The sequence below is a fragment of the Vespula pensylvanica genome, chromosome 8, assembly GCF_014466175.1.
Source record: "Vespula pensylvanica isolate Volc-1 chromosome 8, ASM1446617v1, whole genome shotgun sequence".
NCBI classification, from domain to species: Eukaryota; Metazoa; Arthropoda; class Insecta; order Hymenoptera; family Vespidae; genus Vespula; species Vespula pensylvanica.
The window spans coordinates 7,224,471-7,346,601 of NC_057692.1; the positions used below are offsets into that span (position 1 = coordinate 7,224,471).

Below are 122,131 nucleotides of genomic sequence, written 5' to 3' on the forward strand. Positions count from 1 at the left end.
TAATTTGCTCGATACGCAGACGAACAGAAGTGAGTGTGTAGGAGAAAGAAAGACGAAGAAAGAGAATAGGAGGAGAAAAAGAGGAGAAAGAGAAAAAGAATAAGAAAGGAAAGCACGAAGAAGGATTCTACACGTGGAAAGAGCAAAGCTCGATGACGGGTGCCGTACTGCTGTAGAGAAGGGAAAATGCAAAATGGCTTTGTAGAATGTTCCAATAAAAAGGGAGCCCTCAGCCCTGCGTCCTTCTCATCGTAACACCTTCATTTCCAAAGTAAATGAGGACGCAACCTCGTCTGAATGCGCTGCTGGGAAAATATAAACGGTCTCGGGTTTGCGATAGAGATAGAACTAAACCCAAAGAAAGAGATAGAGAAAGCGGCCTTCGTATTTTCCCTCTCTTTCTTTCTTCCTCTATCTCTCTTCCCTTCTTTTTTTTCCATTTTGCGAATTTTATCGCGCCTTTCTGCGCTCACAAGGAAGGGTTAGAGGTGCGAAAAAAGTACGAATCTTTAGTCACGCCAAGAAAATCTCTGAGCTTTTTCCCTCAACTTATTCGAGATATTAAATATACGGTGTATATCTTATGATATTTCGTCCTACTACGAGATTACTGTTAAAAATTGAGATGTTAAAAAATATAAAAGATATTAAGATAAAATGAAGGATAAAAAGCATCTAAAGAAAAAGAAAAATTTCTACGAATACTTTTTTAATTTTTTCTTCGATTGCGTATTATACTGATTTCTGTAAAGTTCTTATGATGCACTTCAAACGTATTTTTTAAAGTTGGTACTAACATTTCTGTGATATACACATATCCATACAAAAAGTAGGATAAAAATAGGTTTTTAGATAGGTTTTTTTTCGAGCATTTTTACGATTCCTCAATGGGACGATTTAATGGCTCATTCAGGAATTTCGTTCTTGTTCGTTTTTATCATCTCTCTCTTTCTTTCTCTTTCTACGGTGACGTTCACGTATATTCTACAGACGATTAAAGTGTCATAGCGTTTAGTGTTCGTAGAATGGCGTAATGAGTATTAATCTTACCGTGAAACTTCGGCGTAATTTACGTCACTGTACGGTAGCAGGGCTGTGGCGGAGCATGCATTGGCGTAACGTTGCAGTCCCCTTCTTCTCCACTCACACTGGCTAAAATAATCACATGAATGCCATTATGTCAGTGAAACTTCGCGTTCCGGAATAATAACGGAATATAAATGCAAATGAAAATTATGAAGATGAGACCATTAGAGACGGCGCAGCATAGATACAAAATTGCCAAAAGTGTTAAAAGTTAGATACTCCTACCTCTCTCCTTTTTACTCTTTCATGGTCGACTGCTTTTCCATTTACAAGCTTCGAAATACGTACCCTTTCCCGAAAATGACAAAATGAATTTAAACCTTTCGATAGTGGTAACTCTATTTTTCACTCTATTTTTAAACGAAATTCGATTCCTATTTTTCGATCCATGTAAGTTTACATAAAAATATAGTCATATACTTTCTTTGATTTTGATTTACCAAGAGAACCTTTCTCTGTCAGTAAACTCGAGTTATAGCTAATATCAAATATAGTTGCTGTTCATATTTACATTTATCGTCACAATCCAAGATATAAGTGTTTCTCACGTTTAACTTATATCATCTGCGGTTTACTTTTAGATTAATATTCAACTTCAAAGTCAATAATTCATTTAAAAGACTCAAGATTTTTCTCGATATTCAATAATACTACGTGATATTAATCCAGTCATGAAATTTTTCTTTCTCGCATTACAAAATATTAGAGAAACACAAATTCATTTTAAAAAATAGCGATGAAATTTAAATAATCTATAAAGGACAAGATTAAACAAAAAAACGGTTTAATATGTTAAGGTTGATTGCATGAATCAATTTTCTTGAATTCTCGTCGAGACCGCAAGTAAAAGAAATGAATGTAAAAAATTTCTGTTCGGAAATGGAAAATGGTATAACGTAACTTAATGTAACCTAAGGTTTTATTCCGGTCGCATTAAGCGGTTCGTCCCGATCGTCGAAAATCATTGAAGATAAGGGGCTCGCTCGAGTGTTCGTTAAATACCCGGCGTGTTTACCGACATCCCGAGATAAAATTTGATTACTCTCTTGGCACTTGTGACGTCATGAGACAGAATCGACATAAATATCTTCGGCGACACCTCATCGATCTTTTTTCGTAGGATGACTTATGAGCGATATTTTTATCCTTTTTGTATTTACTTCGAACCATTGTTCCTGCATAATACCCATTTTTCTTACTTCTCAGAAATTTCATCTATTTGCAAAAAGGAAAACGAAGGATAATACATCGGAAGTAAAAGTAAGCTCGACGTGTTAACGTCGAACCCAATGTTTCTTAATTTACCATGGAAAACCGAACAGATTACTGATCTTTACCCTTCAGACCCATTTCTTTCTATTGAATAATTTATTTCTTCACTCGACCTGTTTTTTAAAGGCAAAGACCGTTGCACGATAAATTATTTCTGATACGCTTGTCACTTATTTAAGAAGTCTCTCGACCGTCAGAAGCCTTTTTATTGGACATTAAGGTGAGTTTGAAATGTTTTTGATGCTAGGATTTTTTGTTTCTTTATTGTTTATTCTACAAATATAATATTATCAGCCTTAAGAAATAATTCGTAATTGAAAGATTATGTAATAAAAACGATAATTCGAAAGAAAATGGAATTTCCGAAAGATTTATACATTTTCGAAAACGTCGAAAATATTCACCGATCTAAAAAAGCGACATGAACGCTATCTCGATGCAATATCGAGCAGTTGAATGGGACTCGCACCCACGAACGAGATACAAGCGCCACTGAAAGTGCATTGTGTGCAACGCATGGCTATACACTCGGCCTCCGAGGCAGTAAATATTCTTCCTCATGCATTATTTAAGCGCGAAGTGTCTTGTTTCCTGCGTTACGTTACGGACTGGGGCGGGCTGGGGCGGGCTGGGGCGGATTGGGGAGAACTGGAGAGGGTCGAGGAAAGTGGAGTCAGACCAGGAGAGGGTAGATGCCGATTCTTTACGGCGGTAGTTTCTTTTGTTTATGCAGCGATAGTGAGAAAGAGAGAGAAAGAGGTGTGCGGCAATGATATATGCGTACGAGAGTCACACGGTACACCTGTAGAGTCTGCTGGTTCACCCTTGAAAAATTGTACTTTTACCCTTCCTGAGAACGAAGAGGTTCTTCTCTCTTAGCCTAAAAAGAATAAAGTTAAACGATTTAACATTTTCTTTCAATCGAACTTACTCAAGCATTTTATGAAATAAAATTTTATTTATGTTACGAATAAATTATTTACGAAGATAATTACAACAATTGGAAATAAAGATGAATTTAATGATATATGATTCATCGATATCATTAAACTTACTTACTTTCTCGATATATCTATTTATACTTTAATAGAAGAGAGCGCACAATCAGATGTCTTCGATACCGATATCAACGACAAAGATTGAGAATAAATATTGACGGTCTTTCGATTTTTTGCTATAATTAGTCTGGTTTAATTGGTACAAACTTCACGTTTATGATTGAAGTAAACGGCGCGAAAGGATTGATGATATAAGAAGAAAAAAGGAAGATGATGAAAGAAAGCACAGAAAGATTTTCGTTGTTAAATAAATAATAAATCGTATAAAATTTACGAATAACTCTACTTCCACATGAAGAACTATCTTCTTTGATATATTCTTTTTCTTTACTATTTCTTTCCTGTTTCATTTTACTCTCAGAGCAGCCTACCTACGCACATCTTTCTTTGATGCTGAATGCGACTATTTTGCGATTTGGTATTCGAATTGCGAGCTCCGACGTCAGTCAGGATTTCTCGCACGTATATCGTCACGAATTCACGTGTCTACTTTTACCGACGAATTCCAAAGCCGTGTTTCCTCCGGTATCCTTTTTTCCCTTTATTTATATTTAAAACGTGCTTTTACGTAAGCCATAAAATGTGACATTCTCATGATAGAAAAATAAACAAAATAAAGCAATTACGATGTTGATTAAAAAATCGCAAATCTAGTAATGATATGCCGATATTTTGAAAATTATCTTTTTTTCTTTCATTCTTTGATTATTTACTTGAAGGAAATTTATGGAGTTTAGTGAAAAGTAAATTACTTTAGATCACGAAAATAATATTCCCAATATTCCTGATATAAAACTTATTATCACACAAACACAAAGAGCAAACTTCGCAGAAAATATAAAGAGGATCACTTTTAAGCAGTTTTACTTTGGCATCTTCTATTTTGCTAAATAATTGGAACAATATATGATCTTTCGTTATTTGAAAAATGATATCACGTATTTTTACGTTCTTATTTTTCCTTTATTATTATTTGCAAATGAATGATAGAAGATTTGTAATGGAGAACCAGAAGGAATGGAGTGAAGTGGAAGAACTCGCACAGGGTTGGTCAACAATCTGGTCTGATCTATGCGTTCTTCCGAATGCGCACTTTGCACTTTCCAGTTCCGCCTCCATCTCGGCCGATAATCTCGTCCGACTAGTTTTCCTTGGCCAAATATTTGTACGTGCTATAAGGTAGTTTGATTAAAAGCCGCAGCCACTGCGATCGTCCACGTTGTCGACGACGTTACCGTTAACGATGCGAATGCGACTTTGGTGATCAATCGCGAAGTAAGTTTTCTCACGACGTGCAGAATTCTCTAGAGTACGCTGAATGCTCGTAGTCCAAGGAAATCGACGACTTTTTAATATATACGACGTCAAAATGTCGTAAAAGTTTGTACCTAAATATCCTTCTTTCCTAAACGTTTAACTATTCTTTTCTAATTTTATTTTAATTGTTTACACTTTAACCGCCGAAATATAATCATTCATAAAATAAGAATTTATTTATGTTATTTTTCTGCATCGTTATGTAGTTTCCTGAATCCTAAAGTTTACTTCACCGAAAATGATACTTATGAGAAAGCGAAGTAGATAGGTTACACGAAAATGCACTTAACGATCGACGATTATGTTCTTGCTTGCCTTGCCCTAGAATAATTTATCGAAAAGCTTTTTAAGCGATATCTATGATATAACCCATTCGTAGGATTTTCCATTAATGTGTTGCGCTTTCTTCCAAATAACAACACTTAATATTCATTGTGTCCATTTTTATCGTATTTACAAAATCATTGTTAGCTATATATATATGAAATACATATTTTAGGAAATAAATAATACATTAATTAAATTCAATTGTAGTTTGCGTTTCTATATTTGTGGTTATTGCCTAAAACTAAATCAAAATCAATTGTCTATCAAGTGGATACACAAAACCGGGAAAGTTTTATATATATTTCCACGCACACATAGGTACTATGTATATTGAACAGTTCAAAAGAGAACGAGGGAGGGAGAGGGAGAGAGAAAGAGCGGACACACAAAGAATGGACGTGCAAAATTTGGAAAATCCATCAGCGAGGAAATGGACAAAGCGCGATATAATAGTAGGAAGTTGGTTGGCACGGTCAATGGTGGCTAGCCTCTTGAAATTTCGTGATCGGTTTATATTCACAAAAAGCAGCGACGAAAGGGCGAGAGAGACTACGGAGGACGGGCAACACTTTGAATGAGCTGGCTCGAACGAGCCATTCGCGGCTTTATCTTATTACCGACGAGAGCCACCGCCGTATCGCTTTCGTCGTTTTCTCTCTCTATCTATCTATCTCTCTTGGAATCCAAAATGCAAATTCCATCTGTCTGCCTGCAAAAACGAGATTGCGTGCAGGGCAGGGCGACGACGGTGAAGAGGAAAGCCTGATAATGTAGCTTCGTGAGAGAGAGAGAGAGAGAGAGAGAGAGAGAGAGAGAGAGAGAGAGAGAGAGAGAGAGAGAGAGAGAGAGATAAAAAGAGGTAAAAAGGGTATCGGGTGGGTTAGAATGCGCGATGGCCGCGAGCTTTCTGCGCCATCGCGAAATCGACAAAGCTAGCCTGGCCAAGCGGCAATCGAATTCTCGTTTAATAGACGAAAAAATTGCACTGTCGTTGCGCCTCGACACAAGGAAATTCCGTGCGATCGGACGAATCCGTTCCGGCGCCGTTTGTACGTGAAATCTCATCGATACGGTTTACCACCCCCTCCAAACTCCTCTTTACCCTCTTTTCCATTCCTACTCCCATCCGCTACTCCTCGTCCCGATCTTCTCTCTTGCACGATTACGCGGAATCGTCGAGTGTTGTTCGTTCTTGATTAAAACGGGATTAATTTGGACGGTACGAGGGAGTAGATCGAATCAACCTGCTCGCGACTCCGACTGCGCAATAGAAAGTATTAGTGAGAAGGAAAGAGAGCGCGTGATTTGCTTTTCGGAGAAGGAATGTCGTCAGAATCGAACGAAACAGCGATTACACGTTTTCCAGCTTGAAAGGAACAGGAAATCCCGTTATCTGTAATTGTCATGTTGTGAGAATAGATCGAAATATAGTTCTTATTTCAAGAACAACAAAAATTTCAACCCGATATGTGTCGAAGTTTCTCTATAAATAATAAAACATAGTAGAGAAAGATCTTGTCTTATAAGTTTCTGAAAAGGAAACGAGATTTTAAAGCCCTTCCGACAAGTATTTCCTCAAAATATTGTGCGAAGGTGGAAAGATGAAACAAAAGAAGAAAAAGAAATAAAGAAGAATAAAAGCGAGGAAATATCGTTTTAATCTCCGGAAAGAAGAAACGTCTTATTGTCTCCAAGCAGCAAACCCTTCACGCGAAGCATCTCTTACATCGATATCTCTCGGTACTACACTCCAAACAAGTTTGAAACCATGACCTCTGCCATTCTAAAAAATATCGATTGATCGTTCTTTGTTTCTTCTATAAAGGATCCTCGAAGATTCCTCGGTCAATCGATCGTTCTTTGTTCCTTCTATAAAGGATCCCGAAGATTTCTCGATCTTTCTTGGTCTTCTTCCTTCTTTTCTAAGTGGAACACGCTTGCGTGGGAAAAGTAGGAACTTCTGGTAATTTGGCATTAACCGTGGAAAAAGAAAATATAGACGTATCTTTTTTGCTAGAATCTCTGATATAATACGAGGAGAAGAAAGTTGTCTAAAATATACCTATTAAAGTTTATTTATCTTGCCTTCGGAATTCAAATAAAAAATTTAAGAACTTTTCTCTCCTCGTGCTTTCTCGTTTAAAGAAACCGGATATATCATCCAAATTCATCTTCCACTCTTCCGTCTTCGTTGAATTCCAAAAATCACAAATTTTCTTTGTATCTCAACAAGTCTTTTTCTTCTCTATGAACGATCGTTCACCATCCATTTGTCAGTCGACAAGTACTGACTCCCTGGCATTAATGAAGAAGGCAATAACTTTGAGAGCAAAGGTTTTTAAAGAAGATTAACGAGCGAACTTCGAATCGATCAGTTAACTCGAAAATCGCCTAGCTTGGCGTCACCTCGACGAATAACTTAAACATTTTAGCAGCTCACTCGCGATCCCTCGAATATAAATCTATCTTCGTGTTCTCGGCTACACAGAGACTCACACTAGTTCTCTCGTGAGTTCTTTGCATAATTACAATTCGGTTCAGGCTCCACCGGCTGTTCACCGCGGCACTGTGTACTTCGCGCATTATCTGAATATGTAAACCTTATTTACATACATTTTCTGGCAAGTTTTGTCGCGGCATCGTAACCATGCGCATTTCTACGCCGCGACATTGTACACTTCGACAAAGCTCGAAAGCACGTTAGAAACTTACGTTTTACGATCCACTAGCTAATTTATTGTCAAAGGAGAGTGCTTCGATGAAAGTGGAAACGAATAAATTACAAAACGAAACTGCAGATTCAGATAAGATCTAAACTTGGAAAGCACGAAATACCATGAGCGTCGAGACAAGTTAGGAAGTTGTGAAAAAGATGCATACTTACGTTCGAAAGTTTAGTTTAAAGTTTAAGATGTAATCTACTTTAGGTTGTAGACAATTTATTGTACCTAACTTCCGATTCATTTTGTTACAATCTATATCTCGAAATAGTTTACAAATAGTCTACAAATAATAGTTATAGAAAAGCTGAACACTACCTATCTATAATAGGTATACCTGTCTATCGATCGAATGACTTGGACTATTCAAGAAGCGGAAGATTTTCTATCAAAGATAGAGAAACGCTACAGTATAGTTCGTACCATTGAAAAGACGACTTCGATCGTGCCCGAGAAACAATGCTAAAGTGGTTGTTATCGCATCAGAACGCAAGCTATCGTGTTCGTTCTTGACCTATTTTTAGAGGGAGTCGAAGTTATCGCCGGACTGGTTTAACTCTTTCAAACGCAATAACGCCGCTTTTAAGAGTGGAATCTAACGTTGAGTATCTAACGTTGAATATTCTAATAAATGTATTTCTTCGATTTTAATGAGAATTGCATCATCGATTAGATATGTTAAATAAGAGCAATTCTCTCATACAAAGATTTGAAACCTTTGATCCGAATCTTTTTATGAAAAGACTATTACTGATAAATCTCATTAATCAAACTTCGGAGATTCTAAGAATGTATAATACTTGCTTTTTAATAAAGAACATATTGAAACATGACTTCGAATCAAGTATAGAAATTTGTTCGTTTTAATAAAAGGAAGTTCGAACGACATTGAATTTCTTTTCGATTGCTTCGAACTTCGCAAAGGATATTCTTAAGAGAGATATTACTGAATATGCATCATATTTTCAAAGAAATCTTCTCAAAGATTGCTTTCCTTCAAAGAAGACCTAAGAAAAGAATCTAAAGAGGAGATCATTTATGATATTACATGAAGAGGAAATGTAAGTACTTATATTTCTCGATAGATTTTCTTGATGTCATGAATCTCAAACGTGTTTCTTGGAATCTACTTACAGTATATATTCTCGAGAACTGAACAGAATTCAACAGAGAACAATAGGACAATAATGATAACATTTTGAGATTCACGGTGCCAAACGTCACAGCTCTGCATTAGAAATTTTATAGACAGACAGTGGCTTTAGAATCCTAGCAGTATGCACGAAACATTAAATTTTAGTATTCTTGGATCTGTATCAAAAAGCTGAGCCAAGAATCGCTTTAATATACCGTAGGATGAATGCAGAGGCCAAAGTGACGATGGTAAAAGGCAAAAAGGTCAAAGGAATCGTATTGAACTCGTCTCTGACCATCTTCTCTCTTTCTTACTTCTTAGTCTATCTTTCTCTCCTTTTTTCTTTCTTACTATTGCTACTTTTACGGTCGGCTACTTGAAAAGTTTTCTTGATTTTCACGACACGACGCGACGCTTGTGATAAAAATTCTCCTTATACCGACGATTTCAACGACATCATGAAATATCGTCTGAAGATCATCTTACGATGTTATAAAAAGAGAATCTATTTAAATTGTTTAATGTGCGTCGAGTAAGACCATTTTGTTTTCTAAATAATCAAATGATTTATTTCTTACTATTAAAACGAATAAATTTCATTAATAAATTGCATTTCCGTAGTAAGATTCTACAAGATTTTATTTGTTTTATTAAAGATATTATTTCAAGCAACGTTCAAATGTAATTTTGTAATAATATTGTATCAAACGATATTTTCTATGCGTTAAGGTGAAAATAAATTCTATAAACGTATTTCACTGGCATGCTTTGCTGTTATCGGTTAGAATTTGATGTATCACGCACTTTGACCATCAGCGGTTTCATATATTCCACATTTTTGCATAACGTGTTTTCAAAACTAGGTCAATATGATATGAACATTACATAGGAATGCGAAAGAATGATCGTCATAAATGTTTCACTATTGAATATGTTTCACTTTATACTGGAATATCGAACTGCTTATTCGATACGTAAATCAATAAAAATATTTGATAAAGAAAAAAATGATCCGATTTAAAAATATAAATATTATCATTTATCTAATATAGCAATTTATTATTTTTCATAAAAATGCGTATACATAAAAGAACATTTCGATAAGAATATAAACTTGTCGGAGTTCGTATTTTTCAAGCTCGTATATCTTGCTTCCTTGGGTTATTCCTTTGTTGCGAGAGCCTATCGATGCTTTTCACGAAAAAACAGAATCGAGAGAGGTCTTTCACTTCATCATAAAAAATCAAAATCAGTCAAGCCACCCTCGATTTCCTAACGGCAAGCATGGAAAGAAAGAACGAGCGAGAGAGAGAGAGAGAGAGAGAGAGAGAGAGAGAGAGAGAGAGAGAGAGAGAGAGAGTTGCTCTTTTCTTCCATCTCGAATCTCTTTGACGCGTTTTGAAAGGTCGTTGCACGATGATGGAGGTTGAGTCGGTTAAAGTGAAAAGTGGGTGTACGTGTTTTCCACGTACGCGAAAGAGAAGAAAAGCAAAGGTATCGTCGGCCGCATGTCGATCGTAAATCATAAATGTCGGACAATGTTGTGCCTTTCGTTCGTGCTTTCATCATCACCATTGCTACTACTCATCACTCGCTTCGACGAATGAAATTAAAGAAGAAAGGACCAAAAAACTTGCTTGATTTTTTTAATGCATTACTTTTAAAGATTTCTTCTTTATTATTTAAGTATATGAATTTTGGAGAACTTATACATCAAATAAGCGATTCATATTTGATTAAGCAAAAACTCTAACACATCTATAATTGCAACACATTCGATATATTATAGCTGCGGGCGATCGTCTGAGAGAAGCTGTCAGTTAGAAGATATTCCTGGTATATTTCCGATAATGTCTCGTTTCTGCCATTAGTTCGCGTTAACTAGACAATTCTTGGATTAATCTAATTTTATTTTCAATACGAATTCTAATAAATAATTCATCTTAATCCTTCCTCTAGGTTCTCAAATAGATTCCTATTAAATCTATAAATGGTTAATTATAAATAAGATCAATATTGAAACTATTTTATATAATAGTTTAAACTATATTATAATAATTTTATAAAATCAAGCCAAGTATATCAAATTATATATCATATTTAAATATTATATTAGCATAAAAATAGCTATGAAGATCGTGTTGATGAAATTATGATATTAAATTATCATTAAATATTATTAAATATCACAAATATTATTAAATATATAACGAGAAAAAATAATATTGTTAACGCAAAAAGAATATCCATCGGAAATCATATTACTATAATTATATAAATGTTACCTTTATAGATTGATTAATTGCACATTCTACTACAACATAGTGATTCGTTTTATCTTATTAAAACAAACGTTGAGATATTAACAAATCGAATCACAGATATAAAAAAAGTTTATAAAATCATGCAAAGAATGTACAATGAATATAAATAAATAAATAAAATCTTTAGTACGTAATATTTCAAATGTAATAAGATATAAATTTATTTTTTTGATATTTAATGTAATTTATAAAATCTGCGAATGTCACGAAAAAATTCTATTATTATCAGCAAAATTTTACAAAAATAATGAACGTCAATCTAAAAAAAGAAGATGAAAGACTCATCTCGATACGCTATATTGTTATTACCTTCTTTCTTTCTTTAAATTATTGCTCAATGTAAATTTAAATTTAAGCTAGTTTGGTCTATGCAATATTTAAATTTATATTTAAGTAATAAAAATCGTGTCTATTTTTATCGGTCCGTAAACCAATTTAAACTTTTATTTTCGAAGAAGAACGAGGACGGCTGACATTAATTGTATGACTACTACTTTAACATCGTATGGAAAAGGAGACGACATTGCCATCATCGTCTCGTCTAAAGTTATCCGTCAGGATGCAAAATAAGTGCTCGGTAGCTCGCCGTAAGACGAACCACCATTTGTTATGAGCGTCGCATCCTTAAGCGCCTCGGGTAACTCGATCTACTACTGTTAACTCGTTCCTTCTACATTCTCTCTCTCTCTCTCTCTTTCCCCTCTTTCTTTTTCACGAAAATAAAAGTCTCCAAATAAACGGTCGACTTTTCTAGGAGACGTTGCCAACTGCTATAGCGTTCGAAGCAACGAAGGCTTTTCCCCTTTCTCCAGGCCAACTTCTCTCTATCCACGTTTTTACACTTTCTTTTCTCTTTTTTCTCCTTCCAAGCGTTCGCCTTTTGCGCGTCTCCGAACGTTTTTTCTAAAAACGCGAGACGTCGACGAGAGGACACTCGCCAATTTTCTTTCTGTTCTGTAGCACAGAGACAATGTTGGCTAACTTCGTTATCCAATGTCACCTTTTCTCTTTATCATCCATTTCGTGAAACTTCCTACGCGTTACTCGACATAAAAAAAAGACGATGTATCGTTGTCTCGTTCTTTCCATCGTGTCTTAATGCTCGTTGGAAAAGCTTTATATCGAATTGAAAAAGGGAAAAGAGATCCAACGAGAATTTTATTCGAAACAATAAATTTTAATGTATCTTGGTATCTTCAGCATGTAAAGCGTATAATTTAAAAGCGTGTTTTGCGATATTCAGTATCGACATACCTCGTAAATATTAACATTTACAATCCTATGAATGCAATAGGAGTAGCGAGTAATATTCGCAAAATAGGTAATTATCGATCCTATGTACATATGTCACATATTGCATAGTAATTATCGTATACTGCGGATAGACGTTAAACACCTTCCGGTGTTCCATTTGATAACGTTTTTCCGACACTTAATGAATCCCCGAGGACCAGGAGGATTATTCTAACGATTTCTAATCCTAACGGAGAGTTTTGGTTAAACGGAGCTTCTCCTACATACATACCTATTGCTATATCCGAATGGGATTAATAACGAAGTACTAGTAAATCGCTATCTATGTTTCATCGATAAAATTTGAGCATTGCATTAACAAGATCTATCTACATGGAATTTCAAGTCATGATCGACGTTTATTAAATTTATAATCCGCAGAGAGATTCGTCCAATCAACAGAAAAATAATGAAGGTTAACTAAAAAGCGAGTTAAATCAAAATATATTTCTGGGTACACTTGTTCTATGTCATGGTTGATGAATGAACAATTTTAAAATGATCAATTTTCCTGTCTATTATAATTGTTCTCTTTATTACCTTAATTTTTCAAATGCATTCGAGAGAATTACGATGTTTCGAGAGAATTCATTACGATCGTTAGATACTGACTATCATAATTAATAACAAAATCGCTGTGAACGTGCTTATAAGTTCTGATGGCTCGTACATAAACGGATAATAGAAATAGAAAGTTAATTAAAAACGATCAAAGAAAACTTTCAATCATATCGCATTAATCATCACATTAATCATTGAAATATTTCTGATCAAGAATTTAGTTTTAAACGTTCAAGAAAGGAAACTGCGCTGGCTATTCACGTATTCGGAATCGTTTTTATGTGATGGCAGGGCAAATAGTGCTTTCCGCCTCTGCATCGTAGTATTGATGTATTGTATTGCGTTTATACGCTAGTGATAATACGAGCTATTATTAATACTCGCAAGAAAATACGATCTCTCCATTGCCACTTTTAAGTGAACTCTTTTCACGCTTTGTTTCCGTAACGTTTCACATCTCGCAACATGCAAGCGCTGAGGTTTATTAGTTTCCATCGACCTACTTTCAAGAACGTATTTCTTTTCTCCTCTTATATATACACACACACATATATGTATGTATATATCAACTCTTCTTGAAACTAGTTTATTAATATAAGAAAGTAAATCTCATTTTATGATATAAATTAGATGGACTAATCTAAGAATAAAATCTAATGGAAATTTTTTTACAATTCTATGCTACTGAACAAAGTCATCGTGGGTGATTACCAAAACTTAATGTCTTACGGTCTTTGAACTTGATAAAATTCTTCGGAAAGTCTACTAAAATTAATTAAATCTCGCATGAAATTATCGGCCGAAAGAAGACTTAAGAAAGTCGGCGCAAGATTAATACTGGTGACTTTTTACTTTACCACCGTAGTTGAGCAACAAGTTATGTCAAGTTTGTTCTTTGCGTCCGCGATTTCGTGGCCCAAACAAGAAACCAAAGTTACAGTTAGGAAAGAATTGATCTTTTGAAGAAACAAATGAAAAGAAAAAGAAAAAGAGAAGAAAGAAGAGTAGAAACAAAATTTCCATCAATTTTACTCAAAAAGACGTTCTCCCTTTGAGCAGTTTTGTCCCTCTAATCCAAGAAGCCGATCATCCCGCACGTAGGGACCGTATAATTACCTTCGTGAGCGTCTCCACCCTCTTTCTTCACTTGTATCTTTCGAAGTAAGTCTGGCGAGCATCGTCAGAGTGTGGACACAAACTACTTCTTGAGTATCTCTCTCTCTCTCTCTCTCTCTCTCTCTCTCTCTCTCTCTCTCTCTCTCTCTCTCTGTCTTTCTCGAACGCGTTTACACATACACATACTCTTTGATCATGCTATAGCAGAAAGACGGAAGGGTGAGTCGATGGATGAACGAGAGTAGAACGCAGTAGTTGTAATAGTGATGGTGCTGCTGCTAGTGGTAGTAGTGGTGTTGGCGTTACGACGTGGCCACCCTCTATATCAAAGGCCCTGGCACTTTGCCACGTCGCACCGCATAATGAAGCAGCACGTTAGGCTTCGACCGTGCCGGCGCCGGCCGTCGTGTTTTGCTTCCCGAAGAATGGTTTATTGTACGATACGAACCCTTTCTATCGTTCTCTCTCTCTCTCTCTCTCTCTCTCTCTCTCTCTTAGTTGTGCATTCTACATCTTTGTTTATCTACAGCTTCGTCACCTGCCACAGTTTACTCTTCCTTTTTTCTACTTTTGGTGTATATGATATACGTTGTGTGTTTAAAATGACAAACGTGTCTTTTTCTTTCCAAATTTTGAACAATTCATACTTTCTTGAATATAACCATTTGATCGTTAGTCGAAGGTCCATTCGATCATATGTGCAGTTCATTCGTAGATCATGTTAATAACTCGCTTGTATCATTATGTTATATGTCATATGTTATATATCACAAACGCCGATTGACAAAATTAAATCTTAATTCCACAGTATACGAATAATATCAACAATAAAACGCATAATTTTGCATAATTAGATTTGTCGGAATTCGTATGGAATCACTAATCATTGATATACATTTATAAAGTGCAGTATCTGCAAATTTGTGCAAATGTGTACAAATTTATTTACGATTAATCTAATCAACCGTATTTATCAGCAATTAAAGAATCATCATAATTTAACGATAATAAAAATACTCTTATCTTATTGTCGCAAGTATATTATTCACGAAAAATTTGATAGTCAGTGTTATCATTCCTTTTATCTTCGAAACTTTTAAAATTAATACATTCTCTAGAAATTAGCCCATCTAATTGTGATGATTCTCAGTAGACTCTTTCTCTTTCCAAATATAATTAACCATATTTGATCTATTTGAACGAGGAAGTACCCGTTTCAAAAGAACACAAACTACAGTAGCAATTTTATGCCACCGTAAACTTATTCATGGCAATTTTATTGATGCAATATTTCGTGGGGTTAGCATTATGCGAACAATAGCCTGTTAGGTTAAGATAAGGGGGTAAACGAGCGAGAAGCCAAGAAAGAGAATGTGAAAGAGAGAAACGGAGAAAGTATGAGAGAAGTGAGAAGAAGCACCTTAATGAATCTAAATCTTACGTCGTGCGAGATTCTGCCTCTTACTCCTTCTAAGAGATACGTAGATGAAGAGAAATGAAGATAGAAAGACAGACAGGCGGATTAAACTTTCTCAAATCCTTACTGGTGTGTCTCCGACGATACTCAAAATGCAGACGACGTATTTACCGTCTCCTACGACTTTCCTTTATCTCTCCTTTGACAGCCGTAATTATACATAAGACTTTAGCGTTTGTTCTTAATTCAAAGAAGCTGTGATATTGCGTCCTTTCCAACAAAATACTGCTTTACACCGTAATCTTGCTTTTCTTATCGACTTTATCTGCCAAACCGATTCGACAATGTATTCCAAGTTGAAATCAAATGAACAAATTGTTAAAACTTAAAGTAATAAATAAATATTTGAACAAATAGAAGAAGGAAAGAAAGAAAGAAAGAAAGAGAAAGAAAGAAGAAAATAAGAAAAGAAAGAAACGGCAAAGTAAGTCTAGTAAAGAAATGTTTAAATCAACTATATTTAATGTCCTAGATTCGTCATTAAGTACCAGATGTTCAATCAATCAGATTCTATTTTTAGTTGTGTCCACTACACTAACCATAAAGGCAAAGCGAATGGAAAAATATACGGACTTTATTGGAAAGATAATGCCACGAAAAATGTATAATGTTTACAATCAAATCGCATTCAATTCTTGCTCAATTTTTAGCTGTTGTTATCAGTAGCAATTGCGATTGGAAAGTTACTATACAAAAATTGTTATTATATAGAAATAGTATATAGTATATAAAAAAACCATTTTAGATTTTTAGGTCATTTTCATATATAAGACGGTAATATGATTTAGATTCGATTTTAATAATGGTCCTCAAGATTTTTTATTTGTTCAAACGAAATTAAATAAAAATCTCACTCGGGCCATATACGCTAACTTAACAATCATAATCGTTTATTTCGAAATAATCTGCGTAGATAAATTTATTTTTAGCAAAATTTCTTATAATAACAATTTTACATCTACTTAATCCAAAAATACAGTCTTTGACCGTATAGTTTATTATAAAAATATAGTCTATATACTTATCTATCCAGGTCGACAAATACTTCCGATAAACCATTCTTTCTAGTTAAACTAGAACAAAACGCGCGAAGAAACAGATATAAGAGTGATAGATAAACATGAAAAGCGTGTATTGTTATATAGCATTTAATAGTACAGACAAAATATACTTCGAACCAGTTTCTTAGAAATCATCCTTAAGTCTGGTGTCACGCTGTACGAGATGCAGGTAAGACATATTTCGTATGCTATATTTGTATGGGAAAACAAAGAAACTGTATAGTGAGAAGGAAAGAACACGAAAGAAAAAGAGAGAAAGAAAGTGATAGAGATACGTTCCGCTCGTACAAACGTAGAAACGAAATTCCCGCTTGTCTACGTATTTCTCTATCCGTGGGTTATATAACCTCTGAACCGAATGTTTCGCGCAGATTACCTGTCAGGATACGTATTTCCCACAGGCGAGAAGATTTTTCCCGCGGGAGAGAGAGAGAGAGAGAGAGAGAGAGAGAGAGAGAGAGGGAGAGAGGGAGAGAGGGAGAGAGGGAGAGAGGGAGAGAGGAAGAGAGAGATAGGAAGGGAGGAGCCAGAAAATCTTTCAATGTGGCAGGCAAGTCCTTTTAGAAACTGAGCGCATTATTCTTTGCCGTCAGCATCCTTTTTCGCTTTTAATTTCTCGTAAAGGTGAAGATGAGGAAGCAGGAAAGAAGGATGAAGGACGAAGGTAAATGGGTGATGGTGAAACAAAATGCAAGGCGCGATAAAAGACTCAACGGGAATGGTGGTGCATGGTGACGATATCCCGAACAACCAAGAGACTTCGTTCCATCTCGTACTCTACCTCTGATAAAGAATCTTAATTTGTTTTCAACCTTTTCTCTTTTCTCTAGAGAGTCAGCTGCCGAGCATGATAAACGAAAGGAAGAAAAAGAGGGAGAGAAAGAAAAATGTCTGCCAATGAGTATTATATTTCAATCATCTTTGTATTTTTGTAAGACAAAGTTAATATCATGGAAATTTGTAATTACGAATTTACGTTTTACACGATGATCGATTACAAGCAGTCATGTTTAATGACGAATGAAATTCTTCTAAATATTTTTAAATGCTTCTTCGAGGAATAATATTATTTGTATTGTTTATCTACATTCATAATCGCAAACGATTCGATAAACTATTCCAATCTATGTAGAAGTAATTAAATTCATAGATTTATTCTGTTATTTTAATGTATTTAATTCCTTTAAATTGTAAATATTATATTTATTTATAAATAAACATAAGTAACAACAACAGAATATCTTAAAATTTCTTTTTAAACTGATAAGATATACTTGGTTAGTCGTATTAAATCATCTTGATAACCTCTATGAATACAGTTCATCTAAGTTTCATTAACTTGAGACGTTACTGAAACAATGTTAACAGTTAAACGAAAGACATGAAGCTCATCACTTCGACCCAATTTATTATTCTCTTTGTTTTCATCATGTAAGTTTATTATCTTACTTAATAAAGACAATTTTATAAAAATAATCAAGATTTATTAGCTTCATGTTATTGTCGATTAGAAAGATACAAGCAAAGAAAATTATTGTAATCTAAAATTAGCTTCATATTATTGCCGATTAGAAAGAAACGAGCAAAGAGAATTATTATAATCTAAAATTAGCTTCATGTTATTGTCGATTAGAAAGAAACAAGCAAAAAAAGAATTATTGTATTCTAAAATTACTTTCGTGTTATTGCAATTGGAAAGAAACAAATAAAAAGAATTATTGTAATGTAAAATTTCGTTTGATATTAAAATCATAACACATTAAGACTAGTTCGAGCATTTTTATCTAACTTATTGAATATTAATTAGGTTTGGGAAGAATCTACAGAAAAGAAAAGACTGCACCGCAAATTAAACTCCTTCAAAAATCGGATTTTATTGAAATTTCCGGACGATCGATACACGATAAAATACTTACTAGTTCAACCAACGAAATTCTAAAGTCTCTTTTCACGCTTCTTCTTCTTCTTCTTCTCTCTCTCTCTCTCTCTCTCTCTCTCTCTCTCTCTCTCTCTCTCTCCCTCTGTCTTTTTCTCTTTCAGATCCACGCAGGGGACCAACTTGTCGGAGGAGAATGAGGAATACCTGAGGTTCCCACCGAACTTTCTCTTGGGTGCTGCGACAGCAGCATACCAAATCGAAGGAGCTTGGAACGTTAGCGGTAGGTCTTTTAAATTCAAATCTGTCAGTCTGTGACTACATCTTCGAAACTTTTCCAACTTATCTTCTTCTCTCTTTCTCTCTCATGTTTTCTATCTCTTTTGTGATACAAAAACATAGACAAAGGAGAAAGTGTTTGGGATCGATTCTCTCACGAAAGAAATGGACGTATCGTCAATAACGATACCGGTGATATCGCTTGTGATTCGTATCATAAATTTAGAGAAGATGTATCTCTGATGAAACAACTTGGGGTAAGCGTGAAATATTGTTGCATAATTGAATTACAAATATTAGAGATCATCTTAATTAAGATTTCTAAACCACGATTATTGTTTTATCTTTGATTTTTTAAATTTCATATTGTACTTAATAGATAAAGGCCTATCGTTTCTCTTTAAGCTGGCCACGAATATTGCCAACTGGTTTTTCTAATAAAGTTAGTAAAGATGGGATTGCTTATTATCATAATCTTATCGATGAATTGTTGGCTAACGATATCGAGCCCATTGTAACACTCTATCACTGGGATCATCCTCAAGTGATCGAAGATGCTGGTGGATGGTTGAATCCATATGTGATCGATTGGTTCGTAGACTATGCTAGAGTCGTTTTCAAAGAATTTGCTCCAAAAGTAAAGAAATTCATAACACTGAACGAACCATCGGACAGCTGTATTTTCATTTATACTACGGGAATTCATGCACCCTCTAAATCGTTTTTACACGGCATTGGGGAATATATTTGTGCAGAGAACATGTTAAAGGCTCATGCTCGTGTTTATCGAATGTATCAGAAAGAATTCAAAGATATTTACAATGGCTCATTGGGTATCAATGCTCATTCAAGAAATTTTTTTCCAAAGCATGAAAATGATTCTGAATCAGTAGAAATAGCGTTTCAATTCTCAATAGGTTGGTTACTTCATCCTATATTTTCTGAAAAAGGTGATTATCCTGATATAATGAAAAAATTGATTGCTATAAAGAGTCAAGAACAGGGTTATCCACGATCTCGATTACCCGAACTTGGAGCTAATTGGGTGGATTATATTCGGTAATTAATCAAAATATTCGATATTAATCAAACATTGAAACTGTAATTGATTACAAGAATTTCTTCATTTATTTCTTTATTCAGCGGTACTTCTGATTTTTTATCAGTAAATCACTACACTTCTACGATAGTTGAACGGGGAGACGACAAATTAGAACCTTCATTCTATAACGATCAAGGACTGATACATGAACAAGATCCTACTTGGGAAAGTACTGTTTCTTCGTGGTTGAAGGTGAATTTATCTAATCTAATCTAATCGCATTGTTATAATCGCAATTCAAGCTAAAAATTTTAATACTTTTACAGATGAATATTAATATGTTCTTTACTTTTAGATTGTACCAGAAGGCTTTGGTAACATTCTTAGAAAATTAGCAATTGAGTATAATAATCCGCTCATATACATTACGGAAAATGGTGTTTCCGACGAAAATACTCTTGACGATGATAAGAGAGTGACATATTATCAGAAATACTTAAAAGAGATGCTTGTTTCTATACATCGAGATAAAGTTAATATTAAGGGTTATACATTATGGTCTTTAATAGACAGTTTCGAATGGTCAAGTGGATATAGGTAAATTGAAATCATTCAACTGCAATTTGAGTATTTCAATTAATAGAACGTGATTTATATAGAAAGTTACTAGAAATAATAAAATTAACGCAACTAATTAGTAATTAAATTTCAAAATATAGAAAGATATACAAGCATGTACACATATGACAATATATTTTAACGATAGTAATATATAATAATATATAATTATATTAACAAAATATATTATCATACGAAAATGTCATAATATCAAACAAAGATAAATTGGTATTAGTTCTAATACTGGGAAGTCGGAAAGGAAGATAAATTACAATCATTCTATTTTTCAGCCAAACATTTGGAATCGTTCATGTGAATTTCACCGATCCGGAAAGGAAGAGAACATTGAAAAAGTCTGCTCATTGGTGGCGAGAAGTAATAAAATATGGAAGCTTGAAAATACGCTCCCTTGAAAATGGAAATTCCACGCTTGGAATGTAAATCTTCATAAAGGAGACTATATTTTTAAATTACTAATAGCGAATGTGAAAGAGAATAACAGAAGAGAATCAAAGTTAACATTTCAGATTTTCATTGCTTTGAACATTGTTCAAATCAATTAAAAGGACATTCGTAAAAGTAGTAGTTGTTATTCATGATCATTCAACTTTATAAATATTTCAGTTAAATTTGCTTTATAATGAAACATGGAATGCAACAACTGTCTTTTCGATAAATATTCGTATATTTAATACTACGTTAGCAAATTCGACTTATAATAGTTTGACCATCAGGCTTAGCAGATGGGAATATGAATTTACATTATTTTATGGAAAATTTTGTACTGTCATTTAAATAAATAGATATTCATTTATATGACGGTACAAAATTCAATAAATTCTTAACTTATCGTTACGTTCTCGATTTTACATTTGAAAACGTTAGAGATAAAGAATTCTATAAACCGCTAAATGGAAGCACGGAAATAAAAAAGTTTTTAAACTATATCGATATAAATGTATTGATTATTTGGATGCTCGATATGCTGAAAAACAGATGATACAATATACAATAGCATATGAGACGATGTAAGTGGGAGAAATTTTTAATTCGGTGAAAATAAACGACCTTCAATAAATACAAAAAAATATATAAGTATGTAAACATAAGAATGGAAAGTTGGGAAGCAAGATAAAGAGAAAGCGATATAAAAACAGAAATACATTACGATAAATATGTCAAAACATATTTCACAATAGATATGACAAAACATGTTTATAATTTTATATTAAGATAGAATACATTTTTATATGAACAATAGAATGCATAGATATATGTTATAAGCAAATTATTTTCTTTAATACTTATTTTTAACCAGATTCATTAGTTAGGAATTCATTAACATCTTCATTCGAAAACTTCATTACACTTTTGTGAATTAAAAATGTGTGTAAGTGGAAACTTTAAAATTCTTATCGATTTAACAAATCTTATCAATTTACATATCTTTTTCTCTTTTTATCAATTAATATAGATAATTATAAGATTCTTTCAGATAATAAACCGGTATTATATAACACTGATTACTTTTGACTTAGATATTTATACAATAATAAAATGAATAATTTATACAATAATAAAAAAAAAGTAATTTGTTCAAAAAAATTTATATATCTGCTATTACTGTTCTTTAAATAACATTTTTTGAATTGATTATAATAAATTTTTGATTATAAGTTTTTGTTGAATAATTATTTTAGGTAATAATTAATTTTGAATTCCAGCAGAGTAGATTATATTTTTTTAAAGGAAAGATATATTATCTTCGGCTAATTATAAGATAAAACAGCTGAGTTGGGATGTTGATAACAGTGAAATATATATAACCTTCAATATAATCTGCGTGTAGCAGGAAGAGTTATTATTACATTGTTAGTTGACCAGTGAACTTCGTAATGATTATTAAATGTTTCTTTTTTTTTAAAGTGATGGTATATATGTTGCTAGTAGCAATGTAGGTACTAATTTCTTATATATCTAATATATATAATATTTTTATATAATATAAATTAATTATGCTTATCTACAATTTTAGATCGATACTGAAACAGACTGAAGCTCTCACGAATGTGGAATTTCCTGATGGATTTCAACTGGGAGTCGCTACTGCGTCTTATCAAATTGAAGGAGCTTGGAACACTAATGGTATTGTAGGAATGAGCATCTTCATATCTTCATATCAAAGGCTTGGACAGCTTAGTGATCTAGATCAGTGGCTCGTAGAGCTAAAGATTCTATTTCAAATTCCATTCCAGACCACTCAAAGATCAAATTTTTTTCGTGATTTCTATAAATAAAATCCTAAAAGTATTAAAAGTGACTAACATCGTTACATCGTTACAAAAATAAATAAAAAAAATCCATTTTTGTGAATTTATTTTAAATCTTAATCATTTTAATCACTACCCATATAATTATAAATCAAATATAATAGTTCCTTTAATGATACAAATATAGAATGGTAAAAATTTATAAATTAATGTATAAATTACATGAGATAATTATATTTTATAGGAAAAGGTGTTAATACATGGGATATATTTACTCACAATGGTGGAGGGGTGATAAGAGACAACAGCAATGGTGACGTAGCCTGTGATTCGTATCACAGATATAAAGAAGACGTGCAGTTAATTAGCGACATAGGTGTATGTATTTAATTAGTTTTAAACTGTAGATAAAATAAAGAGTGAATCGTAGAAGAATTATCGTTAATTTTAGGCGGACTTCTATCGATTTTCACTTAGCTGGTCTCGAATCTTGCCGAACGGTTTTTCTAACGTAATAAACCAAGATGGACTTAATTATTATAAAAATCTTATCGACGAATTACTCGCAAAAGGTATTCAACCACACGTTTCAATATTTCATTGGGATCTTCCGGAAAATATGGAAAAATTAGGTGGTTGGACTAACGAATTAATCATTGATTATTTTGTTGACTACGCAAGAATCGTTTTCAGAGAGCTCGGTCCTAAAGTAAAACTTTTCTATACCTTAAATGAACCAGCTGTATTTTGTGGAGAAGGTTATGGTTTACATACGAAAGCTCCTGGTAAGTCTGAAAGGTAATCAAATAAAAATTTATAGGAATTATATATCTATGTATCAAATGTACGATAAAATTAAATATTTTAGGAAAAAATATAACTGGAATTGGATCTTATTTGTGCATGCACAATGCATTGAAAGCTCACGCCAAGGTATATCATATGTACGACGAAGAATTCAGATCTGAACAAAAAGGATTGATCTCTATCGTCATATCGTCATCCGCGTATTTCGCCAAGAATGAAAATAATTTGGCAGCAGAGGATATAGCCTTCCAATTTATTTGTGGCTGGGTAGGTCATCCAATTTATTCGAAAACTGGTGATTATCCCCAAGTAATGAAGAATCGTATAGCAGAAAATAGTAGGATTCAAGGATACTCGAAATCAAGATTGCCTGAATTCACGCCGGAATGGATTGAATATATACGGTAGATATGTATTTACATATGTATGAATTATTTTAATTGATGAATGATATTACAATAATTTAACACTATTATATTCACGATAACACATGCTTCAATATATTTTTTAACGCAGAGGAACTTCAGACTTTTTTGCCTTAAATCATTATACTTCTAATCTCGTTGAAATTGTACCGAAGGGACCGAACGATACTTGGTATAGAGATAGCGGAATTAAATTCAGCTACGATCCGAAATGGCCATCCTCTGGTTCGTCATGGTTAAAGGTCAACTTTAAACGATATCTTTATAAACACTAATTCGTAATTCTAATATATTGTCATAAAGAGATTTTCTTTCGATCGAACTATCTATCGAACACATTTAACGATTTTTTTTCTATATTTTTCTTTTTCTTTTCTTTTTTTCTTTTCTTACTCGAGATATACATTTTCTGCAATTAAATGTAACGATTATCAGAAGTCTCTTCTTATGAATAATTTATACATATACATTATATAGTACATAATTCATGGATGATGTTTAACCCGTGGAAGAACGCTCGAAGCTTGATCATGATTGTATGCTTGTTATAAACAAGATTTCCACAGTATAATTGTTCATAATTGATTCTTTGTTAAGCAGTGCGAGTGTATTCGATGAAAAGAAAATTGATATCAAAGGGGAATAGAAAATCAATAGTATAGTTTTTAATAGATACACTTCTCGACCGTGAACCTGATAATTTTTATGACATTCAACTTTGACTTTTCATGCCACGATACTAATAGCTTCTTCTTGATAAATTTATTGAATATTTAATGAATTTTCTCTTTGATAAAATAAAAATAAAAGTAATCGGATCTCATACTTCAAGAATATCTATCATTTTGTTAATATATTTAACATTTATAATATTTTCTGTTAATTTAAGATTTCGATGAATATTACAATGAAACTTTATCGATTTCTCTCATTTGTCAAATAAAAAATTACTAATCTTTGAAGTAAATTATAAGTAAATAGACTTACAAAACATACTGAATTGTAGTACCGTGAATGGACAGTGCTGAAAGTCTGAAATTTTGTTTTTAGATAGTTCCTGAGGGATTTAGAAAGATTCTTAATGCGATAAAAAATGAATACAACAATCCACCGGTTATTATTACGGAAAATGGTGTTTCCGACGATGGTAAATTGTCGGACAAAATAAGAATTAACTATTTTTCTGAGTATCTCAAGGCTATGCTGCAAGCTATATACGAAGATGGTTGTAACATCAAAGGTTATACAGTTTGGAGTTTGATAGACAATTTTGAATGGGAAAATGGTTACATGTAATATTTATTACTAATTTAAAACAAAAAATAAAAATTATTTACTTTTAGTATTTTTTCAAATGTTTGATACTTTTTGTTTCAGTGAAAAGTTCGGTCTTGTCCAAATTGATTTCGCATCTCCCAACAAAACGAGAACTCCCAAAATGTCAATGGAGTGGTATAAAAACGTAATTAAACAACGAAAAATAACTAATTTTGCACCAAATACAAACGAATACGATGTCGTATCTGTTCGTTAATGGAAAATATGTATTTTTTTTTAAGTAAAATATTATAATTTGTTATTATAATATACTTTTAAATTATTCATATTTATTAAACTGCAAATATTATACTGAAAAAAAGAATGTTCTATATGTATGTATTACATAATGTTATACATTTGTTATATAATAAATATACTTCACGATATATTATGTATGTTTCACTGAATCAGACTAATATCTTTTAAGTATCTTTCGTTGAAATTCCAAGTTATTATGATTTGGAGAAATCATAAATTTAATTTGTCGATAATAATCTAAAATGTTGGACATATATATGTATTTGACATGATTTATTTCCTCTATCTAAGCATCACTGTATATCAGCATCTACAATCAGCATCTACAGCAATAGTATACAACATGTGTGATTGATCATTAAAGATAAAATCTGTCCTTAGAGAAAACTCGATTAGCGCTTGATTATAAATTTCAGCGAACAAATATTGCATTTGAAAGATGACCTTAATATATCATTATATGTTATCTAGTCTTTAGTATTTGCATTTATCGATAAATTTGTCCATATCAGCTGGTACTACTGTCTTTATTCAAGTATATTATATAATCGTTAGGAAGTGACAAAAGAGAAAGTAGACGGTAAACTTCGTTAGTCAACTAGGAAATGAAATTCCCATCTTCGATTTCCGATGAAAACAGAAAAGTGAAGGAAGAAGATGAAACAAAAAAGATTTAATCTCCGTCATCGTACTGAGAAGAAACGTTTTAAATCGAGTTGAGACCGATCTTCCGATTAACGAGCTAAATGTTTGCCGAATCGGACGACGAATCTTTGTAACTTTCTGTCTTTTTCCGGGTTCTATTCGCAAGCTTTTTATAACTATTATTATTTTTCATAAGAAATGCTAAGAATACGAAAGAATATATTGAATTATTTTCATTATTCTTTGACATATTACTATATAATATTTCTATTAAATAACAATTGTGAAACATTTCAAATTCGTCTTTTATTTTTAATTTTAAAATATAATTATAAATTTAATTAAATAGTAATTTAATGTAAAAGAAGACTTTAAGGATATTTATCATTCCTAGTTTTAGACAATAGTGAGTCTAGAAATAAGTCAATAACAATAATAGTAATCATCCATACTCGAATCATAAATAATAATTAAATTGCAGAAATTATGTGACTTGTGCTTAATCGTTGATGATAAATTGAACTTGCTAATCACTAACACCTGTTTACTATTAGAATTGAACGTATGTGTAACGTCTATGTGTGACGTTATCGTCACTAATCAAGTATTACTAATTTATGCAGAACTATGCTAGCCATTAAGACATATTGACAACTCACTTATCATAAATGGTTTAACAATTTTCATAGTCAATTAGAACGTTTAAAAATTATCCAACATTTCCCAGTCTGATTACCTTAGAAATTAGTATAATTACTTGGAAATTAGCTTACTAATGGCGACAATAATTAATGGCCGTCGACAAGTCACCATGGGTGTAAGTGCGAAATTCTACATCGATTAGCGCTTTCTCTTCCTTCTCCTCTAACGTTCCTTAGCAACGTACCCTAATCGAGTGGAATGCATTAATATCTATTGAGTAAGCCTCTTAACTAACAGTATTCTCGCATGCATGAAGGAATGAGTGTGAACAAAAATGATATGTCTCGAGTGGATAAAGAGTGTATAGGCAAAGCAATATGCGTGATGTGAAGGAAGAATGTTATATACAAAAGACAATCAATTCTAAGAATGAATAATAAGGCAATGATCCATATGGATGTAAATTTATCGCGAGTTGCTCACGAAAGTATTTCTTGCTAATAAATACTGTGTTTAAGAGTAATTACATATTTGAAAACGATTACGTTGTAACATGCTCTCAAACGGAAACAAAGGAATGTTATTATCAAAGAGCTCTCTTAGAAATATGAATCGGATTTATATTCTAACAGTAGCTATCAGAGAGTAGTAATACGAAAATGCCTGCAAGAAAAAAATGAAGTAAATATGAGACTTTCGAATTAATGACAATATATGAAGTAAATTCAATATTGAACCGATAAATTTGGACGTTATCTCACGCTTATTATACAAAACAAATTGCAGAAAATATAAACGTAGATAAATATGAACAAATCTCAAATGAATATAATTCTGCGAGTTCTATCTGATAGTAAGCTCTCAATGTACATGCTTATCTAAAAGTAAACATTCTCGAAGTTGTTTTCAAATGGATTTGGAAAATTTATTTGCTCTGAAGTAAATGAAGTAGTAATTATAAAGGAACTCTTAAGTGAACGACTACTTTTAAGAGAACAATGTGATAAGAATATTTGCATGTATATACAAACAACAAGCGATAAGAGATTGTGAATGAATGAATGATCTTTGAATGATAATAAGTACAATCATAGTTAAATAATCAAAGACTATAGAGATCAATCAAATTTAAAATCAAAGGGTATAGTATTAAGTCAGAACTGAAGAATCAAAAAGTACTAAACTATAGAGCTAAAGTGCTCTTACTAAACTAAAGAGTCCGATACACATATATTAGAGTTATATTTTAAATATACCCTTTATTTTAAATAGTATATATTTTTTAAAATTAAACTGAAATCATATATTTTTGTTAAATAATCATCACTAATTAGAATAAATAATACAGAATACTATAGAATCATCTGTTGATCATATCTAGAAATTGGTTCAACGAAATTATTATATGAGAAAGAATGAAGAAAAAGGTTTCATTTTTGAACGATGATACATATAATCTTACAGTGTGCTATATTTTCTTTACCCGAATTTAACAACTCAATTTTTTTTTAAATGATTATCACGAAATAAAAGAACAATACATTTTAGATCTTTTATATAAAGATTATAGAAATATACATACATTATATGTATATAGTGGTAACTGCACATTAAAATTAATTTTTAAACTAGAAAAAACGATGAAAATGATTAAACAAGGAAGAAGTTAAATAATACAATGAATCAACGAGAGGAATAGTTGAATTTATGAGAAAGAAAATAGATTGAATCTCGTATCACGGAATAAGGAGTTAAACAAAAGCTCTCTACAGACATACGAGAGAGAAAGAGAGGCCATTTTCGTTTATATAGCTTTCTGTTGCGGTTGCAGCTGGCGGGTAAGAAAAAAGAAAAAGAGTAAAAGGGTTTAGGAAATAACAGATCGTGCTTCGGCAAGCAAAATCTCGCGTAATTATCTTGGGTAACACTATACACGTATCCATATCACGTTCGTCGATGCCTCGGGCGACAGCTACAAAATCGCTCCACCAAAAAATTTACCACAGAAGATAGTATAGCACTTTGGATTACACCGATTCTATAAGACAATATGTTCTAGAAAATCCACAAATACTGAAACGTGTTTCTTTTAAATTTTGAACTTAAACAGATGGACGAAATTTATTTTAAATGAAACTTATTTTAAAAACCTAAGATCTTGTTGGAAATTATTATATGGATAATGATGAGTGTATCCAATAAGTGAAAGTACATTCATTCGTTTTTTTCCACGTTTATTCTAAATTGATGCTTTTATCGTCACCGCAAAATTGAATTACATTTCTACGATGTAATATCTATATAATTACATTATAGGCTATTAAATTTAACCATGGTTACCGAAAACGAATCGAATATCTACAATTCCATACCTCTGTAAATCAACTAACCACATCGTGTATACCACATAAATGAAATCAACGTCGAATGTACAGTAATTATTTGTCATGTCTATTTATTTACTCGATTGTATCACACTTGGCTGATTTCACGTAATAACGTCCATTGATATAAAAGAAAAAATTCATCCTATAAAAATATACAACATTTGCAAAAGATATTAACAAAGACCGAAAAAATCGAACGTCGTTTATCTTTTTTAATATGATATCAAAATAACAACATGAACTCTTTCTCGAGGCATAACTTCTCGTTTTACAATTAAACCGAATCAAATTAAAGTTGCTATTTGTGAACCGCAAAAATAAACAAAAAGAAGATGAAAAAGAAAGAAAGAAAGAGAAAGAAGAAGACACAATCGTCTTCGCCCGTAGTAATTGTGAAACTTTTTCCATAACGACACGCAAACAACAGGCGTTTAAATTGCACCAAACGAAATCATGGTATAGCTTTACTTCTTTCCTTCTTTATCTCTTATTCTTTCACTTCCTTAATTTTCTCTCTATTTTCTTCTTTCGCGTAAATACTTTCGTCGAGTCAGCCACCACTTTATTTGTGATCTTTCAGTTGATCTTCGCGACAAATAACTTTCGCGCCATTATCGGTTCATGACATTTAAGCGAGCCCTTTAAAGATTTTCATCTTTCGTAAGATGGATTTAAAGATAAGGAAAGAAAGAAAGCGAAAGGAAATACTGTCGAGCGAAGAAACGATTAAATCCTTCTAGAAGGTGAATTTCGAGTGAAGCCCTTTATACATATCTTCTTTTCTCTCTTTGGTCTCAATGTTCTTTTCTTTCTCTCTTTCTTTCTTTCTTTCCTTCTGATAACCTCTCGGGAATGCTACATCAAGAATAAAAAAGGATTTCTACTGATAATGGTACGGAGAGTTCCTAGCGAAAGGATAGAGTAAACGACACGGACATTGGAAATCTTTTGATACGCCTCTTCGTTTCTCTGTCGCTGTCACATCGTAAAATCTTCGATGCCGGAGTTACGACGATCTCCCTTGCGTCTTCCTACATCGTTTTTACTTTTACTTACACTTTCTCTCGCTCTTTCTCTCTCTTTATTTTTCTATCTCTCTATCTATCTATCTATCTTTCTTTCTTTAGAAAATTTTATCGGGGAGGTTAAATTGTTTTCGAAGCGTAATCCACGATGATAAATTGAAAAAATAAATTTTACTTGTACGAAAAGATTTCATTGCTTTTTCTTATCTCTCTCTCTCTCTCTCTCTCTTTCTTTTTCTTCCTCTCTTCCTCTCTCTCCTCCCCCTCCTCTCTCTCTCTCTTCCTCTTTCTTCATTTCCATCTTCTTTTTGTCTTATATACAAATACTCTTTGACGAAGAAGCATTGTAATCGAAGCATTGTAATCTTACAGTCCAATTTAGAATTTTATCGATTTGAATCATTTGATTTGTAATGGAACTTTTTAATAAAACTTAAGAAAATCAGCTCATTTCTCTTTCTTTGATCTTTATCTTCTCTTTATTCGGTAGATTAAAAGAAAAATTCATTCCTCATTATGTATATTGTGTGTTATTTATATGCAAGAAAATATAAATGCGATGTAATCATTAAATAAATTTATAAAAATAATTCGAATTCAACATTTTGAAGTTCATGAAATTTATACGCATCATGTAGCATATATTACGATAAGTAATATCAATATGTTAAATGATGGAAATTGTATAGTCTTTTCTTGCAAATTAACTAGCACTTAACATATTCTTATGTAACTATGGAAATTTTCATGGACGCGATGAGTCAATTTTCCCGATGATTTTATCTATAACTTCATCATTTTTCTGGAATATAGTTTGTAAATGATAACATTCTTGTACAAATTTCCAGTGCTTTACCAAATATAACCGTCCTTTTCGCATAGTCGCAATGGCCCCGTTTTTCTCGATACGTTGTGTCTCATGAAATTTCTATGCGATCGATAAACCGACGCTTGGCGCTTGCGTATGATAACAGAATTTTTATAAAATTCATTAAAATAAAAATGAAATATTATTAAATAAATGATATGAAGATAACACTAGAGCCTTTTATATATGTTAATTTCAGTTTCTATATTTTCTTGCCGATTCCGCCTGCTATCTTATCTAAAAAGTTCAAAATTCATGTGTATATATATATATATATATATATATATATATATATATATTATTTTTTCATTTATGTTCATTTAATTAATTTTTTTTCATCTTTTTATCTGTCACTGATGTTATGTAATATTTTATAATAACTAGTAGTATTTTATAAACGATATATAAGCTAAGGAGAGCGATGATAAACAATACAATAGATAAAAAGGCGATGACATCAGTGTCGTATCTTTGATACCAAGGTTCATCCACAATACTAGAACGCAGATGAGGCGCACCTTTGTGACGAATAACATATTCTATCCACCAAATGACCTTCTTCAAGTTAGAAAGTGGTTTATCTTCAATGCATTTCTTAAGATTCATCATATTTTCTTTATAACTGAAGAAGAAATATTATTATTACCCTTTATCCTTCTCTTATCAGAGAAATTTACTTAAAATTTCTCTGATTTTTAGAGAGCTTGTTATAATTATAAATTTACCTTTTGTTATTTAAGACCTCTATAATTGCTTCGTTTAAAACTTCTCTCGTAATTTCTAAAATATCGACTTTCTTGCATACCCCTAAACTCACCATCTTATTAACTTGCATGTCTTGATCAGCTAATACTGGTATTCCAACAAGAGGTACACCAGAATATACAGCTTCTTCCGTACTTTGAAGTCCACCTTGATAAATGAACAGCTTCAAGTTCGGATGTGCTATATTTTCATTTTGTAACATATAAAATGCAAAGATGTTAATTATTATCCATAGGATATATAAACTCGTAACGATGAAAGATATTGAAAAATCACTTCTAAATCACTAAATTATATTACCTAAAATCTCCTGTTGTGGAAACCATTTTGCAATATAAATATTGTCAGATATTTTTCGAAAATCTTCCGTAAATTTCCACACAACCTTTACCGGTAAATTTGATAAAGTATTGAAAAATATATTTTTTAAATTTTCTGGGAACATGTCTGGATGTACGTTTGTTCCAAGGCTAACATAAATGAAACCATTCGATGCATTATCTACGAATTCTTGTAATGCCTAGAAAGATTTAATATCTATTATACTTGACTTAAAACTAACTATGATGAAAGAGAACATGTCGGAACACTGTAATAAAAGAAAGAAAGTATTGAATGAATTACACAAAAAATTACCTTCGGCAAAGGTTTCAAATTATTTCTTATATGTAAACCACCAAAATGTATAATATTGGGAACGTTGGGCCTGGTATATGAAATTTCTTCTTGCTGATTAACAAGTATGATACTCATGTTCTTTTGTAATTCTATGATAGAAGGTATATTATCTAGATATTTTTCTGCAATTTCTTGTTGCGGTTTATAGAATATGTTATGACAATCTACGTGTATGTGCCACCATGTTAAGATGTAATTCCATACTCTTGTCCAAAAGGCTATATTCGGACCAGTGACGTTAATATCCCAGGTTGAAGGATGCGATGGTAACAATGGATTACCAAAAGCAAAATGAGACATTTGCAAAAAGCCTAATGAATACGTACCTATACACATATTATAGAATTGTCAAAATTTAATAGATGGAAAATAAAAATAAAGATTTAAGACAAGAAAAATTTTTTGAGTCCTTTTAACAAGATCCTTATTCCGAGATATGAGATACAAAATGAAAACGAATTTGAAATTTAATAGAAACACAATAGAAATACGACAATAAGAATTGTTTTAAAATTTCATTCAAAATATTTTAAAATTTTATTATTTATAATTATATTAGTAATAAAAAATATTAATTTTGCGTTACCTTTTCTTATAAAAAAAATCATAACAAATTATTTATTATAATATTAATTACCTTATCCACTCATTATATCAAATTATATAAAATCGAACGTAAAATTTTTCAAACAAGGCTTTACTAATTTTATTACAGAACTTTATGAAAAATATTTAGCAAATAATAAAAGTATATATAAAAATGAATAAGTATTTTTCTAGCTAGAGTAGATATATCGTAGAGTAGATATGAGATTAAAATAATTTTAACTTCATTCTATAAAATTATCTAAAATAATATTAACTCTATTCTATAAGAAGAAAATAATCTTAATAGGACCTATAATACAAATATTATTTACATAATTTTTCAATTAGTAGACGTAAAATGATTCCTTTCAGAATACAATTTTCCTACGAATTTTATAAGAATCATAATAAAACTCATCGATTCTTATCATACCTTATCATATCATTAACGACAAAGTCCTGTGTCATACATGCTTATATAAGAATTAGTAAGTTTCTTCTAAATAATTATTGAAAAAATACTGATAAAAATGTTAAATTGTTAGGGACAAAGGTTTGTTTAAAAAAATGTCGTATTCTTAGTTTAATTACATGTTGAAGTAATTTGCAAATATACACAGTCATGCAATGAATTAATAATTACTGAAACAATTGAATATTCTAAACAAAAAGATAAGACGTTTAACTTATTCGGTTTTCTTTTGACGATAATTTAACTTATTCACAATTTAACTTATTTCTTTTTTCGTAGATTAACAAACTGATATTTAGTCATGTGTACTTCTTTAACTTTTGAAAAAATTTTCCCAAACTTACCTATCAAAGGAGCTTGGAATCTGTGCGCAAAAGCGTAAATGGCCGGCGTTATAATAGCTTCGGTTATGATAAGATCGAATTTTTCGCCACTATCAGGTGTATAGATCTTCTTGAAATCAGGATGATTAAAAATACTTTCGGCTAAAATACTTGATATTTCACAGAAATACATTTTCATGATATTCTGCCACGAGTATTTGCCTTTCATTTCTAGAAAGTTAATACTTTGTATGTGCTTATAATTATAACTAAGGTCTATTTGTCTCAAATTGGTCAGATTCTTTTCGGGGAGTGGATCGCTAGTTACCAAGGTAACATGGTGACCTAATAAGCTCAAAGTTTTCCAGATAGACTGGTAAGCAATTTGATGACTATAAGAAGGAATTGAAATGATAACTAAAATTTTTGCGCTACTACTAAGTCCTACGTTGAGAGTCAAAAGACATGCCACTATAGTAACGATTAATGATTTCATGATTATCTCTTTTTTCTTCTTGACTTTTAAATAAACGCGGTATGATGCTGCAATCGGAGAAAAATAAACGTCTGAATAAAATAGTTCACAGTAGATCCACACAGTCTTGAGAAAACGACTCTTCCGATTGAGTTTCTTATCCACAGGTAGGTATACTACGGCTCGATCGCACTATTCACGATAACAAACTCATTCGAATAACACGTTTTCTATATATACATTGCGTGCTTCAGTGCGCGCGCGTTCCACATGCAATAAGTTCCTATTTCAGAATCTAATCACACCGATACATATACTCAAGTGTCTTCTGACTTATAATTAGTAAATTTTTTACGATTTATCTTTCACAATGATCATCTACTTTGTTTCTACTATCTCACTATCTTTCTAAGCATTATGATTGACTTTAAATGAATTATGATTTCAAAGTTCTTTATTTATGAAACAATTTTAACAATATATCTCATTTATATTTAATTATATGTAATATTATATTTTTATATATATATTATATTTAATTATATATATATAAATATTATAATATATATATATATAAATTTATATATATAATATATATATAAATTATATATATATAAATATTATAAATAATATATATATAAATTTATCAGATCAATCTATCAAATTCCACGAAATCTTTGGAAAGATTTATACTTCCGTAATTAAAGAATTATAACACCTAAGTAACGTCTCGTTATGTAATACGAGTTTATGTCTACAATGTGCTTGTCATCTGAAACTTTCCTCACAATCTTACGTGACTCAGCAAACTGTTGATAAGTGTTTATTTGCAGTGTTTTAATAAAGATTTTATTAACATTATCAACGGACGATTATAATGCGATTTTTTATAGTATCCATATAAAACCGAATTTGGAACGAAATCAAACTATTATTTTTTAAAGAAAACGAATAAAACTCTAACAAAATGCAAGATACACGATTTATCTACAGTCGTAGAGAGTCATTCTTTTTTTACTGAGTTTCCAATCGATTGCGTTTATCCACGGAAGATTGCGTAACAATTCGTTTCTTTCTTTGTACTTTACGCTAGATCGAATTCAAAGACTTTTAGAGCCATTAAAATGGTGTAATTGTAATTCTTTTGGATTCTTCTTTAAGTTTAGTCATAAGAATCTTCACTTTATGACAATTCTTCTACCGGTCATCCTTTTCCAAATGTCAGTTCACATTTTCTTAATGAATTAAAAACTATAAATAAAAAACTATAAATATGTGTTTTCCATTTTTTACATATGACAATTAATAAGCCAGTATTATATAATTACGTGATCTTTATATAAGAGCAATGAAGTCTTGACTATCTAATAATTATAGTCTCTATGTATAATGTTTTCTAAGATATCGCTATATTTTTCAAGTTCAACATCTTTTTTCATTCATTTTTTAAACTTTCATTTTTATTTTAATCCTCCAATACTCTTATCTATTATACGAATGAAAGATACGTCAATTTGCTTGTTCAAATTTATAAGATAAAAATACGTTCATGGTCAATTTACATGGGTATACAACAGACAGTTGAAAATGAAATCGTTTTTTGGGGTAAAGAGTGAAATTCGTTTAAACGGTAATAGTGGGCGGTTCTTTCGAGAGCGTGTTCAACAGAGCGGGCGAAACGAAGAAACTCTGACGAAATAGAGACAGAAGAAACGCCATCGCACCTCTCTATTTTTATATCCGTCCGTTTGTTTTTCCATTCAATCTTGAACGTTCTCTCTGATGCCCGTCAATGTGAACAAGTGACATACAGCGTGTTATCTGTTTCGTTCGAATGTCAACGAAATATATTTTCATCTTTTTTTTTTGTATGCAAATAAAATATATCAATTAAATGTTATCGATATTTTGAAAATGTTCTTTTATATCCAAAAAAAAGTACGTTCACATTATACACGCGAATACATTTATTCGTCTTTGTTATTAACGCGTTAAAATTATTATGAAATCTTCGTTCTCACAAGATTATCATAATTTACATAATTGATGTAAATTTTGGGATAAATGACCTTTAATCGAATACCTAAAATGAAGTTTTATAGTTCCGATTTATATGAAGATCTTAAAATAAATGATAAAATGCACGTTCTCACGCAAGTTTCCATTTCTTCATTATCTCGTCGTTTGTAAAAAGATGAAACAGTTGCATTCGATTTCTCTAAAGGGATAGGATGAGTGAGGAAGAAGGAACGATAGTGAAGCGGAGAATTGGAAAATTTGTCGATGCACGTGCACCAAAAGCGAATCCTACGAGAGCAAACATTTGCCGGCGAATTCGCACCCACGCAGTCGCGTGCGTTTCTGGGTCGGTAGGGTTGGCAAACAGTTGTTCCGATTGCTCGAGAAAAGCCAAATACAAGGACCTCCTCCGGTTTTAGATATTCGTGCATTCGGTTGTACGTAACATACGAGTACGAAAACAGAAAGAAGAGTTTGTAAAAGATAAAGAAAAAGAGAAAGAGAGAGAGAGAGAGAGAGAGAGAGAGAGAGAGAGAGAGAGAGAGAGAGAGAGAGATAAATAGAGAAAAAGAGAGAGAGAGAAAGAGAGAGAAAATTTTGTAAGATATAACTCAAAGTCTTTGATATTTTGCCAAAGTACTATCGATCTTTTCGTTTTCATATCACCGAAGAAATCATGGAGACGCGCTTATATGTGAAAAATGTGGAAGGTACACGTACGGTAGGTCACGTATATGAGTGTGTGCGTTGAAGTGAGAAGAAAAAGAAGCAACTGATGGAAGAAAGGAAGGAAGGAAATGGCATCGTGCGTGCGCAAATCTTAGCGACGAGGAAACATCGAATCGATCATGCTCGCCCGATGGCACTTCCGTTGCGATTTGCCCGCTCAAGCGACACATCTTTGAAATCTTGCATTCTCCTCCTTTTGCCTTCTCCTTCCCATCCTTCTTTACGGTACAAACAGTTTCTACGTCGCGGTAAATTCTCTGGCACGGATTTCTCTTTTGTTTCCCAAGGGATAAACGGAGATATAACGATAACTTTCCAAGAAGTATCTTATCTTTAAGCGTGCAAGTAATTCACGATTCAAAGAATTTACGATATTTTGCGTATCGTAAACTTGTTCGTATATAATTATATTCATTACGATGATTAATTATAACAAAAGATAACGATAGATAATTCATAAAGCTTTCTATTATTAACATGATGTATGTATTAAACGATTTCAACATGACATATGTTACTGAAATTAATACAAATCAAGTAAATCAATGAACTGGATATAACAAATCGTTGAAATTAATTATATCTAATAACATAGCGTATTATACTTTCTTTCTCTTTCTCTCTCTCTCCCTCTCTCTCTCTCTCTCTCTCTCTCTCTCTCTCTCTCTCTCTTTGTCTCTTTCTTTTATTAAGTATGAAACGTTCGCATTGAAATTGAGTTCATCCTGCCTAATACTCATCTAAATCAAAGACTTTATCAGAAGACAAGAATTACGCTCGCCAAACAATTTCAACATTATCGAAAGTGTCATAATTCCGTTGATAGGACCTAAGTTTGATAATAACGGTCGAGACGGTTCATAGTTGAAAGAGATTAGTCGATCCATTCTCTCCCTCTTTCTCTCTCCGTCTTTTTCTTCCCCTAAAATTTAAGAACATACATATATGAGAATAATAATAATAAAATTGTGACATTAATCTTTCCTCATATAAGGGATGATCGATCACTGTTAACATATCCAAAAAAGAACATTGAAGAAACGAGAAAAGCGAATCAGTCTGAGTCCTAACAACGAACCCCTTTATCCTCCAGTTTCTCGTATAATCCTTTCCGTCCACATCCGAAACTAACAGAAAGTATTTATGACTGCCATTCATTTGTTGAATATCCGTAAATTACTTTAAACGCGTAATGGCTCGCTCCACTTTCATAAATTTAACATTTTCACTCCACTTCAGCTGCCTTTACTCTTTAATCTACTTCCTCGAAAATAAATTTGCGAATAGTTTGCCATAATAAAAAACACGAAATTTCTTTCGCGATGGCACTGCTACCTGCGTGACTATTCGCGACGACGACAACGAAGAACTCAAATGGAAAAGAGAAAAACGAACGATAGAGTTTTCGTTTCCACCGTCGAACGAGAATACGAAAGAGAATTCAAAGTTAATTTGACGAAGAATACATCGTCATACTCCATGCTTCCATCGAAATAGATCTGCTTCTCACGTTACGTTTCTTCCGCAATCTACGAATAAGTATATGCAAGAGTTGGAAGGTGAATGAGAAGGAAGATACAGAAAGATCGAAAAAGATAGAGAGAGAGAGAGAGAAAGAGAGAAAATGCATGTCGTATTAGGAGAGTAGAATTCCAAGCATCTCCATGGTAATGACGGAACTCGATTATCCGTAGTCCGTGACATACAGAAATAAATCAAGGCGGAAAGAGAGACGTAGATTAATGTAACCATTTAAAGTTCGTATGCGGAATCAAGCATAAGGCCAAGTACAATTCTTAGTTCTACGTCGCGTAACTTTCCAAGTCTAGTTACTTCTCATTTTCCTATCACTTTCCGTCTTGTCTTCTTTTCCATTTAAACTGCAAGGATTTGCGTAGTGATCGAATGATAAACTTAATGACAAATAATTTACAAAAGAACTGTGACAAATAATTGTCCTGAAATAAAATATATATTTGTAGCAATACTTATTTGGTCTCGAATTATTAAGAATTGAAAAATTCATATTCTACGACCTCAGTGATCTTGATATTAGTTATTATAGTTATATTAGTAAAGGATTTAATGATTATCAACTAGAACACGCGATATGCCTCTCGGGCATTTAGTAAATTAGAAACGATGTATTCTGTTCCCAACCTATACGAGTCTCCACAAACGAATCTCCAAAATGCAATGATATTGAAGTAACTAGGTGAATCTAAATCCACGATGGATCAGCGTTTTCTATATTGGATTGACTGTTTGCATGTCTGAAAACATATCTACTAAATTATATCACGCATGAATCATTCTTTGGACAATGACAAAGTGATAAAGAACAAAGACCTTTAATCACCGCCACTGTATCCTAACATTGGAAAAAGTTTATAATTAATAATTATTTGAAATAATCCGATCACGCGATATACTTACCAAAGAATTTTACTAACTTTAAAAACGTTTAAAAATTCAACATACTTCCTATCTCGCTAATTGTATAATTAATAGTTTCTTGTCGAATATTTTTAATGAAACGTTTAAATTATCGATTTTACGAAAATATACTTCATTAAATTCAAAGTGTATCGAATATGAAATAGGTCGACGTAAAAGTAAATCTGCCGGGAAATGTGGAACGAAGGACGAGGAACGGTCGCAAGATGGCTCAACCATGGTCTATCACGACCGGTAAATCATGCATAATCGTAATTTACACTGCGCATCGTCCTATGTTAATTACAACGAAGCTCCTGGCAGCTCGGATCGCGGTCGAACGAGTTACGAACCGGTGGAGGTTCACAGACCGGTAAAATTTATGAGCTTCAGGACGTAGAGACCTCTCCTCTTCTCTCTCTATATATCTCTATCCCTCTCTCTTTCTCTATCTTTCTCTTTCGTACGAATGTTCCATACCCGTATCCCTCTTATTCTCTATCTCTTTTTTCCGCGTTAGTTTTCTTTTTTTCCATTTCCAACTTCGTGTTTCTCATTTTTTCTATCCCATTCTTGTATTCGCGTATTCCTTCATCCTTTTTCATCCTTTTACTAGCGTTCGCATAGCTCGTGACGTTGCGATATCTCGCAAAGCGAAAGAGCGATGAACAACTAGACGAGAACGTAACGAACGACCAGCGGAGATTTTCCAGCGGCGACCTGGATTCCGACACGAGTTCTTCCTTTGTGGATAAACCAAAAAATATTATTTCGCGTTACCGGTATACTACGAAACAGCCGTCTCCCCACTATCATCTTCTTTCATCCGATTTGTTTGTCCAATATTTTGTGCAAAACTTTTTGGAAGAAGGCCGATGTAAATGTAATAGGGAATTTCAAAGTATGGTACTTGTTTGTCTTTCAGCGCTTGTGTAACAAATAAAAAAGTAACACATGAAAGATAAAATCTCATTAAAAATCATAAACGTTACTCACGTCTCTGCTCGAAATAACTTTTAAATCGAGTGTATAAAGTTTACCACGGCTACAAGTTTATCTTCCTGAAAGCGAGAATACCAATTTCTTTTTCAATTTCGTGGCCTCGAAACAAATATCTACTGCAATAAATGATTTTTAGCGTTCTTGCCAAGACTCGCGTATGAATAGGTGCTTCTCTTCCTTGTCTTTTTGTTTTTCGTAACTCTCTCTCTCTCTCTCTCTCTCTCTCTCTCTCTCTCTCTCTCTCTCTCTCTCTTTCTTTCTACCGATTTTCGTAGCCGCATACACGTAGATGCGAGCTAAACGATTTTCTTATAAAAACTTTCACAGTACGATAACGTACACGCGCGCTTCTAGGCGTACACGTATCGCGCTTGATATCTCGAAATCTTCTACAGCATACGAATTTCACGAAACTTTTCGAGTTATCCTCTTCCATTCGATCGCGAATACAGCGTTTAACTTAAAATATGCAAAATTCCCTGGAGCAAGAGCTTTTCCGGACGTACGCGTTCACCGTTTAATTACGAGGTTTTATGTGCCATGATATCGGGCAGATGCTCCTATACAAGCCGTTTATTATACATACCTACATAAGTTAATGGCAAGCGTGTATTAAAAATTTACGCTTTACTAACCGTTGGACGTAGTACGTTTAGAGGAAGGAAAGTAGTAGAATTAATAAAGTTTTGCGATTCTGGTAGCAAATGCATTAATATTTAGTTTCATTTTAATATTTCGGTTCGTAAATTTTCTTCAAATAAATTTTCAACATCAGAGATAATGAATAATTTTAGATTCTTAAATTCTTAATTTTTCATGGATAAACATCTGTAAGAATATTCACTATTAATAAATAGAATAATCTATTTGTCAATAAATTAGCTTTGCAATACAATTTCAAGGTAGTTAATTACCTACAGTAACTTAGGTGCATACATTAGGTCTCTGATCAATATTATCCGCGTAGAATACTGTCAATAACAGCATATATGCATCAATATCGAGCAATCAAAGCTACTACTATCATTACCTCCTACCATGAGTATGAGAAATCTCCTCGAATTACATATAATTATGAGTGTCCACAATCAACTTTAATTTCAACAAATAACCTCGACTAGATGGGGTTAGTATATTTTCAAAGGGTTAAAACGGAATCCTATAATTTCCGTCAAGGTATTCTCGACGAAGCATTCCGATTTCCATACTACGAAATATCGTCGAGTAATATTTTAAAAGGAAACGTATCGCGATATTCGAGAAGAAATATCTCGATATCTCTCGACGACCTTCGCTGGAACGCAGAGGAGTAAAGGTACTCGAATGGCAGCGATAACCGAAATGGAAGCCTTCGCGGATAGATCTTATCGAGGAGAAAAGCAATTTGCGAGCAGCAGCAGTAGCAGCAAAAAAAAAGTCGGGAAAAGAGCGTAAAGCGCCGGCAGGAGAAGAAGGAGGAGGAGGAGGAGGAGGAGGAGGAAAAAGAGTGGAGGAGGAGGACGAGGAAGAGGGAGTGGAGGAGGAGGAGGAGGAGGAGGAGGAGGACGAGGTGGCGATGGTGGTGGTTCGAAGAGAGAGCGAGAGGTGCTTTTGTTCGAAATCGATAAGTCCGGTTGGCTGTTAACGCGCAGACGGTTCGAAAAAGTAGTCGACCGTGCGAAAAATCGTAGCGTTAGCCTGCCGTTATCGAACGCTCGCACGTTAGCACTCTGCAAGCACGCTTTTAATCCGTTAAATGCCATTTCCTTGTACACGTCAGCTGCGAACCAATGAGCTTCGGATGCTTCGAATGTCTGACACTTTCCCCGAGTAATAATTGTCATCCGTCAATCCTTTCCTTTGCGTGGTACGCATTATCTTCAGGGCATTCTTTCAATTACTACTTCAAATTACTACTTCACGCGATTCTTCTGATGAGGATAGCCTTGGTAATGTACGGATAAAGATAATTGAGTCTTTAGTTAATTTTGAACAATCGATCAAAAAACGAAACAAGACGAATAAATATAAGATCGATATGTGTAGATATCTGTTAAACGAGGATAAAATCGATGCCAATACAAATAGATCTCGTTTAAATAAAATGATACATTTGGGAAAATGAATAAAAAATAAATAGGATGACAAAATTTATAAGAATGAACGTCGAATATCTTAGATATAGCAAACGTTTTTTACGTTAGAAATGAAATATGAAATTCGATAATGAATTTTAAAATTCATTGTGGACGATTCGAATATTTCATTATTTTCTCAAATTCTCAATAAGGACGAATACCACTTCCAAAAGTTTCCACTTCAGAGTCGATCCTACGTTTTCCCTAGCTTCTCAAATTTCGTACCGGATTCATTCGAGCACGCGTACTGTAAGTGGAGAAAGAAAATAGAGATTACGGGAATTGGCCGGCGATCTACGCTCGAACTTCATGGTCAGGAACTATAGCTATATCGGAAGGGTAGAAAACTAAAATTCGCAACGGCTAACCCTTCTGGAGTCTTTCTCAGTGTAGTATCGTCTAATAAAATTTTCACAATGGAGATATAAGTAAAGTTAAATAAAAATTTCAACAACGGAAATTGTATTCGATCGATGAAAAGTAAATACTCGTTTATATGTATACGTTCTCAGAGCCTTTAATCTAACATATTGTTTTTGAAAATATGTTTTTCACTATTCTAAATTGTGCTTTTCACAAAAGCTCAAATGTTTATTAATTTATTAATAACTTTATTTATTAATAATTTTCTCGTTCATATGTTTTTAGAAACATGTTGCACTTCTGATATATTATTAACAAATGGTAATGCATAATGTAAATTTGTAAAAGACTATTTATAAAAATTTTTTATAATAAATTGTTCATAACTAAGTAAATTAGTTATAAAAATTGTTTATCTTTAACTGTTTATAACAAATTGTTAAACTGGTATATATGTATAAATATAAATTCATTATATGATGTTCTTTTACAAGAAATTAATTATAAAAATATTTTATTAGGAATTCTCTATAATAGATTATTATTAAATATTGTTGAACATTGTTAATTGTTTAGCAATAAAATAGAAAACAATTTTTCCTTTAAAAAGATTTTTGTTTGAAGTGTCCACGACTTTCAATTCCGGAGATATTTCCATATAAATGTTAGATGCTTGAATTGAACTACTGACCTATATAATTTCTTAATGCAGCTAGTGACACATTGATCTATATAAATTCCTGGAATTTGCAGCACTCTTTCCAGCTGACTCTTATACTGACATACTGACCAGTATAAAAACGCAAATAGTTTTCTCCATTTACTACGATTCTTATTCACGTTGCTATTTACACCACATATTTATAGAATTCTAAATGACAATATTTTTAAAAGTCATATCTTCATAACAGAAAGTCGTAGAAACATGAAACAGAAACCAATTTAAAGAAAAAAATGATCCCTTTTTTAGTAACAATGAATTGCAAAAATATTCAAACACTTCCTGAATTAAATAATATTTTTTGGATTAAACAAAATGCTCTAAACGTTTGAGTGAATACATGAAGTATTTAAAAAATTTTCAAAAGTTGTACTATTATTGTAGCAATAATAAAAATGATAAAATATCTTCATAAATTTTTATACATTAAGAATTTTAATAAGAAATACACATATATTTTAGATATCTGCTTTTGCATTTTGTAAAGATGGTCATCCTGTTGAGACAATTCATCATCTTTCACTTGAAGTATGTGACTTCAGCGATAGATAATGAACTACAAGTGCAAACGGGGAATACTCTTATGCCCTATCATATCAGTCTATAAGCTTGAGTAGCTTATACCACTCTCGCACATAATATAATGATCAGTTTAGTTTGGTCTAGAATAGATAATGCTAGTAGGCTGTGAACTCACACTTTTCATTCTTTCATATTTACATCCTTCTTTAATGATGATATGCCTGTCCCAGTAATCTGTGATAAATACTACACTGCACAGATATGAATTTATTTTACGATATAAATGCATAAAGATTAATAAATATAATTGATATGAAAATTGCTGAATATTTATATATCAAACATTATTTTACATAATATAAATATAAATGTGTTTCCATTTTTACTTCTTCTTCTCTTTATCGTCATTATTCTTATTAATATATTATTATATTATATCTTATTACTATAATAATACTAATAATACGATATAAAGAAAATTATTCCAACAGGAGAAATTACAAAAAAAAATAGTGCTGGGGCTTTTACTTCATAGATAGTGTGGAAACAAACTAATGTTTTGATTTTTATAAAAATAATATATAATATACAAGTATATATTCACTAATTAGTTTTATATACTCAATTTAAATTTATATACTCAATATACAAAAATATAAAATATAAAATATCCAATTTATTTAATTATAGAAGTATTATTAGCAATTTAGAATTAGTACTTTAATGTTCAATCAGAATTATCTTACCCGTACTTCCGTATAAAGTACTCGATGATAAACCGAGCCATTCGACGATACATCGAATCCGTACTAATAAATTGAATTCTGATCAACACCTATGAAACTATCCCTTGATGATCCAGATTGAAGAGAAAAAGGAGGAGAATAAGATAAAAAGAAAAAGCGAAGATGAGAAAAAAAACTGGAACACATGAAAATAACAAAACTCAGAACAAGAGGTAAACATATCGAATGAAATTATCAAATAAAATTGGAAAAAATCAAATTGAAAATCTCTACTGAAAGAAGAAGATCCGTCCAAGAGCCCACATACAAAGGTTCCACCCGAGTGAAACTTGAATAACTGATCTAGAATAACGTTTAAATTATTATATACAGCCATTCGACCGGCAGAATTTGCATTATTTAATCTAAATATAGATTTAAATATATCATAAATAATCAGTCCACATCTCACCATGTGCTGTATCTGGAGACCTACGATACTATTAAATTAATCGTTAAAAAATGTACGATATAAAAATTATTCTGCTCGTATATTTTTGTTCTTTTAAAATCAAATAAAATCTCGATCACATCCAATGTCTTTTAGAACAAAGCGTACAAAATCGATAGTAGCACAAGATCTATTTATTTCAATCGAAAAGTAGGAAAGAACCGTTCCACATTTTATCTAATCGAAAAAGTTTTATGTTCTTCCGTATAAAAATTTAAATCAGTATGTGTTGAATACGATCGATTTTAAATCAATACTATCACATTATCTATTTCCTATATACGTTTCATTATCGTCTTCGTAACGCATAAAACGAATAAATCTGTTCCTCTAAATCTAATTTTTTCGATTATTCCTTTTTGATTATTTATTCTTTATTAGAACTTATTAATATTGATTCTTTAATATTTCCGCGAACGAAAAATATTGAAAAATGCATTGAAATATTTAAATCGCAAGTAATTATAAACGTGTTGGAACAAAAAACCCTATTTTGAACCAATAAATAAATTAAAAAATAATAAATTATTCACGAATAAATTTCCAAAGAAATTTACTCGTAGTCACTAATGCTCTTCTACTAATTTCTTTCTGATTAATTACAACCAATCACTCATGCCGATTTAGACTTTTCGTCCTCGACATGATTGAATGATCGGAGGGACTTAAAAATTAACTTACTACTTAAGAAGTTCTGCAATGGCCCCGAAACACTCGTCCGCGATTTAGGTCAAAATTGAAAGTGGATAGTTTAGGTGGTTAAAAATGAGATCGATATTGATGTTGGTTGAGATCCTCTTCAGCAGTGAACTGATTCTAATTCGCGGTAGTTATTTTTTAACCGGACGGTCACTGAAGTTAATTCACGAAACTCTACTGTCGTTTATAAATACAATCTTTGCGATTGTTAAAAAAGCAAAAACTTTGCGAGCAAACACTGACTTTAATGACTGCATTGCACGCAATCGACTCAAGTTCACTTGTTTAAATCGCGAAACGCGAACGAACAAACACTGCTTCTATTTCACGATATTTTGATTTTTGCTTTAGCGATACAAACACTCAATTACATCATTGTTTTCCACACGATTGTAGTCACGTCCTGAAGCGGAAAATTATTAATATCATTATTATAATATGAAATAATACATTCCACACTCGTAGCAAATTATTTAAATAATTTCAAAATTATCGACATAATATATTTAAATTTACCTATTTATAAAAAGACTGCTTCGATGTTTACTCTACGGAATAAGGAAAACAACTGTTTCGATAACAGTCAAGATTAGTAAAATGTTTGTTTTTGTCAAGGAAAATAGGCAACAATTGCGTTTGAACATTATCATAATATTACATTAATTCTATTTTATATTTAAGGTGTATTCATGATAGGAAATGTTTAAATAAATGTGCTATTGTTTAAATATTAGTTGATTATACTTCGTACACATTTCAAATTGTTTAAATAATTCTAAAATAATCGAATATATGATATATTTAAGCTTACCTGTGTGGAAAGTGCTTAGATCTTTACTCGTCGAAGTCCAAAAGAAAACTGTTTCGATAACAGTCAAAGTCATTTACCACATTGTTTTTGTTCAAGTTATAAGAAAACAAGTACTACGTAATGTACAAGGACTTCTCAATATAAATGTTTTGAAATATTAATTTACATTTATTTTACATTAAATGCGTGTTTCAAGCTATGATATATTTAAATTAATGTATTATTGTTTATATATTAGTTTATTATGCTGCTTAAAAATTAGATATTGTTTCATTTATTATAAATTATTTGAAAATTTGAATTTACACGTATTGAAATGTTAATTTTTATATTAGTATTTTATATTATTCGAAGAATATTCTATTATTTAACTATTAATTACTTACAGTTCACGTGCCTAGTACATTAAATGTTAATAAAATAATCTTATTTATTAACTATTCCCTCTCGAGTTCACGATTTATACTTATCGAAAGATTAAATTGAATTTATTTCATATTATTCCTATCTTCGATCTTTTTAATGTTGCTAAGAATATCCAATTGTTTAAATATTAGTTTATTGCACTCCGTAAAGATTGTTTAAAAAATTAGAATTTTGTGAAAAATATAAAGTATTAAAATTTGTACGGGAAGAATGATTTTCGATGTGTACTCGTCGGTATGCAAAGGAAAACTAACGCAATAACCGATAAAGTCACCTGAAAGTTAGTTTTTGTTGACATTGAATAAAGACAACATCTCCACGTTCGAACGTTTGAAAATATACGTTTAGTAAGATATCAAGTAAAATTATTATATATTTAATACTCTGTAACATTAAACCGAATGTACTATTGTTGAAATATTATTTTATTGTAATCCGTGTATATTAATGATTGTTTAAATCATTACGAAAATAGTAAATCATTATAAATCAGCTTTAAATTCTAGATAAATTTCGTATAACATATTCTCTCCATACGTATTCGTTACTTACTTTTTAGAATTTTTCATCTTTCTCTCTCTCTCTCTCTCTCTCTCTCTCTCTCTCTCTCTCTCTCTCTCTTTTGATCGATTTAGAAAGTTATTCAATTTCATAAAGTGTTTGAATATTTCTACACTTACGCCAATACCATCAATATGATATGAGATATTTTAGATCCATACATTCAATGAATTATTACAATCGATTTTCTAAACCGTTAACCCTTCCATATTTTTATACGATGTTTTGTAATATAAATTTAATATTGTATAAAGAATATTTGAAATGTTAGAACGAACGGTGGAACCGAAATAAACGTTCGTTTTCCATTCATTTTTGATCGTTGTACGATAACAATGGCTTCAGCCACTTAAATTGGAAATCTCCAATGGAAATATTCTATTAAAACGATCGAAAAATCTATATCTCTTACGAAAACACGACGATGGCCCTTCATTGATTTCGAAAAATCCATAGGAAGATAAATATCTATAGGTGCTGAATACAATCTGAAAATTTGCAGTTCGCCTGATCTCATTTATATCGATCGGTTTTCGTTTTTCACATATTCGAGCTCGAATTCGCTTGCACGTTTCTATCTACGAATTGTATATCAGTTTAGATGCAATACTCTTTTGCAGTTGCATCCCATACCGACACCATTTCGCGTATACTCGAAACGTAACGAGTTTTGAAAATTGATGAGCCACGTTTCGTGATTATTGCGGCTCTTAACAAGACTCGAAACAACATCCGCTATCGAGTCGGCACGGATACCGTCGTTAAAAGCATTAGTTACGCTTACGAACCTAACTATTTTACGAGACATATTCAGAAAAACAAAGTATGCGTAGTAAAAACGAAAAAGGGGAAAAGAAAGAAAGATGAAAAGGTTAAAATTTTCAAAAAATTTTTATACAACCGAAACACGTATAAACTTATAAATATATGTAATCGTATTTTAAGAGAAGATGAAAAATGTTCCAAAATAAAGATAGATTACATAGACGTATTTTATTATTTTTTCACGTAAAAGTCCTTTTTATTATTGTCCCTCATTCGTTTTCACCGTTTTCACAATGGATATGCTCTTTTAAAAAAATAAAATCTTTGAAAAAGTGTTCGACAGATTTTCATATATAAGACATTGTATTGAATATGCAATATTCTGCAGTAGATAGGAATACTGTATTTATATTTTTCGTATCATATATAAGTCCATTAAAAATACAATTTATTATGATACAATTTATAATGAAGAGCAATATGATTGAAAATGGAACAATGAATCGTATAGGTAAGTTTTTCAATGAATTAACTCTGTTCGTCAAAATAGAGAATGATTCAGAATACTAAACTCGAAATAAGTTTATTGATATTTCGATCGAGTCTACTTCATCTTGCTAGTCTAAAGTTTTTTCTCCCCAAAAATTGATTCGAACTTTGATTTATGAATGGTTTACTTTAACCTTTCGACTCGCTCTATTACCTTCCGTCATTGATTTGTTCACGAAATGAATTCGAGTGGAATTCTTAAACTTTCTTATCAAAATTCAAAACTCAATTTAATGAATCTTTACGTCTGCCGATATAAAGTTTCTCTCGATATAGTCTTGAAAATAAATCGAGTACTATCGATTTGTTTCAGTTCTCGCGAGAAAGACTTTTTCCAAAAAAGGTCCTATATATCTTTCGTTTGCCACAATATAGTATGTTTTCAGATCGCGAGAGAGACATTAGTGCAATAAAAATTTGTTACACGCATAGATCGTTATTGTATTGCGTGCGTGTCGCGAAAAACGCATTTTTTCTTCGTACCATTTTCGTCGGCCGTCCAGTGAAAACGTTGATGACACAGCGTAACGATTAATAACGTGGGCATCGAGATTGATGGCCGTAACGCAACGAGACACTGCGCCGGCAAATTTGAGAAGCTGAATGACCATTTCGCGCTGAAGAAATAAACTGCCGCTTTTTTACGACTTTACAGAATGCTATTTCTTTGTTTTAGTCAAATGAGATAGCATATAGCCATGTCTACGGCGATTTCGTTCTATTTATAATGATATAAAAACATCTTTGATAAATTGTTTCAAAAAAACAACGAATATATTCTCGTCGCCTACAAAAATTGTGGATTAACTCTAAATTAATCATCAGTCTTTTCAGTTCAAACATATAAATACAGATAAACATTCAAGATCCATGCATGTTTATTTCTCGGATTAGAAAAATTTGTTTTCTCCTGTACAAATAAGTGTACAAATAAAACGACATTCAACAATAACGTTTTTGTACTGATTTCGTTAAAAGATTCAACTATTCGATTCGATAATTGATATATATATATATATTTCTTGTGACATTTTCTTCAAAAAATGCTACTTCTTTGCGTTGAATCTATAAAATGAACTTAACCACTTCTTTAATCAAATAAATATTATTACCTATCTATTTTTCTATCTTTTTCATGTAATTTTCACCGATGACAATAGAAACGGAATGGAGTAGATCTAACAGCGTTGAATAAAATTCATGCTGGTCGCGTTTACGTTCTGTTTGTCCAGGTGCTAACGAACTATGAATTCGTAAAGCAAAAAAGGAATAAATGCCGTGGGGAGGGTAAACCGTAACGGTGGTCAGAAAAGATAGACAGAGAAAGAAAAGAGAGTTGGATGGATAGATAAAAAAAAAGAAAGAGAAAGAAAGAGAGATAGACAGAAAAGAGAGAGGGTGGGAAATGAAAAGGAAGGGTGGATTTGTTCGAACAACGTTTTTTGTACGAGCCGCGAGCAACCGCAAGTGCGGATGAAACTCAATGAATTATTCACCTCCATTCTTTTCCGACTCTCCTCTCCACTTCGCTCGAATTCGCGCGCGCATGAGCAAGCGAGAAGTAACGAGGAAACGATGTGTACGCATGTATCGACAGTGAATGACACGATTTCGTGTCAGTGGCTAACACTTGCAAACTTTTTCTTTCACGGCATACGCCAAATCTCGATCTCGTTAAAAAGGATCGACACTTTGCGAATTCTACACTCGATTACGGATTCGAGTAGAAATTTAAAGTTATCGTAAAATCGTGACAGGAAGTGCTGAAAGCAAAGTTTTTATTAAATCATGTCTCGTTAAAGACGACCTTAATTATCATTGATTCTTGTTCGTCTTATCTTTCATGTAGACATACCGAATGATCCAATAATTATTGAAATTTTAAATATATTTGGAACTATTAGAATTGGAGAGAAATTTATATAAAAAAAATTTCAACCTACAATATCTATAAAACTTATGTTATTTCCAAATCATAATATATCATCTATCATACGAGTTTGCAAAGTTTCAATTGTATTCGTTGTATAATTACTTTAGCGTCACTTAACTCAATATTAATTGGCTATTATTTTTATTTCAAGTTTCATTTATGTTATTTCTGATCGTAGTCCTCATTAAATATTATCTAACAAAAGAATTTCTACTCCGTAGAGAATTGGAAGATATAGATAGATAGATAGATTGATAGATAGATAGATAAATACAGAGAGAAAGAGAGAGAGAGAGAGAGAGAGAGAGAGAGAGAGAGAGAGAGAGAGAACGGACGATAACGCATAGATAATGGTGGGAACTCGCGCGTTCGTGCGTAGTCACGCTCGATTCCGCGTGTGGCTCGAGGAGGTGGGCATCCCCGATTTATCCCGTACGTGCAACCTGACGACCTGTATTAATAGTCGTCGTCAATCAGAGAAGGCCGCTCTCGACCGGTGGAATGCGATTAATCTCGATCAGCTCGTCCACCGTGAACGAACGGATTCGACGCTTAGCCGAAACACAAAATTGAGTTGGTCGCTTTTGAAAACATACCGAAGACATGTTCTTATACGCACATAATTTTGTTAAAGAGAGTTAAAGTTTTGGCACCTAATTTTGTTAAAGAAAGTTAAATTTGCTTCTTGCTCGATCTTTTTATTAACTTCCAGAACAATTTTTTTCTTTCCTCTCTTATATACCGATACAATTTTTTCTTATCAATCCGATTTCATAAAAGAATTAATGTCACCGACTATACTACTTTTAAGTAACCAATATCATCTCTTTTCTTTCGTCTTTGAAATAAGAACTTCTAGAGAAGTACCTGAAAAGTCAAATGGAAAGTTCGTGAAATCTTCAAATTGAAAATCCATTTCTTCCCTCTGATTCTTCGGCCTTGTTATCGAGGTTACCGATAATCCCGTTCATATTCTTACCGGCCAACCGAGACGTCGACGAAAAGCTCGATCATATCTTAGAAGCTCGGGATATGACAGAACGGTTCCATATTAAAATCCATTAGAGAATACTTAGCCTCTTCAGTCGACATGAAATAAACGGACCATGGAAGCACTTAGTCCGAACACTTCAAATTCGAAAGCTGATTAGGCGCGATTCACTAAAATTATCCCTGTAATCCGTTGCAAGTCTGGATTAAAGGGATCGCATTCAAATAGGATTTCGAATTCAAGCTTCTCAGAGTTTCGTTTCGTCCTCTAGATCTTCCTTCTCTTCTTTTTCTAAGCTCCATCTTCTTCCCCGTTCCTTGTCCTTGCCCCATCTCTATCGAAATTCTCGAGGGGCCACAGATAGAGATCCATTTGTCATATTCTCGAGGATACCGAGCGCGAAAATGAGACGCTGGTGAATGCCTCCTGGCACATGGCTTGAACGGCTTCTGTGATCCTAAAGAAAAGAATCCTCGGGAAGGAAGGAGTAATAGATAGATAGATAGATAACAGAGAAAGAGAGAAAGAGGGTGAGAAAGAAGCAAAAAGAAGGGATTCGTGCCAAGGTGAACTAATGAGTTACGTGTCGACGAATCTTCCTTCGCATTTCCAAATCCAATTACGGAAATGAGATGTCTGCGTTTTATTTCTACAAAGAATTTCGTACACGTACAAATAAGATTTGAAATAATCTTTGATAATATAATGATAAGAAGATTTTTATTATCACATTGATGTTCATTCTGTGAAATTTCTAAATATGTATATGTTTTTGAAGTACAAATAACAATAATATTTTCTGTAACTTTGTGATTTTATTTTTCACGACAATTTATATTTTCTTTCGGCAAGAAATTGCATTTAAGCCGCTTTCATACAACAAAGCTGAAAATCCTCCTATGTGGACATTCGTTTTTCAACAGTTATACGCTTTTCTCCGTGAGACCAAATGTTGTTCGTAAAAAGAGAACGGTAACATTTTTCGACTAACACTGACATTTTCTAAAAATAAATCCATTCGAAATAAATTAATTATACGTGTGAAAAGTAAATTTTAAACTTGAAATAAACTCAAAATCGATTCTTTATCAAATCATTCGTTGTAAACAAAAGAGCGAACCATTCGATTAGATCACTTCGTTTTCAAATCTTGGAAAAATAAAACTCGATCCCCCACGAATGAAAGAAAGCACTCAAAGAGAGAGTATAATCAAGACGGTCTAATGAGAGACGTGGCACGAAATTCTTATTTGCATCTCTCTCTCTCTCTCTCTCTCTCTCTCTCTCTCTCTCTCTCTCTCTCTCTCTCTCTCTCCCTCTATCTATCTCTAAAACTGAATTACAAGAACGAGAACGTTCCCGACATCGAATTATCCCAGGCAAATCCACCCTTAAGTTTTCTTCTTTCTACCCAGAAAATAAAATGGACGAATTTCTTTGTATATATATATATATATATATATATATATATATATATATATAAAAAGAGGGACGGCGAGATTGTATAAAGTCTGTATATTTCTGAACGCGAATGACAAGGAAATATTTTTCAATTATCATTTGATGCTACTTGATAATTAAGATATTAAGTTTTAAAAAGAAAATAAGAGACGACAGAAGATGGTACTCGTTTTGCACACTCACGCGGAGAATACGCAATAGGACTACGTCTACTTTATAGCTTAGCTAACTTCTCATTAACCCAGATATCTTGGCAAACAAACCAAACTCACCGTATATTCTGTAGGACCAACGCGCTCAGTATCGGTGTACTTGCATCCCGAGCATACGTATTTACGCCATCATGGATTTGGTGTTTCTCGTTCCTTCAACCCATCTCTACCCCATTTCCTCCCCTTTCTCTCTTTATATGAGCTCATGTGCATTACTCGACGTACTCTAGCATAAAATATAACCTCCTAGTTGAGAATTATTTGCCAAGCAACTTTCGCCCCATATTTTTCCTCTGTTACTAATTAAGATACCAAGTGACTACGTATGTGATATACATAGATACACATATGGATACGACTGTGTATGAAAGAGGAACTTACAGAGATAATAAACTCTTACTAAAATGATGCACATTTAAAGACTTCTTCTCCTACGACATTTTAAACGCAACATTATGAATTTACATTTCCGCGATAAACGTTATTCCAACGTTTTAAAGAATTTGAAAGAAACTTGAAAATGTCGTTCTTTTTTGTTTAAATAAAGAAGAAAGAGGAAAAAAGAAACAAGTGACGCATACATGGCAACAAGAAAGAAATATTACTATCCTTTAAATATTGTTACTTGAACATTACCATATTTCAAAGTGAATATTTTTACATAGTAAATTAAAATTAACTAATCTGATCAATCATTATAAATATACTCATAATTTCTACAATTTTAAACGAAATAAAACAATTCATATCTTCTTTTTTCATATACGAGGAAAATAATATTTTTAAATTGCAGAAGCAGTTCTTTTTTATTGTAATATATACAAATAAAACAAAAAAAAACAGATGAAACAGATAAAATTGATATTTCTCTTTGGCAGTGTTAACAATCAAAATCGATTTTGTCGATGCAAACCACAATTCGATTTTAATTCTTTTTGTCAAAATCGATTGCAAGCATTGATCATAGCAAACCTAAACGTTTCTGAAGTGATGATTTTGGTCTGCACAATATTTGACCCGAGATAGTTCGGGCTCTTACAATAACTTCGTATGTAGTAGATTCTATCCGAGTCTCCATATTCTAAATCCCATGGAGAAAGTTTCGTTCGATTATATGTTCTGTTTAGATTATAAGTTCTGCTTCGGTTGTTAGTCTTTCAGATTCTGAGTCTATAGCATAGATATAAGCAAGATGAATTCTAAGTTTTGAAATCTCTCTATAGTCACAATCTATAAATTCGAATTCAATGTGAAAGTTTTACTTTTAAATACAAGTATATTTTGCAACGTATTATACATCGTTTACTGTCTAGGACTTTTCTTGTCTATATCGATCCTGAACAATTTGAGAACTCTCTGCAATCTTTCAAATCTGATTTATTTTGTACTCACAAAAATACAAAATCAATCGTTTTAGAAATTAACAAAAACTATAATAACAGGAACATTTTCTAAGTTATAAGAAATTTTCTCTTGGCAAGCCATTGAGTCGCCAAGGACAAAACTAGCAAACTGTGAGACAACCGCAAAAGGAAGAAGGGTTAGCGGGGAACGTTCAAGTTATAAACTATAATAAATTGTATGTAATGTAGGTTAACGCGACCAGTGGAAGAATTATCAGCCAAATTTACGACGAGCTTGTTGCCAAAACCGCCATCGTAAAGAAAAGAAGGAGCAATCCGTGTGACTGGAAGGAGAGTATCTAACCACGACGATAATGGTCTCCTAGAAGGAGTAAAGAGAAAAGGAGGAAAACGATGTCTCAACGAGAGGGGCTTGAAGAAGAGCGTGAGACGCGCCGCGACACCGAAGAAGTTAATTTCCGAAAGAGGATTCCGTTCCGGACGAAACGTTTTGTAATCCCTAACAAAGGACTCTTGTGCCATTGCACCAAAATCTCTCTCTCTCTCTCTCTCTCTCTCTCTCTCTCTCTCTCTTTGTCCTTGTTTCTGTCTCTCTTTTAACTTCGTCTATATCGTTAACAAAAAATAATAAATGTATGTAAGGACAGATATTCAAAGAAGGAAACAGGAACTATTTAAAAGAAACTAAAGTTAACGATGATAAGTATGACAAATATAATTAAAAATCTCGAATTTATTGTCGATAAAATTGAATAGAAAATAACGATTATAAATACCTTTAATGAATATGATACGAATAAGTGGGATTTTATCTGATGACAATCGTTTTTTCTTAATTGTTTTTTATTGATCAATCGCTTTATCGATAAATAAATGACAAATAATCTAATAAATCTACGCGGTATTTGAATAATTCACGTAGGTTCTGAAATACTGCGTGATTTTAACGCAACGATTGAAGCCAGCCGGACATTAATGTTATTATATCTAAATAATACAGGAAAAGCTGCGAACCGAAACAGGAAATAAACACGAAAATCGATCACGCCATTCTTGCTCGAAAGCACACGTGATTATGCGTAATACTCGTAGATAATTACGCACAATAGCATCGGTTTTGTCGCTTACTTAATCGCACATCAAAAGCGTTTTCATTATATTCGATCGTTCCATGTTATTACTTCCTTTCTTTTGTTCATTTTTAAAATGACGTCTCGAAAAAATTAACCGACGACGAGATGACCAACGATATCGTGAAATAATTATTGAGTATTCCGCTTGCGTGTTGATCATTCACACAAGAAAAGATTATTCTACACTTTATTATTTTTACTACGTCTGAGAACGGCCGAGATACATGTATCTAAACGGAATTTAAAAAATATGTAGAGATAATCGTAATGCCCATCTGACATGTGGATTTTTCATGTAAATATAAAAAACCTACAGTAAAAATATAAATGGAATATTTACATCGTAAACGCTCCAAAATAATGCGCGTAAAAGGAAGAAGTTTAAAGAAAGATAAATCACGGTCGTTGAATATTTATACGAAAATTACACAATGCGTACTTAAAATGGTGGACAGTCGAATAAAACCCTCTGACATTATATAGAGTTAAATAAAGAAAGCATATGAGTGAAAAGGATTTAAAATAGAGAAAAGGAAAGTTAGAGAGAGTTGGAAAAATGTTGAAATACAAAGAGAATATGAGAAACGGAAAGATTGATCGACTGAAATAGAGAAAGATAAAGAAAGGCAGGGTCAAATGTGGAGAGAGATGGAAAGGACGTATGAAAGAAGTAGATAAATAGATAGATAGATAGATAGATAGAAAGATGTAAATGTGGTAGTCATTGTGCATAAATTACGAAGAACTTATACGCGCTGGCAATAAATCATCCTCCGATCACGAACATCAAAGACAGGCAAAGAGAAAGGGAGAAAAGAAAGACAGAGGGAAAAGGAGAGAAAGATCACGTTGCGTGTCATACACGATTTCCAGACTCATATACGCGACTCATTCGAAGGCTATTTCATATTTCGAATTTAAAAATTATTATATGACAAATGAGAATCAGTTCGAGAGACCTGACTTAAATTGAAATTTTTCGGAATAAATCACAATCCAATTCATTTATAAAAGAAATCTCATCAAACCGTGTATTCTCTATATCTTTAAAAATATTTTTATTATTAAAGTTCGTAAATATAAAAAATTAAAGATTATTTCTCAGCATTGCAAACATTCTTTTGTTGCAATAACTTTTTCGTTGGAAACAACTTCTGTCGTGTAAATCCATAGTAATTTTTTCCTCTAAATTCTCTGCCCATAAGTCTTTCTCCCCTTTTCTCGTTTTTTTTCATTCTTTCCTACTTCCGTACATCGTCATCCCTTCTTTCGAGTGTCCTTAAATTTCGTTTTCATAGTACGAGGGTTACATGCTAACCAGCATATAGTTGAGATACTTGAAACTTTCTTTCAAAATATACCTATTTTGCTAGCGAGCTATTTCAAACTTCTATAATACTATTTTGCTTTTCTATTTCTTTATTTCTCTCTCTCTCTCTCTCTCTCTCTCTCTCTCTCTCTCTCTCTCTCTCTCTCTCTCTTTCTCTGTCTGTCTCTCTCTGTCTCTATCTTTCTTTTATTCGTGGTTCTTTGTTTCAACGTACGCTCACGGTAACTCGAAACACATCGAACTTTATATTGTCGGTCATTAAAAATGATGCATGAGCTTCGAAGAGAAAGCAGAAAGAATGGCGGTCGTGGAAAAATCGATTCAAGCAACATTGCAAGCTCGTGCCGAATCGCAATCTCTATCGATGCCGGTCCCTATTCCGAGCGTTGGTACTTCAAGTGCCATACGATTTTGTTTTTTGCGCTCGTAAAGTAAGCGCCGCGCTTTGTTTCAAAGCACACGCACGTACCTACTCGACCACCATGCCTTACAGCCACACCGCGCCATTAATCATAAAATTTTTCCCCAAAGGTAAAAGCTTCCTGCGAGATGCGAGGCTCTATTAAATCGTTCTACGTTTCGAGATTTAACGATTATCGTCTAGGGAATATGAAAAGAGTAGTTTCTCAAAAGTAGTTGCCTTGATTTGTGGATTATGATTTAATTAATTGAAGCGTGAACATCTATTTGAAATTGTAGAAGTTTATTTTTCGCTACGCTTCGAAATTTATATATTTCGATTCTGAAATATTGTATAAATTGATCTACAAAAAGCTGACATCTTGGCATCGTTCGACTTTGATAAAATAAAAAAGATTGTAAATGATTATGGAGGTATTATGATTCAACGGTGGGTCTTAAAAGAAACATCTAAAAAATAGCCAATTTTGATTTTAATGACACTTCATAATTTGATAAAACAGATAAAAATAAGAGACACGTATTTTTTCTTTTCTACAATAATTCGATTTAAAGAGATAATCACTTCTAAAGTTTTATATCATATTTGCTATTGCATTGATAGTGAAAAATCGGAAAACCACAGACTATTATATTTTTGACGGAGAAATATTTCCAACTCGATTTACGTTTTCAAAACTTCAATGATACATTTTTGAAGCAATCAAAGCATGAAATAGATCAGAATTGTTTAATCGACATGCCATACACACTGCATACGTTGACTGTATATTCGAAACTACGTTTGGCGAATAAATTGTTTGATTTTTTAAATTACAAATAATTACACGAAAACTAGAAGTGGGTAACTGATGATCACATGTACCTCATGGTTCTACTAATCTACTTCGATAAGGTAGGAGAAAAAGACACCCATTATTTAACGCCTCTCGTGAACTGGTATGGCTTTTGCTTCTATCTATTGATGGATATTCGTTTAAAGTGATAGCTAATGAACTCACATAAACAGTCGTGATTACTGATATGGCTTGCAATAGAAAAAAGTTGTCTATCTCTGTGACATGAATAAACTAAAGATAGAATTTCGAAATTTAAAGAGATGCGAAAAAGAATTTCAATCGATGTACAGATGCATCGATTCAAAATATTTTGAAATTCGATGATCTTGATGAATCCTTTTCTTTCTTAAAAATAGTAGTACCGTCTAGTTATCTCGTGCTACCATGAAAAAGAAGAAGAAGGGAAGATGGAATGCGGCAAGGAAAAGCGTTTTATTCGTTCATTAGTCACATCGACCAGATTGAATTCCTCTCGTGTCTTCTTCCAAGCTTACGATCCTGGATGGAACTCGATGGTGGTATGGCCGATAGAGCCGGAGGTTACGAGAAAATCCTTCGTCTTCTCCAGTTTTACGGGCCGTAGGAAGAGAGCTAACCACCACCAACACCATCCTGAGTGGAAGTCGATTTTTCCAAGGATTTTCATTAGCTAGGCTACTCCTGGACCATCCTTGCTTCGTTCCTTTTTCACCGACACTTTCCCTTAACCTCGTCTATACTACCTACTTCTTTCTTTTTTTCTTTTTCTTTCGGTCTATGAGCTCTGAAGAGTGACGCAAGACGAAGGCGAACGTGACGCATCGAAGATCGATAATCCCGGTGCATTATTGTAGGAAGGACGATAACGTCTTCGAAACCGATTCTTTAGACCCTGAATAGACCGAACATCGATGGACCGAGCTTCTATTATCCAGACTGTAGAAAAGTTAAGTTTTTTATGAACGACTTCTAGATAAATCTTACCCAGTATGCTTATACGACAACCGAAAAGAATTAACGGAGAAATATACGATGTGTCAAATTTATCGAATTAGCTTTTCAAACATTTTTTTAATTTTTCTACATTTCTTTTACGTTCGTTGATCCGCACAAAACGCATTTATTCCTTCGTGACACTTTACTTTGTATGCAGTACGTAGTACAACATGTAGGAGAGATAAAGAGAACAACTATGGAGTTCTCGAGTGCAGTTAAAAGCAAGCAATTAGTAAATTATCTCATGTGCGACGCATTTTATGCAAAAGGGTGAGATCAAACAATTTAATTTCCACTTACGAGAGGTAAGCTTGTGTACATTATTCTTGTACAAACGACGCGTAACAAAGTACTTTTTTACGAATTTTCACGATATTTAGCACTCGTTTGTAACCTTCCCAAAAACTATCAAAAGGCAACCGAACGAAGGGAAAGAATACGGGGGTTGGAACTTCGAAGACGAATAGGCAACGATGAGGAGGGAGAGAAAGAAGGTGGAAGAGAAGAAGAAAAAGTAGAAGCGACGTTTGAAACACAGAGAGCCGCTAAGATGAAAAGTTCGGCCTTCCTTCCCTTTGAAAAGTTCGTCATCCGATTACAAAACTTTTCCTGGATACTCGCGCGGAAGAAAATTCTAGAAGCGGCCACTGAAGGTAATAAAAAGGCGTACATAAACGCTCAAAGGTATTTACATGATGTTCCTAATAATAACCAGAAACTTTCAACTTCTAAGCGTTGGCGTTCCGTAGTTACCATCAGAAAGAGACCGTCTTTTCATCAAATTCCCAAGAACGAGAGGATGAAACTTTACGACTTTATGTCTTACTTTTCGTCGATAATATCTAATACGAGCCGAAATAAATTACGTGAAATGGTTTGCTTCCTCTGCAAAAGCGATACAAGAGAGTTTTAAGAAATAAAAGATAATTTCTACTTCATCATTCAATTATTTCGTCATCTATAACGATTCTTGACAAGTGTATTTTTTATTATTTAGATGGAGTAACATGTAATAAATGTGTCGATCTACCTTTAAATTGTTCAAGACTATCTTTCGTTCCGATTGAAATATCTAACAACTATAAATTAGAACAAATTGCTAACGAATCTAGAATTGGAAGAAATTATTAGACAATAAATCGTTAAAATGCTGATACGATACCTTCCAAACGAGTCACTAACGACGTATTCTATTCCAGAAAAAGCAATTAAATGCAATCGTTATTAGAACGCTCATCGTCGATGACGGTCTTTAATAAATCGATGACATCGTACTCGTTAACACGAAGAAAATGTGTTCTGGTGATATCAAGAAACAGCAGTTGCGATCGTAAGCTAGATTTTGGAACGGCCAATGTGGACCAAATATTTCCAGCTGACGCCTTTATTGCGCGCAACGTCACGTGTGGATTAAAACGCCTTTTACACGGATGTTAACAGTCGCTCGTAAATCACGCCTTTTATAAAAGGTAAGGCGGTGAGACAACCCTTCGTACCTTTTTATTTATGACAAAGTGCCAGATAAAACGAAGAGAGTCAAGGTGAAGAGCTTGGGATTAAATGTGAAAGATGAGATTCTATAAGATTTCATCTATCTTTGCGATTCTTCATCTTTTTCGTAGTATTTACACGCATCCCATTTATATCTTGTATCTAATCTCATAAAAAAGTATCCCTTAAATAAAATAAAATATTTCTTTGATTAACTCGAACGAAAAGATCGAACTTTTGATCGTTTCCAAGTTCGACCAATATCAACCTCTAGGAAGCTTTCCTGCAATTAAAAGTCGCCGATAAAAGAGTCATTTCGTTCGAGTCGACCGTTCTCGATCCAAATCCGTAATTATCAAGGTCGCATCGCGTACTATTGAACTCGGTACGTGGTTTCTTTATTGGCGAGGATGACACAGACGAGAAAAGAGAGAGAGAAAGAGAGAAAGAGCGAAAATACCGGACTCGACCAAGAGAAAAAAAGTGAACAGAGAAAAGGGTTAAGCGGAACAACGGGATACTCCTCTTCGAAGTAGGATGTGGACGACGACAAGGGTTTCGTGGTTTTCGTGGTCGAAGATAGAAGGGAAAAGGAAAGAGTAGGAAGGAAAGAATGGGAAGGAAAGTGTAGGGGTGGTTTCTCATCCGATATATCGAGCCACAGTGGCCACGGCTGAACACGCAGGACTTCAAGCAAGAGAAGTGAAGAGAGAGAGAGAGAGAAAGAGTGAGAGAAAAAAAGAAAAAAAAAAGAACAAAATGAGGAAAGGAAAGAGAGAAAAAACGTCAGAATAGTGGAGTTAACTCTCTCTTTCTTTCTCTGTCTGTTTGTTTCATTCTTTCTTTTTCTCAAGTCTGGTAGTAACCGATCAATACCGATTATCATACTTGAATGAACGTGTTGAACGTATGTTACGTCGGGCAGCGGATTTTCGCAATTTCCCTCGCTTTTTCGTCGAAAGTTTCGAGTGGAAAATATTATATCTGCTTACCTACCGTCCACCCTCGATTACTACAATTCTATTGCTCTCCTACACAACTCTTTCGCTGCAATTTCTCTCGCATATACTTTTTCACTCGCTAAAGTGACTTCAAGCGAAAGATTTTGCGAAGGTAATTAACTGAACTTTCAACCTTCTCGATAAGAGTTTTACAATTTTTATCGTGAAACCGCTATAATACCTTTCATCGTCTTCGTTTATTAAAAGTATTTTATCATATATTGTAATCAACATACTAAAAATATGTAAAATCAATTTTAGAAAATAAATAAAAAAAAAAAAGAAATGGTAGATTCGATGAATTCTATTCGATATAATCATTTCTATTCTTTAGTTATTTTTATTTCTCTTTCTGGATATTTCCGTTTAATCTTTTTCTCTTTTTATTTCCTACACTTACTCTGAGTCCATCTCTAATCCTTCCATGGTCACACATATAGAGACTCGCCAGCGGCGAAACGGACCGTCTTTCTTTTTGGCATTGCTACTCATGGATATTTGGTATCTGCAGCTGACTCTGCACAAAAACGTACTCTAAATAATTCACATTTAATTACTGCTCTCCCTGTGTTTTCACGAAGCGTAACACACTTGAATTCGCAATGAAAAGCAAATCTTGCTCTCTTCTCTCTCTAAACCTCTCTCTCTCTCTCTCTCTCTTTTTCTCTCTTCTTAACCTCCGCTAGTCATCTCTCTTTTCCAACTTTACGGAGTAATTCGCTGCATCTAAATTTACTCATTGCCTTTATAAATAGATATTTGACAAACAATAAAACGAAACGTTTGCATCATCGATAATTAATATTTTGGGACTTAATCTATTATTAAAAATTGCGAATTCTTAGTTGCAATAATCGAGCAATAATATTACGTTGTCAATATTACATTGTCAAACATTGAATATAAATGCTGATACTATATCTGCATACAAATATAAAGAAGAGTATCGAGGATAAAAACAAAAGATATTTAATGCCTCGATAGCGATATTAGCATTTTCATACATGGAATATCGCGAGAAAAAAATGGCTACATAGCGAAAAAAAGGTCGTATCATATTCTGTCGTTCGATATATGTACATATGATGCGATTTCCCACGGAAATGAGCTTCACATCACGCTTTCAAGCGATTCTCTCTGTTCTCTCCCTTCCCCCCCCCCCCCCCCTCTCTCTCTCTCTCTCTCTCTCTCTCTGGACCGGCCTCGTCGTTGTTATCATTGCCGTGAAATCTCCATATCGAAATTCCGTAAATCGTTCGACAAGTTACGCGCGGACCTGTACAAAATATGTAGATCTGCTTCGAGGATAATGTTTAATGACTGTATTTCGTGTTTATTCCGTTATCTGATTTTACACGAAGTTTAACGGGATATTAGTTTACAATCAGTTGGAAGGATCGTACTAGTCCGCCGTCTGGAATATCCTGTATCTGTCGCAGTCAAAGTTTCCGCCATTCCAACGCGGAATATGCATTCTATGTAGACTAGACAATATGCATGGGAAACCCAAGAGACGTTCTCTCTTTCTCCCTCTCTCTCTATCTCTCTCGGCGACTAAGTTTAAATGCTTTCAAGGTGTTAGTTTTGACCCAGTTCTGACGACGGGATATTGGTTTTATCCCACGGGAGATCGTCAACGTTCGATACTTTCCGCTTTGCTAGACACAATAAAGGTGCGCGTGACATTAAACGTTTAAACTGTCGAACCGGTAAAAGCGTTTTACGATAATTCAAAAATGTAGTTCTCTCATCTTAGCACGTCAACATCTCAAGACGTCTCTACGATATCATTTTGCAACTTATAAAATATATACGCTGCCATATCATCAAGAAACGTTCGATAATAAATTCATGTGAAAGTAAGATAAAACGATATACTAGATATGAATGAGAAACGATGGAAGATAATTTTTATAGTTGTGAGTATTTACAACAAATACAGATATTCATGCTTTCTATGTATGCAGCACTTTGAAATCGCACGAACCTGCGTTTTTGTAATTACAAAGCTCGACTCCCATTGCCAGCTCTTTTATACTACCACATAGGGAAGCTCATTGTGTACAACGGCCGCAACTTCAGCACGGAACACGCATATTTCGAATACGGCTTGTTAAAAGTTTCCTGGTTAAACGGAAATGGATTTTGCGTCGAGTTGTAGGCGAGCTAGCAAGCTACCGAGCAAGCGAGTACGCTAGTGGGACTAGGAGACACGAAACCACTTCGTGATCTCGACGCGCACATCTGCCTCAAACTCCGTTCATCATAGTTTGCAAACGAGTGAGGAAAAATAAAAATGCAAATAAAAATCAAGCGAACAGACGAAAATAAATTCGAAGTAAGAAACATTAAAGTACCTACGATTGGTTTTTGCAATTTGATATCAAGAAACGCGTTTGACAACAAGAACGTCTTAACAACAAGAAAACGAGATAAAGTTGAAAAAAGCGTACTCGACTATTTGAACATTTTTATCTTGGTTGCTCTTCCTAATTCGTATATCGAGAATATCTCTTCTCTCTTCATTTTCGTAAATTTTTCAATTTTTCTAAAATAACTTTAATTAATCGGCAAATATATACGGCAAACAAGGCTACCTCTTCGAAAGGACGAAAGTCTAAGGAATTAACTTCAAAAAGAGAAGTCTCCTAAGACAAATTTAAGAAATCAACCGAATAAAGTTTACTTAACTTCGCCGAAACAACTTTAAAATTTCTACTTGAACTTTTGATCACAGTAAGAAGGTTGAATCGATCATTCGCTTGGTTGCTTGACATATGTCCCAGTGTCCGCTAACTTTTACAATCATTTTTACCGTTGGAATAGCCGTGTTTTTTTCTCGTACAATCTCGGCGACGGTAAAACAATGCCGAGCCACTGATCTTTGTCTCTGTCTCGAAGCGGAACATGGTGTAAACTTCTTCGTTGCTCGCTGGTTGCGCTCGAGCGAAGCCAACGAGCAACGAAGAAACGAAGAGAAAAAGGAAGAGAAAGACAGAGCTAGATAAGGGTTCTTCGCTTGAACGAATGATACAGGGAGAGTCGTATTTTTTTCCATCGAAAGTGACGGAGAAAAAGTTTTGTTCACAAAGCATCTACCGGACCTGGTGCTCGTAAAATCCTTGTTGAACGACAAGATTTATTCGTGAAAAAGGAGGAAGAATAAAGAGAGGGGGTTGATGCGCAGCACAAGGATTATCATATTTTCCTCGACGCTCGAAGCTTGAGAAAGTCGACCGAGATTGTGCGGCATTATCGTTCGCGAAAAAGAGGTGGCGAAGAAGGGGCGGAAAGGTTGCTGGTAGTGATGTTGGTTAGGGGAAAGGGCAGATGGTAGAACGAGGAAAGCAGAAGAAGACAGAAAGAACGAACAACCAGCTACAAGAAAGGGATGAAGGTAGTAGAGGTAGAAGCTTTTAATGCACCTCTCAAGAGCCACTGGCACGGTCTTCAAAAAGAGTAATCGCCTAGGAATGGCCTTATGATATTACGGTATGTAACATCTGGCTAACTATTTCAGGGTTTAGTGAGTTTTCAGCTCGGATTCGAGGAAAAGCGAATGTTTTCAAAGACGCGAGAGATAAAAATGAAGAAAATCTGAAAGAATATACACGATTAAAGGTGTTGATATTCCCTCGAGTTTGGATGATCATCGTTTTTCTTGTTTATCCTACTACGTAAAACCAATCGATCTCACGGTGAGAGCGTGAACTTAAACGGAATTCAATACATTCCGTAAAACATCGTCCTTCGTTTTTCATCACCACTTTAAAGGTTTTTCCTAATCATCCACCGTTTTATCTCTATCCTTCACGCCGTTTACACTGCCAACTGTCAATGGGCAAAACGAAACGATATTTGAAATGGCGAAAAACAAGTCAAATACGTTATCGACGAGAGAGTTTGGTATAAATGGAAAGAGAAAAGAGAAAAGAGAAACGAAAGTTACATCGCGTTATAATCGATATCAAGGCGAATACCTGTATTATTTACAGTTGAAAACATTTCTATCGATCATACAACTTGGAGACTTAATCGGTACGTTTCAAAGATTAATTCCTCCTCATTGTCAAAGAAAAAATTGATTGAACCGAGTTATTACTCGTAAAGTTTCGTTCTACTCGCAAATACGATCTTTCTTACGAGCCTATCCACAATGGGAAACGTCGTGAAATCGATAATTCGTATCGCTTGTGAAAAGTTCTATTTTCCATGTCTTCTTTCTTGCCTTTGTCGAATGTACGAGGAAACATTGGAAGGGCATAGGAATTGGCTGTAATTAGGGAAAAAACGGCGCGACGCAGTGAGTTGATATGTTTGCGCAGAAGCTGGTCTTTAAACTCGACTTATTCAAGTAGACCCCTTTGTCGAATAAGCGCTGTTTAAACGATAACTCGATTAAAAGAGCCGAGCTGAACCGAACAACGGCATTTAATTAACAAAAGTGCTCACTGAAAGTTTTACTGCCACTCTCGACCCCGTCTCTTCTTCTCAGCATCTACCATTCATCCTCTTTCCACCGCTCTCTCCTCTCTCTTTCTTTCTCTCTCTCTCTCTCTCTCTCTCTCTCTCTCTCTCTTTAACACTACCACCACCAACGGCTATCCAAAAGAGAAGAATGAGAGAAAGAAAGAAAGAGGTTAAAAATGGAGAGAAACGGACGCTCTTTCCGAATTCGCAGCCCTTTACTTCCTGCTATTCTGTCTCCTCTTCTTTTTCTCTTTCTCTCTTTTTCCGTAACCTTTACCCGTACTCTCTTCTCGCATCGCCTTCCTTCCCTTCTTTCACTTCTTCCTTGTCTTTCTTTCCCGCCAACTGCTGGAGAATAATTGCGAGAATGTATTTAGTACCACCGGGTAGTCCCGCTAGGTTTGTCTCTCTTCTTTTCTTTCTTACTCCCTTCGTATTTTATTATTCCCGTTGTCTTTCTGTTTCCTTCCGACCTCGCCAACCGTCCTAATTCTTTAATGCTCGCTTCCGTTTGAACTTCGACAATGTGCGCGTTAATTTTACGAATTAAAATATTTTTTACTTTACTGTCATCGCCTCCGTCATTGTCATAACGATTAATATAATTTCGTTGGAGAACTCATTCATTCTGATAATCGATTCGATTCGGTTCGATTTGATTCGATCGGTAAACGAAAAATAGTATCTATAAATGTACATCTTGATAGTAAATAGGATGGTAGGTTATCATCGAATTTAAAGGTTCCATAGAACGGATGTTAACTCTCCGGACGATTTTCTCGAATTTATTTCCACTGGGATATATGTTATAATAAAACTTTTTGCATCGATAGGTTTTCACGCTCCAGTGATCGATGCACAATAAGAGAAAATGAAATTGTTAAAAAACTTTCAAGCTGAACAAATATGTCGTTTATTGCAAAAAAAAAAGAAACAAAGAACTTCGATTTTGGTGATCGATCGAAGATTTTTTATTCCGACATGTACTTAATTGTCATAATAATTATTAAATGAACATTATGAAAATATATTACAACATACATATATATAGGTATATGTAACATAGCATAGGTAATGACGACGGAGATGCCGATAATTAATTACTCTAGTTATTTAATATTCGAGGAGCGGCGTTATTATCATAAGACGGACAAGATAGTAAAAGAGACAAGATAGACGAGGATCTCCTACAATCTTCATCTTTCCACTTGGATCATCTTTCAGATCAGACGACTAGCAGACGCTCGAATATTAAAGGAACCTCATCATCTGAATTCAAGTGAGCAGAATCAGAGAAGGCTAGCTCATAAAGTAAGTGTCATATTCAGAAGCTTGTAAAATCTAATATCGACTATAAGGAATGGACGGGTATAGAACAAAAAGCTATCGTCTGATCATCATGGATCGTTATTGGTCCTCCATATATCGACCATTTAAAAGAGATAAGGTTCATTAATTTTCTAATTATAAACTTTATCAATGTCATTTGCTTATATCGTTCCTATAAATATTTATTGGTCTCTATAGGACGGAATAAAAATACAATAAATGGTCCAAGCATTAGTCGAATTCTTACTCAGAAACCAAAATTATCTTTCTCTTTCGATAATCTTATAGTAATTTAACCTTTCTTTCATCAATCACTCTGAAAGCATCGAAGTTTAGAAGAAAGTCGACGTTATCCACGCGAAGTTTTATCATCGTACGAAGGTGCCAATCTTATATTCGTAAGGTTTTAGTACGTTCGTGTCACGCAAATCGTGTTATTGAACTCTTCGGTTTCCTCGACGTTCACGTTAGATGGAACGCAGGGTGCATCTAACACGACAATTTCAACGAGCAACAGCACATATACATCTTCCTCATCTTTCCTAGTTCGCTTAAATCTTCCCAGATCCACTCACACTCCAATTTCCGCATAAGCGAATCCGCAAATACGTCGAGGACTCGTGTCGCAGACGCGTCTCAAAGCTCTTTGAAGTTCACCAGAGATAGTGTGTGCGTGCGTGTGTGTGAGGAACATAGACGTTAAGTAGCTAACGTTGGCAAGTGGGCCTGGCGTCAATGAAAAGAACGGGAGATGAAATCAAAAAATGCACTGGCACATCGATTTGTTTGCTTTCCTCCCGAGCTAAGCACTCGGCGAGTCATCCCTTCGTTCCTCTATCTGGACTCATCATCTCTTTATCTTTTTCTATCTCTATCTCTATCTTTTTCTTTTTCTTTTACTTCTACCCTCTTTCACGCTGTCGCCGTACGCTTGATTCTTCTCCGATCTTTTCTCTTTGCCACCTCAAGTGGAATCCGATCGACGTAAGAATTCTACTTAAACCACCCTCCATTTCTCCTCGCTCGTTTCTTCGATTCGCACACAACGTTTCCACTTTCCTTCTACCCTCATCCTCTTCTCATTCTCCTTCCATTCTATCTTTTCTTCTTCCCCTTCTCTTTTCTCACGTCCGCCTTTGTCACCAACGTCAGGGAATAGACATTCGTCGTTGGTGTCGCGCTCCGCTGCGTTTAACGTTTCCTACGACACCTCGCTATTGTGCGGAGATCCCTATATTTCACATGAAAAAATGCGTATTCGCTTGCCGATTCTCTTCTATAGATAACCGAAGCTTCCATGATAAATATTACATTTTATTTCGATACTATTTACGATATTAAATTTTAACAAATATTTTACAGTTGTTTACAGTATTGTTATCTTATAATTAAGTACGAGGGATGAATTTTTACTATAAAAATAAGTCATTCCGAATTAGAACGATTGAACTTTGCTATTCATTTTAAGTCGTTCGTTTTATAAAACGATTAAATGAAAATTAATCAAATCTTTTTCTCTTTCTCTCTCTCTCTCTCTCTCTCCCTTATTGTCTATCATTTGATCTACGTGCACCTTTGTTCCCTTATTTAGTCGCTTTTTAAATGCATGTCATGATACGATACACCTCACTAAGAAACTTTGAAACTTTGTTCTATTCTCTCTTTCTTATTTTTTACTTTTCACTCGAGACGTGAATTTCTCACTGTCGTTAACTTTCTTGAATTTCTATTAAAGACCGAAGGAATATTTTCTGGTAATGTTTACCTATCAAATAGGGTTTTCCTTCAAAACTAGGAAACTAAATTATCTTAGAAAGTTATTTGTATACGACTATATTCATGCGTGGAATATTCAAATCCTCACGTGTATCTACATGTTTTTCACAAGCTACTCTTCCGCAGAATTATTCCACGTTGTAATTGTCTTTTGCACTTCTCGAATTTCTTATTGTGTTGAACGTGTAAAACTAACCGCAATGTATATGTATGTAATTGTGGCAGTGATGATTGTTATATGGATAAGTATAGGAACAATTTCACTTATTCATCTTCGCAAATATTCAAGATTCTGAAGGCCGATGCAACTGACAGGAACGGAGATGCTTCCTACGAGTATTTCAAATCAGAATCACGTACACCTGCAGCCATAAATGACGTATAGTAAGATTTCCTTCTACATGCGTCTGACAATGAGTTTTCCATTCCAATAGTTTTATATTATCCTTCCGCGCTTATCTCGCAATGAAATATCACTGTGTATAAGAGAAATTTTTGTATGTGTTATGTATTAGTAAAATAATAATACATCTAACAAAAACAAGAAGAAACTGTATGTCAGATTATACTTTTTTAAAATAATTTAAAAAATGTTTGTTAATTATTTGTTAATTCTACAAACTTTATATCTTTTGCTTCTAGTTATACATATAGGTATTTAAGCAGCCATTAGCTTAATATTAGTTGGATGGAATACATGTCATAGAAAAAATGATACACATTAGATCGAAAATAATATCATCCATTTATTATTATTTATATATTAATCTCGCACATAGAGGTCACTTCTTCTGAAGACCGATGAGATAAAGGTAACAGATACTATTATTATTATTACTATTATACAATCAAAGCAGCATCAAAATAACATTTAAATACTGAAATCACTGTTATTTCGCGAGAATTCAGATACTAACTGCAGACATTTTAAGCTTGGATAATAGATAGCGAGACCGTCCAACATCAGTAGCTTCAGTTATTAAGCACGATCGATCGTATTTTAGCAATTCTGCAACTTACGACGGAGTCCAAGATTAGATCCTATCATACCCACAAATACTCACGCGAGTGACCTGGACACACCCACGCGAGTATTCTACTTAAGTACATTGGGGACCAAGCTTGGGCTTAATCGCGCCTGTAAACACCCACGCGAGTTTCCGCCCACACTTCGTCCACAATGCCCTTCTTCTAGCTTATCTACACGGGATAAAAGACATTTTCTTCTTTTTACAATGGGAAAATATTTCAAAAACATTCGTATAAAGATCTAAATCAATGCGAAATCATAACTCCCTCTTCAACGATGAATAGATTCAGTCTAGAGAAGAGAAAGAAAAAAAAATCCATCTAACTATAAAAGATCTCTTTTAATAAAGCCTCTTCCAATCATAAAAGCTCATTTTTAAGAAACCTCCACCCGAAAGTTTTTCCGGAAAAAAAAGAAACTCAGAAGGTGCAATAGAACGTACAAGAGCGTGGAAACAAAGAAACTTAAAACAATAAAATTAATATTAATAATTAATAAGAATAAATAATAAGATGGTAAAATTACCAGCGTTTTTTCTTTTTTAAGTAGTTTATGCTGTAGAACTAGTCCATCTTGAATAGTTTGTTTCGTCCATCAAAGTTAATCCATCAAAAAAACGCGAATAATAAAAAAAGAAAAATAAATCATACTGATTGTAAGACAAAAAATATCAACGTACTAAAATATGCTTCTATTCGATATGATTAAGTGATCGGAACGATTTAAAAATTGACTCACTACTTAAAGAAGTTCTGCGATGTCTTCAAAACACACTTATTTTATAGCAACCACAATAGTCATGGGATCGATGAGTTCTTTGATTTTCTTTTTAAGAACTTCCAACGAGGAGCTTACTTTCCTTCTTCTTTGAAAAGAAAAAGAATCATTGTTACATCTAAAACAGAACAAAGAACAAAACGATAAGTTATTCGCAATAGCGATCTAAAATCAAATCAAATGAAATATATGTACACATACAAAGAAAAATGAATAAACAATCGTTTCTTTCAAACGAATTATCCGAATAGTACCACGATAATGCGTCTTGGAATTCTCGTGAAATTAATAAGAGGTAGATGAAAATAAAAAACTGCAGATGAATTTCTTATCGCGATCAACACTGATTCTACTCCGCGATTTTATATACCATTGTTTAAATATTAATTAATTATATTCTATGTACACCATACGTTTATTTAAACAAACGTAAAATAATCACAAGTATAAAATTATTTAAGCTTGGCTGTATGAGAGAGAATTTCGATGTTTATTCGTCGGAATGTAAAATAATACTAACTCGATAACCTTTAAAGTCGATCGAATGTTTATTTTTGTTGACATTACAGATAAGAAATGGCCTTGAGATAGAGATTTAAATATATTGAAATATTACACACTAATTATTTTACATTTATCGACGTATTACGAGTTATATAATATTTAAATAAATGCAGTATTGTTTAAATACTAAATTATATGACAGTATACAGTGGTTGTTATATATTATACATTGTTCATAAAAATGAATGTATAATAATGGATGTATTATTCATTGTAACGTACCTGCGTCGTGAGAGGGAGAGCAAAAGAGACAAGGAGAGAGCTGCGATGTTTATTCGACGGAGTATAAGAGAAGACTAACTTGTTAATTTTCAAAGTCATCCACATACTTGGTTTTATTTACAATTCTGTCCTACTTCGACTGGCCTGCTTCGACTGTATACATAACGAAGAATTATATTAAAATTTCATTGTATTTAAATTACATTAATATGAATGTAATATTTAATTATTTTATACTCTTTATATATGATAAATAGAAATACTCTTTATTCAATAATATTGTTAAAATAAATTTTGTTTCGATTTTTAATAGAATTAATTAATACAGAATTCTTTAATATAAAATAAAAATCTTTCAATCTCTCCCCAATCCCATTATTTCTTCTTTTCTCGAAATATTTTTCTTTTCTTTCTTCGTTGTATTCAACGTCCTTCTCGATCACCAATGGGACACGTATAAACTCGCGTACGTAGGATCTGTGGAAACTTTTCTGTGGCTCCTTTTAATTCGTTCGGGGACTTCCTGCTTCGAGTTCACTTTCAACTTCGGTATCTCGCTTCGCGACTCTCTGTGTTATGAGGAAAATTAAACTTTATTCCCCTCGGTTCGATGCAAGATTCAAAGTGTACGAAATAAGGCGACGAGTATTCTACCTTTTTCATGAAATTTTAACCTAATTTAGAGTGAATTATGAAATTCTTGGTAAACTTCATTCTTCTGAAGATATTCTTATTCAATTTAACGTATCTCGACATGTACGTAAGTATTTTGTAATTTTTTCAATCAACTTCGAAACTTTTACTTATTGGAATTTTCCATTTTTACATTCTGGTTCTATTATCGATAAACCAAATCACTATTACCAATACGTTAGATTGAAAAAATATGCGGAATATCGATTATATTCGACGAACGAATTTGCAAATGAAATTTTATTAATCGCTACGGTGATTATTCTTCACTCTCTCTCTCTCTCTCTCTCTCTCTCTCTCTCTCTCTCTCTCTCTCTCTCTCTCTCTCTCTCTCTCTCTTTCCCTCTTTCTCTTTCTCTCTCTCTCTCTCTCTTCCTCTCTCTCTTTCACTCTTTGTGTCTTCCATTGTTCCCTGTCTTTCTCTTCCTTAAGCTTTATGTTATGTTGCAAATGAACGAGCACCAGAGATAAAAGCGCGTAGGCGTCCGACGTCCTTTGCCAGGAAACTCGTTGCTCATGCTACCAGCACTATTCGGTTTATTCAAAGGGCTCACTTCGACAAAGAATTATACATACTTTTATAAAATAGCGAATTTTTTTAACGACTACGATATATTCGATATATTTTTCATAAAGCGAAATATTTCTATTTATATCATTTTATATTATCGAATAATAATCTAATAGATTATTACAATTATTCGATTACGCTTTGATTATTTTCATCAATCTTTAAAACGATTATTAATTAACTAACGAAGACGAAAAACAAAAGCGAAGATAGATAACAAAGCTGAACGACCAATTCCAGTAAGCATCATCGAAAAGAATTCTATCTGACAGAAAGTAAATGTTGATGCGGTTAATTGACACTGCAGTAGTTCAAATTTAAGATCGAACGAGCCGTTCTCATTCATTGATTGAAATTCCATGATCTTAACTAAAAGGCAATTAACTTTTAATCGAGAAAGTTCGAGGTTAGCATCTCTTTGAACTCATCACCTTTCTCCCTTCTCTTATTCCTTTCTTTTCTCTTCCTCCTTCTTTTATTCACCCTCCAGATTTTCTCGATGAAATTTCTATCACTTAGCACAATTTGTACATTTAATCTTATTATTAAAGCAACTGATTTATAATGCGTATCTTTCAATCTAACAAATCTTGTTAATATCTCGCGATCTCTCAAATGTCTCTCCCTGTCTCCTTCTCTCTCTTTCTCTTTCTTCCTCTTTATTTCTGTTTCTCATTCTTTCTATTAGTTTTGATACTAATCGATATGATTTTTCTACGAAGCCCACTACAATATTACAAAATACGGACGTAATTTATAGAAGATTCATTTTCAGTATTATGGAAGATAGATAGTTCGAGTATATAATATAACAGAGAAATAATCTTTCATTTCGAAGTAAACATAATGGTTATATTCAATTTGGAATACAACTATATTTCATATTTCTAAAACGTTAATTTCCTGAAAATTTTGAAACGATTTAAAGATATTTTCATTATTAAAATCCGTCATTATCTATATTTTAACATATACAAATCCTTTTTAAGAGAAAGAAAGAGAGAGCACTGCCTTGTATTATATAGTATTTATATTATTCATTTTCTTAATAAAGAAACATATTATTTCAAATTAGGAATTATTAATATTTCAATAATTTCTAGTTCTCTTATGCAAAATTTTACGCAAGATCGGTTTCTCCGATAAAGATTCATCCTAGCGTAAGCATAATTAATGAAACAAACCTACAGAATTTCTCATGTCTCGATCCAAGCTGTACAACAGCCGGTAGCATGTAAGCGATGTATGCAAGTATTACCACGTCAAAGCTGTTAAATTACATTCTCATCGTAGACGCTACACGAGAATCATCCGCGTTCTTGTCACGACCTACTGCAAATGAAATTAATTATTCGTAATATATCAAAAGCGTATCAATCTGCAAATATTAATTAAAATTTAATTATTTCAATAATTCATAGTGTATTAGAAACATATTACGATGTCATTTCAAATTATAAAACGTTTAATATATATGCATAAAAATTAGAACACAGATTCTAAACAACTAGAATAGTCTAATACTTATCCACGTGAAATAACAACAAAAATTTCACGTAAATAAACGACAAAAATAGTATAAAAATGACGAAAGATTACTTTCAATAGTAATAGGAAAAAAGTTGAGAATATATTTTTCTCACGGTGTTATTTTATTCTCGGATGCTGCTGGAAATAGATTACGCTGGCATTTGGGAGACGAAGTATTGCGTTTCGCTGCATCAATGGAATTTCGAGTATTTTCAATTTTCGGAACAATGCCCTCACAAACTCACACATATACACACAACCAGCCGATAATGACGCACCAGTCAATTTCATGCCCGTAGGAAAAAGTTCCCTTTTAATCTACCTTACATTATCGTATTCGTATAGAGACAAATTTATTATGCATTGCAAATTTTTCTATGGATCATAAACACATTTCACAGTTGTATGAATGAGTATGCAATTATTTTGGCTGTTAAAAAAATATGACCTTTATTACATTATCCTAATAGCGATCACGCATAGTAAGAAATTAATACGTTAATATAATTTCTTTGCTTATGTCATAGAATAATAAAAAAGAAATCTCCTCCTATCAACATGAAATCGGTTTACTATTACAAATATCTGAAGAGATTATTGACGTTGATCATATTATTGATGTCAAAAACGTACACCGAAATATCTTTCAAATTCATTCTTAAAATAACCCGTGGTATATTTTTCTTCGAGAAATTGATTTGATATTGTTGAATTGTTATTGATTTTGTTATATAAAAATGCATGATCGAAGTATCTTTTAATAACGCATAGTTTGAAAAAGTGGTTTCGCTATTATTAAAGCACTTGAAGCATATCTTCCTTTAACCAGATCTTCTCGTTTCCTTTAAAATTTTTAATTTTGACGAATAACAATAAAAGTATTATCGTCATTAATATGTTCACATACTCCTAACTTTCCATTAATACGCCGTTTTTCTTCTTTATCTCATTATGTTTCATATATCATCTTTCTTCGTTTTCGTTAGATTTTCATGAATAAACCGAGCAACAATAAATTCGTCTAAAGATGAATCGAAATAATCAAGTACTCGAACGGATTTGCATACAACACACGGCTCGACCGTGTCTCGCTGGATAGTTGAGTCCTTTGAAAGGACTCCTGATTGCGTGTACCCAACCTACAGTCTCTCGAACAACGCGTTCGCTTTCGCGATCGTTAATAGACATTCGTATAGTATAGTATCACCAAGAACGAAAAGGCCGTCGGAAAGGGATTCAGTCGGGAAGGTTACAAGACGAGGAAGAGGAAGTCGGTTAAAGAGTGACCTTCGTCATCGCCATTAAAGCTTTCAACGAATTTACTTCCACAGCAGATTACAAGTGGATTTGTTTCCTCTAATTCGATGATCGTATTGATCATCTCTTACAAATTCGTACCGACGTCTAACTTACACAATTTCTACTCCACTTTTGCTCTATCCTCTTCAACCAATATTTCTCCTTTCTACTTTTTTCTACTTCTCCAGGCTTATATGTCGATCTTATTTACGAGCTTGATATATCTATAGATAATCATATGTAGGTACTTGTTTGCCCTGGAAGTAATCACTAAAGCTGGATTCTCCAAAGTCGATACTATCTATTTTAGTCTCTTTCTTATACCTATATTAATCTAAGTGCCCTACATACGATGATATGGAAGCTATAACCATCGATGTACGCGAATGTGTATGTGCTTACGTAGTTTGTTGATCTCGATTGAACTACTTTTTGTAAGACAATATATATCTGCTGCTCCATTCAGTAGACACTTTGAGAAAAAATTTATACGGAACTCGCGTTCGAGACACCTTGAAATCGTATTATTTTCCGTGAGAAAACGTGAGTAGATTTTTCTCCCGACACCAACCACTGTGTTTTCTTCGCGGCCATTCTTCTTATCTCTAAGATTTATTTTAATTCGTTCCTTGGTTCTTGCGCCTCATGAAGTCCGAGCACGCAGCTGTGGGATAATTGCGGATAGTGGACAAAGAGATTTTCGTGTGACTGTTCTAATCGTACCAACGCTTCTCGTGATTTTTTCGTTCTCTTTCTTTTCGTTTATTATACCAAAAATGTCACGTAAGAAAAAGACAAGAAAAATTCAACTACATATGCTGAAGGCTAAGCTCTTGTGTCCTAAAAAACCGAGCTAAAAATTTCACGTAATTACGTCTATTCTGCGAAAAAGAAGAAGCATTTCTTTCCCTATTTAATTTATAATATCGAGGAAGGATACGAGAGAAGACAATAGGAAAGGAGACGTCTGTTGATATCAAGGAGGAAGAAGCAAGAGAGAATATTGTCATTCCAATGGCGTCGTATTGCGCGTGTAATTGTCACGCAACTTTGAAAACGTATAGGATAGAAACGAGCGTGATATAAATCGAGCTGGAGAGATAGGCAGGAAAAATAAGAAGAAAGAGAGACGGAGAGAGAGAAAGAAAGAGAGAGAGGGAATGAATAAAATAAGGGAGGACTGGTGGAAGAAATCAAGAGACAGAAAAATAGACACCACCGACAGTGTGGAGTGGCGTGGATAGAGTGACTGAGGGAGAGAAGGCACTAAGATAGCGGAAAGGAAAGGGGCGGGGAGAAAAGAGGGCGAGGCTGGGACGAGAAGAAAGTATTTTCATTAAAGTACCGACGGTAACGGAAGGCGTATAAATAGCCCTTGACAAATATGCTTCGATGCTGGTAGTATGGAAGAAAGTTTCTCTCTCTCTTTCTCTCTCTCTCTTTCTCTCTCTCTCTCTCTCTCTCTCTCTCTCTTTCTCCTCTCCTCCTTCTTCTTCTTTCTATCCCTCTCCTCTACTTCCTCCAACCGGAAACTCGCGAAGTACCCGCTCGTAAATATTTGCCATTACATTAGCGCGAGAAAAGTGAATCCAGCATCGACTCCCGTAATTACATCCGTGTGGTACGATAGCTTAAGCGAGTTAAAAATTGATTTTTCCAAGTGTTACATTTTTATAGATTTTAACGTTGCTACGAATTAGAACGGAAACATCGAGGAATTGATGTACCATACCTATTATCGGAAAATGTAAATATATAAAACTACAAATAAGAAGTTTTTTGAACGTTTATGTGTATCTGCCTCGTATAAATCAATGCCGAGCATCGCATTGGAAAAACGACACAATAGAGAAAACAAACTTAGACTAAAGACATCGTTATACATTTTAGATACGTAGCCAATGTTTTGTGTCACGAAAGCCAATTAAGGCGAAGAATTAATGCCATTTCCAAAATGCCAACAAACGCGGCCCTCTGGAAACTCTCCAGAGTTATGCAAGCTCTGCCAAATGCGTTAAACTTCATTGATCCATAAATTATAATGCGAACACATTTAATCTTTATGGCGCTGACAAAAAATTTGAGAAAATATATGGTCGCTAATAGGTTGCCACGCCGTGATCAGTACTGTAACGAATTTTTGTTTATCGCTAAACATCCGTATATTTTATATGTTTTTCCATACTTTATTTCTCTTTTTATTAATACGAATAATGAATATTAATAACATAACGATCATAACTCGTTCGTGTCATAAATTTTTATTTAAAAAAGACTTTTCATTACGGCACGTAATCGCTATTTATCAACGATCAATTAAAATATAAATTTCGATGAAATCAGTATTTATCGTTTATCGAATCGTTTCCCTCGTTCCATTATAATTCTTTGTCATGCGATATAATCTGAACAATATTTTATTATGCTTAATCATGAAACAAATTCTTTGGTAAACGTAATTTAATATCTCTGATTATTTTTATCCGGATTAGTCCGCACATTTTTACCATGTCTTCACGCGTTTATCACGAAACATTGAAAAACGATTTGCGATATAAAATGAATGATTTATATAAAAACATGTACACATGGATAGAATTACATTACGTGTATATTAGGTGCTGTAAACAAAGTAAAAATGTTTAAAACAAGTAGTCCTTTGAATTTAAAATAACATGGTTAAAATAATGTATTTATCGTTCAATACCGCATAATATAATGTCTTATTGCCCTTTCCTATTTTAAATATCACATTGAACAAATTCATTCTAAAAGGTATATTTAATCGTTACAAGAAAATGAATAACATATTTGTGAGAATTATAACCATCGTTAATCATAAATATCACAATAATAAATAACAAGATAATAATAGTACATTGTTGGAGTAAGCAACAGAATGAAGGGATAGTAAAGATAGAAAAAGGCACAAAGGAACGATTAATGGAATATCTCGTTTGAAATTACGTCGGTGTGACTATGCGAATTTAAGCCACTGTAAAATCTTAATAGAGAAAGGGAGAGAAAGAAACAATGAAAGAGAAAAAGAGAGGAACGTTAATCGGACGTTTATAACGCACTGCCACAGCTGTCCGTATCGTGAGGTCTCATTTGAGACACCTGCATGAAGCTTGCAAGCTCACCGCACTTTGGACGTCTCGTGACACTCACATATATGTTTGAATATGTGTAAGAGAGAAAGAGATGTAACGGTTGCGCGACCATCACACTAGGCGATTACAGCACGCACAAGCGGGCACAAAGCCGAGGACGCGAGCTTTTCATCGTCGTTTCTGCTCCGCGGATTATGTTATCTCTCGAGCATGTGATATATCGCACACGGAAGCGTTCGGTGCAAACATAATAAACCGACGAACTGTACCGCTATTTATAGCAATGTACAGCCGCGTGCAAGTAAACGTTTGGAGAAATCAAACTAAAATAGATATAATTCTTATATGAGTACAAAGTTAAAAATTATATTTACTATGTAATATACTATAAAGTCTTTCAATGATAATGAGAAAAGTTCTAATAAGAAAACTGTCTCGATTATATCGGACAAATTGTATTCTACTACGATAATTTTTTTTTCAACGCAACAACGATCGTACTAATTTAATTTTCAGATGAGTTGACCGAGAATTTATTTATGAAACATTTATCAAAAGAAAAATCAAAAGAGAGTACTAAAGAAATTAACGTTCTTTCTCGTTTGTTTCTCTCTTTCCCATTATATTTTCCAAAAAGAAAAGCCGATGAATTTTCTCGTTATAAAAGATAACGATATAATTAAAAAACTTTAATAGAGATTTTACCAAGAGATAAAGAACAAACGTTTAAGAAACATTTTATTTTTTTTCTTGTGACTTATTATTCACTTAGATCGATGTAATTGCTAAATGAAAAATTGGAAGATTCTGTAAGATTCGATATCCGTAAAACGTGTTGGTTGAATATGAACAATCTAAAAACAATTTAAGTGTGACGTTGAACGCGTCTGTCACGTCTATACAATTCCGAGAATAGGAGCAAATTGATGTAATGGACTTTGCTGTTGCGGTTCGTACATCTCCAAACCCAATTTCGGTAGGCGAGGTGTTTTCGTATTTTTTTTCTTTCTCTATTTCTCTCTTCCATTTTATCTACTATTTCATCAGCTCTCCGCTCTTTTTCGTCCTTCGTGTTCCTGAATGTTTACACGAATAAATGTATGTATTTACTTTTTTTTGACATTATATAAACATCTCATCTTATTCGTTTGGAAAATTTTGTTTCCGTATAACATTAGGTATATATAAAATTATTAATACAAAAATATTACATAGATACATACACACACACATATGCAAAATCATTATATTTATGCCAAATATATATCAAATCATTAATCTTATTTTCTATTTCGAGTTAAAATTACTGGTAAATATTAATAATAATAATGATTATTTTTATTACATATATTTACATTCTAATGTTTAAATTCTAATACAAATTTATATCATAAATTCAATAAATAAAAACGAAGTAATAATAACGATTGCTTTCAAACGATACTGATAAAAATCGTGTCATACGACGAAAAGAAGATCCTGAAAATAAAAAGTCGTTCTCTATATAAATAACGACAACCTTGATTATCTCAAAAAAATATATTCACTGATGCAACTTGAAAGCGAATGGTCGGAATATGGCAAAGAGCTTAACATATCTAGTAGAACGGTAAAAAGAAAATGAAAGAAAGGGAGAAAAGAAAACTGGAAAAATATGATAGTAAAAACGAGAGAAAGAGAAGAAAACGGGTAAGAAGCTGGAACGAACAGAAATGTGTCACTATGTAATAATTTCGACGAATTTCATGATTACACACGTCCGTTCGTATGTACCTATTCGATGCGAGGGAGGAAATGGCGTCTCCGAAAGCGTTGTCGCCATACGCGAGTAATCAGACGCGTATATCTTTCATGTCGTCCTTGGAATTATTCTCAAAAGAATTTTTCAAAGCGTCGCAAAAGAGAACGAATAACGAATAAAACTATAAGAAAAAGTTCGAAAGAAGATAAAAAGAAAGCAAACGTAGAAAACAAAGTAAAGAAGATAATTGAAAAAGCAAAAGGACTGATTTACGATTTTTAATTAAAGTAATCGAAATCCTACGAAAGGAAATTGTGTAAAATTACCGTTGCCATTATCAAAGAGAATTTAAATTTTCAGAATTGTTGTCGGGGCTAGTCGCTCGTAAAAGGGTTGAAATTATCTGCTGACAAGAAAATTACCTGCGCTTCAGTAGAGATTGGCCGGACGAACTTCAGCCATCTGCAGCTGGTATGCAACAATCGGGCTGACTGCGTAGAACAACGTGAAACGGCAACATTCGTAAGAATGTTCCAAGACTATTCGTATTCTCCGAATTCACGCTCTCTCTAACTTCTTCTTCTAAAACTTCTTGCGCCTCTTTTCTAAAACTGCCTTGTATTTACGTGCACGGCTTGGATCGTCCTTGTCGTCTTTCGGAAAGAAAAGAATGAGGAAAAAGGAATAAAAGATAGAGGAAGATAGTAGGAAAGAAGAAAGGAAATAATAGAACAGAAGAAAAAGATAGCTAAAAGAGGTAGGTAGGTAGAAAGAGAAAAAGAGATCCATGTAGGAAAACGGAAACAGTCTTCGAGCACGAACCATAAGACAGCGAAATCCAATTCCATCGCCGGTTAGTGCGTTGTCCGTTGCACCTGGAGACACGTCCGACGAATCAACGAGGTTTATATCTTCGACGAAGTACAGGAAAAGAAAGAAAGAGAAAGATGGAAAGAAAATCGTAAGAGTAAGGTAGAACATTTATTCTTTTTTCTCGAAGCACGCTTTCTTGTTTCTGGAAAAAGCAACATGTTACTCAGATAAACCAAAGATTTCAGCCGAGCTTGTTATAAAATAAATAAATAAGTAAGTAAATATACCGTTTAAAATAATCAATTCGTTAATAAAATTGATAGAGCTCGGCAGAAAAGATATGTTTACGATTCTTGCTAATAAAAATTTTTCACTTGGAAGCCCTTTGAAATATAAAGAACGGAAAATGGCACGGTCTCGCAAAACGATGCACCGTCAGATGATATTTGAGAATTCTCTTTGCGCTCTATCTTAAGCGCTGCTCGTTGAGATACCGACCGAGAGTTAATTCGTTGATTTCATTACGCGGCTAATTTGACTGAAACTTGGACCGGTTTGAAGAGACCAAATTAAAGGTCCTCGACGTTCTTCAGTTTTAAGTGACGCTTAAAGTATGATTTTCATTAGTTATTTAACCTCAGTAAGTAATGTAATATTTGCTTTAAATGTTATCAAACTTTCATGAAGGTGCTTTAAAGATGTTATAAGTCAAGAACTATATAGATTTTTTTATTTAAATAGATACGATGATATACGAGCAAATTTCATTCGAATGTTCGTTAATTAAAGTCCAGTTTTAAATAGAAGAATTTCTCTTCACCACTTCTAATTCTATCTCGCAATTTCTCTACATGCATGATCACGAAATGTGGACCGAAAGAGAGAGGTATCCAGCTGATGGTAGATAAGGGCGGATGTCTCAACTCAAACTATTTCAATTCGGCAAACAATTCCCAATGTTAGACGGGAATTACTAGACGCGAACGCGTGTTCCTAGAAATGCACCGACGAACGCTTCGCACCGTGGGATTGGAATTATGCAGATTAAGCGCCTTAACAACGGCTTCTCAGATGCATCGTGATCCTTACTTCGTCCATTAAACTTCCATCGATGTATGTTTTTTGTTTACAAGAGAAGTAATATTTGTAGATAAAAATTAATATCATATGTATTTGTAAGAAGATAAAATTTATCTTACGAACGTCGGAATCGTAAGCAATAGGTTGAACTTTGTTGAAAATATAGTCAAAATATTAAATCGAATTGAAACGCTTACTAATTATATCAGATAAAACGAACGAGTCCTTTTGGTTTTCTACTTTTTGACGAGAGCTTTTGGTATTCTACTTTTTGACAAAGGCTAATGTAATTTGGCTTTAAAGTCGCTACATTTATGGTGTCTTTTGATATCTTTTCAATAGTTTTTAATAATATAAAGTAACAAAGATAAAAAGAGATCTCACGAAAAGTCTCGGTCGAAGAAGACATTTTTATCTATTGGTGACTATTCTATTGGTGACTATTCTATATTTTAATTAAAGTAAAAATGTTAAGTTTCTATGGATTTCTTAACAAGTTTAAATTATGAGCAAACAGAATTTAATAATCTTATTTCGAATAAAAGAATTGAGAATGTCTTTGTACGAGAGAAGAAATTATTTCTACATTTACAATCATTTCTACATTTAACATCATAGATTTTCAAATCAATGCTATGCTATTCTTGTGTGTTTCAATAATTGATACGAATAACATATTTATTTGTAGATAATTAATATATTGCGAGTAAAATATAAATCATGATAAAAAATGTACATTCTTATATAATACTTCAACTTTTATAAAAAGTAAGTTGAGATATATTAAAGATACATAATCAACATCATAGCGAATACTTACTTCAAAATTCATAGACGATACAATATATCTCCTCGTAGTTACACACACGTTTCCTTCATAAGAGTACCTGATGCAGGGGTTAGTAGGTATTAAATGCGTTTCCACTGTATGTCGAATCAAAATCAAATCGAGTTTGATACGTGGTCGGATGGCTGCGCCAAAGCAGCTAAGGCAGCTAAGGCGACGAGAGAATCCTCCAACCGAAACGACATCGCACTCTCCTAACTCACCTCGAAGTTTCTCAACTGTAATTCCGACTCGATAGTTGCCACGGTATTACGGAACTGCGCGTAGCTCTTCTAACTCCATTAATCATTACAGTTTCAAGATCGGCAGAAGGTTATTTTGAAAAACATATAGGTAAGAGAGGAAAGATTGGTAGGGTGTGGTTTGTAAACAAAGAAAGAGAGAGAGAGAAAGAAAGAGAGAGAGACACACAGCAATCGCGATGTTGTTGATGACTCACTATTTACTATATCTATCTTTTCTCTGAAGATCTTATGAATTTTGAATACCTTTGTATGATCGTACATCAACAAAAAATGTCATCCAAGTTATATGCCCAACGTTTTTATTTGACCTCGTGAAAATATACTCTTCAGCGTCTAGAATGAGACGTTGTCACACTGTTATATTGACCTAGATGATTTCTTAGAAATCTGTTGAAGGATAAAGGACTCGCTTCAACGTGGTGTTAATGAATTCCATATCGCAGCTTATCCTTTATCCTATCTGAATAGCGCTGACTCTTACATACATGAATTTTTAGTTCGAAGAGACGCCGTTGGTGGGTCGAATAAAGCACAAAAAAGATGTTTTACCGTCACGACGTTAAGTCTCCCGTATACGGGCATCTCTGTCCTATATAAATTCTCTGAACTGTTCTCGGCCACGGCAGCAGTTAGAAAATAGGTCAGTGCTGTCGTTTAAAGAAGATGGATCGATATCCTCTATCTTTTGAAGCGCGTATTTTGCAACGAACAGTTATAGACAGAGAACTACTTGTTGAATTTCATGCAACATTGAGTATCTTTGTACGTAAATCTAAAATAATATACGCCTTTTACTAAAATAATACTTAATGCTGTAGTAATGATTTCATACTTATTATGAATATATCATATAACTGACAATTATAAGTCGCATTTAACGTGTTTATCAAGCTTTAGTTCGTGTTTCGTAAATAGAATTCTTTTCTTTTAGCCACAAATACGTCAGAAACAATCTCCGTACGTTACACGGTACGTCCGATTCACACCATTCTCATACTCTTGCTTCTATAAATCCAAAACAGTTGACGAAATAAAAAATGAAAAGAACCGATACATAGGTAAGTACGTAGATAGGTATACTCGCAGAATTTACCCCGACGTCATTAATTTGCGTTTAAACTGCGTCTGAAGGTGGCCAGGAAGCGTTAGCCTGCCTCCTGAGCGAGTACGCGCACACACATCGTACGAAGGGTAAGGGTATTGTAATAAATCGTTGGCTTTAATGGATTTTAGTTAAGACCAAAGTAAAGACGACGTACACACTAGAGCACAGCGCGTACAGAATTTATCTCTAGTTGCACCGATGATGCATGCGAGCAACCCCCCTCGAACAACCCTCTCGTAAACACGCCCGTAGAGCCCCACTATTGCGGGCACTTCGCATTACCCCGATGTATTTCGCTCACGGCACAACAATTCCACTTTATCTTCGAGCCAAGAGAGCGCCGAAATATCCTTTTGAATTTATTCACCATGGATACTGACGAAAAGTATAACTTTTAAACTTACGCGTTTCATTCATTCTAAACACCTATTACATATACTTTACGATAACATCTCTCGATGAATTTTAATCTCCGTTGCTAGGTACGTTACGTTAAGAATTCATTCTGTAGAATAAATGTCATGATTTTGAGAAAGAATGGATAATGATGATAATTTAATAAAATAGAATAAGGGTAATAAAAGAGATATGTAGCTATTATTGTAAGTACTAAGTACTAAGACTGTATACATATTGAATTATGCAAAAACAAATTAATATTGATTAATACAATTAAATTACCCTTTACTTAGATTTATAAATACTTCAAATGAATAGAGCACGTTTTCAAATTAGTAGACAAGAATACAGGAAATATACATTTATCACGTCTTACCTAGCGAACAAGTTTATCTTTCGAAATATTACAAACAATATTGCAAACAATAAATCAGTGAGACAGTAAATAAAGAAGCTTAGATTATTTTTTAAAAGAGATTATTTCTTTCTCTTGTTTATCTTCGAGAGGATTACTTGTAACAATTTCTATATGGCAAATGGTATGCTTTAAGAAAGTTGACACGATCGATATAAACTTCGATTTCCGTATGAGGTTCTTGTATATGTTGGAATACCATTTCATCATTCTTGACGTATCGACAATAAGGTATCGTGCAGATTTTAGTCCATCCAAAACCTTCTGCGATTCTAGCTGTATATCTATGTAAAAGGATGTATATACAAAATACAAATACAATGTTTCAAGTTGGAAATAATAATTTTAATTAAAAAATTGAAAAGGAACGAGCGTTGAAATGAAAGGAACAAATCGATTTTGTTCTATTTTGGATGTATCGGTATTTCAATACCAGAAAAAATTGACGATTCGAAGAGAAATCGCCATTGTTCAATTTCTTTCTTTAAATGTTTCTGAAGTGATCGATATTACAGAGTCAGGCTCACCTGTTAGAACAGTCGATACGGAACAATCGATAACTACAATCTCGTGCAAGATACCAACTCTCTTCGATGAGTTTCTTAGCTATACCCATTCCACGATATTCTGGATCAACAGCCACATAGTTACACTCAAACACCTTGTGAACGCAATAACGATTCCAGACATCTGGTTTACGAGATTCGTAAGCGTAGAACTCTATCAGGTCGCGGACTAGACCTTCTTCCTCGCAACATCTCGCGTATTCCATAAGTTTTTTTGGTTCCCACGGACACGAACAAATATTTATAACAGCGCCGATTATGCAATGAAATGGATTCTCCGCGATTATCGTCATGCCGTTTCTAAGGTTTTCTCGAATGATCTTTACCATGGAAGGTGTCGGTGATACACTACAAAGCCCGATATTCACTATACTTGGTTCCTCTTTGAAGTATGTCTGGCACATGAAATTTATTACGTTGTCATAATCAACAGGCATTGCCAAACGAGTAATATAAGTTGGCTGAAATAGAGATTATTGTTATCGAGGATTAGCATTATTAAAGTTAAATCAAAGAAAATAGAATAGCTCGTTTAAATTATTTTAACTTTATTCGTTTAAATATTACTCACAGGACAAATGCATGCTGTATCCTTTTCCGAAGCATTAAAACGAGATTGCAAATATCGAAGTTTTTCGATACTACGAAAAAGTTTGACGTCTTGGAAAGTTTTAGTATTGGCGATTAATCTTGAAAGCAACGATACCATGTTTCTCTATATTTCATCGTCGATCTGCCGTGAAAATCGTTCGCTTCGTGAAATAATGCGTAAATAAAAAATAGGGATTGCTCGTGCGCACGTCGCTAAATATATTTATCGACTAAAATGCCGATAGACAGCGTATATAAAACAAATACCGGAGCTATACGTGTGAACGTGGTTTACCGATCGTCGACTGTAGCCATACTTCGATCTGCAGCCAAAATCGCATAGGTTAAACTTTTCACGAAGTAATCTGAAGTGTTTTAAAATTGATAAGATATGCCATCTCTTATAATTAAATTTTATACGTAATAAACATATATATTATATATAATATTCGTTGGAAATTAATGACATTTCAATACGAAAATACGATTGTTAATAGAATAAAATGAATATTAATACAAACAATACGATATCGCAAAACACTATGATACTTGCTATTTTTTTTCGATTATTTCTACGATGGATATGTAGTTTATGTGAGTGTCCGTGAGATAATAAACTTTCGTATGAAAGTGATCGAATCCTCGACATCGCTCGTTCTCGTGAAATCGTACGAACACTTCTCGACCCTGTTATTCTCGGATAAAACGAATAAAAAGAAGAGAGAGATAGCGAAAAACGGCACATGGAATGCTCACCTCCTCCCTCTCGTTCTCCTTCTTCTCCTCCCCTTCACCACCCAGACTTGCTCGGAGAAAGATTAACGTAAGATAAATTGCGTTTCTTTCGGAAATCGAAGGATTCGTTTGAAACGACGTGATCGAAAGGATTCCAACGTGTTTCTAGTTTGTTCTTTTTCTACAACTGATACAGTCGTTTTGCGATAATTTCTTGCACCAGTATCGTACTTCTTACTTAATAATCTCAATAAAAATAAATAGTTCGAGAAAATGTCATTAAATATCAGAGAAAATGTTAAGGCGATCTATTCCGAGCTGAGACGAATTATTTTTATTGAAAATTACTCAATACATAACGTTTTCTAAAAAATTATTGAAGTTCACACGTTAAAGAATATCTTTTCTGAAAACGAATTTAGCAGAAACATTAGCCATGAAAGCAAAAGAACATTAGCAGGCTCATCTTTATCATATTTTTATTCAACGCTTGAAGATTAAGGTTTAAAGCCACACTTGCTTACCCGTTGTCGTCGTAGAACGTGCACGAGCGTCCTCTCAGTATCTGCAAAGGCGGACGATAATTCAGGTACGGCTCTATTCATTCATAGCCGTTGTGCCAAGTGATATGGCTGGCAGCAGTCTGCAGACTGGCGCACCTGATTTATGTATTCCAAACGCGTTCCACAACCTACGATGCACGCTCATCCATGCACACAAACAAACATACACGCGTATACATAAACACGTGGACCTACTCATAAGCGTGCATGCATACACATAGATTGGGAAAAGGAGGAGGAAAGGGAGGAGTGTGTTCGGGGTTGCTGCGGCTTATTGTTGATGAATGCACGGAACCCGAGCTCACTGAGCCACGAAGGGAATGGTACCTCAGCTATCCTCGTCCTAGTCAAAATACAGGAGGATGCGCGTGTGTACGTGGGCGCGCTCGCGCGTGTTACCTGCCTGAAAAGCTGCCTCCTCCTCCTTCAACCCCTCCTTTCTCGTCCAAGCGAGCGACGCATCAATTATCACCTTTTATTCGCGTCCCAGCTAACCGCGACGAAAAATCACGATTTATTGCGGCAACAATGGCGAACATTATTAATATCCATTAATCAACGTAACCATCGTCGGCAAATCACGTTGTTCACCGTGGGAAACCTAGTCGGGGGTTGCTCCGTGGTCGTTATCAAGGAACAGGACAATGCGTCAAGATGAACCTGCAATCCGATCGAGGTATTGTCCCCTTGGGAATGTATCGATTATCGATACGATTCTACTGTGCTCTTGATTTTATTTTACACCTGCAACGTAACCCCTTAGAAATCGATACGTCAAAGCAAATTTGTCAAAAGGAAGAGACATGGTTACAATATCTTTCTAATCTTTGTACGTACAATATATGTATTCTCTATATACATTCTAATCGTTTACAATATAGGTAAATGCTATAAAATACATTTTTCGAAACTTTCGCTATTGAACGAGAAGAATTAGAACATATTTTTTAAAGATTTATCGTTTCATTAATCAAGATATAAATGTTGTCTAGCACTGTGCAATAAATAAATAGGAATCTCTTCGATAATCAATAATACGTGAGCCTACGGTTTAATCATGCATAATCAACAATAATCGAATACACTTTATTAAAATGCATCCACGTCCATTAAAGAATACTTTTAACCCTCAACAAGTCCTGCTTTTTTAATGAATTCGTCGAAATTATGGAAGAAGCCATCGTAGCCTTGCGCAGCAACATGACCTTGGGCTTCTTCATTGACCCGAGACTTCTTCGATTCTCCTTCTTTTTTGGCTTCGGCCAAGTCGAAGGCTGAATCGTGACTTAAGCCCTTCTTATAGGAACGTTCAAGAGAACCATGTTTCTCGCCGTATCTTCCATGTTTCTTGAAGTGTCCACCTTGATGACCGTTGTCATAAAAGTCAGCATCTTTTTTGTATTCGTCTTTATGATAAACATTGTGAAAGCCAGCAGCGTTATGACCTTTATTGCGATTACCTTCAATCTCATAGCTTCCACCTTTTTCGTCAAATGACTGATCCTTTCGCCCACTAAAATTGTTTTTGATCACGGTATGTGCTTTTTTCTTGCCAGCCGCTTCAGCATAATCTTTCTTCTGTTTCTCTTTCTCTTCCTCACCCTTCAAGCTCTTTTCAAATTCAACCGTTTTCTTACGACCCTTCTCATTCTTTACTCCTTGAGACGCTTGATTTGAAAACACGTATCTAGTAGCCTCCGAACCGGTAGCCATTACCTGCGGTTCACGAAGAACAAGTTCCATGTGATCTACGCCGGGTGGTATAACACCTTTGTAATTAGGTGGTAACATTTCTGCGTCCGGTTCCAAAATTAAGGGTTCCTTTGTATCTTTTTTATCCATTGGCTCAACATCGAAATCTTCCAGACCTCTGTCCGCATCAACAAACTTAGGTGGTGACAAATCTTTGATGATATAATCGGTAGAAAAAGCTTCGAGATCGGATCGTGTTTGGTCACTTTTGTTCACCGGATATGTTGAAACGCGAACAATGGCGCCGCAGAGAACGTACCACCACAACCCCCGCACGTTTTTCATTCTCCTTTCTCTATGTCTACACCTGACGTGTCTAGTTTATCGCGTTTGAGATAAAACAGAAGGTTCTACTTTTTTCTTTCTCTTTCTCGAGCGGTCGCGATTAGGGAAAACGCAACGTCAACGTGACTAGGTGTTTTTTTCTTTCTCCCTCCCTCTCTCTCTTTCCCTTTCTCTCTTTCTTTATCTCTCTTTATCTTTCTCCCTCTCCTCTCTATCTCCCTCTCTCTCTCTCTCTCTCTCTCTCTCTCTCTCTCTCTCTCTCTCTCTATCTCTATCTGTGTAGTTTTGTTTCTTCTTTTTCTTATATCGCGTTAAGTGTACTCGCGGCGTTTCGTTTCTCGCGTTGAAATAAACTGTAATCACTGTGCCATGTGGCGAGCTCTTTTATATCTCCTGACCGATCGCCGGAACGCCCGCGCTCGATTGGCTCTTGCCCAGAACTGGTCGAATACATCTGGAAGGACGGTACTTCTCGAGACTAGTGATGCTGTGGACGAACTTCGTTTTCACCGATTTTGCGCGACCTCACCGAGATGTCTCTCTGTTGCCGGCACACTCTTCTCAAGGTCGCCCCACTTTGCTCGATCCGTTGAAAGTCGGACAGTTTCGTTCTACTATTCTCCAATACCGCCCCTACTCTCGAAAAAGAGAAGCTCACAATCCCACACGGGCTTCATTGTATCCATTTGAGCTTTTAATCCAATTCAGTCTTGACATGTTATATTTATTATTTTATTTTCCAGTTCGAAAAAAAACTTATGACACATTTTTTATAAATGTATATCGATCTATAAGTATCATCAACAATACATAAATAATATCAGAATGCTGGGTTATAAAAATTCTCGAAGAAATATCATTGAATGCAAGCTCAAAATATCTCACAGAATCGTTCATCCGTAGAAAATAGTCCTCGATCAATACAAAAACGTGAAAGAATATTATTGTCCCGCCGCGTTGAGTCCAGTGTGACTAAAAAAGTATAACTATTTCTTCTCGAAATAATTTAAATATTCTAATAACAACAGTATGCCATATTCTAACCCAGTCGAAATTTTAATATCTTGCCGAACTATGTTGCGCAAGTCTAACCAATTCACAATAACGGTCACGGTAGGGTAATTATATTATCAATAAAGCTTTGTATTTGAATTTGATTTGCTGACCATGAGATATTTACATAGAAAGGAATGAGAACGTCTATCTTGATTGAACGACCTTTGTTACCAACGCGCATATAAAAGCTAGACCAGTTACTAACATGGGTGTCAGAGTAAGCAAGTCCACCTTCGACTACACCTGTCAATTCTCGATTTTGTTCTGTGTTCATTATGATCGCGATCGCAACGATTCTTGTATTGATCTTGATCGGATTCAACTATGGATCACCAACGAAAATGGAAAGGATGACAATCTCGAAAACGAGTATGGCCGACCTTGAGTCTTCTGCTACGGGTTACACGTACAAGCAAGAACAAGACTATCCCGTGACCTACGTACATTACACCAATTATGGGAACGGACGTTACTACGATACACCATTGCATTATGTCGTCCATGGTAGTAGTGTGGGTACTGTTGCACCTGTTGCTGTATCGGTTCCTCGAACGGTGGGTCTCTACGAAAAGCCTGTAATCGCTTATGCGAACGCAGGGCAGAAGCCGAGTTTCTACGTGCAACAACAATTGCCTTACGTAAAGACGAGTAACGATCACGTGGCAGGGCACGGTGTCTACATTGTTTCACGAAAACCTTTGGCACCTTATTACGTGCCTATGAGTAATGAAAAGGTAGAAGTAGAAGATGGTAATCAAGATCATACCGACGAGAAGAGTAAGAAAGAAAATGACGATGAAAAGCAAGAGTATAACGATGAACACGAAGACGATGATGATGACGATGAGGACGATGATGACGCCGGCAGTGGATATAACGATGCTCGTGAAACTCATTATTCCTCGTTTCCATCGAAAGGATTAAAGTATGTTCATCTGGGACATCCTCAAAAAAATATTGTAGAATTATATGATAAAGATCAAGGTGATTTTGTTAATTTCAAAGCTGACGATGGATCTTTCCTTAAAACTGAATCAGGCAAACAATATTCCGACGAAGAGCATTCGTCTTACGGGGAAAAGGGTGATAATGATCACAACAGCTATGACGAATTTGACAAAGGGCAGAAAAAAGTTTATGATTCGGCCGAAAAAACTGGTTTGTATTTTGTTTCCAAAGAACAGAACAATATTCTTATACAGAGTTATAAATAAAACTTCTATTTTGCAATAGATGGTTTACTTCTATGCATTTTGTTTTTCTAGGTGACTACAATCTAGAGAGTGGTCACAAAAAAGAACACATCGATACATCCAATGCCTATGGTCAACACGATGACTTGGAAAAGGGTGAAGAAGGTGCTAAGCATGAACACAGTTCGTATCATAAAAAAGGAGGAAAGACTAATGGTTTTCACAAAGTCTATCATAAAGACGAATATAAAAAGAACACGGACTTTTACGATGAAAACCACAAAGACGGGCAGTTTAGTAAACACTTTGCCTTCGACCAGCATCATAATGCAAAAGAGGGCGATTTTAAAAAAGGTTCTCATCACGATTCTGGCTTCGATCATAGGGATAAGATGAAGAAAGATGATTTCCATAAGGGTCACGACATTAGTCACAATCAAGGACACCACTCCAAAAAGAGTGAAGATTCTTATCATAAAGATTACTCTGATTATTTGAAAAAAGATGGAAAACAAGCAGAAAAGAAACATGGACATTCTAAAGTTTATGACGATCATTGATAGATAACATAAATATTTATATAATGTACTTATTTTGCTGTTACTATTGTGAGACATATATTTGAAATAATAAATAAATTTGTATGTAACATTTGATATCGTAAAATTTTTCACTTCATACTGTGTAATTTTGTGATTACACCACAAAAATATATCCATGCTGTTTATATGTCCCACATATTCAAAAATGAATATAATCTAAACGTGATAAAATGTATTCGAATGTACAATGTATTATACATGACTAACAAATACATCACCATAGAGTATTGTCAGTCATAGCTCACATTTTTGTAATGCTTTGTCGATACTTATAACACGTGAATTTCGTAGTATTGCCAGACTAACCCTCTTTTAAGGTATTCATCGATCAATTAGCGTAGCACCGAAGTGAGTAACTGTCAAGTAAGACAGTGATGTAATACCGGCTGTTGTGCATTCCCGCGGCATTCTACTTTCTAAATTAGAATAGTTCGTGCTCCGGATTAAAAACAAAACAGTGAAGCGTATACCGATCGAAACTAATTCTTTGAGATAATGTTGCGTTACGATCAATAAATCGAGCTCTACCATCGAAATAACGGATATACGATTTATTTTCGAAATTTAAAAGGAAATATGGTCTGATAAAACAATCTGCATAATTTTACGTATCGTCTTTGTTACTAATCATTACAAATGATGTATCCTATAAAAGAGTCGTCAGATCAAATATATATAATCAGATATACGTGATTCGAACTCCCGAAGTTCTATCTTAAAGCATTTAAAATAACATAAAATCACATTAACGATTATGAAACTAAACGTTTATTATATCGTGAGTGTAATATGTTTGTTGGTATGCGAAGGAATCGAGGTGAAGGAACCCGAAAAAATAAAAAATAATTCGAAAAAATCAATAGTGAAAGATATGGAAACGTCAAGCAGCGAATACGCGTTTAATAGAAGAGGAAATGAGTTTAAACGATACGACACAATTGGTCACCATGGAACAGATGAATTTGCACCTTTTATTAAAGGCGATGGATTTGGAAATTCCAATTTAAATGTGGCTAACTCGATTTACGGATTCAATTATCCAACCACATATAAAATTAGAAATATTGGTAAAGGTATTGGTTAGAATCTCTTTTTAATAAATATCTTGTAATCGTTGGAGTTATTTAACAACTATAATAAAATTGGATGGTATCATTTTAATCATAGTAATCACTATGGATTATACGTATATTTGCATCAGGTACCCTCGGTATGGAATCGAGTTTACGACGTTTAGGTGGACAGGATAGTAGCCTTGGCAACATCGAAGGATTCGATTACGATGGAAGCGATGGATTTCGCATTAAAGGAAGCCTCACTCGCTCTCAATATTATGGTTTACCAAGACATGCAGAAAATTATAAACTTTCGAGAAACAAACTGGGTCTTGGTGATACGAATATCAGACTGCATTCTAATTTAGGTACTGACAATTTAAGGAAATCGATAGGAATACAAAATGTTCCATACGGTAATATTTTGGAAAATGATCTTCTCACCGATAACATCGTTATACCCTATAAATTGAATTTAGGTGATGGATTTAAGAACGGAATTATTGATGACAAATATAATTTCGCTATTGGCGATATTTCGAGATATCAGGACGAAGAAAAGACTGAGGCAGTCGAAAAGCTCGGCAACACATATGAAGTAACCGAAGATTTTGATAAAGACGAAAAGGAAGCTATCGGAAAATCTCATCTCTTTGGATATCAAGAAGACTTTGCAGAAACTAAAAAAGACGAGGAGGAAGAAGATTTGAAATACGGTAAAAATGAATCTGCTGCAAAGGAACTGTCGAGCGAAAGTCATGGAAAAAACGAGAGTCATAAAAAAGGTCACAAAACGTCAGGGTTTCATAACGTTTACCACAAGGACGAATACAAAAAGGACACGTCCTTTTATGACAACGAGCATGTCGACGAACACGAAGAAAGTTATGGCTCGGAGAACAGCGAACACGAAGAAGCAGAAGGTGAACAAAAGAACATCAAAAAGTTGGATGCAGGTTACCAAGAGAACGAACACGCACAAAAGAAAATATTTCTCAATGGTCATCAATACGGTACTGCTCAAGGACACGACAGGGAAGCTAGCGGAAAAGAGCATTACGTCGAGAATGCTGCATTTTTAAAGAAAGATGAACAAAGTGCAGCGAAAGTGAAAGGTGATTCATTGTACTTAAAAAAGCATTATTGAATTATTGCCAAGGAGCTTCTTTCTTCTCGACTTTATTTCTCGATTATTTCGTTTGACATCTATTCTTGTAGAATCTATCACTAATCTGCAGAATTACTAAATTTTTTAATAACTTGGGATTCAATATGTAGAATAAGATATTTGTAAATACAATAAAATTAAGTCGATTTTAAATAGTTTTATTTTCTTGTTTCAATGATCGTTGATTAACTTCTTCTTTGAACATATATAAAAACTAAAACAAATAGTGTGAAAGTAACGATATTTATCAATTTAATGATTACATCAAAATCGTACGTACTTGTACGGCTATATTACTTAATACTCAAGGAAGGGATAAATGACTATATAAAATTATTTTTATTTCGAAATGAAAGCTTGATGAGTGACCTCCTTTTTTTCTGTTCATAACTTCAAAATAGAAAGCGTGACTGCCATGACCAAATATTCGAAAATGCTGCTGGTGCAGCGGAAAAAAAAATAACCAGGGAATTTGATAAAGAACGTTCATTGAAATTTTCGTACGCTGTATATTTCGATCGTTACTCGTGGATTCGATTTTGACGTTCTATGTATATACGTAGGAAAATATTTATTTTGTAATTTATAATTATAAAAATAACGTACGAGTAAAAACAAACGTAATGCAACAAGGAACGATAATTGTGATTGTTTCAATTCAATGTCCATCTTTAAAGCCCCATTTCTTGTGATCCTCGTGATCACCTTTTTTACCATGTTTAGAATGATGTTGATAATGTTCGTCATGTCCACCTTCACCCTTGTGACCCTTTTCATCGTGATGATGATGTCCCTTCTCATAGTGACCTTTTTTCCCATATTTATCCTCATGATGACCGGAATCATGATGACCTTTCTTGAAGTGACCGCCCTTTTTATGTTCATGCTCGTGATGATGACCACCGTGATCCTCGTGATGGCCAGACTCATGATGCTCGTCGAAGAATTCTTTATCTTTTTTAAATTCATCTAATTTATGAACTCCGTGATGCCCCTTGGTACTATGTCCCTTGCCGTAATGGCCTTTCTCATGAAATTTATGGCCCTTCTCTCCCTTTTCACCTTTATGATGCTCGGCGTAGTAACCATCGTCATGATGATGATGCTTCTTGTGTCCTTCATCCTCGTGATAGTGTCCCGAGTGTCCCTCTTTGTCGTGGTGTCCCTTATCACCCTTTTCGTGATGATGTTCACCCTTATAGCCCTTGTCGCCCTTTTCACCGTGCTTGCTATAATGATCGGAAAAATGCTCTTCACCACCACCTTTTTCTTCGTGATGACCAGATGCAGCTACTTCCAAATCCGACAGATCTGTCGTAACTCTTCGACTTTCAACCAGAATTGAGTGAGCGATTGAAATCGCTACGAGACAAATCACCAAAGCGAAACACCTCATCGTATCAACTAAATATACTCGTCAACACCCACCGTGACCCTTTCGCTTCAACGCTGCGGTCGGTGTGATAAAGCCACGCGCTACTCTCTTATTATATACAGGACGGAGAATAATCGGCGATATTAGGGAAGCAATACCTCCTTTTCTTGGCTGATTAGTTCGTTGCGAAAGTTATGTCTTTTTAACCTGCTTAAATCGTAATATCGACTTCAAGCGGTTCGTTGATCGTGAACGTTATGTAATCTTGATCGAAATCGTCGCCACGCTTGCACAAATGTGCTTCAGACGTCTTTTAATCCAAGATTTTCTCTTCTTGTTCGATCTCGAACTTCCACCACTACTTTCTTCCTCTTCCGAAGTGACTTAGCATATTTCGTGTGAACATTAAAATGTATTAATATTAAAATTCAATCTACCTGATTGCCAATCGTTAATCTTATCTAATTATAAAGTTATGGAATAAATAATACTTTAATTGCTAACAAAAATAAGATCTTTTATGGTAAAAAGGTGATAAAATTCTAAGGTAAGTTTCTCAAAAAATCATTGCAAAATCGAAGTATTACAGATAAAAACAACTTAATTATTGCAAGTACATTTTATTCACAAACGTACAAAAAAAAAAGACAATACTGAATTTACCGTATTGAAAAGTTATACTTTCCTTCGGAAATGTATTTTTTCTATCCTATTTTTCAAAATACTTACCATTAAACCATGAAGTACAAACCTTTGATGTACTTACGTGATAAAGGACAGTGTAACAATATCATAAGAAATAAAAGTTACAAGTTAAAGCTTATATCTTATTCTTTTAGTACCTTCAATGGTTCCTTGTATTCATATCTCAAACTTGGTTTTGACCAAACAAAATAAAGAAGTATTCTACGAAAAGCTTCAAAAGTACTTACGTTAGAAAGCACGTTCGCTGATAGCGCTGGATAGTAAAAGAGAAGATTTACGAAACGCGAAACCCGCTTTGTGGACAAGTCGATGAGAAAGAACGAAAGTGATTACGTACGAATCCAAGAGCGGAGCAACAAGTATATAAGCTTAGGTGTGGTGAAGCTTGGTCAGTCGATCGTACTCGTTGGTCCGTCAAAGTACCAACAATGGCTTACTACGTGTCTCGGATATGTCTGACTTTCTTTCTCCTCTATGCGATTGTCGATTTCTCATCGGCAAAGAAGGTGAGAGACGAACGAGATCTAGAAGTAGCTGCTAGCCATCATCACGGAGGTGGTGGTGGTGGCGGTGGTGGCGGTGGCGGCGGTGGCGGAGGTCATCATCACGAGTCTGGTGGAGGCCATGAGCACCATGGACATCATCACGAAGAGCATGGAGAGAAAGGGGACAAAGGTTACAAGGGTTATCACCATCACGAGAAAGGCGATCATGGCCATTATGGTAAAGAACATCACGAGGGACATCATGGCGAACACGGTGGACATAAGAAGGGACATCACGAAGAGGACGAACATCACGGTCATCATCACGAGCACGAACATGGCCACAAGGGCTCTAAATTCGGTCATTCGAAAGGTCACAAGAAAGGAGAGAAAACTCATGGGTATCATCACAAAGCCCACAAAGATGAATATCATAAAGAACATAAGTTCTACGACGATTATCACAAAGGCGGACACCATGAGAAACATGGATCCCATCATGGACATCACGGAAGCAAAGAGGGACATCATAAGAAGGGTGGACATCACCACTCCGGTCATCACGAGGATCATCATGGAAAGAAGGGCCACCACGACAAAGGACACTTTGATGAGGATCACAAGGGACATCATGGAAAGCATGGCCATGAGGAACACTATCATCATCACGAAGATTATGGGAAGAAGGGCGAACATCACGGAGGGAAATCTCACGGATTCTCGAGCGGTGGTGGTCACGGAGGTGGCGGCGGTGGCGGCGGCGGCGGCGGTGGTGGTCACGGCGGCTACCATCGCTAATTATTATCGCAACAAGTTCATTCTATTGTAATTCGAACGTTGTTGAATCGTTAATATTTGTTTTCTCGTTGATTATTTTTAAACTCTCTTTAATCCCTAATCGATCGAAATTGTTAATTTTAATAATTAAAATATATAAGAATTACAAATCGTATCGCATATCTTTCTCTTGATAAATTTCCGACCCAATTTTATATACACTCCTATGATCCTTAATTTCAGTATAAATTTTATAAATGATAATTATTATTCTATTTAAATAAAAGAACTTATTGATTAAATTATGAGCTTTATATTTCCTAAACTATATTTATTTTTACGTCAAAAATTACAGAAGTTTCATTTACTATCTTTTTACTTCCAATCGAAGTATTGTTACGAACATTCTCTGTGTATTAAATTAAATATTATATCAAATATTAATGTTCTAGTTTCTTTATCATATAAGTTAATTTCCAAATTCGAAGAACAATATGTTAATGTTACGTCAGCCGTAGCAAACAATTAAAATTATTAGCGCAATCAAATTTTTTTTAATGACACCTTTCAATTACACGGTATAATGAGTTATTACAATATTGTTCTCCATTATGGATAAATAATCCCTTATAACCATTATAATTATGACAATATAAAATATTTATTTTTAATACGAGTAATGAGGATAATCGTCATTAGCACAGTGTCACGATATACATATCGAATGGCGAATCCAGTTTAATATTCTCCAGCACGTATGATAATAAATCAGCTAATACCAAAAACTAATTATGCGAAAGCACGCACAACAAATTATGTTACGATAACGGTATGTGAAATGGTTTAACGTAGTAATTTTGAAGAATCAATATAAATTTGTTTGATCTATTTCCATGATATCACTTTAATATTAAAACAGGAATCGGACTAATCGGCAAAATATTTGTAATTATTTCAGTAACTATAAATTTTACTCATATAAATATTGATTATAGTGAGTAATAACAATAGCAGAAATATTATTTAAACTGAATGCTCTTATTTAAACGATTGATATTAATAATTGTTATAAAAAAAGTCATAAAATACTGACTGTATAATTTTTTTAAAAAGTTGACCAACTGGTTACGTATAAGTTTCTTTAACAAAACTCGGCGAGACCGCTTCGTTTCTCGATCATGAGAGCAGAAAACAACGTTACAAATGTATCAAACCAAAAAAAGGACGATCTCTATATAGCACAACGAAGAGAGAAACCGAAGCTATTCGCTCCCACCACAGGAACCTAGCTGAAAACGCCACCACCGCTGTTGTGGTTTACCCACCTCCATCTGCCAATACATAGCGCTGGACTGGGTACGAAACGTATAAATTAATCGGCCTAGTATCGAGATCCCATCCCGTCACCTGCATCAGCTGGGTGCATTTGAACTGGCAGTGGGTTACCTTACCAAATATCAACCATACTGCTAAACAAGCAACATGATCGGTTTACGGGGTGCTCTGATAACAGTGGCCCTTTTTGTCACATTGGCCCTGGCTAGAGATATTAGTGACTTGAAGGATTTAGAAACAGCTGCAAGCCATCATCATTTTGAAAAAGGTGGTGGAGACGAGCATCACTCCGGTCATCATAGCGAACATGGTGAAAAAGGAGATAAAGGCTACAAAGGTTATCATCATCATGATAAAGGAGAAAAAGGACATCACGACAAAGAGGGACATTCGGGACACTATCACGAAGATGAAGGACATAAGAAGCATCATCATCACGATGATGGATATTACGGAGAACATCACAAAGGAGAAAAAGGCGAGAAGGGCCACAGTTTTCATGAGAAAGGGCATTACGGTAAAGGACACAGTACCAAAGGTCATCACGAGGTGAAGAAGTTCGACGAATTTAAGAAGGATAAGGAATTCCACGATGAGCATCACGACTCTGGTCATCACGAAGATCACGGTGGTCATCATCACGAGCATGGTCACAAAAAAGGTGGTCACTTTAAGAAGGGACATCACGATCATGGCCATCATGAAGATCATTACGGTAAAAAGGGCCATCACGAGAAGGGACACCATCATCACGATCACAAAGGTCACAAAGACAGCGGTGGACACGATGAACATTATCATCACGATTCTCATTATGGTAAAAAGGGTGGTCACGAAGATCACAAAAAATGGGGATACAAACACGGCCATTAAGAAACTCATCCAATTAAGAGATACCACCAGCTGTTCTTTCACTCGATTTGCTGTTTCGCTGAACGTTTCGATCACAATTTTCCTAACTCTTGTATGATTTCGGAATGGAATTCAAATGATATGTTATATTTATAAATTGTTGATTGTTAATTTTGTTAATTGATAAGTTGGAATTGTTCGTTAAAAATAAATTGTTTTTGTTAGAAATAAAATGACCATCCCTAAAGTGTCGTTCATCGATTTTTCTACTTGTTTTAATAACAAAGAAAGAGATTAAAATATCAGTTACAGTCAGTTAGTGACATAAAATTCCTGTCGGACTGTCTCTGTTATATAAGATAGTAAAAAGATTATTCTAGAGGAATGAGCTTTTTCTTCGCGTTTAAAGATAAACACTTTCACTGTATTCATTCGCGTAGAAAAGTCTTTGATCTCCATTGAAATAAAAACCATTCGCAGATCCTGCATTCTAGAATTTCTTTTCATATCTCATTTTATACCACATATTATCACACTTTTACCACATTTTATTCGAGAAAAACATAAAATTTTCATATATGTTTGAACATATATCAATAATCACAAGAACGCATGAACACGCTTAAATATTACACGTAAATCGGAATCATTAGAATTGTATCATTATCAAAGTGCCGCGTAAAAATGGAAGAACTTTCACTGTCATTAAAGAAATTCCAATAGTTCGATCATTTCTTAAATTGCAATATTGAAATTAGTATTGAATTAAATTCAACCGTGATGTTGTAAGAAAGTTTTTTCTTAAGTTGTTGAACAATAGGATCTTCTATAAAAAAAAAGAAAAACATAAAAAACAAGATCAAAATCAATATAATGATCGTTTAATTACAGAGTCGAACATTGTTCATATGATTTGAAAACGTACGGATGATTTTAGAAATTGTCATAAGATTAAAGAATATGATATACTAGTATACGTATTGTTTGTGTATCTACGAGAGCTTTCGATCTTGCCAGAGGCATTGTTTGTAGGAGGTAGCATTCATGCGATCTACTTGATGTTCCAGCTATTCGTTTTAACGATGACGAAAGAGCAGGTACCCGCCATTGTTTCGATCTGCGTTGCACGTACGCGTTGCGGGATTAATTAATGTAATTGGAGTGGTCCTAGTACAAAGGAAAAGAAGCAAAAGGAGGAAGAAAAGCAGTACACTAAATGCGTACGTGATACGTGATATGAGAGAAATGTAACCGTGCATCTACCACTATCTATACACACGTACACACACACACACATACACACACGTAGATATACTACGTATACCAGATCAGTTTTATCTTCAGCTTATGTACACTAAATACAGTTGAATAGATGAACATAATTTATTAGGAGTAAGCTTGATTACTTATCTATATCTTTTTATAAAGACATCCTTTGTTTTAATAATATAAAAATAAAAAGTATCTACTCTACAATTTCTCAGTTATCGTAATTGTAAATATCGTATATAAAAAAAATTTAGTTTGAAATGTGCTTTGTTATCTCTCACAACAGATTAAATCGACTTTTTCCAATTAATTTTGTTGCGAATAGTTCAATAAAAATAAACTGCAATATTTAAACTATGTATTGTTGACGTATAAGATAGTTGATCGAACGAAACGATGAACATGTTTCAACAAAAATCGTTAAATCCCTTTCAATGCTACGATTTTCGGATGAAATTTCTCTGAAAGAGAATAATGGCTATTAATTAACAATGCAAATAGCAGTAAGTTACTAGTCAGAAACACTAAAGCCAGCAAGTATCCCCTTCGTTCTTGCTTAGCACTCTGGTGGTGGATGTCCTGCCACTTCCCACCAACTTTGACCTACTATTTGACTCGTTTCGAGTCAGTTACGTTCTCTCGCTTTCACATCTCTAACTGATCGCCTTTCCTGAACATTGGAACAAATTGGATTCGCTCGAAGAATCATGATTAGAAATTTACAAAAAATGTAGACAATAATCTCTGTTATTTTATCGAAATCATACGAATTATTGACACATTTATGTACTTATATTATCGATTAGAAAAAATCAGATTAATTTACTGTTATATTTTGTGGCGTAATTTAAAATAGTCAATTTTTTATCAGACCATAAAGCCTCTATCAGAGATTAATCCTAAAGAATGTAAATTCGATAATAGGCGACGAAAATGGAGATATAAACCGATAGAATAGGTAACTAAATTGATAAACGAACGAAGTAAAGGAAAGAGGATTAAAAATAATGATTTCAAGTTGCTTATCTTCTGTATGAGAAGTATAACGAATCAAGTATGAATTTTCATCTCAATGATAAGTGGATAACGTTCGGTAAGAAGTATAAGAGGATACAGAGCATTCAACTTATTGCAGGTTTATTAATTTCTGGATGCAGTCTTATAAATTTATTATTGTTTTCACAAAATGCGGAATACAGACTTATTTATTAATTATTAATTAATTAGCGGTTTCATAGAGAACAGAATACAGAATTATTAATTAATTACTGGTTTCACAGAATGCACAATACAAACTTATTAATTAATTACCTGCTTCATAGAATGGAAGATATAAATTTAAGAGGTAATCACAAAATTATTAAGTAATTAATTAGTGACTACATAATGACGGAAACCAAATTTTTCTAATTATTTCTTTCTGACTTCCACATCCTCAGAGGGGAATTCATCAGATAAGGAACTTGCAAGATAAAAGATCTGCTTCTCCTTTTTCTATTACATAAAAATGCTAACACCTACGATTCTAATTGATTTAATATTTAATAAGAAATTTATTGTATTACGAAAGAAGGTCTAACTGACGTAAAACTAGAAGAGTTTAATGAAACGCATTTTTATAAATAGAAGTATTGGAAATTTTAACTTTTTATGTCTCTAAAAGTGTTATGTGCGTGATAGAATAGCGATCTTTTGAGAAATATTAAAAAAGCATCGGTTTATTTTTTGTTCTAAGCGGATCCTTCGATTACGCAATACTAATCTCTACGAAGAAAATACTAAACGTAAAAAAAGGAAAAAAGTAATTATACGTAGAACCTAATAGTATCATTCTTAGCAATATCGATTAATATATACACATGTTGATTATATCTTCTTACCAAAAATTCATATCAAAATATACTTGAAGAAAAAAAACGAGAGAGAGACAGAGAGAGGGAGGGAGGAATAATAAAACGATATAACTTACTTAAATTCTTGAAGTTCATCATTGTTGACCTCTTGCCACTAAAGAAGAAATCGGCTAGACGAGGTAGTTGATTCCAGACAATAGCAACATACCGAGACGACCACCCTAAGCTCGTCTTATATAAGCAGAAGAACCTTTGATAAAATTTTCACGAGACGGCAGCAACCTTACGAATAATAAACGCGTCGGCATACTAGAGCCATGTAATGAAAATTGCATCGTGAAACCGCATAAGGCGAGCTCTTTTGATGGTCGTAAGCTCGCGGATTAAATACTATGGCCAAGCTTAACTTGTTTATACGCTGCCCTTTCTCGACTATCTTAAGATAGCCAATCTAATGATATATCTTTAATATTTCATAGTTTAAATAATAAAAGTTTTTCTTCTTGATTCTTATTTCTTTTTAATGTGAAGTCGATAAGGAATAATCTAACCGTACTAATTCCTAATATATAAATGATATATATCTTTTATTTTACATTTGGAATAAAGTTTTGTTATATCCAATAAATATTTTTACTTCTACGTTAAAGAATAATATAATCTCTGCACGCAAATTGAATAGATATTTTACTTTAGTTTTCTAATATAGAAATATGAGATTATCAATTGATAAAGTATCAGCGAATGACGTGTAAAATGTTCGTTCATCAAAGTTATGAGGAAGAGAAGCTATGTAATGTCACGTTTCGCTTTAGTTGCTACGCCTAGTTAATAGGTCGAACCTCTCTCTCTCTCTCTCTCTCTCTCTCTCTCTCTCTCTCTCTCTTCCTCTCTTTCTTTCGCGTTATTAGCGCCAACATTTCCGATGCAGAAGGCGCCAGAGATTCGAATTAACGCGAACACGTGTTTTCGACGGGTTACACCGGCTGCCTGTTCACATATCGACATAATGTGTGTGCATGCTCAAATGCGAATAACGAATAAAGCATTCACGAATATGAAAATATAAGAGACAAGAGGGAGACAAAATATATCAGAATCATACAAACATTTATATCGTAGCAGACGTGTCAATTTAGCAAAAAGCGAGCATACGAGTATCCTGCTATGTATGTGGGTCGAAAAAGAGATAGGAAAAAATATAAAGGGAATGGGGAATACGTGAGAAAGCTTTTGGTTAGTCATTTCCTGCAGCAAAATTCAAAATTTTAATCCGGCAAACCAAACGCAAAAAATATCGTCCTATAACGATAGCTATGGTATGTAGGTTATCGAGGTACGGTATATTGATATAGTCACCTGAACAAATTGGTGAAAATGTTTAATTAAAAAATCTTAATATCTTCCGTTGTTAATATAATAGTGCTCTTTTGGATTACTATTTTTGTGTCTCATGTTCGATGATCTATAACAACTTCAAGTTCGTTTTCAATAAAGTAGAAAGTTCTCTTCGTTGTTGGAATGAATTCCTACAAAAAGATTATTAATTATCCTAGGTATATCTTATTTCTTTGATACAAATGGTTGCAAAGTAGAACAAAAAAATTAATTGACTGGTTCGATACTTTAAACTGAACGAAATATATATATATATATATATATATATATTCATAATCAAAATTATATATATATATATATATTCATAATCAAAATTAACATATTGATCATCGTATACATTATATATCATATTTTGAAAATGTACGGATTTTTTATAAGCACTTGTGAAATGTCATTTTAGAAAGAAAGAAAATAAATAGAAAGAAAACCTCGACTGTGCAGTTTTCATCCAATACAATCCTTTTATTGCAATATGAGTCCTTAAAAAAAGTGGTAAGAAAACTCCTGAAGGAAAACGTTCGCAATAAATCACGACAAACCTATAAGGCACAATATCGCGTTGCCGTCTGAACAGTAATGCAGCTACTCACTATCGCGCAAATATAAGCTTATTTGTTCCATTATCAAAGAAAAAAACTCGGAGAGATAATAAGTTATATCCTTTATACATTTTATATTTACTAATACCATCTTTCTTTTTTATATTTTGTCTTAAATTCTATTCTATTAGAAAAGTATTCCTTGATAATGTTATTATTCTATTATCACGAAACGAAGCGTATAAAAGTGTATTATGTTAGTCAGATTATTTCTGTTATCGTTGCAATAAGATCATTGTAAATTATTACGATCTACTATTATCGTTAGTTTCACGTTATCAGAAGAGATGCAATAAAAACAAATGCTAAAATCCACGCTTAACAATATTAAATATAACCAAGGTTATAATACCACTCCTATGATAGGACAAGTCCATGAATATTTGCATTTCCATGTTACATTTGCATGTTGAAGATAGCAGCGTTAAATATATCCTATATCCGATTATTACTTTTAATTTTCACGCTCTTATCATTTTCGACCAGTAAATTAAAAAAAGTTTTACAAAAAGTTTTACAAATTTATCTGTCGATGTACGAAGGAAAATTTATCATCATACGTTTTGATCAGTAATCACTGATAAATTGTTTATTACATAATAATAATCTTTGCTTAAGTAAAGAAATTATTCCTTTCATACTAAATACATAGTTCTTAAAATTTTCATTAAGAAAGATCGATACGACCAACTACAAAAAGAACACATCTTTTTCAAGTTTTTCGCTCTTAAAATTAAGAGTCTCTTTAAATGTCTTTCGTTGTAAAAATTAACCTTTATGTTCCTTGTTAAAACCATATTTCTTTCCAGAATGATGATCACCTTTCTTGCCATATGAATCATGATGAGCGTGATGTTGCTCGTGCCCGTGCTTGCCATGATGTCCTTTATGTTCCTCGTCGTTGTGACCCTTGTCTTGATGACCCTTTTTACCATGATGATCTTCCTTATATCCCGAATGTTTGTGTGCGCCCTTTTTATGATGACCTTCCTTCTTCTCATGATGTCCATGGAAATCACCGTGCTTCTCATGATGACCACCCTTATGGTAATCATCGTAGAACTTGTGCTCTTTGTGATATTCATCCTTATGGAATTTATTGTGATAACCCTTCGTCTTGTGTCCCTTCTTGTGACCCTTCTTCTCCCCGAACTTGCCACCCTTGTGACCCTTCTCCCCTTCGTGATGCTCTCCATACTTTTCATCTAAATCGTGATGACCTTTCTTGTGACCACCGTGTTCCTCGTGATGTCCAGCGTGATGTTCTTTATCGTGTTTACCATGATCACCCTTATCATGATGATGATGACTTTTATAACCTTTATCACCCTTTTCACCGTGCTCTTCGTGATGCTCGGCATGATGTTCCTTACCACCACCAGCCTTGTGATGATGTCCTTGCTGCTTGTGATTTGTTGCAGCACTTTCTAGATCATCGTCTATGTTTATGCGACTCTCAACATCCCTTACTGGAAGAGCATGTTTCTTTAGAAGCTTGGCCTGCAAATCTTTCGCGTGACATGTCCTCTGGACTAAAAATGAACAACAGAGAAGGAAAATAATCGGCAGGAAAGTTATGACGCGTGTCATTTTGACATCCATTCACATCCGGCTTCAACTACTGACGAGCTCGAGCTCGATGGTTCTCACTTAAATATCGCTCGATCGTTACTTCCGTCACGGATCGAGCGTTTCCGACGATTTTACTTTCCTTCGTACGACCACTCAGACTATTCGGTTTCTCCATTTGACGTTCTCCGATTCTCTGAGAATCGACGAACGTGCCTTCATGAACTCGACTTCCTTTCACACTTTCTCCCATTGACGACTGCGACTACTATTATACTTATACTCGCCATTCATATACTATTTTTAAATTTTTAGAAATGGTATACTTTGGCTCAAACATACATATTGTTCTTTTTGATCATATTGAAAAACTCTTAGTATATGTTTCTACATATTTTTTATTACCGATATTATACATTATTATAAGAATAAAAAACAATGATTAATGAATATTTTATTACGGCAACTAAATACATAATAATTATGATCGCGGAAACTTGACACGTACCATAGAACATCAAATTATCACATTTCCTTTCATGCTTTTTTATATATACACATACACCATTTCAAAACTTCAGTTTTGCAAAAAAATCATCTCCTCGACAACCACGAAAATGGTGCGTTCAAGCATTACGTCGTCGGAACGGAGTATCTAGAATGATGAAAACGACTTTCTATCGTCACTTTTTCTTCGGCCTTTTTTCAACGCTGGCACAATACCACAGAAACTTGTGAACCGCGTCGAATCTGTCTTCTTGCAATAAGAAATCTCACGTTTTTATTATAAACGATCTTATCCAATATAATAAATGGCGATAGTTCAATAAGAAAATATGCAATACAGCCTGTTGACGCGAACAAATTGTCACCGTTGCACGTGCCGCGACGTAATCATGTTGAAATATCAACGATTTTGTTAAACGTATCTAAATAATTAGCCACAAAACCGGCTATCGATAACACCCGGAACGTTCATTGAAACCGAAAACCGATCAAAATGCGGAACAGCGCACTGATAAAAGTCAATCGGAAGAGTGATCGAATTTCCGATTAAATGGCACCGCAGATAACCAAGCGTAATGAATTTAATTTAATTAGCACGGTTGACAGTAGGATCTAGATTTTAGAATACACCGTAAATTGAATCCAAAAAGAAACATTTAATAGACATTTCTTGCTTTTTTATTACATTCGTACTTTCTATATTGGCAATCTTCTTAGAATCATTTTTTTAATTTCTCACTTTTTTTTTCTATTAACAGATAACAGATCGTTAATAACGTCACAAATTAAAATCAATTTATCGAACGTATATCACAGAACGAGTTTTTCAGTTATATTGATTATTAAAGTTCGTTCTTCTTATTTGCATTAATGATTTTTGTCAAATACTTATATAAAAAAGTATTTCAAATAAAATGTAAATGACGTGCTATATTTCGCGTCTCCTTTCTCAATTATTTTTCTCTTCGTCATATCGATTTATGTCAAATTTAGTTTTTCCTGGAATATCCATACTTTTTATTACACTATAACGATATTCTCATGACACGATCACCTATAGTTGGTACAACGAAATGATAATGTCTAGCAAGACTAGGAAGGAAAGATATTAACGTTATCGTTCGACCGGGGAAAGAGAAAAATTGATTCTCAAAGGCTTCGTAAAGGCCGATAAGGGAAGGTATATCGAAGCCATTAACTCGCTGCAGCGATCGCATTTTCTTTCGCGTATCGCGTCCAAAGGCGGACGTCGAACCTGCTCTCCATTGCAAATCGTACGAGCTGGTCGAATTCATAGAGAGATAGAGAGATAGGTAGATGGATAGATAGAGAATGGAAGAGTGGGAGAAAGGGAAAGGGACGGGCTCTAAAACAGTGTGATCGATAGCTTCCTCGGTTCCTTACGACCTTATTTGGCAACGCCTTAGACTGGAGATTGGCCCGGATCGGTGGCGTTGGCGCTGCATAATCAAGATAAAGATTGGTTACTGCACGAGCACCCTATCTCGATCCCTTCGAGGGTGATGGGAGAACCGAATATAGAAGGAGAATCGAAAAATAGAAGAGGAAGAAGAAGAAGAAGAAGAAGAAAGAGAAAAAGAATAGGAAGAGAAACCGGGAGGCCAAGGCTTCTGCCAAGTTCGATTTGAACTCGGCATCTCTCGTCGTAACGGAGATTAGATTAGATGGTGTTCGCTTTGGACCATCCGGATAGAGAGAGACTGCTTTGTAAGCGGATCCAAAGACGAGTGGTGGAACGTCGTCGAGACAATTCGCTCCTGTTCGCGTTCTTACCCATCCCAACTCCACTTCCTTTCGTCATCCACCCTTGATGCTACCCAACGATCGTTGCCTTTCTCGAAACGGAAACCTCAAAGCCTTTATGAAATCAACGATAGTGTACTGTACTCGAAGAAATCATCGTTCCGTGATGCAACGAGTGATGAAGAATCTTGCTAAAGGAATACAAATCGATGTAGTTTCTTGTATATCTGTAGTTAATCTATTTCTTAGAAATTCTTTAAAAAGGCAACATATTTCAGGTAATAAATTATATAATTTAAAGAAACAGTCTTTAAATTGGTTTAATCGTCGCATCAGCTATGAATAAGCGATGTCAAATTACAACGCGTAATTAAATCCGAATATCTCTTTTAGAGATTTGCTTAATTACGTGCACCCTTTCCTTTCCTTCTCCGTCCACGTAGCAATGCCACCAACAGTAACCCCTCCGGCAGCGTCTCGCGGGGTGTGCAATCAGTTGATGGCCCGGTAGAGAGAACCCCAACCCTTCTCAACCTCTCGTCCAAACTACCACCCTTGCATTCAAGTCCAACCGACGGTTCTCTCTCTTTCTCTTTCTTTCTTTCTCTTTCCCTTCCTCTCTCTCTCTTTCTCTCCCACGTTCACCAACTTAACCATCCTTTACCGCATTTTCGCTAGATGAATAAAACGAGCGGACTGTGCGTTGGTGAACAAAGGAACTCGCGCTACCTTCTGGGCTGCTAATGAAATTGTTTCCTAATTTAAATCCTGGGAGAACCACGACGTGGGTTCTATTCTACGGTCAAGAGCTCCCATTCAGCCTACAACCTTTTCTCGAGAGGGTTACGGTGCAGAGGAATGATGTTGATCGTGAGTAATTCCGCACTTCTCTCTCTCTCTCTCTCTCTCTCTCTTTCTCTCTCTCTTTTTCTCTTTCTCTTTCTCTCCTTTCTTTCCTTTTGAACAAATAAAAGTCAACACAATTATCCTTTAATCTTCTTTTTTTACTATCACATAGATCTTGATATTCATTCGATAAGAATCACTCCGATAAAAAAATTTTACGATGTTGATTGAAACGAAGACCATAGTCATCGTTGGTCTTAAAAATTAAGGATTTTGAAACGATAGGAAAATTGGGCTAACGACCGAGTGTTGGTCGAAGGGAAATCTAACACCGCCATTCATCGCGATAAGAGAAGTCGACGATCTTCGTAGTAGCATTTCGAGTAAACCCATTTATTTGTTTGCGCGCAGGAAATAGCATTTACCGCAAATGTCTTGGAAGAAATTGGTGTGTCATTAAAGTTATAATGGAATTATTTGTAATTGAATAACGTCCTCATAATTCAAAAAGGAAAAAATAATTTAAATGTTATTTCAATAATGTTATTCCTTCATTTTTGAAACATATTCTAACTGTGAGAAGAAGAAAAAAATAAATGTGATTATTATGAATTTGAGGAATAAGTAGAGAAGAAAAAAGAAACGAAAATAAAAATTATATCGCTTGCCAACTATAAAAAAGAAAAAAAGAAGTATAATTATCCGGTGCAAGCAGTCTCTACCTCGAATATCTGCGACGTCTACGAAGTTTTGCTCGTTATAAATAATTGCTAAACGTAGAAACTGGTAGGTTGGTACCAGCAACACCTATCACCATGCGATATGTGTAGAAGCTCTCACACCATGATCGTCGCGTGACCGAAACTACTTTTTAACACTCGCTTGCGAATTCTTCATCCGTCAGGTTGAATCGTGCAGCAAGGCGATATGTGTCTTCCTAAACCATCCGACTCGTGAATATCAACGTAAATCTAAAACGATTTCTGCGAATTGTCTTTAAAACCTCAAAACGAAAGCTGGATGAATAAGACCGTAAAACAATAAGACGATCAATTAAACTTCCATCGTACTTCACGACAAATATTCTTTTTCCTCGTAAATTCTCAAGAACGTTCAATGAATTCTTATTGTCTCGCATAATCACACTTTCGCGTGTTACCACAAGCAATCTAGGATGGATTAGTTGTTAATGATCGATCGCATAAACGTCTAGGCATCGTTGACGTATCGAGTTTCGTCAAACGATGCTCTCGAACGAGTTACGTGATTTTCGATCAATCATCTCCGTCATACTTTCTAGCAAAGTTACGTTATAACAATACGTCAAATTAATATTGGCTGACAAAAACCGCGAACGAATTGTTTCATTAGCTTGCATCACAGTCGATCGAACTCATTCAAAATTTTGGATAGAAACGCAATATTTCGAGGTCAATAAATCTTTAGAACATAATCGAACGTGATTATTATATTTTCAAAATCGAACGATCATGCTATCATGCGTGTTCTCCGCGTTGTCTGTTTATTCGATCTATAAAATAATATATACATAGGTAAACCAAGTATTATGAAATATCGCTAATAATGTTCCCCGTAATCGCCTCCAGAATCACTATCGGAAGAATAAGAGCTGTGGCTCTCGTAAGAACCTTCACTACCAGCAGAGTAATTCTTGCTGTGGCCGTCGCCAGTGTCGCTGTAACTCTCAGAGTCTGGTTCTGCGGCCATATAGTGGCTTCCATAATCACCGGTATGTTCACCGCCGTGATCTCCTTCGTTATCCATGTAATGACTGTCGACGATCGTACCTATGAAAAATCGTTTATTTATGTCGTTAAAAATAGAATCTCGAAAATATATTTTCGTCCTTTCTACCATATTATATTCTTACCTGCACCTTCGTGATCTTCTTGTTTTCCTATTTTCGAACTTTGTTCGGCATGTTTGTCAGACTCGTCGGTAAGACGAGCTTTGCCGTAAGCGAAGTGTTTCTCAAATCCGTACTTGTCTCCATCCTGCTTGTGGAAAGTGTCAAGCGTCTTGTATCCGTGGTCACCCTTGCTATAGGTTTCCTTCAAGTAGCCCTTCTCGCCCTCTGCGTCACTACCGTACGTCTTGTAGTAGCCACCCTCGTCCGATTTGCCTAAAACCACAATGTTAACGGTCCTTGTTAGTCAACACGGCCGTTCGACCAAGCATCCGTGAAACTCGATGATTAATTGGATCTACAGACGTGCCTTCCTCAAACGATTCCGTATTACTCGAGAACACGTGTATCGAGTTCGATCGAGCTACGTGGCTAGCGACGTGAATTCGATCTGTCTTGACGTTTCGACAAATGCCTTCGACGAGTTCGATCCGTTTTGACGCGTGAACAAACAGACTTGTCCTCCGAGCTCCAGAAAGCTCTAATTTCTCCTGACTCCATGATAAACCTTAAATCGACGGTCCGCGTAATTTCATACGAATTTCCAATTCGAAGTGATCTTAACAGCGGTAAGCTTTTACAAGCTACCAACCAACTTCAATGTCGTCGCGAATCTTATTCGTCTCCAAGGAGACATCGACGAGGGCGTGGCTCATTTCCCTCGATCGAAGTATCAAATTCGAACGAGTTTCCTCGATGTCGACTAAATTGGTCTCTGGTTCGGAAAGGAAACTGGTCTTAATGGGGATGCTTGCTCTGGCAGATTGAGCTAATGCTACTCATGCTCGACGTTTCATTTGGGATGCGACAATCGTTTTAAGAGAGATAGACAGAGAGAGAGAGGAAGAGAAAGAGAGAGATAAACAGAAAGAAAGAGAGAGAGAGAGAGAGAGAGAGAGAGAGAGAGAGAGAGAGAGAGAGTTCTCGTTATTCTTGTAATAATGAACTGTATCTACTATACGAAATTACTCCTGAGCTAGATAGAAATTGATAACTTCCATCTACGAAAAAAAATACATTGCGATATCTATAATTATCTTCGAAATGACTAAATAACCAAGATAATAATCGACGATAAGTTTCTTGTAATATCTCAAGAGATCCATTATTAACGAGCACGGAAATATCGTTAAACCTACCGGACGCATTCTTCACAATTTTTTTGGAATCCTTCTTCGGCGTATTTCCAGCTTTTGCGAGATCCTCGACTTTCGAGTGGAACTTCAAAGGTACAGACTGGCGTAGTTCTCTTTTGAAGGACCCGACGAGTGCCATGTCTTTATCGAGAATCGGATATTCTTCGTAATCCATGGGCATACCCAAAGAATGGCCGAGAATAAGAAATGAAACGAACAACTCATACGTTTTTCGATGCATCCTTTCCCGTTACTTTGACTCTACTTCGATCTATGGATCGACGGCTAGACGATCTTCGTGATCGACAAAGACGTTAAGCCTTCGAGACTGTCCATGACTTTTATATCTTCTCCCACTTTAAAGACTCGCTGAATTTTTCCTTCGACAGGAGGGACACAAAGAGTCGACGCGACGGATATCAAATCGATTTCGCAAGATCGATTCCCGTTTCTTCGCCGTGAAAGGCGATCTCGTCGATCGATCGCTTCTTACTTTTCAACGTTTCATGAACGTCTTCGATTTATCCGATCCGAACAAATTTAAACTCGAATCAAAAGTGAACAAATGGAAGATTCATAGCCATAGATTATAAACCATCGAACGTTTCATATTAAAATTTTATAAATTATTTCCTTTTAATATCATCTGCAGGATTATCGATCGGCCGAGCAACCAATCGCATCTATACGGAACGTATCATACGATCGATTTCGCACTTTCCATATTCGATGACGACAATAGCATCGCAACGGTCATTGACCGTTCCCTTATCATCTGCGCAAACTGGTCGTGCATTTGTATATCGATTACTATTCTTGTGAATAAGAAATTAATATACGTACGGGTATATGTTATATTTCATTGTGATGATTAGACAGATTTACATTTAAAAATAGTTTAGATTTACATTTAAAAATACTAGTTTGAAAGTTATTATACATGTAAACGGAATAAAGAAAACACGATAGACTTTATTTCATTTAATTCCTATACACTTTCATAATTATTTATAGTTGTTAGTTAATCTGTTCCTAAAAAGAACAAATACTAAGAAATATTTGCACATAATTTTTGTTTTGCACACATTTAATATATTAGAAAGAAGGACAATCGACTTTTATATTCGATATTGTGCGATCGAAAGAACCGTTAAAAAGAAAGACTACCTTTCTTATTAGTTATAATGCTAGTTAGTTATTCGTTCCAAAGAAATATCTCTTTACGCACGAATGCATGTATCTACGTAAGCGACTCTCGGTTTCAATCTAACTTTTTCATGCAAAATTACCTCAGACTTTCTGAGAAGGTAATTTTGCTTTCCATCAACATTAATCCATTGCGTTACCGAATTAAATAAAACATTATGTTATATTTAAATAAAATCTCAAATTAATGTAAAATAACATTTATCATTCGAGCTTTATCATAACACAATTCATGATTATTTCAAAAGAAGATATTTAAAATTTTATTTTATTAATTCGTTCTTTTACATTCTTATAAAAATATTCATCCAATTTCTGCATATTCCTATTTAATGGAAGCTACTTATCCAAGAATTTAGCACGCAAATCATTTTTATATCTCATCTTATAAATGTTGTATAATCTCCTATGAAAATAGAAAAAAGAATCCTAGATGCACGAACAATTTTATAAAGCGTAATCGTTTATTCGAGAAATCTCATAGAAATCACGTTCACTGCAATTTCGAAAATCTCTCTCTCTCTCTCTCTCTCTCTCTCTCTCTCTCTTTCTCTCTCTCTCCCTCTTTCCTCATTTTGCAATCCTCTTCCCTCGGTATCCTTGCCGATACTGCGGTGCGAGACATGTCAGCGTACCGTTGCCGTTCGTCAGTGTCACCGCAAGCCGGTAGTAAATCGCAAAGCGACCCTCCTTCCTCGTCTAAGTCGAGCTACGCAGAGAATAGGAGGAAGCCGAGATGATTACGCTTAACACCGTGTGAACCACTTGATGCAGCCGGTGTCGGGGACGTTAAGCGCCTTATATAGCTGTAGCGCCAGCTAGTTTCAACTGAGATAATCCACTAATTTGAAAATCTTGGATGGAATGTTGCATTATGCCGTGCTACAACCACCTAACCACCCACGCGTTACTGTCCTTTCCTTCTCTCGATGTTCGTTACTCTACATCTCACCAAAATTACAGAAATTTATTTTACGATCGTATTTTGCATTGATCACTACTTGTTCGAAAATAGTAAAGAAATATTTTTAAACAATAACGATTTACATTTCGATATAAATATGTTTATTCCAAATTTAATATGTAAACTGCAATAAATTTGATATGTCGTCTTTAAACAACGGACAAATAAAGTGTATTATTACAGAATTATGACGTTGGTGAGTTTAATCTTATGATAACATCGCTGAACTGGCAGCGAACTTTTCAAATGATTACAGTCTTCAATCCTGTTCTCTAAGTCACGTACAAATATTCAAATTTCCTTCAAATTGCCGAACGAAAAGAATTTTGTGACTCGATCGATCAAATATTCCGTTTCCTTAAATCGCTGAATATTACCAGTTTTGAGATCAAAAGTCAGCACGTGTAACAGCACCTACCTTAAGATACGATCAACGACTTGGCTTCAGCTTGGAGTTAAAGCTCCCAGAGTTGAAGGGGTAGCCAACCCATGATTCGCATACTGATTAGCTTGAGAGAGCAGGCAAAGGTAATCTTATTGGCATAGATTAGTCGGATATTGAGACGGATGAATGCACAGTCATTTGTGTAGTCGTCATATAATTAGAAATTTAATGTTTCAAAAATTGCATTCTCTTGTATTATCTATTGTGAAATGCACGAAAGATAGAATCTAGAAATTAAGTATTTTTTAATACAATTTTATAAATAATTGATATGTATTAAATATATTTTTATATATTGAGTTTTAAAATCTTCAATCTTATATGTTATTAAAAAACAATTTTAGAAATAATCATACATACAAATAAAACATACGATAGAAACGTTATATTATATTTTTTTAAACAATAATCAAAAATTGTTAAATTTCCGAATCGTTTGATAAGTCTATCTAATAATAGGTATGTTTATCTGCAGAAAAGTAAAGAATACTAATGGTTGATAACCAAAATTTATGCGATCAAGTAATACCTATAATAAATAAAACAGTAATCTGTATTGTGTAGTACTTTTGTGTTAGATTACATAATATCATTGATTACCAACAGTAGGTTTTAACGATAATATCAGTAGATGTTAACACGTATAATAAAAATCAATATTCGTCTTACATGGTATCGACTAACTTCCATACCGACATAAAAGGATATGTGATATTTATTATAGAATTTGTCAATAAAATTCTAACAAATAAAATTGTATTTTAATTTTGTATACATATATAAATGCATATCTGTATACTTCAACACAAATATATCATAGATTATAGAAATATCTCGATGGATAACTACATTATTGAGTTAACACTATCGATACTACTCCATCGATAACATTCAAATGAAGACCATTTGATGGTAAGACTTCAGTTGAATTATCTATAATCGATATCATTGCTGATTATATTGCATATACCGAAAATTAAAATTAGTATCAGAATACACAGATGTTAGCACCATAAAGAATTTTGCTAAAAATTTCAATTTACGAAAATAATTCAACTAATACTTGTTATGAAGTTATTTCAATAGAGTTTCTTGTAATTTATCTCATTGTATGTTTATAAAATAAAAGTTATTAACAAATTATACATTATACAAATATATACATATATAAATTGTAATTGAAATAAATAAATATATAAATATTTTATTTAAGAAAAATAGATCCCATTACTAACTTATCCAATAAGTAAAACAAGATCAAAAAGAAGAATTGTTTGAGATAAACTATCGATTAATATCATTCCACTCTTATCCCCAGCAATTAATTCGTACTAATTCATACACGTTGCTAAAACGATTGGTCCCTCCCTTTCGACGTCTAAGCAATCTTGTAAGGACGATAGCCCCTCGGATAATAGCGTTCGTACGTCAGGACGAAGGGATGTAGGTGGCTGACAAAGACAGGCGAGCAATCCAGAGAGAGAGAGAGAGAGAACCAAGCAATTAAGAGAGAACATAAATCCCTTGGTTTAGCGCACTTCCTAGGAGTGAATCAATCGGCGTAATGGCCGATCGGTTTAATTTTCATTTGGCTTCTAATCATGAGAAATAGTTTGCGACATTTGTGAATGTATAATACATTGGTCCTTCTAAATCCCGCATACACCACATTATATGTAGATACAATAGAGATACCAATCACAATATGGGTTTACTTTATATGTTAAATTAAGCAAGTATGAAATTTCATGAATCTCGAATCTCATCTCCTATAAATAATAAATCCGCGATTTGCAAGAAATTAATCAATTTATGATTAATCAAAAATAATTAATAATAAACCTCCTCAATATACTTATAAAAATAATAATTATTTAATTTTGATAACACATCTTTAAAATTTAGTTGAAATAACTGAAAGATAGAAAAGGAGAAAGAATACTTCTGACAATTCAAACGATCGAAGCAGAAATAAATCGCCAACCCGTACTATTCGGTTAAGTCGAACATTATGTAACAGCTCTGTACTGTAACAAAGATAAGCTTTGAAAAGCTACGTTTTATATCCTTGCGGTGATACCAAAGACTGATCCTCCGTTTCATTTCCTTCGTGCTTCATGAAACATATCGAGAGTATCATTTCTAACGTTTTCACTGGTGACACTTCTACATCAAAAGTTATATAATAGTCTATCTCGAAAAATAAATCTAATCTCTCTATTTTTGATATTGACAAATATCTTCTGGACATCTATAGAAAATAGCTAAAGAAAATAAATTGATCGAAAAGATCCCCAAACCAAAGTATATCATTCGTTCTGTAAATGTAATTGCTTGTTGAAAATTACAATTGTTTTACGAATTATTTACATTATTTGAAATAAAAATCAGAAGATCTTATATCGAACATCTTCCATTTCTCTCTCTCTCTCTCTCTCTCTCTCTCTCTCTCTCTCTCTCTCTCTCTCTCTCTCTCTCTCTCTCTCTCTCTTGTATTAGACATCTTGTTCGGCTTTTCACAAGCAACCCGTGGACAAATTATCGCTCTAGCGTAGTAATCAATCTGGCAAAGCCATCGACGGCAACGACTGGTGTACGTGCGAAACTGCACGTGTGCTGACACGTACGTACGTAGATCGACGATTACCTATATCTTCTCTTTGGTGGCACGTCTCCTCGTTGCTTAACTCTCTCCCCATCTTCACCTGACATCGACATCGCATTGCTCGTAGACGTGCCAAGGATTAACTGCGATCCATACTCAACGTAATATTCAATTTGAGAACAATCAGATCTTCTAATCTTGCAATTAAAATCTATTATCTTATTTTCATGAAAATAGATTTTAACTTTGAATTAACATTCATATATTTCTTTAATTTCGATATAAGAGATATCAAAGAATATTGTTATTTAATTTTCACAAAAATATATTTTAAACGAATGAACATTTTTTAAATTTCAATATCAAAGATATATATATTAAAAAAGTGCTGATCTATCTTACGACGTTGAACATATTATAGATTTCACTACGTGGATGCTGACAAGACGAAGGAAAAATAAGAGGGGCCGAGTTAGCTTCGTTGAAACAAGTAACTCTCTTCCCGGTTCACGAATTTCTCTTACTTTCCCCTTTCCTCGCACAACGTCACGAGCCACGAAAAGCGAGGTCAAGCCGGTAGCTTGGCCGGCTCTCTGTATACGTCCCGCGGAACCCACGATACATCATTTTCGGCTGGGATGATCTTACGGTAGATTTACCATTTGCACAGTTTATGGGCGTCGGTCTGGGCCATAAACTTGGGTTGGCAATGACGGCGACCCGTGGCTGCCGTCGACTGAGTTAGGTAATCTCGAGGGCAACGTAAACGATAGAAAGAGAGAAAGCTAGATTACGATTCTCTTCATTCGCTTTATCCTTGTATCTAAAGAGAAGTCTTTCTTCCTTTTTTGTTTTCTTAAGTCATTCTGATTACAAATTGTTAAAATTTGTTTCACAAAATTAAACTATAAGTTTATATAGTACCACTACCATATTTCATGTGTGCATTAAAATATTCTATGTCATCTTAAAAGAAAAAAAGAAAAATAAATTATTATTATAAAAATAAATATGAAATCGCTATTATTAGCTCGATAAAATTTACATTAGATCCAAACGGGGGCGTAGACATAAACGAAAGAATTCGATCGATCTCGTTTCTTTGGTCTGAACCTTAACGGTTCAAGAAATTTATTAACACGCCTACCTCGATGCCTTCCGGCCAACAAAAGAGATCGATTATACACGCTCGAACCGTCCCCTTCTTACTTGGCTACCGGATTTAACTTCGCGATATCCACACCTGTACTTACCTGCACCTCGAGCGAGATGAACCGTATATAATGGGACAACCCTTACTAAATCTACCATTGTAAGAAATCGCTCGGAGTTAATAATGAAATTCGGCTTTTACCATTGTGGTTTGCGGCCTATATTGTGATGCAGGAGATCACGAAAGCATAGAGTTCATCACTCTCTCTCTCTCCTTCTCTCTCTCTTTCTGTCTCTCTCTTTCTCATATTTTCAAGAGATAGTATAGACACGAAGGACATTCTTTTATTATTTTTTTTTAAATCTATACCTCCGAATTATATGAACAAGCAGATGGCACTCATAACAGATTAAAAAATCGATAAGTGTACCACCTATACGTATAAGAATACGTGCATACAATTCTAATATAAATGAATCTAAAAAAAAATTATCCAATCCAGCTGGATCAAAAATGATATAAAAATAAAAGCTTGAAATCGTTGAAAATTTGATAAGAAGTAGAAAGGAGCCGAAAGGAGAGGTAAGGCAGTCTTAAACCTCGAAGAAAGTTCGTAAGAGGAGTGGTGCAGATCGAAATCAGCTTTTAGCCAAAGTATATCAAGAAATAGAATATGAAGGTTCTTTTCACCTGCGGCATACGCGCGCTTTTCGTCAATGAAGAGGCAAAAGAGCCGAGAGAAGTATCGGCACGAGATAGAAGTAAAAGGGGCGAGCGGGAAGGCTAGCAGCATCTGGTGTTGCCTTGCTCTACCTTCCATCCTCTCTCCCTCAGTCTTTCCCTCTTTTTCTCTCTCTCTCTCTCTTTCTCACTCTCTCTTTCTCTTTCTCTCTGTCTCTCTATCTCTCTCTCTTTCCATCCTCCGTCCTCATTCCCGTTCAGGCCGCTGCCGTTGTCCCGACGTTACTTCCATGACGGTGAGCTTGAATGCGCGCCGATAGTCGCGGCGGGAAACCAACGAGCCTACCCAAAGTCGTCCATGGTTTCCACGCATCCAACCCAGCACAAGCTCGGCCTAGCTCAACCTGGTCCAGAGAGACGAACACGTCGACAACGGCTGTTGCCGGTAGGTATACTACACGTACGTGCACACGCACGAA

At 34.3% G+C, this 122,131-nt stretch overlaps 9 protein-coding genes and 1 long non-coding RNA gene across 12 annotated transcripts in view; 4 read left to right on the forward strand and 6 right to left on the reverse strand.

The window, feature by feature from the left end:
* The first annotated feature begins 18,077 nt into the window (after positions 1-18,077).
* LOC122631203 (myrosinase 1-like) lies at positions 18,078-22,136 on the forward strand. Its single transcript, XM_043816598.1, has 7 exons — positions 18,078-18,178; positions 18,788-18,906; positions 19,026-19,159; positions 19,282-19,961; positions 20,046-20,196; positions 20,300-20,541; positions 20,853-22,136. Exons 1-7 carry the CDS (start codon positions 18,129-18,131, stop codon positions 21,001-21,003), a joined length of 1,527 nt encoding a protein of 508 aa, XP_043672533.1. The 5' UTR covers positions 18,078-18,128; the 3' UTR covers positions 21,004-22,136.
* A 293-nt stretch (positions 22,137-22,429) lies between these two features.
* LOC122631202 (myrosinase 1-like) lies at positions 22,430-25,649 on the forward strand. The gene is made up of 8 exons (XM_043816597.1): positions 22,430-22,516; positions 22,598-22,707; positions 23,077-23,210; positions 23,284-23,617; positions 23,701-24,043; positions 24,156-24,306; positions 25,115-25,356; positions 25,442-25,649. Exons 1-8 carry the CDS (start codon positions 22,458-22,460, stop codon positions 25,596-25,598), a joined length of 1,530 nt encoding a protein of 509 aa, XP_043672532.1. The 5' UTR covers positions 22,430-22,457; the 3' UTR covers positions 25,599-25,649.
* Positions 25,650-30,791: 5,142 nt separating this feature from the next.
* On the reverse strand, positions 30,792-34,850 carry LOC122631201 (UDP-glucosyltransferase 2-like). Its single transcript, XM_043816595.1, has 5 exons — positions 34,057-34,850; positions 32,611-32,978; positions 32,275-32,494; positions 31,935-32,154; positions 30,792-31,831 (listed from the first exon to the last, which is right to left on the reverse strand). The coding sequence occupies exons 1-5, from the start codon at positions 34,529-34,531 to the stop codon at positions 31,534-31,536; spliced, it is 1,581 nt and encodes a 526-aa protein (XP_043672530.1). The 5' UTR covers positions 34,532-34,850; the 3' UTR covers positions 30,792-31,533.
* Positions 34,851-70,919: 36,069 nt separating this feature from the next.
* Positions 70,920-72,485, reverse strand: LOC122631204. 2 transcript variants are annotated; one of them, XR_006327637.1, is made up of 3 exons: positions 72,200-72,485; positions 71,960-72,116; positions 70,920-71,793 (listed from the first exon to the last, which is right to left on the reverse strand). It is a non-coding gene; the product is annotated as an uncharacterized LOC122631204 (long non-coding RNA). The 2 variants fall into 2 exon arrangements; XR_006327636.1 differs by lacking the exon at positions 70,920-71,793 and having other exon boundaries at positions 71,956-72,116.
* A 13,152-nt stretch (positions 72,486-85,637) lies between these two features.
* LOC122631126 (arylalkylamine N-acetyltransferase 1-like) lies at positions 85,638-88,290 on the reverse strand. Its single transcript, XM_043816418.1, has 3 exons — positions 87,773-88,290; positions 87,163-87,662; positions 85,638-86,919 (listed from the first exon to the last, which is right to left on the reverse strand). Exons 1-3 carry the CDS (start codon positions 87,908-87,910, stop codon positions 86,730-86,732), a joined length of 828 nt encoding a protein of 275 aa, XP_043672353.1. The 5' UTR covers positions 87,911-88,290; the 3' UTR covers positions 85,638-86,729.
* A 1,621-nt stretch (positions 88,291-89,911) lies between these two features.
* On the reverse strand, positions 89,912-91,358 carry LOC122631084. Its single transcript, XM_043816322.1, has one exon. The coding sequence runs from the start codon at positions 91,125-91,127 to the stop codon at positions 90,213-90,215; it is 915 nt and encodes a 304-aa protein (XP_043672257.1). The 5' UTR covers positions 91,128-91,358; the 3' UTR covers positions 89,912-90,212.
* Positions 91,359-92,326: 968 nt separating this feature from the next.
* On the forward strand, positions 92,327-99,564 carry LOC122631160 (hornerin-like). The gene is made up of 7 exons (XM_043816483.1): positions 92,327-93,341; positions 93,449-93,918; positions 94,202-94,256; positions 94,788-95,051; positions 95,180-96,148; positions 98,416-98,500; positions 98,655-99,564. The coding sequence occupies exons 1-7, from the start codon at positions 92,459-92,461 to the stop codon at positions 99,562-99,564; spliced, it is 3,636 nt and encodes a 1,211-aa protein (XP_043672418.1). The 5' UTR covers positions 92,327-92,458.
* A 1,461-nt stretch (positions 99,565-101,025) lies between these two features.
* LOC122631161 (histidine-rich glycoprotein-like) lies at positions 101,026-101,751 on the forward strand. Its single transcript, XM_043816484.1, has one exon. It carries the CDS (start codon positions 101,026-101,028, stop codon positions 101,749-101,751), a length of 726 nt encoding a protein of 241 aa, XP_043672419.1.
* Positions 101,752-107,617: 5,866 nt separating this feature from the next.
* On the reverse strand, positions 107,618-108,671 carry LOC122631162 (histidine-rich glycoprotein). The gene is made up of 2 exons (XM_043816486.1): positions 108,557-108,671; positions 107,618-108,381 (listed from the first exon to the last, which is right to left on the reverse strand). Exons 1-2 carry the CDS (start codon positions 108,669-108,671, stop codon positions 107,618-107,620), a joined length of 879 nt encoding a protein of 292 aa, XP_043672421.1.
* Positions 108,672-113,051: 4,380 nt separating this feature from the next.
* Positions 113,052-122,131, reverse strand: part of LOC122631129 (oleosin-B3-like) — a 9,279-nt gene continuing 199 nt past the window's right edge. The window contains exons 1-3 of one of the 2 annotated variants that reach the window (XM_043816424.1): positions 121,662-122,131; positions 113,427-113,678; positions 113,052-113,343 (exon numbers count right to left, since the gene is read on the reverse strand). The exon at positions 121,662-122,131 is cut by the window's right edge and continues 199 nt beyond it. In XM_043816424.1, coding sequence (XP_043672359.1) covers positions 113,114-113,343; positions 113,427-113,678; positions 121,662-121,791 — 612 coding nt within the window. In that variant the 5' untranslated portion in view covers positions 121,792-122,131 and the 3' untranslated portion in view covers positions 113,052-113,113. Of the gene's footprint in view, positions 113,344-113,426; positions 113,679-114,601; positions 114,894-121,661 lie in introns of those variants that run through there. The other variant, XM_043816423.1, reaches the window with a different exon arrangement.

Coding starts and splice junctions, on each gene's coding strand:
- LOC122631203 (XM_043816598.1), top strand. CDS start 18,129: ATGAAGCTCATCACTTCGACCCAATTTATTATTCTCTTTGTTTTCATC. Junction 19,962..20,045: donor AATTGGGTGGATTATATTCG/GTAATTAATCAA, acceptor TTCTTTATTCAG/CGGTACTTCTGATTTTTTAT. Junction 20,197..20,299: donor CTGTTTCTTCGTGGTTGAAG/GTGAATTTATCT, acceptor CTTTACTTTTAG/ATTGTACCAGAAGGCTTTGG.
- LOC122631202 (XM_043816597.1), top strand. CDS start 22,458: ATGATTATTAAATGTTTCTTTTTTTTTAAAGTGATGGTATATATGTTG. Junction 22,517..22,597: donor TATATGTTGCTAGTAGCAAT/GTAGGTACTAAT, acceptor CTACAATTTTAG/ATCGATACTGAAACAGACTG. Junction 24,044..24,155: donor GAATGGATTGAATATATACG/GTAGATATGTAT, acceptor TTTTTAACGCAG/AGGAACTTCAGACTTTTTTG.
- LOC122631201 (XM_043816595.1), bottom strand. CDS start 34,531: ATGAAATCATTAATCGTTACTATAGTGGCATGTCTTTTGACTCTCAAC. Junction 32,979..34,056: donor ATTCCAAGCTCCTTTGATAG/GTAAGTTTGGGA, acceptor ATATGTGTATAG/GTACGTATTCATTAGGCTTT. Junction 32,495..32,610: donor ATTTGAAACCTTTGCCGAAG/GTAATTTTTTGT, acceptor AAATCTTTCTAG/GCATTACAAGAATTCGTAGA.
- LOC122631126 (XM_043816418.1), bottom strand. CDS start 87,910: ATGGTATCGTTGCTTTCAAGATTAATCGCCAATACTAAAACTTTCCAA. Junction 87,663..87,772: donor ATACAGCATGCATTTGTCCT/GTGAGTAATATT, acceptor TCTCTATTTCAG/CCAACTTATATTACTCGTTT. Junction 86,920..87,162: donor CGTATCGACTGTTCTAACAG/GTGAGCCTGACT, acceptor CCTTTTACATAG/ATATACAGCTAGAATCGCAG.
- LOC122631084 (XM_043816322.1), bottom strand. CDS start 91,127: ATGAAAAACGTGCGGGGGTTGTGGTGGTACGTTCTCTGCGGCGCCATT.
- LOC122631160 (XM_043816483.1), top strand. CDS start 92,459: ATGATCGCGATCGCAACGATTCTTGTATTGATCTTGATCGGATTCAAC. Junction 93,342..93,448: donor TGATTCGGCCGAAAAAACTG/GTTTGTATTTTG, acceptor TTGTTTTTCTAG/GTGACTACAATCTAGAGAGT. Junction 93,919..94,201: donor AGAAACATGGACATTCTAAA/GTTTATGACGAT, acceptor ACATCACCATAG/AGTATTGTCAGTCATAGCTC.
- LOC122631161 (XM_043816484.1), top strand. CDS start 101,026: ATGATCGGTTTACGGGGTGCTCTGATAACAGTGGCCCTTTTTGTCACA.
- LOC122631162 (XM_043816486.1), bottom strand. CDS start 108,671: ATGGGAGAAAGTGTGAAAGGAAGTCGAGTTCATGAAGGCACGTTCGTC. Junction 108,382..108,556: donor GAGTGGTCGTACGAAGGAAA/GTAAAATCGTCG, acceptor GTTCATTTTTAG/TCCAGAGGACATGTCACGCG.